General features: G+C 35.1%; 3 protein-coding genes across 4 annotated transcripts; 1 reads left to right on the top strand and 2 right to left on the bottom strand.

Moving 5' to 3' along the window:
• The first annotated feature begins 21986 nt into the window (after window positions 1-21986).
• On the top strand, window positions 21987-27827 carry LOC140147225 (uncharacterized). The gene is made up of 2 exons (XM_072169004.1): window positions 21987-22238; window positions 27747-27827. The coding sequence occupies exons 1-2, from the start codon at window positions 21987-21989 to the stop codon at window positions 27825-27827; spliced, it is 333 nt and encodes a 110-aa protein (XP_072025105.1).
• Window positions 27828-29879: 2052 nt separating this feature from the next.
• On the bottom strand, window positions 29880-101187 carry LOC140148430 (uncharacterized). Of its 2 annotated transcripts, none has more exons than XM_072170366.1 (13): window positions 100908-101187; window positions 75872-76022; window positions 48197-48441; window positions 45939-46137; window positions 43424-43567; window positions 39800-40009; window positions 37221-37346; window positions 35105-35224; window positions 34470-34586; window positions 33569-33685; window positions 32706-32816; window positions 31996-32169; window positions 29880-30402 (listed from the first exon to the last, which is right to left on the bottom strand). In XM_072170366.1, the coding sequence occupies exons 2-13, from the start codon at window positions 75927-75929 to the stop codon at window positions 29882-29884; spliced, it is 2142 nt and encodes a 713-aa protein (XP_072026467.1). In that variant the 5' UTR covers window positions 75930-76022; window positions 100908-101187; the 3' UTR covers window positions 29880-29881. The 2 variants fall into 2 exon arrangements, with proteins under 2 accessions (XP_072026467.1, XP_072026468.1); XM_072170367.1 differs by having other exon boundaries at window positions 33569-33682.
• Window positions 101188-116464: 15277 nt separating this feature from the next.
• Window positions 116465-118339, bottom strand: LOC140147681 (caveolin-1-like). The gene is made up of 2 exons (XM_072169450.1): window positions 117476-118339; window positions 116465-117147 (listed from the first exon to the last, which is right to left on the bottom strand). The coding sequence occupies exons 1-2, from the start codon at window positions 117560-117562 to the stop codon at window positions 116785-116787; spliced, it is 450 nt and encodes a 149-aa protein (XP_072025551.1). The 5' UTR covers window positions 117563-118339; the 3' UTR covers window positions 116465-116784.
• Window positions 118340-121896: the final 3557 nt, after the last annotated feature.

The following is a 121896-nucleotide window of genomic DNA, read 5'->3' as shown; positions in this document are numbered from 1 at the left end:
CGTGTCACATGTGTCTGTGTACAAATACACATCAGGGTCAGCTAGTACTTTAAATATTCCATAGTAATGTTTTCTGCAGCTCAGGTTATCGAAGGCCAACAAGTAGCAATAGCCTGGATCTTAACCACCTACCTACAATCTGCCATTTATTTTGTATACGGCACAGTGGGGGGAAGACGGTCAAGATCCATGCTACTGCCAAAAGCTTCCTCATAAGGCTGACATTCCTTCGTTCCGTTAACATTGTGCATAAAAATGAGTCTACAATATTATATGATACAGGGCGGACATATCTCGCTATTAGACGAGGGAATTGTGGAGGGATATTTAAGGTAGAGTCACGCTTTAAAGTTTCGTCTGTTGATTAGACTGACTGATTTTTATTGGCCATATCTCAATTTCAATTTTTGGGGACAAATTAACTTTAAAAACAAAAGCACATTATCTTACTGAAATAACTAAACAGGTGAATCACGAAAATGCGAGTTGTCTATACGGACCATAAAATGCAGCAGTAGGAAGCGATGAGCATGTCGGCTTTATTATTAACTTTCAACCTCAACAAACACAGTCTATATTAACATCAACAGCAGCAAATATAAATTGTCAAAGTGCATTTTGTAAAATAGCTTTCAAAATTATAAAACAGAATTATATATATAGAAATTATCATGAAGCATGTATCTATTTATTGATGATAGTGTTATCAATGATCATATTAGATGTTCTCATGAGTAGTATTATGTACATTTGTGGTATGTAACCACAACTCTGGCGGAAATTCGTTGCCACACCAGCACGTTCTGGTGTTAAAAGCACGCAATCGAAGCTAAATATGTGATAGTTCCGTATTATTTTGTATAATAGTTGCAAATGCACATTCAGATTACACTTGCCCTTCCCCACCCCCATTTTCCAATGTTGGGAGACTGTAATGTAGAAATGATGACGATTTTGTCCAAATCAACATTGCAATAGGGGAGCTGGGAATGACGTTGGCCAATTAACGCTCCGGTGTGGCAACCTTTTTCGCCAAGGTTGTCTCTGCCGAATGCAAAATATTTCATCTAAATTTCGTTTTTGTCTCATAACTCAAAAGCGGAATGTAGCATGTTTTTCATATTGCACACGATTTGGGAGTAGATAATATTCTTTTGAATCATAATAAAATTTTTGACAAAGTACTTGGTTTATTTAGGGAGTGGTCCCCCAAATCACCATTTATGCTAAATTACACACATTTCGTAATTAGGGCTCTAAACTGCATGATTTTCTGTTAAATATCAGTAACGGAAAATCGTATCAAGTTGCTGCTACACACAGGTTTTTAGTGGATACTGTCCGTTTTATCCATGTTACAATTAAGCGTAAATTACTTTTTTCATATCATTTTCACGCGGACCGTCCTATGTATATTATTAATTATTAAGATGCCAAAATAATGCAAAATGTGTCAAAAAACCTTCTCATTTGCCATTACATGCTGTCTACTGAATATAGTACACGAAAATTTCATCATTTTTGATTGATGATGAAATAGCGCGAAGTTTAACTATTAGACCAACAATAATACGAAGGATTAAGAGAGGAAAAATATTAATTTTAACAAAACTAACAGCGGGGTTCGAACCCGTGGCCTGTAGTTTAGAAGTCGGCGCCTTTACCGCCGAAAGCCACGGAGAAGTGAATGAATTCCAAGCCATATCTAATATATTAATGTTAGTTTAAAATTATGCAATGCATATGGTATCAAATTGACCTGAAACGTCTCCAATACACATAATTTCATCGATTTACAACGATTGTATATGTTGGCAATGTATTTAGGGTTATAAAAATAAAGATGGAATTTCGATTCGCCACCTTTCTCCACGATGGACAAATCTTAAATAAAAGAAAATAATCTAAATTTCTTTTAATTTGTTTGTGTCGACCGTCGACCGTCATCAACCTCATCTCCATATGTGCAATGGGTTACTGATCTTAAATGCATTTGTATGACATGTTAATTCTACTATGAGGTTATAACATCTCTGTATTAGGTTAAACCAACCAGAACGGCATAACAATTGAAATTGTAGGTGAATGAGAATTAAATCACCTGTTTTACTGTACATATACGCATTGCATAATTTTAAATTAACATTAATACATTAGAAATGCTCACGAATTCAACGACTTCTTCTTGGCTCAGCGGTTAAGTTGCCGCCTTGAAATCTATAGATCAGTGAGATCAGGGGTTCGAATCCCTCTGATGACTTTTCTATGATTATAATTTTCCTCTTCTGATCCTTGCTATTATTATTATTAGGTCTAATGCTTAAACTTCACGCTATTTCGTCATCATTAAAATAGTTTTAAAATTTTATGTACTATCTTCAGTAGACAGCATGTAATGGCGATTGATGTTTTTCACATATTTTGCATTATTTTGGCATCTTTATAAATAATAGGACACATAGACCAAGCCATGTATAAATTACATGAAAATAATTATATTTAGTACAGAGTACATAAACAGGCTAAGACTTTGTGAAAATTGCACGTGAATCCAGCATTCCGTTCTAAAGATATGAACAAAACGTAATTTCAGATGATTTTTTATATGTTATTAGAGACAACTCTGGCGGAAATTGTTTGCCACACCAGCACGTTCTGGTGTTAAAAGCACGCAATCGAAGCTAAATATGTGATAGTTCCGTATTATTTTGTATAATAGTTGCAAATGCACATTCAGATTACACTTGCCCTTCCCCACCCCCATTTTCCAATGTTGGGAGACTGTAATGTAGAAATGATGACGATTTTGTCCAAATCAACATTGCAATAGGGGAGCGGGTAAGCATGTTGGCCAATTAACGCTCAGGTGTGGCAACCTTTTTCGCCAAGGTTGTCTCTGCCGAATGCAAAATATTTCATCTAAATTTCGTTTTTGTCTCATAACTCAAAAAGCGGAATGTCGTATGATCTTCATATTGCACGATTTGGGAGTAGATAATATTCTTTTGAATCATAATAAAATTTTGACAAAGTACTTGGTTTATTTAGGGAGTGGTCCCTCAAATCACCATTTATGCTAAATTACACACATTTCGTAATTAGGGCTCTAAACTGCATGATTTTCTGTTAAATATCAGTAACGGAAAATCGTATCAAGTTGCTGCTACACACAGGTTTTTAGTGGATACTGTCCGTTTTATCCATGTTACAATTAAGCGTAAATAACTTTTTTCATATCATTTTCACGCGGACCGTCCTATGTATATTATTAATTATTAAGATGCCAAAATAATGCAAAATGTGTCAAAAAACCTTCTCATTTGCCATTACATGCTGTCTACTGAATATAGTACACCGAAAATTTCATCATTTTTGATTGATGATGAAATAGCGCGAAGTTTAACTATTAGACCAACAATAATACGAAGGATTAAGAGAGGAAAAATATTAATTTTAACAAAACTAACAGCGGGGTTCGAACCCGTGGCCTGTAGTTTAGAAGTCGGCGCCTTTACCGCCGAGCCACGGAGAAGTGAATGAATTCCAAGCCATATCTAATATATTAATGTTAGTTTAAAATTATGCAATGCATATGGTATCAAATTGACCTGAAACGTCTCTAATACACATAATTTCATCGATTTACAACGATTGTATATGTTTGCAATGTATTTAGGGTTATAAAAATAAAGATGGAATTTCGATTATACCTTTCTCCACGATGGACAAATCTTAAATAAAAGAAAATAATCTAAATTTCTTTTAATTTGTTTGTGTCGACTGTCGACCGTCATCAACCTCATCTCCATATGTGCAATGGGTTACTGATCTTAAATGCATTTGTATGACATGTTAATTCTACTATGAGGTTATAACATCTCTGTATTAGGTTAAACCAACCAGAACGGCATAACAATTGAAATTGTAGGTGAATGAGAATTAAATCACCTGTTTTACTGTACATATACGCATTGCATAATTTTAAATTAACATTAATACATTAGAAATGCTCACGAATTCAACGACTTCTTCTTGGCTCAGCGGTTAAGTCGCCGCCTTGAAATCTATAGATCAGTGAGATCAGGGTTCGAATCCTCTGATGACTTTTCTATGATTATAATTTTCCTCTTCTGATCCTTGCTATTATTATTATTAGGTCTAATGCTTAAACTTCACGCTATTTCGTCATCATTAAAATAGTTTTAAAATTTTGCGTGTACTATCTTCAGTAGACAGCATGTAATGGCGATTGATGTTTTTCACATATTTTGCATTATTTTGGCATCTTTATAAATAATAGGACACATAGACCAAGCCATGTATAAATTACATGAAAATAATTATATTTAGTACAGAGTACATAAACAGGCTAAGACTTTGTGAAAATTGCACGTGAATCCAGCATTCCGTTCTAAAGATATGAACGAAAACGTAATTTCAGATGATTTTTTTATATGTTATTAGAGACAACTCTGGCGGAAATTCGTTGCCACACCAGCACGTTCTGGTGTTAAAAGCACGCAATCGAAGCTAAATATGTGATAGTTCCGTATTATTCTGTATAATAGTTGCAAATGCACATTCAGATTACACTTGCCCTTCCCCACCCCCCATTTTCCAATGTTGGGAGACTGTAATGTAGAAATGATGACGATTTTGTCCAAATCAACATTGCAATAGGGGAGCGGGGAAGGATGTTGGCCAATTAACGCTCAGGTGTGGCAACCTTTTTCGCCAAGGTTGCAGCTCGGGTGCTAGTGTATCAATATTATTATTATTATCATTATTACTATAATTGTTATGACCAATTTTTGGTAAACTTAGATCCAAATAGATAACTGTATTGCCATTTATATCTATCTGTGAAATTATTTAAATGTAAAGCTATTATTGAATTGTTTTTGGTACCCAAGTTTAAAATAAAAACATGCAAGCATCTATATAAAATGCAAATTGAACACCAAATATGGAGAAAAAAATCTTAGATCGTATGTATTGTTACAATGTACAGTTACCAGAAAAATATGTGCAATAATAAATGTGGAATCCTCTAGAAAATGAAATTAACCACCATAAAGATGTATTATTATAGACTTTCATTATAAAAAGTGAACTGGTCCCAACTGTGAACCTGCTCACTCCCTTGGAGATTTTGTGTATTCTTCCACCACACAAAATAGTTCTATGACCTCAGTATATAACTCATACCTGCAATCTCAGAAAATATTGTTCGAACACTTTAAAGGCCTTATTGGAAATAGTCCCCCTTCTACCCCCGTACAATGTTGGCATACCCAATATGCTCATCTTCACATATCTTCTCCCAACATTGATTGGTGGGGAAAGGGAGGGATATGCTTAAGATGAACATTGAGAGAACTCTATTATAAATCTTAGTTTCCAGTGACTCATATAGCGTCGCACTATACTAAGATGAACATGGGAATTACAGTGGGTGTTCGAACACATTTTTTCCGGGATTGTCTACAAAATTGCTTAGCAAAATCATCTGATTTTAGTTTTTGGACAATAACTCTGCAGTTACGCCATCGATTTTAATGCAATTTGGCACACATGTTAGACATATAATTTACTATCATCCCACAAAATATGAAGGAAATCAATGAATATTTTGATAGCGTTCTGTTAGTATAGATTTAACATAGCGTTTTGTACACACAAATACAGGCCTAAATTATTTATGTGCCATGTTTATTGAGCATATGTACATGTGGTATAATTAATTTAGAGAAGGTGTTAATATTTTATATTCAGCTAAAAACAGACATTACTCGTAAACTTAATGTTATGTATTTAAATGTCACAAATTTACCACTGTGTGATAAATCGGAGGGGGGGGGACGAGAGAGCGAGTGATAGGAAGGAGAGATACGCACAGGCTATGCACATTTATTGTTTTTAAAAACATTACTTGACCAACATTTAAGAAAATCAGCCTAATGTGTGAAAGTGTGTTCATTAAACATTTTAAATACACCATGGTTAGGATGGTCAAATGGTGAATCATAACGATTTACACACATAGACAAGCACGCATTTCCAACGATTCACCATATAATAGAAAAGTAAATCCTATTATTCTTTATGTTTTGTGGTCAACCGTGCACAATGTGTGTTTTCAATGGGGAGATGTGCAATGATTTACCTTTACCATGAAGAGGCTTTCACACTTTCAGTGTACACAGTTATACCCACTGAAGAGACAACGCAAATCATGTTTAATGAAATGTGCCAATTTGAGATTGCATAGGCCTAATAATAAAGGTCATTATCTATAATGCTCATAATGATCGGTGTTTGTTTAACTGAAAAACAACATTTTTGAATTGTTTATATTTCTTTCTTTTTCGATCAAAAATAATGACAATCATGAAATAAGCCTGAACTTGCACACCAATCATTGACCATGTTAGTTAAAATATTATTGATTGATGTGTCCTATACATTGCGCATGTGTCTTTTAATGTAAAATTGGACTTGAACTTGAAACATATTGAACAGCAAGTGACATTTGCACTTTTATTCTTCCTTCTTTTAATGCATTATTTTCCTTTTACTTAGATTTTTTGTTTTATCTTCCTTTATTTAATTTTGGCATTTTCTTTCCTATTTTGTGTTGGTTTTGTTTCTTTGTTTCTTATATCTTTCATTATTATTTTTTGTGGGGGTCTTTAATGACTTCTTTTTCGTTTTATTTGCTTGAAATCTTTGAAGTTTACTTTTGTGGGGTCAGGAATTACTGGTTTGGAAGGAGAAGTTTGGCAATGCATTGGACATAGGGTGGTAGATGTCGTTGCATTATTTTGCTATCTACTGCAGATAGCATTGACAAAGTTGCATCCCACATCCGTGTGATGTTTGATTGACGGTGCCCTTAGTGTTATAGCAAATATAAAAGATGGTCCATGATTGTCCAAAACATTGTCAACTTTTTAGCTATTCAAATTGCTATGTTTTAAACTGTTTGGGGATATGTATCAGGTATTTTACGTCTTATTCGACTTAAATTATTCAAAATTTGATGAAAATATATGTTTAAAGTGACCGATCCCTGATATATTTGTGGATGTAATGTAATATTATTTATTGCATGTGTTCCCTATTATATATAAACTAACATGTCCAAGTTTCATTTGAATCGCTCTACTGGATCTGAAGTTATGATCCCAAATGTGAAAAAGCAAACACTGATTTTAGAATTCCTCAGACAATCTCAGAAAATATTGTTCGAACACTTTAAAGGCCTTATACGCACAGGCTATGCACATTTATTGTTATAAAAAACATTACTTGACCAACATTTAAGAAAATCAGCCTAATGTGTGAAAGTGTGTTCATGAAACATTTTAAATACACCATGGTTAGGATGGTCAAATGGTGAATCATAACGATTTACACACATAGACAAGCACGCATTTCCAACGATTCACCATATAATAGAAAAGTAAATCCTATTATTCTTTATGTTTTGTGGTCAACCGTGCACAATGTGTGTTTTCAATGGGGAGATGTGCAATGATTTACCTTTACCATGAAGAGGCTTTCACACTTTCAGTGTACACAGTTATACCCACTGAAGAGACAACGCAAAACATGTTTAATGAAATGTGCCAATTTGAGATTGCATAGGCCTAATAATAAAGGTCATTATCTATAATGCTCATAATGATCGGTGTTTGTTTAACTGAAAAACAACATTTTTGAATTGTTTATATTTCTTTCTTTTTTCGATCAAAAATAATGACAATCATGAAATAAGCCTGAACTTGCACACCAATCATTGACCATGTTAGTTAAAATATTATTGATTGATGTGTCCTATACATTGCGCATGTGTCTTTTAATGTAAAATTGGACTTGAACTTGAAACATATTGAACAGCAAGTGACATTTGCACTTTTTATTCTTCCTTCTTTTTAATGCATTATTTTCCTTTTACTTAGATTTTTTGTTTTATCTTCCTTTATTTAATTTTGGCATTTTCTTTCCTATTTTGTGTTGGTTTTGTTTCTTTGTTTCTTATATCTTTCATTATTATTTTTTTGGGGGGTCTTTAATGACTTCTTTTTCGTTTTATTTGCTTGAAATCTTTGAAGTTTACTTTTGTGGGGTCAGGAATTACTGGTTTGGAAGGAGAAGTTTGGCAATGCATTGGACATAGGGTGGTAGATGTCGTTGCATTATTTTGCTATCTACTGCAGATAGCATTGACAAATTTGCATCCCACATCCGTGTGATGTTTGATTGACGGTGCCCTTAGTGTTATAGCAAATATAAAAGATGGTCCATGATTGTCCAAAAACATTGTCAACTTTTTAGCTATTCAAATTGCTATGTTTTAAACTGTTTGGGGATATGTATCAGGTATTTTACGTCTTATTCGACTTAAATTATTCAAAATTTGATGAAAATATATGTTTAAAGTGACCGATCCCTGATATATTTGTGGATGTAATGTAATATTATTTATTGCATGTGTTCCTATTATATATAAACTAACATGTCCAAGTTTCATTTGAATCGCTCTACTGGATCTGAAGTTATGATCCCAAATGTGAAAAAGCAAACACTGATTTTAGAATTCCTCAGACAATCTCAGAAAATATTGTTCGAACACTTTAAAGGCCTTATACGCACAGGCTATGCACATTTATTGTTTTTAAAAACATTACTTGACCAACATTTAAGAAAATCAGCCTAATGTGTGAAAGTGTGTTCATGAAACATTTTAAATACACCATGGTTAGGATGGTCAAATGGTGAATCATAACGATTTACACACATAGACAAGCACGCATTTCCAACGATTCACCATATAATAGAAAAGTAAATCCTATTATTCTTTATGTTTTGTGGTCAACCGTGCACAATGTGTGTTTTCAATGGGGAGATGTGCAATGATTTACCTTTACCATGAAGAGGCTTTCACACTTTCAGTGTACACAGTTATACCCACTGAAGAGACAACGCAAATCATGTTTAATGAAATGTGCCAATTTGAGATTGCATAGGCCTAATAATAAAGGTCATTATCTATAATGCTCATAATGATCGGTGTTTGTTTAACTGAAAAACAACATTTTTGAATTGTTTATATTTCTTTCTTTTTTCTATCAAAAATAATGACAATCATGAAATAAGCCTGAACTTGCACACCAATCATTGACCATGTTAGTTAAAATATTATTGATTGATGTGTCCTATACATTGCGCATGTGTCTTTTAATGTAAAATTGGACTTGAACTTGAAACATATTGAACAGCAAGTGACATTTGCACTTTTTATTCTTCCTTCTTTTTAATGCATTATTTTCCTTTTACTTAGATTTTTTGTTTTATCTTCCTTTATTTAATTTTGGCATTTTCTTTCCTATTTTGTGTTGGTTTTGTTTCTTTGTTTCTTATATCTTTCATTATTATTTTTTGTGGGGGGTCTTTAATGACTTCTTTTTCGTTTTATTTGCTTGAAATCTTTGAAGTTTACTTTTGTGGGGTCAGGAATTACTGGTTTGGAAGGAGAAGTTTGGCAATGCATTGGACATAGGGTGGTAGATGTCGTTGCATTATTTTGCTATCTACTGCAGATAGCATTGACAAATTTGCATCCCACATCCGTGTGATGTTTGATTGACGGTGCCCTTAGTGTTATAGCAAATATAAAAGATGGTCCATGATTGTCCAAAAACATTGTCAACTTTTTAGCTATTCAAATTGCTATGTTTTAAACTGTTTGGGGATATGTATCAGGTATTTTACGTCTTATTCGACTTAAATTATTCAAAATTTGATGAAAATATATGTTTAAAGTGACCGATCCCTGATATATTTGTGGATGTAATGTAATATTATTTATTGCATGTGTTCCTATTATATATAAACTAACATGTCCAAGTTTCATTTGAATCGCTCTACTGGATCTGAAGTTATGATCCCAAATGTGAAAAAGCAAACACTGATTTTAGAATTCCTCAGACAATCTCAGAAAATATTGTTCGAACACTTTAAAGGCCTTATTGGAAATAGTCCCCTTCTACCCCGCACAATGTTGGCATACCCAATATGCTCATCTTCACATATCTTCTCCCAACATTGATTGGTGGGGAAAGGGAGGGATATGCTTAAGATGAACATTGAGAGAACTCTATTATAAATCTTAGTTTCCAGTGACTCATATAGCGTACGCACTATACTAAGATGAACATGGGAATTACAGTGGGTGTTCGAACACATTTTTCCGGGATTGTCTACAAAATTGCTTAGCAAAATCATCTGATTTTAGTTTTTGGACAATAACTCTGCAGTTACGCCATCGATTTTAATGCAATTTGGCACACATGTTAGACATATAATTTACTATCATCCCACAAAATATGAAGGAAATCAATGAATATTTTGATAGCGTTCTGTTAGTATAGATTTAACATAGCGTTTTGTACACACAAATACAGGCCTAAATTATTTATGTGCCATGTTTATTGAGCATATGTACATGTGGTATAATTAATTTAGAGAAGGTGTTAATATTTTATATTCAGCTAAAAACAGACATTACTCGTAAATTTAATGTTATGTATTTAAATGTCACAAATTTACCACTGTGTGATAAATCGGAGGGGGGGGGACGAGAGAGCGAGCGAGTGATAGGAAGGGAGATACGCACAGGCTATGCACATTTATTGTTTTTAAAAACATTACTTGACCAACATTTAAGAAAATCAGCCTAATGTGTGAAAGTGTGTTCATTAAACATTTTAAATACACCATGGTTAGGATGGTCAAATGGTGAATCATAACGATTTACACACATAGACAAGCACGCATTTCCAACGATTCACCATATAATAGAAAAGTAAATCCTATTATTCTTTATGTTTTGTGGTCAACCGTGCACAATGTGTGTTTTCAATGGGGAGATGTGCAATGATTTACCTTTACCATGAAGAGGCTTTCACACTTTCAGTGTACACAGTTATACCCACTGAAGAGACAACGCAAATCATGTTTAATGAAATGTGCCAATTTGAGATTGCATAGGCCTAATAATAAAGGTCATTATCTATAATGCTCATAATGATCGGTGTTTGTTTAACTGAAAAACAACATTTTGAATTGTTTATATTTCTTTCTTTTTTCGATCAAAAATAATGACAATCATGAAATAAGCCTGAACTTGCACACCAATCATTGACCATGTTAGTTAAAATATTATTGATTGATGTGTCCTATACATTGCGCATGTGTCTTTTAATGTAAAATTGGACTTGAACTTGAAACATATTGAACAGCAAGTGACATTTGCACTTTTTATTCTTCCTTCTTTTTAATGCATTATTTTCCTTTTACTTAGATTTTTTGTTTTATCTTCCTTTATTTAATTTTGGCATTTTCTTTCCTATTTTGTGTTGGTTTTGTTTCTTTGTTTCTTATATCTTTCATTATTATTTTTTGTGGGGGGTCTTTAATGACTTCTTTTTCGTTTTATTTGCTTGAAATCTTTGAAGTTTACTTTTGTGGGGTCAGGAATTACTGGTTTGGAAGGAGAAGTTTGGCAATGCATTGGACATAGGGTGGTAGATGTCGTTGCATTATTTTGCTATCTACTGCAGATAGCATTGACAAATTTGCATCCCACATCCGTGTGATGTTTGATTGACGGTGCCCTTAGTGTTATAGCAAATATAAAAGATGGTCCATGATTGTCCAAAAACATTGTCAACTTTTTAGCTATTCAAATTGCTATGTTTTAAACTGTTTGGGGATATGTATCAGGTATTTTACGTCTTATTCGACTTAAATTATTCAAAATTTGATGAAAATATATGTTTAAAGTGACCGATCCCTGATATATTTGTGGATGTAATGTAATATTATTTATTGCATGTGTTCCGTATTATATATAAACTAACATGTCCAAGTTTCATTTGAATCGCTCTACTGGATCTGAAGTTATGATCCCAAATGTGAAAAAGCAAACACTGATTTTAGAATTCCTCAGACAATCTCAGAAAATATTGTTCGAACACTTTAAAGGCCTTATACGCACAGGCTATGCACATTTATTGTTTTAAAAACATTACTTGACCAACATTTAAGAAAATCAGCCTAATGTGTGAAAGTGTGTTCATGAAACATTTTAAATACACCATGGTTAGGATGGTCAAATGGTGAATCATAACGATTTACACACATAGACAAGCACGCATTTCCAACGATTCACCATATAATAGAAAAGTAAATCCTATTATTCTTTATGTTTTGTGGTCAACCGTGCACAATGTGTGTTTTCAATGGGGAGATGTGCAATGATTTACCTTTACCATGAAGAGGCTTTCACACTTTCAGTGTACACAGTTATACCCACTGAAGAGACAACGCAAATCATGTTTAATGAAATGTGCCAATTTGAGATTGCATAGGCCTAATAATAAAGGTCATTATCTATAATGCTCATAATGATCGGTGTTTGTTTAACTGAAAAACAACATTTTTGAATTGTTTATATTTCTTTCTTTTTTCGATCAAAAATAATGACAATCATGAAATAAGCCTGAACTTGCACACCAATCATTGACCATGTTAGTTAAAATATTATTGATTGATGTGTCCTATACATTGCGCATGTGTCTTTTAATGTAAAATTGGACTTGAACTTGAAACATATTGAACAGCAAGTGACATTTGCACTTTTTATTCTTCCTTCTTTTTAATGCATTATTTTCCTTTTACTTAGATTTTTTGTTTTATCTTCCTTTATTTAATTTTGGCATTTTCTTTCCTATTTTGTGTTGGTTTTGTTTCTTTGTTTCTTATATCTTTCATTATTATTTTTTGTGGGGGGGGGTCTTTAATGACTTCTTTTTCGTTTTATTTGCTTGAAATCTTTGAAGTTTACTTTTGTGGGGTCAGGAATTACTGGTTTGGAAGGAGAAGTTTGGCAATGCATTGGACATAGGGTGGTAGATGTCGTTGCATTATTTTGCTATCTACTGCAGATAGCATTGACAAATTGCATCCCACATCCGTGTGATGTTTGATTGACGGTGCCCTTAGTGTTATAGCAAATATAAAAGATGGTCCATGATTGTCCAAAAACATTGTCAACTTTTTAGCTATTCAAATTGCTATGTTTTAAACTGTTTGGGGATATGTATCAGGTATTTTACGTCTTATTCGACTTAAATTATTCAAAATTTGATGAAAATATATGTTTAAAGTGACCGATCCCTGATATATTTGTGGATGTAATGTAATATTATTTATTGCATGTGTTCCCTATTATATATAAACTAACATGTCCAAGTTTCATTTGAATCGCTCTACTGGATCTGAAGTTATGATCCCAAATGTGAAAAAGCAAACACTGATTTTAGAATTCCTCAGACAATCTCAGAAAATATTGTTCGAACACTTTAAAGGCCTTATACGCTGAGGCTATGCACATTTATTGTTTTTAAAAACATTACTTGACCAACATTTAAGAAAATCAGCCTAATGTGTGAAAGTGTGTTCATGAAACATTTTAAATACACCATGGTTAGGATGGTCAAATGGTGAATCATAACGATTTACACACATAGACAAGCACGCATTTCCAACGATTCACCATATAATAGAAAAGTAAATCCTATTATTCTTTATGTTTTGTGGTCAACCGTGCACAATGTGTGTTTTCAATGGGGAGATGTGCAATGATTTACCTTTACCATGAAGAGGCTTTCACACTTTCAGTGTACACAGTTATACCCACTGAAGAGACAACGCAAATCATGTTTAATGAAATGTGCCAATTTGAGATTGCATAGGCCTAATAATAAAGGTCATTATCTATAATGCTCATAATGATCGGTGTTTGTTTAACTGAAAACAACATTTTTGAATGGTTTATATTTCTTTCTTTTTTCGATCAAAATAATGACAATCATGAAATAAGCCTGAAATTGAACACCAATCATTGACCATGTTAGTTAATATATTATTGATTGATGTGTCCTATACATTGCATGCATGTGTCTTTTAATGTAAAATTGGACTTGAACTTGAAACATATTGAACAGCAAGTGACATTTGCACTTTTTATTCTTCCTTCTTTTAATGCATTATTTTCCTTTTACTTAGATTTTTTGTTTTATCTTCCTTTATTTAATTTTGGCATTTTCTTTCCTATTTTGTGTTGGTTTTGTTTCTTTGTTTCTTATATCTTTCATTATTATTTTTTGTGGGGGGTCTTTAATGACTTCTTTTTCGTTTTATTTGCTTGAAATCTTTGAAGTTTACTTTTGTGGGGTCAGGAATTACTGGTTTGGAAGGAGAAGTTTGGCAATGCATTGGACATAGGGTGGTAGATGTCGTTGCATTATTTTGCTATCTACTGCAGATAGCATTGATAAATTTGCATCCCACATCCGTGTGATGTTTGATTGACGGTGCCCTTAGTGTTATAGCAAATATAAAAGATGGTCCATGATTGTCCAAAAACATTGTCAACTTTTTAGCTATTCAAATTGCTATGTTTTAAACTGTTTGGGGATATGTATCAGGTATTTTACGTCTTATTCGACTTAAATTATTCAAAATTTGATGAAAATATATGTTTAAAGTGACCGATCCCTGATATATTTGTGGTTGTAATGTAATATCATTTATTCCATGTGATCCCTATTATATATAAACTAACATGTCCAAGTTTCATTTGAATCGCTCTACTGGATCTGAAGTTATGATCCCAAATGTGAAAAAGCAAACACTGATTTTAGAATTCCTCAGACAATCTCAGAAAATATTGTTCGAACACTTTAAAGGCCTTATTGGAAATAGTCCCCTTCTACCCCCGTACAATGTTTGCATACCCAATATGCTCATCTTCACATATCTTCTCCCAACATTGATTGGTGGGGAAAGGGAGGGATATGCTTAAGATGAACATTGAGAGAACTCTATTATAAATCTTAGTTTCCAGTGACTCATATAACGTGCGCACTATACTAAGATGAACATGGGAATTACAGTGGGTGTTCGAACACATTTTTTCCGGGATTGTCTACAAAATTGCTTAGCAAAATCATCTGATTTTAGTTTTTGGACAATAACTCTGCAGTTACGCCATCGATTTTAATGCAATTTGGCACACATGTTAGACATATAATTTACTATCATCCCACAAAATATGAAGGAAATCAATGAATATTTTGATAGCGTTCTGTTAGTATAGATTTAACATAGCGTTTTGTACACACAAATACAGGCCTAAATTATTTATGTGCCATGTTTATTGAGCATATGTACATGTGGTATAATTAATTTAGAGAAGGTGTTAATATTTTATATTCAGCTAAAAACAGACATTACTCGTAAATTTAATGTTATGTATTTAAATGTCACAAATTTACCACTGTGTGATAAATCGGAGGGGGGGGACGAGAGAGAGCGAGTGATAGGAAGGAGAGATACGCACAGGCTATGCACATTTATTGTTTTTAAAAACATTACTTGACCAACATTTAAGAAAATCAGCCTAATGTGTGAAAGTGTGTTCATTAAACATTTTAAATACACCATGGTTAGGATGGTCAAATGGTGAATCATAACGATTTACACACATAGACAAGCACGCATTTCCAACGATTCACCATATAATAGAAAAGTAAATCCTATTATTCTTTATGTTTTGTGGTCAACCGTGCACAATGTGTGTTTTCAATGGGGAGATGTGCAATGATTTACCTTTACCATGAAGAGGCTTTCACACTTTCAGTGTACACAGTTATACCCACTGAAGAGACAACGCAAATCATGTTTAATGAAATGTGCCAATTTGAGATTGCATAGGCCTAATAATAAAGGTCATTATCTATAATGCTCATAATGATCGGTGTTTGTTTAACTGAAAAACAACATTTTTGAATTGTTTATATTTCTTTCTTTTTTCGATCAAAAATAATGACAATCATGAAATAAGCCTGAACTTGCACACCAATCATTGACCATGTTAGTTAAAATATTATTGATTGATGTGTCCTATACATTGCGCATGTGTCTTTTAATGTAAAATTGGACTTGAACTTGAAACATATTGAACAGCAAGTGACATTTGCACTTTTTATTTTTCCTTCTTTTTAATGCATTATTTTCCTTTTACTTAGATTTTTGTTTTATCTTCCTTTATTTAATTTTGGCATTTTCTTTCCTATTTTGTGTTGGTTTTGTTTCTTTGTTTCTTATATCTTTCATTATTATTTTTTGTGGGGGGTCTTTAATGACTTCTTTTTCGTTTTATTTGCTTGAAATCTTTGAAGTTTACTTTTGTGGGGTCAGGAATTACTGGTTTGGAAGGAGAAGTTTGGCAATGCATTGGACATAGGGTGGTAGATGTCGTTGCATTATTTTGCTATCTACTGCAGATAGCATTGACAAATTTGCATCCCACATCCGTGTGATGTTTGATTGACGGTGCCCTTAGTGTTATAGCAAATATAAAAGATGGTCCATGATTGTCCAAAAACATTGTCAACTTTTTAGCTATTCAAATTGCTATGTTTTAAACTGTTTGGGGATATGTATCAGGTATTTTACGTCTTATTCGACTTAAATTATTCAAAATTTGATGAAAATATATGTTTAAAGTGACCGATCCCTGATATATTTGTGGATGTAATGTAATATTATTTATTGCATGTGTTCCCTATTATATATAAACTAACATGTCCAAGTTTCATTTGAATCGCTCTACTGGATCTGAAGTTATGATCCCAAATGTGAAAAAGCAAACACTGATTTTAGAATTCCTCAGACAATCTCAGAAAATATTGTTCGAACACTTTAAAGGCCTTATACGCTGAGCTATGCACATTTATTGTTTTTAAAAACATTACTTGACCAACATTTAAGAAAATCAGCCTAATGTGTGAAAGTGTGTTCATGAAACATTTTAAATACACCATGGTTAGGATGGTCAAATGGTGAATCATAACGATTTACACACATAGACAAGCACGCATTTCCAACGATTCACCATATAATAGAAAAGTAAATCCTATTATTCTTTATGTTTTGTGGTCAACCGTGCACAATGTGTGTTTTCAATGGGGAGATGTGCAATGATTTACCTTTACCATGAAGAGGCTTTCACACTTTCAGTGTACACAGTTATACCCACTGAAGAGACAACGCAAATCATGTTTAATGAAATGTGCCAATTTGAGATTGCATAGGCCTAATAATAAAGGTCATTATCTATAATGCTCATAATGATCGGTGTTTGTTTAACTGAAAAACAACATTTTTGAATTGTTTATATTTCTTTCTTTTTTTTTCAAAAATAATGACAATCATGAAATAAGCCTGAACTTGCACACCAATCATTGACCATGTTAGTTAAAATATTATTGATTGATGTGTCCTATACATTGCGCATGTGTCTTTTAATGTAAAATTGGACTTGAACTTGAAACATATTGAACAGCAAGTGACATTTGCACTTTTATTCTTCCTTCTTTTTAATGCATTATTTTCCTTTTACTTAGATTTTTTGTTTTATCTTCCTTTATTTAATTTTGGCATTTTCTTTCCTATTTTGTGTTGGTTTTGTTTCTTTGTTTCTTATATCTTTCATTATTATTTTTTGTGGGGGGTCTTTAATGACTTCTTTTTCGTTTTATTTGCTTGAAATCTTTGAAGTTTACTTTTGTGGGGTCAGGAATTACTGGTTTGGAAGGAGAAGTTTGGCAATGCATTGGACATAGGGTGGTAGATGTCGTTGCATTATTTTGCTATCTACTGCAGATAGCATTGACAAATTTGCATCCCACATCCGTGTGATGTTTGATTGACGGTGCCCTTAGTGTTATAGCAAATATAAAAGATGGTCCATGATTGTCCAAAAACATTGTCAACTTTTTAGCTATTCAAATTGCTATGTTTTAAACTGTTTGGGGATATGTATCAGGTATTTTACGTCTTATTCGACTTAAATTATTCAAAATTTGATGAAAATATATGTTTAAAGTGACCGATCCCTGATATATTTGTGGATGTAATGTAATATTATTTATTGCATGTGTTCCTATTATATATAAACTAACATGTCCAAGTTTCATTTGAATCGCTCTACTGGATCTGAAGTTATGATCCCAAATGTGAAAAAGCAAACACTGATTTTAGAATTCCTCAGACAATCTCAGAAAATATTGTTCGAACACTTTAAAGGCCTTATTGGAAATAGTCCCCTTCTACCCCGTACAATGTTGGCATACCCAATATGCTCATCTTCACATATCTTCTCCCAACATTGATTGGTGGGGAAAGGGAGGGATATGCTTAAGATGAACATTGAGAGAACTCTATTATAAATCTTAGTTTCCAGTGACTCATATAACGTGCGCACTATACTAAGATGAACATGGGAATTACAGTGGGTGTTCGAACACATTTTTTCCGGGATTGTGGTACTTATTGTGTCGGTTGGTTTGTACACTTTGTGATATATAGACTGGCATGAATTGTGACTTGACTATGAGATTGTTATTTCTTGGAAAGAATTCATTCAGTAGGTTAATTCATATCACAAAATGAAAGGCAAATCTAGGGGTAATAATATGTGTTGAGGACAGCAACAGTGAGAAGATGGGCAATTGTTGCCATGATAATGTTATTATGATAACTGATGCAGTTTAAAGCTGAAGTAGTTTAAAAGTCCTGGGTTGATTGAAACATATAACCATAGAGTTTGTAAATTGTATATCCACTGACATGCCCACAGGTAGTTTCGACTCAATGCTCGGATGCTCTTATATTTGTATGTAATATATGTGCCATTTTGGACACATGCATGATGATACCGAGGGCAGTTTATAGTTCAATAAATTTCATGTGTTTTGCCGCCAAGTGAGAACAATACATTGTACATTCTAATGATAGAATGTAGTTTAGAAGTGCAGGCTGCAAAACATTGAATTTTTTACTGCCCTTAACATACCATTTGGACTTAAACCACAGCTCAGAGCTGCTAGGTGTGTGTTGCATATTAACTAAACCAGGGGCAAGGCTCATTTAATGACATTATTGGTTGGACTAGGTCTTGATATCAACTAAAACTCTCAATTAAAGAAAATGTGCATGATTTCAGAGAGTAGTACATGGTGTACTCAGGCTTGTAAAGTATACATACATTATGACAAAGAATGGATATATACAGATTATAGGTATGCAAGTGACAATGCAATTGTATAGGTAGAACAACAGAGAAGCATGTTAAATGGGATATCGCAGTTGATATCCGAGATACATGACCTTAATCTTCCACACAGGGAGTGTGAATTTCAAATGGGGTAACCTGAATGGGTGACTCCATTTGAAATCTGCACTCCCTGTTTAGGAGATTAAGGTCATGTTCCAATGGGGCTGTAATGAGAGAATACTAAGAAAAATAGATTCACCTCACCCGGACCAAGATGAGAATGTATTGACCCATTGCACGGTCATCTCAAAACGAGGTTCTTCCCACAAAGTGTGTATTGTGTGTGTGTACGCCTGTCATACGCGTGCTTTAATTACCGTGTATGCTTTGCAAAAGCCTTCGGGTGCATTCAAGAAACCGTGAAAAATAAAAATGCACTTTTTGCGCATGCATTTGCAGGAGAACCTTGTTTTGTTAGCAAGATGGCGGATCCGTGCAAAGGGCGAATAACAAATGTAGCCACATCTATAGTATTCAGCAAATTCCTTCAGTGGTGTCCGACTGCTATTCATGATTATCATGTAAAAAGAAAGAGGTGCCGGTGTGAGGATGACATGATTCAATTAGTCAGAAGAATATTCCTGTGTTTACATTTTAAATAGTGCCAAATTGACAGACTACTGAAAAACATTTGCTGAAAAGTATAGATGGTGTTATTATGCCTAGACAACATTCCATTGAACAACATTCCTGGACAATAAATGTGCATCTTAAATGCCAAATGTTTGGTGTGTCCTTGGTGTAAGATAGTCATGAGTTAGACTAGTATAAGAACTCTATTGAGGAATTCAGCAGCGTACAGAATAAAGCTGTATAATTCTTCAATATAATATTTCTACTGGTTGGCTAATTCAGTTTATGTGAATGATAAACTGAATTTTTGTGTCATCTTATTCATTCCTAAAACCTAAATGACAGTGAATGTGACTAATATAGAGCATTACCAATGCCCTGATGCAAATATAAGAAGAAAGCTTATGTGTAGCAGGTAAATGAGTTCCTAGTATTCTCTTCTACCAAACTTGACTATTCAGGCTATTCTAGTTGAAATCCATACACCCCCTATGCAAGACATAACCTTAATCTCTCACACAGGGAGTGAGGATTTCAAATGGAGTTAACCTGAATGGGTGACTCCATTTGAAATCATCACCCCCTGTGTGGAAGATTAAGGTCATGTCTTCCATTGGGGGGTATGGATTTCAACAGGAATAGTCCAATACTCTCTGTTGTTGTAGATAAGTTGTACAGAAGCTACTTGATTGTTAAACAGATTGAAGCAGATATTTCAAATCTATCCCATTGTTTTGTAAGCAGGACTCTTGTGAGTATACTTAGAATTGGTTATTTTTAGCATACAGCATTTTGTGCGATTTCTGACAAAGGGGACACCTTTGTGCTTATTGGTATATTCAAGAAAGTCATGTATAACAATGTTATATGACAAAAGTTGTCTTGTGGTGTTAAATTTGTGATCTAATCTGTAAAAATAAAACCCTCGCTTAAATGACCACTTCTACAGTACCATAATATTGCCATAGTTGTCCATGACAAATAAGTGGGTTATACAACATGGCAGAGCTTAAAAGTCAAATAGGACTTGCAACTGTGAAAATGCAGATTTGGCTCTAGAAAATGCCACCTTCAATGAAACAAATCACACATTTTGGCCAAATTGCACCATTTTTGACTTTGTTTGGCACTCCATAATTCCAAAGGGAATGATAGGAAAGTGAAATTGCACTAAAATAATTGTAATATGTTGAGAAATTTTAACTGTACATTCTATTCATATGAATTTTGGTACATTGTAAAACTATTTGTAAAGAAAGTGTTGAAGTTTCAACATGCTGGAATGATTGATGACCAAATATCTGCTTCTATCTGACACAAGTTGCTTATGGAATAAATGACAAGATATATGATTCACATTGAAGTGCAAAAAAGAACCGTATATAAAGTTGGCAAGAGATAAAGGTCTGTAATAGTTCATTCTATCCACAATAGATGTGTACAAACACTGTACATGTAGAGGTGCAACCACAATATTGTATATTAAAGTTAAATTCTAAACATTTCTTTGCATTTGGCTGCATTATTGTTATTGTGTTATTAGCATTTTCTGATAATAAGACTTGCAATGACGGTTCGGGGGCACTCATAATTCACGGACGTCTCTGATATCAAATACTCTTGAAGCATCATGTCACATAACAGTATCATATTTCAGAGATGTCTTATAAATCACATATTTCCTTCATAACCCAGTCACAAACGATATTAGTAATTCTGGTGAACATGCCGGCGCAGTGGGAATAATTTTGTGAGTAAGCCTTATCTTGATATGTCATGCAAGTAAGGTTCTGCTAAAGATCATCATCAGAAGGCTGAAGCTAAAACTAGACCAGGAGATTTCTGAGGAGCAGGCTGGCTTTCGAGAAGGAAGAGGGACTAGAGACCAGATCGTAAACATCAGGAATATAATTGGGAAGTGTAAAGATCACAGACTACCACTTTATATGTGCTTCATTGACTACAGCAAGGCCTTTGACTGTGTCAGCCATGGGATTCCCTGGTCACATTATTGATCTTGTTAGTCAACTATATGAGGACCAGGAATCTGCAGTCAGGACAAGTAATGGAGATACTGAATGGTTCAAGATTGGAAGAGGGCTGAGACAGGGCTGCATATTGTCACCAAACCTAGCTGTTTAACATTTATTCAGAGGAGGACATGAGAGAAGCTTTGGACGGGTTTACTGGTGGAGTCAAATTTGGCGGTAGCAGTATCACAAATCTACGCTATGCTGATGATACCACCCTAATATGCAGCAGTAGAGAGGAACTGCTGGCCCTTTTGAAATGCATCAAGGAAGCCAGTGAGGAGAAAGGCCTTCTGCTAAATGCCAAGAAGACTAAAGTAATGGTTATTGATAGAAATGGAACTGGAGAGGACTTTGTGATAGATGGTCAAAAGATCGAGGAGGTTAAACAATTTGAATACCTGGGTTCAATGATGGACAACAAAGGTGATAGCACATCCGAGATCAAAAGAAGATTAGCTATGGCAAGGACAACAACTCAGAGTATGTCAAAGATCTGGAAGAGTAGTGGTTTATCAATCAACCTCAAGGTACGGTTACTCTGTGCAACAGTCTTCTCAATTGCTACATATGGGTGCGAATCCTGGGCAATGACAAAGAATGACAGGAAGAAGATAAGATGCATTTGAGATGTGGTGCTATAGGAGGCTGTTGGGAGTATCTTGGAAAGACAAATATCTGGGTCCTGAATAAGATTGGCACAGACTTAAACATCAGAAAGTCGATCATTGAGAGGAGATTGCGCTACTTTGGCCACATTGTAAGAAAGGATGGTGGAGTTGAGAAGCAGATTCTTCAGGGAGCTGTGGAAGGCCATCGTGGAAGGGGACGTCCATCAACATCTTGGACAAATGATGTGAAGAACGTTTCATCACACGGAATGTATGGTGCAATACGTTTGGCTTTTGATAGAAGTAGATGGCGTACTCTTGTGAAGACCACAGCAGCACAATCCTTTAGCCATCTGACCCAGAGAGAGAAGCCTTATCAGGTTGTAGCTAGCCCAAGTTAAGTGCCTGCTAATTTTACTATCCAATTCATGAATTAGAGCGCAGGCTCTGGTACTCTTGGGATTTTTTTACTTCAAAACATTTGATTTTGGCCATTGCAATCTAAGTGTGTTCTGGGACCATTTGCACAGATAGATATAATTTTTGCACAGGTAGATATTTGCTAAACATAGAAAAGCTTATTCTAATACACTCAGCTTCGTTCTGATGTGCTGCATCGAGTGTCAAGCTATCAACAAAGCTCGACTTATGTGATATCATAGACTCCCCGTATGTGAATTTGAAATCAGAGACGTCCGTGAATTACAAGTGCCCCCGAACATATGATACAGTGGAACCTCGTTAACACAAAATTGTCAGGGTCTCAGAACTTTTTTTTGATACAATTTTGTGTTATCAGGTCTTTTCAATGTAAAAATATATGCTTTGGAATCCTGTGTGTAATTTTGATTCATTTTTATGAACAGGATTTTATGAAATTTGTGAAAAATTAAATTGAGCCCAGTTTAGTTACTAACCTGAAGAGATACCATACACTCTGCAATACATAAATATTCAAACATGCAACAATTATTTTTCATTTGATGCTTTTTATTTGCTTTATTTTTCTCCTTTTTATAACAAATATCCACAAACTATATGAATACATCATTACAGGTTAACAATGGGTTTGTGCGACTACATTGACACACAGGGTTCAAATGGGACACCACTTTATAAATATCATTCCATGTTGGAATTGGATTCTCTGCCTCCAGATAAAGCCATTGCCTTATCAGCACAGATAGTTTCTCTATTTTGTGGAAATCATATTATTTTGTTATGTTTTTGGCTCATGAATGGTACCTTTCATATCATATCACTTTTCAGAGCTACAATTTCTGTAGTTACAATGGGCACTACAATAAACCTGGAATTGCCCAGAGCAAGTCCACAATCTATACCTGACATATACTTATCAAAAGCAAGCCCTCAAATCCACTGGTTGCAGGGTTCCAAACACAAGACATTTATCCAACCTGAATATGTGCTTAAAGACATTTGGGGTATTTCACCACTTACATACATACTGGAAGACACAAGATTGTCAAAGATACCAACATTTTTATTGTCTGAAAGAGGTTATTTTGACTGCTCAGTGCCAGAAGTGGGTATGTGCAAATTTCATTTCGGCAACAAATGGATGGTTAATTCTGCCCTCCATAATAAATGTAAGTGTCTTTGGTGTCTAAGCATGGTTACTTGCGTCCATGCATATACCCCAAAGTCGCTTACATTTATTATAGAGGGCCGAAATAACCATTTGTTGCCAAAATGAGTAACATTAATAATTGGCACAATTGCCACTTCTGGCACTGAGCAGTCGATATACTCGGAGTGTGTGTATGTGGGGGGGGGGGGGTGTATTTGTGTATGGGGTGGGTGTGTGCATGTATACCATGTTGTGAATACTGTAATGAAATGCCTATATGTTCTATGTGAACTTTTTAATCTTATTTTACATTTCACTTTGGGTGCTCAATATTTATATTCCGCCATCACATGAATTAATTTAAAAGACAAAACAAATCGCAATCATGACTATTCGCAGTAGAAGTGATGTAATAATCAGAATAACTACCATAGCAATAGATGAATACAATTTTTGAATATATCGCCCTGTGCTACTACGTTCACGCGGGACCTATGCATTGAACCACAGATTTCAAAGAACAGGATCGTAATTCTATAGAATTATAGAAATCAATGATTGCAGACATACACATGGGATGAGTGTAACCTACTTGTAGTGCGGGTGATATATTCATGAAAATTCTATTCACCTATTGCTATGGTAATTAATCCTGTTACATCATCAATTGCAGGGCTGTAGTAAGGTTGTATATATTGGGTGTCCATCAACAATTGAGGCAGCTGTTTCGTGTGTGCATCTATGCGACATCTTTAAGCATGTGCGTGTGTACGCCAGCGTCAGTGCACCCAATGAAATGCGCACTGACGTCACTGCTACATCAGGGTGGAAAATCCTTTAGTCTTGAATACAGGTCAAGCTTCATTCTGTGGCACAGAAAAGCATGCATCCCAGCCCTCAAATTAATCGAAGGCAATTGCCTTTGATGCCCTATAGTGTTGCCTTGGTGCCCTACATTTCTGTTTGTTTTCAAGCCATTGAAAAGCATGTAATTGCCTTGGTGCCCTTTCAAGGTTTTTTTCAAATTGCCTAGGATTGGCTGTCCTTAATTCTTAATTTGAGAGCCGATGCATCCAATCCATTTGTCCCTTGGACTAGGTTTAAATTCCAAATTTGACAAAAGGTTACCTTAAAAGTAACTTAAAAGTGTGATATTGCACAATATGTTTCTTTGGATAAATTTTAAATAAAAATCTAGATAACACATGTACATATATATATATATATTCTATATATCTATTTATCTGAAATAATATAAAATCATGTATAAATACAGGTTATACAACTATTACACAATATTGAGAATAGCCAAGAAATCAAGGGGTTATTGACCTCCATTGGCCAACTCTGAAAACACACACATAATTACAACAATAACAGCAACAATAATAATACCTGAAATTATATTAGGGAGAAATTTCTTTTTGAGAAACAACCAGCCCTTTCTCCCAAAGGACCCCAATTGAGACTGGTTTTCCAAAACTTAGCCCTTTCTCCCAAAGGACCCCAATTAACACTGGTTTTCCAAAACTTAGCTCTTTCTCCCAAAAGACCCCAATTAAGACTGGTTTTCCAAATTAAAACACCATATTGTTGCTAATTTAAGGGATCTAGAATGAGCGTTTATTGCGTTTCGACAGTATTTTTTGGGGACATGAGAGCACCTCAGACCTATCGAATTGCATTCTGAATACGAAGCATGTCGTTCTGATATCAAATAATTTTCTTTTTTTGAAAATCACAATATAATACAAATTTTATGACAAATTATAAAAATTTGATATTTTTCAAATTTTGATATATAACAGTCCTCGAAGTAAATTATATAAATCTAATGATATATTCTTAAAGTGTATGTAGCTGGGAAGAAAAGCCGACGGTCAATTGAAAATTTTGACTTTTCATATTAAAGATATGGATTTTTTTCCCAAAAAGACCAAATTTTTTTTGGTGTTTTGGGAAAAAAATCCATATCTCCAATACTGAAAGGTCAAAATGTTCAATTGATCGTCGGCTTTTCATCCACCTACATACACTTTAAGTATAAATCATCAGATTTATAAAGTTTACTTTAGTACTGTTAAATATCAAAAATATCAATTTTAATGATTTGCCATAAAATGTGTATTACATTGCAAATTTCAAAAAATCAAAATTATTTGATATCAGAAGGACATTCTTCGTATTCAGAATGCAAATTCGATATGTCTGATGTGCTCTAATGTCCCAAAATAAATACTGTCCAAACGTTCATACCCCAGCCCTTAAGGTAATAATTTTTCTCAATAAAATAAATTAATATCAAAGCTGGTGTGCTGTTTTTTTACCTGGGACCAGTTGCCAATTGAGTTGGCTGAGTTGCCCACCAGCATTTACAGCTTGCCTGTGGTTTTTACAGCTGAATTTGTCCAATGTACCAGTACCAAATGTACACTTAGCTTTTATAAAGTATTAGCCTGCTCATTACCTATTGACTCTATAAAAGTAAATGAGTAACACGTGGGGTGGGGAACTGAGCAATCTTTGAGCAAAACATTCAGCAATAATTGTTGCTTTTACATTTTAAATGTCTTCTTATTATGAGCAATCTCACAATTTGCACCTACTATTGCAGCACACAAAGCTATTTTTCAATGTGGTTCAATTAAAGCACTTCAGGCCTAGTCTTTCACAGGGTATTTAAGTACACCAATGGGTATTGCAATCATGCAAAAAGTAGAAATTCAAAAACTTTATTGCTTTAACTAAAGCATAAACAAGTTCAACATTAACATTGTTATTTCATAGCAACCCTTCTGTATCCTCAATGACTGGTAACAGCCGAATGCTGACTGATTCCCCTATCAATTCTAGGTTCTACATCAAAAGATATACTATGAAACTCGTATATATCTATGCACACATAATGCAGTCCAGCTGCATTCCATATTCCCCCATCCAGTTTTCTAGTCAACGATCTTTATTCACCCTTTGCACAGATCCGCCATTTTGCTACCAAAACGAGGTTCTCCCTGCAAACGCATGCGAAAATGAGCATTTTTGTTTCTTTTGCTTTTGTAGCAACGCGCCGCAAGGCTTTTGCAATGCGTACCCGGTAATTATAATTAAGCATGCGTTTTACAGGCGTGCGCATACACAGCATGGATTTTGCGGGTAGAACCTCGTTTGGAGATGACCGTAGGATCAGTGAATAGTATGTTTGTTAACACAATCATTGCAATCAATTTGATGCCCAGTTCAGTGAATAGATTCTGCGGGTCAAATCAAAATAATATTGTTGCTTCACAAAAACAGTTAATGTTTTTACTTACTAACATTTCGCCCATATCTCATTGGAGGACTTCATTTAGATCTGATGTCTTATCCACTTTCCCAGGAAACTGACTTCCCGTTTGTGTTTAGTCTCTTTTCCAGACGTCAAGGGGGGGGGGCTTGCGGGACGTTGAGCAGAAGTTAAGAAAGGGAACAAGAAAAGGTTTACTCGTTCAGAACAAAGGGCATCCAAATAAGAACAAACTAAGTCAAATATATCGGATGATGTCACAAGGGCAAATCATGTCATGCACATCAAGATACTTGGCAAGGACCATGTCAGAAAGCTTAGAGAAGTATAGGACACGATGGAAAAGACCATGAATAGAGAGGAAGACACTTATTTCATAAGTCACATATATGACTCTCTTTTGAAGTCTGGAAAAGAGATCATCGGAAGTCGGTTTCCTGGGAAAATGGATCAGATGTCCAGATCTGATGAAGTCCTCAGACCATGAGATTAACGGAACATAAAGTAAAAAACTGGTTTTGTCATGTCAAAATTGTTATTCAATTTGATGCCAATATGACAAATGGCAAACTACCTTTATTAGACTGTATTCATTAAATCATCCATCTCCGAAGCCCCTGGCCACATACCGTAAAAACTTGATAGTTAGCATATGTGCTTACTATCGAGCGCTTTTGAAAACATGAAATTGTACCAAAGTCCGAGGTTTACTTGTTCGTATATAACTACGTGTATCGATGACTTGTTCAAAACCCTTTACACTTTTGTGGATGGGAACTTCATGTTTGCATGTTTTAAAAGTGCTCGACAGTAAGCACATATGCGTACTATCGAGTTTTTACGGTATATGAAAAGATTTTAAAATACACCTAGATTCCATGTTAACTGAACTTTTGAAGGGCTTTGAGACAAACAAAATTAATTGATGCAGCCATACATGTATGTCCCATCTACCAGGAGGAGATTTATAACACATATCTTCTATTTATACTTTCCCATAGCTAGCTCATGGAGAAGTATTTGCACACACAGGGACAATTAACACTCCCTGAATCCGGTCCACACACAAACAATTTTATGCTGAAATTCTCATCCTAAATATTATGCAAAACTGGCATTGTAGTATGGTAAAAAAGTAACATTAACATTTAAAATGTGTACAATAATTATGAAACAAATCTCAGATGTATGCTAAATTTACATGACCTATTCCTGGGTAGCATGATGCATTGCTCACAGTGCACACAGAGAAAAAACCCACACAAATAATAAATGAGGTACCTTATGGGCAATGCTGTAGCAAATTTCCTAATCAGATTTCAACAAAATGGGTCAACTTTGTAATAGATGAATTGACCTTCAACTTCATTTGAGTCAAGTTTCAAGTTTCCATTGCGCACAATGCATTTTAACCTCTATACCTCATACATGTCACAGATATTGGCTGCCCTCATTGTTATGCAGATCAAGATTGCGCAGTGAGTATGTGTGACATATTCAGATGCATTATGGGATATGGGCAAATGGAGAATTGTTTCTGCTATTCTTGAGCCAGTGTTATAGCTAGAAATTGAAGATTGTTCCTTATTTGTCGAAAATTGCTTGAATCCTTGTACAAATTGAACCTTTAAAAAAAAAAAGTGCAATGATTGATCCACAAGCCTTTGCACACTTTATTAGTTGTCTCTGACCACTACAGCCCACCATTCCACAAACCATTTAACTTTGCTGCTTAGAAGCGCACACCCTAGACATTCAACAATTGACCTTTGCAGCCAGGATCAGCTCCATGAGTTTCATACAGGTGACAACAAGACAATTAGCAATTAGTTCCTTATCCAGGGGAATTTCAAGCTAACTCAATTTTTCCATGAGAGCGCACTAAACCACCGCCAGGAATATTCATCAAAATCAGCATCATTACAGTTTTTGAAAGCAAATAAAAAAAATAGCACCATTCACAAAAATATGCACCAGCACCTTCACATAATGAGACAGTGGAATAAATTCCTTATATACACAACTTACTGTGACCTCACAATGGGTTATTCCTGTTGAAATCCATACACCCCCTATGGAAGACATGACCTTAACCTTCCACACAGGGAGTGGGAATTTCAAATGGAATTACCTGAATGGATTACTCCATTTGAAATCTACACCCCCTGTGTGAGAGATTAACCCTAACACCCAAACCTGCCTTTTGCAACAAAGAAGTCACTTGGCCCCTCCCGGGATTTGAACCTTAGACCCCCGCATGCCGAACACACAATCACGGACTGGTAGCTACTTGGGTTATGCTGCCCCAGGTAGCGATTCCGTGAGCATATAACACCTGGGGTGATTGCGTCATCTCAGACCCTGGGATTCACGCATGCGCAGTGGTTTTCATCATGGTATTTTGTGGTATTTATGGGTGTTAGGGTTAAGGTCATGTCTTCCTTAGGGGGTATGCAGATATTGACTGTAATATACCAATACATCTCCACATACTGACAAACAAATAAATATACTATATATAATATGCCTATATGACAAGTTTTATAAACTAGTTGCTCTTTTGATATATGAATCTTTGAGTAGAGTATCTTGCTCTGACATACAAGTCATGTCTGTGGCCTCACAAGGCCTACTGTCACCACTGTATACTACATCCGGTAGCAGAGGGTCCCTAGCCGGGCTCGTATTTGTAGATGTTACACTACCAGTACCAGTAGAATACACCACATCTTCTGATGTGACAGAAGTTTGTGATAACGAACATTCCGCTCGTGCTTCATTTTCCTCTAATTGTCGTCTGGGAGTGTCTCCAGAATTACTTTGAGGTATAATTCTAACTTGGCAATTTTCTAATGATGTAATAACAGTTTCGTATGATGGTGGCGGCTCCTCAGGTACACTAGGTTGTAATGATATACTAGTACGACTAAGCAGTCTTCCACGTGGTGATCTGGGGGCTATACACGCCACCGAGTGGTAAGGAGGAGGGTCGTCTGTATACGAGGAGGTCGTGCTGGTAGAATTCATTCTAGATACCACTCTGCTTATTGATGATGGATTGTCTGAAAAACAAACACAAGGAACTGGATCAGAATGATGTAACAAATATGGTAGTGTGTGTTTTTACTTTTATGTGACACAAAAAAGTGAGGTCAAGATAAGTCAGTGTCTCTCTCTCTTTCTAGTATGGCTTAATGTGTTGGCTATGTACTTGTCCTTATGCTTGCTACTTGAACAGCTATTACTATTTGGCCATTTCTTGTTAGTAAGAAGAACAGTATTTACATGTATACTCAAAACACATTGACCTTTTCTTATCATTTGTCTACTTCTCTGTTATCATAGTGATTATGTCTTTGTTTTGTACCAATCAGATCCCGGTATTCAAGCCATGGCTCCTCCCAAAGGGCGAAATGAGCATTTGGCTTTAGTCCATACTCCCTGAGTAGCTCTGAGTATTCCACTTTCCTCATTTATCTAAAACTGGACTGACATTACTGAGTATATTATTCCTCAGAAATAAAGAAATGCTGAAAATGGATAATGGTGTGAATGGTTTGAGTATCCACCCTAACCCTTTGATTTACTGTTGTCCAGTATTCAGTTTACTTGTATAATTGACAAAAATGCCATTTTAGAAAATAATTTTGTACTTTTATATTAAACAGTAACACTTATTGCACAGTACAACTACAGTACATTGTGTACACTTAATGCTATTTTCTTTTGAGGTAAAAAAATCCTCCTGAAATTAGAATTTTTCAAACATACAAATGTCTTTAACCTGTGTGGGGGGAATACCTTATTTTATTTATTTATTTATAACATTCGGCTGAAGCCAGACAAAGCTCATAATGCTCAGAGGCTACTAAATTAAAGGGATGCTAACCGAACATGACGGGAGAAGGATATGGGAAGAGGTCCCAGCGACTGGAAAAATACTTGCAAGGGCAAGCATGGATTGGCAACCAAACTCACATGTGGCGATGTGGGAAATTGAACCCGGGCCACAGTGGTGAGAGGCGAGTGAGAAGACCACTACACTAACCCATCCTCCTTATTCTTTCTTTCATTCAAATGTAAATTTAAATTATGTTCTCAGATGCACTTTATTTCCCCTACCTCAACCAGGATATTGCATACAAATTACATTTTGAAATCAATCCAAGAATCTTTTCTGCCATCTGTTGAAAGGTAAAATTGTTATAAAGGATTTCTTTTCTATTTTCTTTTATTTATGAACATCCCCATCTTACAGTGGCATGTCCGGTTTTTTGGTGATTTTAGCCATTAAGCCCTCCGCATAACTCTGAAAGCCCCTCTGAGCCCCCGTAGGAAAAGATCCTGGATACGCCGGTGTCTTAGATCATTTCAGCATGCCTATTCTATGATCAGCTCGTAATAGGCAAGAATTATTGGGGTTTGTTGCCATGCTATTAATAAAATCTCAAATTTTGTCACAAATGCGTGTGTCGGTCAGGCAATACATAAAGCGCGGTCCAATTAGAGGCTGCGCTTAGCTGTATGTATGCCATTCTATTTCAATCCACGATGTTATGAGTCCCGCCTATTATGAATTAATCACAGTATAGCTCATGGTTTCATCAAGTTGATTATGTGTCATCCTTGTCACAATTTCTGGTTTCATTACTTACCTGAGAAGCTATCTCTACCAAATGATCCTCTTGATCGATGCCTCACTCTTGATGTGCAGTAGCCTTTCTTAGCTCTATAACCAATCCATATAAGGCCTAATAATACAAAGGATGGTACAACCACGACTAGACTGTATTGTAAAGTACTGGCTAGGTTATCCTCCCGTAAGTCATCTGCATAGATAGAAAGAGAGAAAAGTTACTGGTATCTTGAAGGTCAAAGTTTAGAGACATTCAGCAATTTGAAAATACAATTGGAAAATTTCTCCTTTTGTGTACTGAAAAAAAAGAAAATGTGTACTGCTGAATTTTAATCAAGCTAAAACAAATATGCAATTACAAAAGAGAGTGAGCACAGTTATAGGGAGTTGTTATATGGGCTATTCCAGTTGAAATCCATACACCCCCTATGGAAGACATGACTTTAATCTCGTGGAAAAAAGAGATGACATTTGACCTCATACCTGTTGATTTCACACATGTCAAATAATGTACCCAAGAGTCATTGTGTTCAAGTTCCATTGAAATCCATCAAAACATGAGGATGAAATTAACAAAGGAAGGCAAGAGTTTTGGCCAAGGGTTAACTTTTTTTGCACATACATCATACAAACACACCCCCACATATCAGAGCTCATGTCATAGTCCCTTCCAAGCTTCATTTGGAGTGGACAAGAAAGTGTTTCAAATACCAAATCACACTGGCTTACCTATAGTAGTTTCACAATACATGCCTTCAAACCCAGGCGGACATTGACAAATGTATTGATGAACAGTTCCTTTACAAGTGCCACCATTTTGACAAAATGAAGCAAGGCAATCTGTAACAAATTGAGATTAAAATTAGTACTTTTATTATTGTAAAATGTTAAGATGTATTTGGAAAACTTTACCAAGTAATTTTTTCAAGAAAAAGTATAGGGTGTGGCAGAGGAAATGTCAAAGGATATGATATGTATATGTACTGTAAAGATTTGCCTAAAAGTGCACATGGACTCCTTTCAAAACAGATCGATAACTCCCTCCTCTGAAAATCTCAACAAGAATTAAGGGTTCGGTGACCTTACTTGCTGGTGGACTTACTAGGTGAATGATTGTGGAATCAATCTAGAGACCTATCCCTCTGTCATTTGAAAACTGTCTCCCAACATGGTTGCAATGTCAATTATTATACCGTTCCAGAATAAACTTTGTACCTAGATTTTTTTACTCTTTGCATTTTGGTAATTGCTGTAATTATTATAACTAAATGACTATATAGCTTGATATTTTTCTTGATTTGTAGTTGGCTTTTCAAAACTTGCCAAGAAAGCAACAATGACTTGATTTTATTGGGATTATTTATCAGCTTTTAAACACGTTTATATATACACTGTGTCGTGAGCTATAGCTAAATCTGTTATTGAAAAAAACATTGTTTTCAATGTTTATTCATAGCTTTTTTATTCATAGCTTTTTCATTATTTTCAAGTTTATCACAGCTCAGACCTAGAGCATGCTATACACATGCTCCATGGATATGCCAATATTATCAATTAAGCTTATGATTCCTTGTGTTTAGTTGTGCACCTACCTTCATTAGTATATTGGCACTGTGAACCCCTGAATGCATTATGACATATACACCTCTTGCTATCTTCAAAAGCATAGCATGTTCCTCCATGTTGACAATAACCATCCGGGCACCCTGCTGCAAACAAACAAACAAACACACATAAATAGAGGCAAATTGTTATACTGTGAGATGAATGCAAAATTACAAGGTGAGATGCACTGAAATGTATACTTGTTATCAGGCCCTATTATGCCAGTTTGTCTTTTTGTACACAGGTAAACAGCAGTCAATGCAATATTGCAATTCTCAGGCTTGAAAACTGGTCTTGAAAAAAACACTGAAAACCATGTTTTTTTTTACTATTTTGATTCAGAAATAGACTGAAAACACTGAAAACAATAACAAAAAACGATGAAATCAGCTAAAATGCTAAAAATTTTCATGCCTGAATTCTGTTTGTTCTTTGACGTAACAAATTTTGAAATAAAAAGTTACCAAATAACTAAATACAATGCCATACTTGGAAACTATACTGCAAATAGATGTCATATGCCTGTTACAAAACCTATTGCTTTTGCAGCAAAACTTGATCATTTTTGCCCTTTGTAGACATCTTTACAATGTCCCTTGATCTATCATATATGCATTGATTACTCCTTTCAACACATCCATGGGAAATCTTAATTAATCATCAAGATGTGAAATTCACTGTTTCTTGATTTGTTTTTTCCCCAAGTCAATTGCAGCAAAACTATCAAATTTTAATATAAATTTACATAATTACATTTAAAATACTGGGAAAATTACACTCAATGGCCCCTTTTACAGGCCAAGATATTTGTAACTGATTTATCCATTTGCTATTATTTTGCCCAATTTCACGTGGCTAGCTGTGAATGAGAGACATTCACACACTTACTATTATCAATCTGACACTGTGTGCCTGTGTATCCATGGCGACAATGACAGGAGAAGTCATGTGTATTAGGAATAAGACGACAATCACCACCATTGTTGCAATAGGTATCCGGACATTCTGAGAAATGGGACAAATTATAATGATTAATTATTTAGTAAATTACAACTGATGTCAGGAAAACAAGTCACCACATACGCGCTCATAAGTTGACAATTAAGAATTGAAACTTAGCAAACATTTACAAGAAGGATGAATAAATAATATCTGAAAAAATCACATTGTTTTGTTGTACCATCACAAAATGCGGTTCATTTTCTACATGTAACCTTTTTATGGGACACCTTGTATATCAATGACAAGCAGTGAAACACATTGATCATCCATCACAGAGGACTCTCAAACCCAGGACCTATGGTGCTCTAGACCAAAAGCAACTGGGACTAGATATTGAAACACACAAAATATTTTAATTTCTACAGGCCATCAAATCATTTTACATCTACTTTCAAACAAGATTTTAGCTGCTATGATGTGCATTTCATCAGGTTGGTTGACAACTGTTTTTATAAATAAATTGTATTCTTTGTATATTCAAGCATATTATGATAGCAAGATGCATATGCATTAATACTTACCGCTTTCATCCTTTTCACAGAACTTGCCACTGTATCCCTGTTGGCATTTACATTGATAATCACCGGCGCTTTTGGGAACACATACTCCCCCATTAAAACAATACACATTCTCATCACAGGCTGGAAAAAGAAGGAACAATTCAATATAAACTTGCACACCTAAACTTTTTTTTTCAAATGTTGAACAGCTATTTTTAATATTTTAATGACATTTTTAGTGCATCCATGAACAAATTGTTATTGATTACATCCAATCGACCAACAATCCCCTATCCGGGCCAAGATATACAAGAAAATACTGTTTCAAACACAAAAATTAACCCCAAGTTACACGCCTACACGTAAGACTAATTGACACTTATATTCGCTACTTGCAGGTTCCGCCATTATGCACTATGTGCGGGAGAGCCTCGAACTGGCAGCATACATGAATGGGAATTGAACTAGTCATAACGTTCTGTGTAAGGTTACATAATTCTTCCTTTCATGTATGCTGCCAGTTCGAGGCTCTCCCGCACATAGTGCATAATGGCGAACCGTGCAAGTAGCTAATGATAACCACAAGATGAGGTGGCCTTAGATTGTTTCGCAGGTTTTAATTCTTGTAAAAAATGCACAACTAACCCTTGCGAATTCAACTAAATTTCAAGGACACATCACCCAACAATGATGTACTGCATTCAAGTTAAAAATTTGAATTATTCATGGTAAAATGTTACCACATTTATATATTCACTTCACTACATTAACTTACACAATTTATAATATTCATGTACCCATAAACTCACTTTTAAGCGTAAGACCAAACACAATGATGGTACATTCATACACCCACACAATCTCCCCTCACACATGCAAATCCTCAATATACCAGCCTGCACATTTTGAATTTTTGTCATGCCCCAAACATCAATATAATGCAAATACATAGAGTTATAATGCATCCTAAATACCCATTGTAAATCCAAACTGCATCCTAATTATTCTGTAAGATTTGTATGTTAGAGTACCTAATATGATGGGTCCCAAGGGCAGACTACACTACACTAATACCCATCATTCACATCTAAGTACCTCATGGTAAAGTTACAAGAATTCATCTTAATTAACTCTGTCATGGGTTTCTGTTATAAATCTCTACTACTTAATGCTCTGCGTGCCAGCCATAAGCTTCAATGGAAAAAGTTGTTCAAGTTTTGAAATATTTTCTCAAAATATCAAGAGCTATCTTAAGAACTACTGAACCAATACTAGGCTTGTTTGTACTCATTTTAATGCATTTTTCATGCTGATTCCAAATATGGTCATGAAAATTTACATTTCTGAAATTTTTGAATTTAAAAAAAAATTGAAACATGTCGTCTGCAGTCGACACCCGCGTGGAGAGAGTTAATTAACTCTGTCACAGGTTTCTGCTATAAATGTCTACTACTTAATGTAGCGTATCAATAGTAAATCTCCTTGATGAAATCAAACCCATAGTATGTTTGAGTTGCCTCTACAATGGGCTATTCCATTTAAAATCCACACTACCCCTGTGGAAGATTTTGGAGATATCTTCCACAGGGGGAGTATGAATTTCAAATGGAATGAACACATTAGCAGCTCCATTTGAAACTCACTCTCCCTCAGTGGAAGATTCAGGTTGAATCTTTCTCAGAGGGTGTATGAAATTCAAATGGAGGTGCCTAATGTGTTCATTCCATTTGAAATTCATACTCCCCCTGTGGGACATATTTCCAAAATCTTCCACAGGGTAGTGTGGATTTTAAGTGGAATAGCCCAATGCACCATAAATGAAATCCATCCCAGCTCCTCTGTCAGGGGAGCAGCTTGAATATTTTATTCTATAACATTGAAACAGATTAAAAACAAACATTGAGGAATTGACGAACTATCTCAAAATTGTTTATTATAATCACTAATGCCACTTTTCAGTCTCTCAGGTGTTTTCAGGATTTTTGTGGGTCCAAATTTTGAAATTTGTTAATTTTTTGTCTATTTGGTTTTTATTTTTTTATTTTTGCACAAATTTCAATGCTTTTTCAGATTATTCTCACCAGTTTCAGGCAATACTTTGTGACATCTCTGCACCATATTCAAATCATTTACTTACCCTGGCAGTAATTTTCATCAGCATTGTCTCCACAATGGTCTATCGTATCACATTCATACAGGCTAGGTATACATCTTCTTGTTAACTCGCATGCAAACCCTTCACAATCTTCTACTTTACCATCAACTGAAATCAAAGATGAAATGCCACTAATGTTATTTGACATTGACACACAAATTGTATTCCATTGAATACTTGTATTCCATTGAGTATTTATATTCCATTGAATATTTGTATTCTATTGAATATTTATATTGCATTGATTATTTTCAAGTTGCAGAGTTTGAGTTTATCAAACCTCCATCATTTTTTTGGTGTTATGGTTACATAATTGTGACATGATCTGCTCCATGGGGGCCAAAAGGAGGCATTTTTGAAAATTGAGTTACTATAATTATTACCTTGTAGTAACATTAGGCTATCATATACTGAAAACGCCAAAGGTCTAGCATATTTGGTTCTAAAGTTATGAGGTTTTGTGATGTGTATTTTCTTATGTATTTTACTGTTTTTTACCCCATATTTTTGCCTTTATCTCAGTTTCAAATTTGCCGCCTTTGGCCCCCATGGACCAGATCATGTCACAATTTAGGTGTTACTTTATTCTTTTGTCTATCTGCTGACAGAAAAGTAACACAAGTTTCGATTCATTTGGCTATTCCGGTTGTAATCCATACACCCCTATAGAAGACATAACCTTAATCTCACACACAGGGGGTGTCAATTTCAAATGGAGTCACCCAATCAGGTAACCCTATTTGAAATTCCCACTCTCTGTGTGGAAGGTTAAGGTCATGTCTTCCACAGGGGTATGGATTTCAACTGGGATAGCCCATTATGCTACCTATACGGTATATAATCCCTTGAATCAATATCAATGATGCTGCTACCATTGGAAATTGTTAGTCTGTATCCAATTTCACTCATTGAATAAGGCACAATTCAAGGTTTAGGTTTAAAAAAGAAAGATATTGATTGCTTTTTCTAATAATTAAACATTCAACTCTAATATTTGAAACATCGGTAGCTTAGGGACACATCCTGCCAATATGTGTAAACCAATACCCTTCGTTCATTGAAAACCCCTTTCAGATGGGAAGACATTGACTTGCAATTTTGTTGATTTACTGTAAGACATGTGATGGTATGTTCAAATTAAAGGTATATAAATGTTAAGAAAAAAAAAAAAGCAAGGTACACCAACTTGATGAGGGGAAACAAGTAAAATACAGACTAGACAGTATGCAGGGGACAAAAACATCAGGCGTGAGTTTGCAGAAGAAGTAGGCAAAGTTCGATTTCCAAAATTACCAGTTCAAGGCCCACAAAGTAAGTGCTGAACCTGCAAAACAACAAGGATCAATGGTAATACAAAACTGCACTAGAACAACAAGTGATGAAAATCAAGTGATGAAAATCACTGTGCATATAAACAGACACGCTAAACCAAACATCCAGAGTAGGCACAAAACAGGCAAAGTTCGATGGCCAAAATTGCCAATTCAGAGCCCACAAAAGTGTCAGGAAAACAGTACACTGGAAGTGATGAAAATCACTGTGTACATAGCATATGAAACAGTTAACAGACAAAAAACAACCGATTTTCATCAGATAAACTGCTCTTCTTCACCATTGACAGACAACAAAATATAAAGCAAACAACAGAACTACATGCTGTAGTTTAAAAACAAATTCAAGTCAAAAATTGAAGGCAAGTTCAAATTGAAATAAGTAGCAAAATAAGACAGCAAACTCAGAGCAAAATAAGTTGTCTGTATTCTCTTGTTTCCCCAAATTCACGTTGGTGAATTTGCCTTCTTTTTTTTTTTTTTCTTTCCTGTTGTTATTATTCAAGGTATCCTCTTGTATCATTTATTGATCCTTGATGTGTTTTGTGTCCTCGTCCGTTGGATTCACCATTACCCACTTTTTTTGTATATAAATGTTGTTATTGTAAACAGACACATGGTGTTAGTTTCCTTCAAGGAAAAATGAAAAACAAAAAGGGAGTAATACGGTTTGTGATCTGAAAAGAATATACTTTTGTAAGATATTGCCAGTATGGGATAAGTTTATATTAAAATAAATAATCATCGTATGTGATGCGATCAAGCAAAATCAGTTGGAACTCGGAAATATTAAATTTTCAGTTTCTAATAGGATAGTAAAAAGCATTTACAAAGCTGCGTTTTGCAGAAAACGGCATTGAAATTGAACGACCAGTTCCAAAGATATGAGCGATTAAAGAGTTTCCAAAACAACAGGAAACAAAAGAAAATATTTCCTTTGTTTGGCTATATCTCTAAATCAATATTTCCGAGTTCCGACTGATTTTGCTTGATCGCATCACATATGTGGTGTCTAATGAAAGTGACACAATTTTAACTTACTTGTACTTAGCTACAAGAAATTTTCAAATAATTTACTAGGGTTATGAGATCGACTAACTAGCTGTACATGGTCCATTTATTTTTGAGACACTAGTAAAAATTGGGCAAGCAGAAACAAGTAGCTAGCACATGAAAGCAGATATGGGAAACCTAAACAAAAACATAGAGCTAGCCTGAATATCGACTTACCAATATCGGTATAAAACACATATAATCCAGCTACAGTGAGACTGCCTGAATTCAGTGGTATACTTTGCCACCTCAAATATAAGGCATTTTTACTGGAAGATATTGACAATGTTGAAAATGTTGAAATTTTGGAAAATTTATGCACCAGCTGCGAGTCAGATGTGAGGCCATCGTGAACTTGAAAAGATATATTGGGATCCCAGCTAACACCTACAGGAAACAAATGGCAAAGACACATACAATTATTAGAATGTTTTTGACAGAAATATTTCACAAAGAGAAGAAGTAAGATAAATGTTTTTGTTTCATTTAATGTGTGACAAGTATGCTCGCTTGTGTTAATTTGCATTTGCCTACACGCTATTGCCAAAGTTTGGATTCATCACGGATTAACAATGGTTGGCTCCCCTACAAAGGTATAGGAAGAGTTGTTGAAATAGAATTTAAAATAGTTAGTGCGGTGTGGGACAAATCATGATTGAGAAGGTAGAATTATTAGCTTAAATAAAGTTGTTAATTTACCTCAACAGAAATACCATTGGGCTATTCCATTTGAAATTCACACTCCCATTGTGGAAGATTTAGCTGAAGTCTACTACAGAGGGAGTATGAGTTTCAAATAGAAAAGACAATTGGGTAACTTCCATTTGAAATACTCACTCCAGTTGTGGAAGATATAGGTAAAACCATACACAGGAGGAGTATGGGTTTCAAAATAATTAACCCCAACCAATTCCATTTAAAAAACATACTCTCTCTGTGGAAGACTTTTCTTAAATCTTCCATAGGGGGATGGAAGATTTCAAATGGAATAACCCGTTTCACTCAACATCATGAAGAGAGAAATTTGCAAAGAAACACATCATCTCTCACTGATCCAAGCTGTCATGTGGTAACCCACTGTTTAATCTTGAATTATGTGGTTAGCGTACGCCACTAGATATTCATGGATTCATTACCTGGCACCTCAAGCCTAGAGCAGCCGTTACTGAGGTGTTATTTTGGCACATTATGAAAACCACCTCAGTCAAGTCTGCTGGTAAAGTGTCAAACTATGACGTTATTCTTATATCATATACTATAATGGAAGTTTAAAATGATCATTATTTTTGTCACGTATGTTCATGTTTTTTTTCTCCGAATTCAAGTGCGACATGCACCCACAATGGGCACTCCATGAACATCAACTGCTAGCCTTTTAAGTCTCATTAGCCTGGAACAAATAATATACTTTTTCAGTACATACTAAAAACCCAGGAGTGCAAAAATAGATGAAGGATGACACTTTAAACACTCACAAAACCTTGAGAAAATAAGATAATTGCTTTCTTTGCCAATGAAACCTTAAACTGGTGTGTGCATATTTACAAGCTATATTGAATAAGATTTACTGAATAGAATGCTAGTTAAAATGTTACTCTGCTAGTGCTATTGGGTAAAGATAAAATGCATGCATGCTCCATCTACTTCTCTGATTTTGTGTACAACGTATCTAAAGAGCAGTGAATAGACACTTAAGTTATAGTTTTAACCCTTGAATTGTAACAAATGTTGGTCCTCATAACTGCTAAATTGCTGGTCTTAAGTATATAAAACTCATACATATTTGGATGGCAAACACTTGACTAATCCATCTGTGACGTCAATTTTTTGGTAAAAATGCTCAGTTTTGGATAAAATGCAAAAATAATTAAACCATTTTTTGCCCAAATATTTCAGGCAATATGACAAAATTAAAAAAATCTTCAGTTTACAAATTATAAAAAAAAATCACAAAAATGTAGACATGTAGATATAAATATCAACATTGTAAGAAACATCCTTTTTTCAAATTTTGACCAACTCCACCAAACGTGGTTAAAATTTGGGTGGAAATCATACAAAATTGGGCATTTTTCAACAATCTTTGGTGAATATCTCACAACATTGCTTTTACACTTTAAATGAAACAATTTCAATAATACCGCAAATTCCTCTTGAGTGTTCTTCACAAAGCTGCAGTTTTCTTCTCATACTATATTATAGCCCAAACTGTCTGAACACATAATATACACATATAGATAAGGTATAGCTTCAATGCCCCTAAGATGCCACTAAATACAGGAAAGCTTACCTCTAATGCTGCAAGCACAACTTTAATATAAAATTACGCATTTCATGTGATTTACTCTTGCCCCAGAAAAAAATCTGGTAAAATATGTGCATATTGTCTCTATCTGACAGCTATGTGACGTACATGTTACTTGGTAATTTTATAGCGGGCACAGAAATAACTCAATTGAGAGAGTATCCCTGGGAAGGTTTCTGCTTTCAAGACAAGGAATGGAGCAAAACGTGGATTGTATCATACAAAATAATTTGAAATTCATAAGGATTTAGCAATTCATTACTGATGCACAGTTTTTGTTGTGGAATAAGAATTGAGTTTGAAGCTGGAAATGGGAAGCTCATGAATCAAAATTAGAGTTAGAATGGGGATATGAAATTACAGTTGAGAAAACCAGAACTTGAAATTCATGGAATAAGAATTGAGTTTGGAGTGTAAGCTGAACAGGAGAAGTATGAATTAGAATTTGGGTCAAAATTGGGATGTGAAATTTAAAATGGAATAAGAACGTTAAATGTCATGAATACAAATTAGGTTTGGATGGAGCAGGAATGGTGGAACCCACAAGTCAAAATATGGGTCAAAATTAGGATGTGAAATTAGACTTGGAATCAAAACTTTATGACAAATACTCTATGTGCAAATAGATACGTAAAACCTTGATAACAGAAAAAAATGTCAGAATGATGATCAAGAAATGATGCCTTTCTTTTCACTTTTGTTCTATACAGAATAACAATATCTTACCTTGACAAAGCATGTAAGGAAACAAACAAACAAAATTAACAAAGTCCTTAGCGAAATTAGCTCATTAGGTTTCACTGCCTGGAGAGAATTGATCATGTCTCACCTCCTTTTTCAACCAAATCGACGGTAATAACTCTTACAGTGAGGGATCAACATTTAACCACAAATTGCCTCAGGCATACCTCACTTCCTGGGAATTAAATACCACACAAAGTCATTTTTATGTAACTCATTCACCCATGTGTGTCATATACTGCCTCTAGCTATAATAACAGCCTGGTGATCTGGTCAGATACTAACCTCCGGAAGGAATTTAATTTTTGATCAATTCTCTTCAGGTAGTGAAACGTAATGTTTAATAGCTAGGGAGGGTGGAGTTCACAATGTCAATTACTTTTCTCATATGCTTTTAGAAAACAAGCTAGGAAACGAACCTAGATACATTGATAGGACTTCAGCAATCTTTTAGTTTGTTCTCTAAACATATCACAATGATGATCAAGACACAAAGTATTAGTTTTAACTTAGCTCCGTGCCAAATGACAAACATCTTACCATGAACTGGTTAACAAAGTTCTTTGTATCTGATCTTACTGGAACTACTTCTAGCATCGGTTGCCAATAGCAGTCACTACCCATCAAGTGTTGATAAAGACAACAGGTGTTGTTGAAAAGTACACAAGTAAGTGAACATTCTGGATCAGATACAAAGAACTTTGTTAACCAGTTTACTATACCGATCCTGATGAATCTGTTCAATCATATCTTACCATGAAATTGTACTGTCTCCAACCTGAGGAATACGTGATTGGTAGGTGGGGCCACAAGAAGCCACACAACATCCAGTGCTAAATCAACACTTAGTACCCTGCTCAATGAGCTGTCACCATTCTCAAATCTAGTATATGTTTCAACTGTGAAGGAAAAGGAACACAATGTGAGTAAATAAATGTTTACACAGACAAGTGTGGGTTACTTCTTGAGATGCAAGGTATTGGAGAATGTAGGTTGCATAGCAGGAAAAATGTTATAAAATGTTTTAACATGATAGTTAACAAAGAAAGGATCAAATATTTTTAGCAGCAGAGTTAGTGGTTGCCACCCCAACCATAATCCTATCCCTAATCTCTTAATCCTAACCAGAGTCATAACCCAAGTCACTGGCGTAGCGTGGGTCATGACCTGGGGGGGCACTGACCATGATTGGGGGGCAACGGGTCTGATGGGGGGCACAAGCCATTTTTCAACATTTAAAAAATTTCAGATTGATTGGGGGGCGTATACCCCGTGCTCCTATGATACTATGCCATTGACCCAAGTCCTTAAACCTAACCATAATCATAGCCCATAAACAGTAAGCAGATCGAGTTATCCAAGACTATGCTTTCATTTAGCAGATCAACAACAGGGACAATTCAATGAGATATGGCTGAATTAAAAATATTTTTCACCATTAAATTGGTTAGTTTCCCTTTGATAACTGGCACAGTCAGATTGAATAACCTGTTGGCATTGACGACATTGAATACTTATGAGTAGAAAACAAATCAATTTGATACGTATCTTCAAGACATGTGTAACAAGACGTCAGCATGTGAGGTAGTAAGTCAACAATGAAGTAGATAGAGAACAAATAAACTACATTCGTGTCACAAGAAATACATTAAAGCAGTAACTAGGTTATAGGGTTTCTTCTGAAATTAAAACCTCATCCTCACCATACAATTATTTCATTATAATGATGTATATTCATACGTAGCGGTAAACGTAAATAGAAAGCAAAATTATACTTCTACGCTACTCAAATTTGGTACACTCACCGGAGCGCTTTCACCAGGTCAACCGGCGTCTTCAGCGGCATCTGTGACGTCATCGGAGTTGTCCTAGTACTACATCACTAGCAACAACAATCTTCAGAGCAATAACATTCGCTGAAGACGCCTGTTGACCCGGTGAAAGTGCCCCAGTGAGTGTACCAAATTTGAGTAGCGTAGAAGTGGAATTTTGCTTTCTAATTATTTCATTATTCAATCATTTTGAAATTCTAAATCACTCAGGAGTGTCACATGCCAGGTCCCCTGCCATGGCCTATATAATATGAATCAGTTGGAGGGAAAGCAGAATCACCAAAGGCAGACTTAACATTACTTACATTATTCCTGTCCTTATTTCAAGTGAAACTATTCCAGTCTGCTTCCCCTAACCATTCCCAGGGTAAACCCATTAAAATCACTTCTGTTTTGACAACTTATCCTGGTGGTGCAGGAATTATTAATATATCTGGTTGTAGCTTCTAGTCTGTATTTTTTAAACAAGTTTATTCAAGCAGATCATTTAAGTAGTAGACAGACAGATAAAACAGTTGCACTTTAGTGCAGACAATTTGCCCACGCAGTAGATCTAACATTATTAGAAACAAAATAAAATAAGAAAAACATTGTGACGCACTTTGCTATGTACATCTAGTAACAAAAAACAAAAAAGGTAAGTTAATATACAAAATAGAATAGAATTAGAAATGAAAATAGAATGGATAAAAAAGGAATGGAAATAGAAATTGAAAAATGGAAATTGAATAGAAAGGAAAGAAAGAAGAGGAGAGGAGAGGAGAGGAGAGGAGAGTAGAGGAGAGGAAAGGAGAGGAGAGGAAAGGAATGGAAAGAAAGGGAGGAGAGGAAAAGAAAAAAGAAAAAAGAAAAGAAAAGAAAAGAAAAGAAAAGAAAAGAAAAATAAAGGAATGGAATGGATAACTAGACTAGAATAGAATAATAGAATAGAATAGAATAAACTAGACAAGACTAGACTAGAATAAACTAGAATAGAATAGAATAGAATAAACTAGAATAGACTAGAATAGAATAGACTAAACTAGACTAGACTAGACTAGACTAGACTAGAATAGAATAAACTAGACTAAATAGAATAAACTAGAATAGAATAGAATAGAATAAACTAGACTAGATTAGAATAAACTAAACTAGAATAGAATAGAATAAACAAGAATATACTAGACTAGAATAGAATAGACTAGAATAGAATAAACTAGACTAGACTAGACTAGGACTAGTCTAGACAAGACAAGACAAGACAAGACAAGACAAGACAAGACAAGACAAGACAAGACAAGACAAGACAAGACCTAGACTAGACTAGACTAGACTAGACTAGGCTAGGCTAGGCTAGGCTAGACTAGGCTAGGCTAGGCTAGACTAGACTAGACTAGACTAGACTAGACTAGACTAGACTAGACTAGACTAGAATAAAATCAAATTTGGCCCACTTTACCATTTGGTTTGTCTCTCCATATTGGCTCATCAACAAAATAATAGTGTACTTTGAATGCTGGGTAACCAGGAAACCGACCCCAGTGCTGATATTCTATCCTCATTGTGTTACCAGATGACATGAGTGCTGGAGGGCGCTTGTGTCTCGTAAAACATGAATCAAAGAGGGGCAAGGCTTTTGAGTGCTCCCCATCATAAATCTGTAATGACAAACATAAGAACACATTTCAAATGATTTAAATGAATAAACGACTCCAAAAATGTATGAACTGAAATGTCAAACCATCATGCAACAACACACTTGACAGTTAAAATCATTGTAAAATCCAAAAAAATCTGCAAATAGCTTTATTGTTCCCTTATAGTGAAACTGCCACATAAATTATAAGTATGGCAAAGCTAAATACTAGTATAGTAATATTATGTAATTTTGAAAACAAAGAACAAAATATGGTTCAAGCATGCATTTAAGGGCAGAGTAATGGGAGAGAACATGGACCTTTTCGAGCATCATTATTTTTGAATTGTATGTCCAAAGTATATAAAACTATACATTTTTGGAAAGGAAATGAGTCAAGGAATCCCATGGTGACGTCAGATTTGTTTAAAAATATCGAGTTTTTGAGAAAATCACAAAAATACACTTTTTTACCCCAATTTTTTTGTGACAACTTAAAAAAAATCAGTGCAGAGTAAAAAATTTTAGTTAGTTTTTCATGGAGAAGAGACATGAACTTAGGGAAGGTTTTTTTATTTTTTTGAAATTCGTCTTATTTTTCGAAATATTGCAAAAAACATGTGAAAAAAGCAATTTTGTCACTCTATTAAGCTAAAAATTCCACATAATGGTGTATATTTTTGTTCAAAACAAATATTTTGAAAAAATGAGAAAACCTTCCCCAGACTTTGATGTGCTCTAAGCGATAGTGCAAAAAGTTTACCTTTTGCTTGCATATTTTTCGAGTTATCTTGTCACAAAAATCGTGCAATATTGTCAAAAATGAACTCTGAGAAATCGACGTTTTAGTAAAAAAATGTCAAAATAATGCACAAAAGCGTCCATTATATTTTAAAAGCGGTAAGACTTTCACGCTTGTAAAAGCTGTATCTGGTGCATGGTCTAAATATGCATCTTTTTGCACCAATGAATCTATAATGTCTGGTTTTAGTGCGCCAAAATCCAAAAAAAAATTAAAAAATCTAAGTGGCTTTTTTCACTACAAATTTTTGTTTTGTTTACATCACATTTGCTGGCGTTAACAACATACCGAATGCGCCTTGATCTGCGTTGGATATCGCCATGAGAGTTATGCCACGTCACGCTGACGCGAATCGCGCTGCGTAATCACAATATTTCGCATTCAGCATTTCTGACTCATTATTTCCGCCAATTTACTAAGCTGTCTTGAGCCATGTGACTTTTTAGAGTTGAAAAGAGTGAAATCAATCAAGCAAAAATACGAATAAATATTGGCAAGTTGTATTTTATCAGTTTCGAGTGAAAGAATACATCTTAGTGTTGATAAATATCAAAAAATCTCAAATTCGGTCGTGGACGAATGTGTCTTCCATTACTCTGGCCTTAAACATATTTATTCACCAATCTTCACACAAGAACAAATGATAATGAGTCAAATTAAAGGGAATAATCTCAAATAATTAGTGTGATTACGTACCGATGCATGCTTGAACCATATTTTGTTCTTTGTTCTCAAAAAATGACTCGGGCAATTATTGTAGTAGGGTGATGATATATGGTCTTGTATAAATAATGACAGAACTTATCAAAATTTTACAAAAGTTCAAGATTTTTTTTGGTATTTTCTTAATCTGAATCAAGTTCCTTGGTTCTTGATATCAAAATTTTAATTTTCCCAAAATCAAGCAAGGAACGGTGAGTGAAATGTTGATCCTCTTTATTGTATTGATTGAATGTGTTACTTTTCACAGAACTATTGGAAACATTTTGAATAAATGCAAGTAACTTCTATGTTATTACATTGTATTAACACATGGGCCTTAAAACTATCCACTACAAAACAACTTAACATTGCAAGGTATTTAATTTTGCAAATTCTTTCATGAGTCCAGTTTTGTGAAATTAAATTTTGATAAATTTGTAAACTTGTTTCATCGAATTAAATTTCTGGATTTGAGAATTCAGTTTTCTCAAATAACGTTGTAAGTGACTATTTGCAAGATTAACAAAATTCCTGTGATTTTGTTTCCTTTACAATATTGAGGGTAGACTGCTTTTACCTCCAACTGATCTTGATTGATTGGCCAATCACAAGTTGGTGACGTCGCATTGCCTCCGTACATCAGGAAATCGTCAAACAACAGCTTAATCTGTCCCTTCGTATTTAGATTACGCAGGATAAATGTACATGTATGAGGTATGTCGGTCAACGATATCAGATCGCTACTCAACAACTCTGGCATACGAATGATACCTCCATCAGGGTGTGTAGTGAATGTGCCGTTGAAGTATAGCTGACCACAATCTGATGCATGGGGAAAAAAAAGAGAAATATCAATTAATGGCTAAGATTACATGTAAATGGGGTAAAGAAATACTTGAAATAAAACAGAGGATAGGGTTTAATGTAACATATAAATACTAAACTACTGTCTGTTCAATTAGCTTAGATTCTTGAATTTTTAAGATATTTGAAAAAATAAAAAATTGCGGCCAAAGTCATCAAAGAAAAGTGTTAGCACGGCCTTAGACCTAACGTGATTTATACTTTTCAAATTCCCAAGTTCAATTTAAAACCCCATTTCTTTTCAATTTTGCCTCATTTTAGGCAGTTACTTGGGTCCACCAAAAGGGTTCGCGACCTTTTTACAAATCGAGTGGGACGGTCCATTCTCAACTTAGGGCATAGACCCTATCCAATTTAGCAAAACAATCTGTCCTGCCATTTCATGATTTCAATTGTTATACCGTTCCAGTTATTGAATAGATTCTATAGGTGATGATGGTCTATCGGTTTTTGTTACACGAAATTATATCATGATATGGCGCGATTCAATTTTATGCATTATTCTGAGCATTATTTTTTTCCTAAACAATGACATTAAAATGATTGATTTCGTTTACAATGTAAATTGAGTTTTGTTTAATACCATCATTCCTTCCCGAGAATATCAGCATTCGATTGACATTTTCAGATACAGTGACTTTACAAGAATTGTTTTCTGTAACCTGATTGTTTTAAATAATTGTTTCCAAATCTCCTTCTCATAGTTTGTACAAACAAACAAAACGAAATAACAAATTGAAAATAAATGTGTAGTTCTATAATAGGCCTATAGGCCTACACCTTCTCAGACCCATTCGCAAATTAAATAAATAAATGAATAAATACGCAAGGAATGTATTTATATACCTATTTTAGAAAACTTAGTTCATAAATATCAACGTAATGTTCCAGAAGTAGGATTTCAAAACAAATAGGCATAGGCCTACTGGCAAATATAGCTAGTGCTAGTGCTGGACAATACTTCTTGATGCGGATGTCGAATAAATACTATTTCAGCGCATTATGACATTCGTCCCCATTGCTCTAAATGGATTGATTAAAAAAAGTTTATGGTACCCGACGTTCTACGGCTTGTTATAAAAATATCGCGGGAAAAAAGACCAAAATTGAAAAGAAATGGGGTTTAAAATTGAACTTTAGAATTTGAAAAGTATAAATCACGTTAGGTCTAATGCAGTGCTAACACTTTTCTTTGATGACTTTGACCACAATTTTGTATTTTTTCAAATATCTTAAAAATTCAAGAATCTAAGCTAATTGAACAGACAGTAAACTCCATTCTCAAGACCGTGCGTTAATCTGGAGAACAAGGGTGAAAATGAATGGGGCTACAGGCCTGATTTCAAGCCCATTATACCGGCTTACTGTAGCATGTTAAGAATAGAAATCATAACAATAGGCTACATGCAGGCTACGAAGGGGGAAGGGGGGAAATGCCCCCAGTCAGAACTCTTATCCCCAGTTCCCCCTGTAATAACTCAAAATTATGAATAATTCCACTTTTTGCAGCAATTTTGTGCAAAATTTGTTGATTTTGCCCTTCAGATATTCACTTTGCCCCCGAAAAAAAATACCTGATGCAGCCACTGGCTACAGGTTTGTCCTGAACCATAGCTCATTCCCATACAGTCTATACACTTATAAAGATACCCAGGAAATAGGGAACCAAAATGGGTTTTCTCTGCAACTTGAGGACAGAATTTGAGTAATTATTATTGAATGGAGGAGGCTACTAAAATGTGCCATTGGATATTAGGCCAAAAAAACATGTTTAACGTCCCCTCCTGCTTCCTTTTTTGAGGTTTCTGCAATTATTTTTTTATTTTTTTAAAATCAGTTTTCAAAAAATATGTCTAGGAAGTAGAGGTGCTTTCTATACAGCCTTGCTAATACACAAGAAACACTTTTGGAAGGTTTTGAGATAATGAGAGGGGGCCTATATCTCAGAACAACAAATAAACTGAGAGGCCTCCTCCTTTTCCAGGCATTATTGTGTACACTAAAACAGCTCTAATTATGGGTATTTACACCGATTTTATGCGATAAAAATAAAAATAAAAAAGCCCCTCCTCCTCCTTTTTTTTTTCAAAAATCCGGACGTGGAACATGCTTTTTATTTTACTTGGCCTTAGACCATTATGGCTTAAACAACGATTCTAACTATAAAAAGTGAGTCCTGTTTAGACTAAAATGAGTCCTGGTCCCGACTAAATTCAGGTGAAAGCAGACTCGTTTTCCAAACATAGTCCTGGTAGAAAAGCTCTATGTTCAAAAATCAACTGACTTTGTAGTGCTTTATCATAACATCACCTTTAACCTGACATAAGTCTTTATATCAATTTCATAACATATTTACTCTTCTATAATTCACTTAGTTTTGACTGCCTCTATGGCAACAATCAATGTTGATGATATTTTAAAATCCAGCAATCCATTTTTAGTCATAATTCCATATGATTGGATTATTGGAAATGTAATAAAATGCCAGCAATATGTCATGCATGAACACTTGGTATCAGCCTAAGTGGTTTTTATGATCATGAACATAATGCATACAAAGTATATCGAGACACAAACAATAGCCGGTAGAAGAAAACTCATTGATTTTGCCATGTCTACAATATCATATTGAATACGTCATTTATTTTCAGAAGTCATAAAATTGTCAATTTTGTGTACATTAAAAAGACATTATTGCAATCTGTAATAGCTGCTCTTTGCAACTGTAATTTTGAATTTGTACTTATGATGTGGTAAAATCCGGGGGGGGGGGCACTCAACTAAAATTTTGGTATAGGTGTGCGGCGCGGAGCGCCAAACTTTGGGAATTAAGAACTGATTTTGGGAAAAATAGGGGCTTGATGAACTGAAATTTCAACATTTTTAGTGGGTCTTGTGAACTAAAATCATACCAAATTATAGGCTTTGGAGCTAAAAAAATTCCAAAAGAGCTACAATTGCCAGAGTTTGAGGCTCAAAGAACGGGTGCATGATCCAAATGTGGGTCTTAAGGAACTGCCGGGGAGCCTGAAAAAGGGACCCTTGACAGCCGCACATACCCATACTCCATTTGCATGTGAGTTTTAATGTCAGGTTATAAGGTCATGAACACTTTTTAAAAATGCCTCATATGAAAAAACACTACAACATTTTCAATTGTTGTCAAATTATTGTTATTAAAAATGTTTGGTAAACATTTTTGCAAAAGATTTTGTCAACATTATTATGTTAAAATGGTTTGCAACAAGCTTTTAAAAATATATAAGGCCAAGTAAAAAAAGAAACAAGTTTCTCGTCCGGACTTTTTCAAAAAAGGAGGAGGCAGGGCTTTACTATTTACTATTTTTCAATTTTTGCTATTTTTTTCCAAGATGGCCACCATGCCAAATATGGCTGTTCAATGTTTATTTAATCACCGATATTGTGCTATTTGAATATACTGATGCAATGTATGACAAAACAAATGATTTGTATAAACATTTTTAGTCCACTTGGCTAAGCATGTTTCAAAATTCAGAAACAGGGAAAATGTACATCTGTTCAGCTTGACAAACGTTTTAATTACTTTATTTTGCCTCATTTCATCGAAATTGTTATTTTCATCGCTAACAAAATAAAGGAAACCTTTCACATAATTTTGGAAATTTAAAATTTTTTCTAAAATTCTAAAAATACCAAAAAAATACATTCGAGTGCAAATTAAAGCTTTTTTCTTCTGGGTAAGAATTATTTTCTTACATGCAACAGCTTTTTTATTGCACGTTATAAATTTGATAAATAGGTCATCATATACAAAATGCATGCATGGGCCTATTTATCAAATTTCTAACCTGCAAGAAAAAAGCTGTTGCACGAAGAAAAAGTTCTTACCAGAAGAAAAAAACTTTGCACTTTAATGTATGTTTTGGGTATTTTTAGAATTTTAGATTTTTTTTTTTAATTTCCAAAATTATGTGAAAGGTTTCTCCTTCCTATAATTAGCCATAAAAATTGCCATTTTGATGAGATGAGGCTAAATAAAGTAATTAAAACTTTATTAATATATTCATGCATTTACTAAGTTTAAAAGCTAAATATAGGTCCGATTTTGGGGTGAAATCAATTTTACCCTAATTCCCTTTTGGGGGTTGGGGCAAGGGTGTTTGGCTAGTTGGGCTTGGGTGGGTTTGTATACATGTAGTAAGGTTTGGGGTGGGTTAGAGTTGGGGAAGGGTAGGAAAAACAGTTTTTGTTTTATTTAAAAAAAAAAAAAAAAAATTTGTTTTTTGAATAGTAAATAGTAAAAAAAAGGAGGCGGCGGCCGAAAAGGAGGCGGGCGGGGACGAGAAACTTGTATTTTATTTTACTTGGCCTAAATGTTATTGAAACGTTTTATACCCTTAATTAATTACCCTGCATATAACCTGATATTTAACATTTTCTGTTAATTAAACATTTTGTGTTTGCTGGGTACTTGACAGTATGATCAGCAAACTTACATATAAGTATGCCAAGAACTTCAAATTGTTGGGGTATGATAGCACACTACAACTTAATACAAGTTATAAACTTTTCTCTCAAACCTATAATAGAAATATTTGGGGCAGCTATTCTGGTTTTACTCGGCACGACAACACTGGCTTTTATCCATCTCTTTTGTGAATGCCATTTGCATCACCTAGTGAGAATGTAGCAAATAGCTAGAGATTGAAATGCACCACTACCAAACAAAAGCACCTTTTAAAGAAGCTCACATTACAGCTTTTATTTATAAGATGCTATTAAGAATTTCTTCATCTTATGGAGGTTTCAAAGGCTCAGGTTTACTGTTTAGTTGAAATGGAAGTTCCTTATAAACTTGAATATTTCACTGGCAAAAGAGATATTGCTTTGTAGTTTACTATATGTATTATATTGTATAAACAGAAAAAGGAAAATCATGTACAGTTCAGTTGTAAATGAAAAAAGAAAAAAACGAAAAAAAAAGCATCAATAAATAGATGCTCTTGATGGTAACAATTTCCTTGCATTAAAAAACATATTAAAATTATCTCTTATGTTACTGTTCAATATTGCTGAATTATTCAGAATTTAAATGGAAAAACATGGACAAAAACCTGCTAACATTTTAATAACTGCATGATTTTATCAAGGAGACGTTGCTGTATTTTTTCGCAATATTCTTTGAGCTTATGGCGAGCAGGAGGCGGAGCAATATCTTTCATTTTAGCCATTTAACTAAAAACTGCAATGTTCTTCCTAATATTTAATGATCTTGTCTTAAAATGTGCATTTTACGATATTTTTTCCTGTTTTAAGGGGTTTTTTGAAAGTTTTTTTTAGGGAGCAAAATTATAAAGTTGTCCTGTTTATTTGCTCTCAAAAATGAGATAGAAGCGCATGACGAAGGGGAAAATTGGAATTTTAGGATTTTTCCCCTGCTTTACTAAGGGGCTTTTTGAAAGGGTTCTTTTGGTTTCCTTTCCAGAGAGCAAAATTATATAAAGTTGTCCTTTAATAGGATAAAAGCGGTTGACGAAAGGTGACAACTTGGAAGCGTACCCTGTTTCCTTGCACAAAATGAATGTCTGACTCAAATTAATGTCTATCTCAATATTTGAGTGCAGGACTGCTGCACCCAGGGGGGGGTACTCAAGTTTGGTTTTGGTAGGGACGTGCCGCTGAGACTTTGGAAGTGGACCCATAAATATACCAATTTTTCAAGAAATTTGGACCCATTGATATACCAAAAGTCGAAATTTTCGGCCGAATTTAACCAAAATTGTCTTAGTTTTTGGCTAGATTAAGGAAAAATTGGGCTGTTTTCCGAAAAAATTGAGAAAATTTTGAAAAAAGGACCCATTCATATACCAAAATAGGCTTTGAAAAAGGGGTCATTGATATACCAGGAGGCTGAAAATGCTACCCATGTTTGCGGCACGTCCCCCGTATGGTCATTTGTACTGAGTACCCCCGGCTGCTGCATGGACCACGTATCAAAAAACTCATCACTGGATGCTGGACAGTAGCCTACAGGACGAAAATTTGAGGACCATTAGTAAAATTTCACCTCAAGTGTAGAACATAAGTACACCTTTAACGCTGATACCACATTATAATGCCATTGCCATCTGTTAACTGTGCCTCATCCTGTAATCATACATGTGCTCTAGTTTCTATGATGTCCACTTCAATATGCATAGTCAGTCTTTGAGACACTTCCTGGATATTCCCATGTTGCAATAGTTTAGATGGAATAAAAAAAAAGAAAGAAAATGCTTGCCTCGTGTGCCAACAAGGACATACAAACATAATCAATGTATGTTCTTTTACATTGCTTCCATCGGTAGCCGTAGGGATGCAAGTGGCTTAAAACCTCAAAAGCCAATAAGCCTGGTTGCTCATGATATTAATACCAGCGATCGGTTCCACAGGTAAATGAACTCTAGTCAAATGGCATGATTTTCTGGTCGGACTGGAGGCAAACAAGTCTCAAAAGGGAAACTTCAAGATCATATGGACTTGAGATATTGATCACGGAGAGGGCCTATATCGTCAACGACTATATCACCTACAGATGTATAGATCGGTTGGGAGGTTTATTAGGGGGAAAGTTAGGGAGGAATATTGGATTATACAAGTAACATGATTATGGATTCCTACTATATTGCTAGTTCTAACATTTTTTTCATTTATGCCAAGATGTTCATCAAGGCATTAACAGGTTTTTTCATTACAGTCAAACTGACTGGCAACCATTAGACTTCCGCTAAAAGGGGTCCTACAATGATGGGAAGATATACATCATATCCATTTGAAAACCAATGCCTATTTAAACCAAAATCTGCTGAAACTTCCTAAAATTTGAATGTTCGCAAGACATTTGTTTCCCCCAAGCTATTGATATGTGTAACTGACAAGCTATGGCATCAATTTACATCCCATGTTCTCCTAACCTGATTTAGGTATTGGTGAGGTTACTTAAGGTTGGATGGGATTCCAATAATCTCAAAGTTGTAGAACTGGTGCAAGTCTGCAGGCTAAGTACCATAGACTATTGAAATTAATAATCTATATCTCACCTAACCCTGAACTTAATAATGAATTTATCATACCTAAGTTAAAGTAATACCTGCACAAAGTTACCTATAAATCTGCTTATAAGGCCAATTTCTTGGTATATAGTTACGGGGATGAACAAAAAGGTAGGTAGAATGATGGAAGATTGTTTGCTTGTTGTTTTTTACACATTTCTTTCCAAAACACATGTGATTCTGGGTGTATTGTCTAATGTTTCAAAATGAATCAAATTTGAACAGTTGAGTGCTCTCCCTATAATTTTTCCTCCCAAAAATTAGGGTATTGGTCGAGTTAGACCACAATGACCATTTATATATATTCTTGGACTCGCATAAAAACATTGTAAACCTCCTGTTTTTATTCTTTTCAGGTACTAGCAGTATTCAGGCCCGGTATTCATCAGGGCATACCTTTTACTCAAAGAAAGCATGTGATGAGAAAAATATCTGGCATGTAACTTAACTATCATCCATCGAAATTGTAAAAAACAACTGATAAAGTACAATATTCACTGTACAAGTCGATCAGGTTTTCACACTAGCCAATAAATATTGATTCTCTGAAAAGTATTTGAAGTTTCTGAGAAAGGACCTTTACAGGAAGACATAAACAATAGTGTGGCATTACTATCTATTATCTGTATCTATTATATGAAATATTTTCTAAAAATTACACTACAAATTTTTTTGCCCATGTGCAAATGTTGCTGAAATTGGTCTATATTCATATGTACATGTGGAATTACCTTTATTTGTGAGCAACATTTAACAGTGCTTTGTATTTTGGGCATTTGCACTTGTATTATGTTCTTTGTATTATCCAGTGACCACACCTTTATTTTATTTATGAATTTTGGGCACCTGAGTTTTACTGTCAGATTTGGTCATCACAGTTGTGGACATGGTGCTGACCAAGTTGACTTGTGCAATCCTCCTGGGCAATCCCAATGAATCTTCCTTGTGCAGAATTGCGATCTTCCATACGTGATGCAAATTTACAATGTAATTTGAGTCGGACGTTCACCAGCAAATTACACAAAATTACATATTGTTAATGCTACATATCATTTTTAATGTTACGTCTTGCTGCAACTACCAAAATTTTATCTTTTGCTTCTTAGAATTGAATGATGAATCTGATGAATAATGCTTATCATTAGAAAATAACTGAAACTTTTGGTTAAAAGCGCATTGCGTGATCCACACCTAGGCGAAATGTCAACCGTGCTAGCATGGTCAACCATGGTCAACCATGGTCAAAACATGGTTGACCATGGTTAACTATGGTCAGCCATGGTGGCTTGACCATGGTCAACCATGGTTGCCATGGTCACCATGGTATACCATGGTCGACCATGCTTTAGCATGGCCGAGCATGGTCAGCCATGGTCTTCACCTCACTTGACCATGGTTGACCATGGTCACTTTTAAGTATACCATGGTCAACCATGCTTTATCATGGGTGAGCATGGTCAGCCATGTTCATCACCTCACTTGACCATGGTTGACCATGGTCACTTCAAGTATACCATGGTCAATCATGCTTTAGCATGGGTGAGCATGGTCAGCCATGGTCATCACCTCACCTGACCATGGTCACTTCAAGTATACCATGGTCAACCATGCTTTAGCATGTGTGAGCATGGTCAGCCATGGTCATCACCTCACCTGACCATGGTTGACCATGGTTACTTCAAGTATACCATGGTCAACCATGCTTTAGCATGGCTGAGCATGGTCAGCCATGGTCATCACCTCACCTGACCATGGTTGACCATGGTCACTTTTAAGTATACCATGGTCGACCATGCTTTAGCATGGCTGAGCATTGTCAGCCATGGTCATCACCTCACCTGACCATGGTTGACTCTGGGTAGTGAATGAGAAAAAGCGCCCTGTTGTTATTAATCGTATTTAATGAGTATTAACAACGTTGTGAATAAATATTTGACACCATAGAATATAAAAACTAGTAATTTGATAAGTTAAAATAAGATTTTAATGGAATAAATCTAAATAATATGATTATGCAGTTTATTCCGTTAAATATTTACCCCATAATTTCCCTCATTCTTCAGGCCCTGACCTCTATCGGGTGCTAATTTAAAGTTTAAGCTTGATTGCTATTGTTTCTTTCTATTGTTTCTTCCTTGATTGCTATTGTTTCTTAACCATGGTCAAACATGCAAATTTTTGACCATGGTTGACCATGGTCACTTTAGATAGACCATGGTTGACCATGGTCTCTGGCCGTGGTGCCATTTTTCAAAAACATGGTTGACCATGGTTGACCATGGTCAAAAACATGGTTGACCATGGTCAAAAACATGGTTGACCATGGTCAAAAAAATGGTTGACCATGGTCAAAACCCTGGTTGTTGAACTATGGTTGACAATGGTTCAACCATGGTCAAACATGCTAAGTTTTAACCATGGTTGACCATGGTCACTTTAGATAGACCATGGTCAAATTGTTAACCATTGTTGACCATGGTCTCTGGCCGTGGTGCCATTTTTCAAAAGCATGGTTGACCATGGTTTGACCATGGTCAAAACCCATGGTTGAACCATGGTTAACCATAGTTCAACCATGCCTTTTTCGCATAGGCAGTCTCATCCCCACACTTTCTCATAAAAGTGAGATTTTTATACCACTGGAAACCTCTAGCTACACTGCAAGATTCTCATCTGTGTGACGCCGATGTCACCAGAATGTCACTCCATCGGAAACTACACCTCGGTTTTCCATATCGCCGCTCCGAAATAGCCGGGTAGCCAGCCTCCTAGGTTTCTACAGAGTGACTTCGCGGGGCGGTGACTTCGCAGGAGAGTCACCCCGGTGTGACTACGCGACTGAGCCTGGGTGCTCAGTACCGGCGTTTTGGGTTGCCGGTTTTGCTTTTATTGCCATATTTTTTATATTCTCTTGATTTATTCAAATAATATTCTTTATTTCTTGCTTTTTTTAGGGATTAGGGAGGGGGAAATTGCAAACTGGACTTTAAAAATAAGGGAAATATTAGATGAATAAAATAAATTTGTTAGTAAAAGAAATAAACATGATCAGTAAACAAAGTATATATAATTCAATAAACTAATATGATGAATAAAATATTTTTTGTTAATTGGTGGTTATTTGAATAAATAAATAAATAAGTAAATAAGAAATAAACAGGAAGAAACCAATAAACATGCAAAGAATGGAAGAAACAAAGAAACACTTCGAAAGAAAACAACTTGCGAAAAATTGCAAATAAAGAAGTTAAAAGTAGGAATATTATAAGAAGCATGCAGGCCTATTGATGAATTAAAATATTAAATGTGTAAAATAAATAAATAATTATAACAATAATAATTCATAGCAAGCATTAATATTTGCGTGATAAAAAATAAGACACAATTTTAAACAAACACTGCAATAGGCCTATATTACAATTTATAGGCATAATTTGATAACGTAAAAAAATCAACATGAAAAACAAATCAAACTAATAGGCCTATAAAAACACCATTTTGAAAACGGAAAAAGAAAATAGCACAAGCCAAAGTTTTGTATAAACTTACGGCAGTAAAAGTATAAATTTGCAGTAGACCTTTCAGGAAAGTGACAAGAAGTAAAACAAAATGCATGCTAGGCCTATAAATCAATTTTAAATATAACAGAAAATTCTTGCTTCAAAATAAGTAAAGTTTTGGCAAATCAAAATGTATAAATTGAAAATGCTAGGCCTATAATAATAGGCATACTTTGCGAACTTCGGCTGAAAATTAATCTGTTTTAAAACATTTAAAAACACAATTTGTTTTAAATAAAAAAGTTTCAATAGGCCTATATAACGTTATCATGCAAAATATGAAAAAATAGGCGTAATTTGATAGCAAAACATGTCATCTAGGCCTAACCACTGAAGTAAACAAAGCAATGATATAAGTTTTGTGGGGAAACAAGCAAACAAATAAACAAAATAAAAACGTTTGAAATGAAACAAACAAATAAACCAAGAACAAGAACTGCAAATAAAACACACATATATAGTTGATGAGATTATTAAACAGGCAGCACGAAAAGAATTAAAATATTATAAAAGAAAACAATAAATAAGGAAACAAAATGAATCTGAAGTCTCACAGTTGAAATAAATGATAAAGAATGCAAAAGCACGATAAAAAACAAAGACGGCAGTAGAACCACAGACCACTGTACAGCATATATCAATCAATTAATTATAAAACCAACTCATTCCATTCATGAGCGTATACAAGCAGTAAACAAGCATGCTACGCGTATTTGTCATCATCGGCGCGTATTTGTCATCATCGGCGCGTATTTGGTAGATATACGCGTCACCAGAGTGTTCGAACTCATAACAGGGTTCGGTCAACGACCTTTCGGCAGCGTAGTCACCTTGAAGTTCGCCGACTGGGCACCGAGCAGGCGACGCATGGGGCACTGGCTACGGAAGTCACTTTGATGTGACTACAAGATGTGGACCACTGTCGGAATCTAGTCGGTGGTGTACATCATGAGTCGCCGATGCGGCATCGAGCAGGTAACACATCGGAGGCTAGCAGTTGTAGTCACTACGTGATGACACTGCTGCATAGTACCCTACTGCCTTGTTTCCGATATAGCCACTCTCCTGTAGTGACTCTGTCGGCCACCATAGGGTAGGTTATTCTGGAGTGACGGCGGTAGTGACTTCAGAGTTCCAGTGCGATGTAGTCACTCTGTCGCCAGGAATTTTGCAGTGTACATAATATTTATGTACACAAAATTTCTTGCAGACTAATTCGTTTTGCAAAAATATTGCCAACACAACATCGGAATCAACTGAAATTCTGGGAATAAGCTTTTTTGAAAAATGTCATAAAAAGAGGATGCTAGGATCATGAAATATTCTTTAAATATATTCATTAGATTTGTTTATCAAATCAGATTTTAAAGCTGCTGCATGTTAAAGCACATGATTCATTTATACATCAAGTTAATCTACTAACTAGGTTTTGACGAGAAAAACTTGACGTTTGAAATTTAAAACGAAACAGAAAGGACCATTGATTTATATCGCTTTATACTGAAAACTCCTAATTGATGTCAAAATATTGGAAACATTGCATTTTGATTTCCTTAAAATGGCCATTTAAAATTCATGTCCACATTGTGTTCAATTGCTACACATGACATATGACTTGTGCTTGACACAGATTTCCTCGCACATCAACATGACTGTACTAATAAACTGTACAAAGTAAAGTAGTACAATATAACACAAACACATTGGGCTATTCCATTTAAAATCCACACTACCCCTGTGGAAGATTTTGGAAATATGTTCCACAGGGGGAGTATGAATTTCAAATGGAATGAACACATTAGGCAGCTTCATTTGAATTTTATACACCCTCTGAGAAAGATTCAACCTGAATCTTCCACAGAGGGAGGGTGAGTTTCAAATGGAGCTGCCTAATATGTTCATTCCATTTGCAATTCATACTCCCGCTGTGGAAGGTATTTCCAAAATCTTCCACAGGGGTAGTGTGAATTTTAAATGGAACAGCCCAATGAACATATTACACAAGGAGACAGAATCCCATTTCAGATTACCAATCTCACTTTGCCTCAATTCATTTGAGCTACTGCTGATGCTTCGTATAGTGATTTCTTTCAATTTATATCTATTTATAAACTGCCTTTGTGTCAAGCATTCCCGCAAACATTTGATATTGATGGGAAGAAAGACAACGCTCTGAAAGATTATACTCTCTGCATGATTATATACCTCATTAGATGTCAAATAGCAAACTCTACATCATGTGTGATGAGATATGATAACACCAGACTAAGACAGTAATTATGAAATGTAGATAATATAGTACATGCAAAAATAGGGAACAAAAAACAACAATAAAATACATATGGCAAAGAAAAAGAAACATTTTATATGTGCCCAACCAAGCCAGGCCATGTCTTCCATAGGAGGTGTATATGGATTTTAGTTTATTTTGCAAAATATTTACGGATTTTGGTGAATCGGCCTAAAAAATAAATAATTAAAGCCCTGACTTGAAAGGTCCATCTGCCCATAACAGGGCTCGCTTTTTCATCGCCTAAAGACAACTTTCACAATAAAAGTTCATAAGGATTTCATAGTGGTTATAGTGTGCAAGTTTGCTCTGGTTGCATGCTTGGATTAAATTGTGTCACATTGGCCTATTCCAGTTGAAATCCATACACCCCCTGTGGAAGACATGACCTTAATCTCCTACACAGGGGGGCGTAGATTTTAAATAGTGTTACTCCTAAGCCCATTTGAAATTCACACTCCCTGTGTGGGAGAAGGTCATGTCTTTCATAGGGTGCATGGGTTTCAACTGGAATAGCCCATTTATGCCCTCACCATGCTCAGTGTCTTTCTAGGATTTGTTACCCAAAATATGACCCGTTCTGACAAAACCAGGCACAAGTCACATTTTTGACATTTCATGATTTGAATAAAGATGTAAGTACTAGACAGAAAGCTTCAAAATGATACCAAAATTATTTACATAGCATCAATACTTTTCAAGATGATTTTGTAAATGATACCTTGACATTTTTGCAAATTGCTATTCTGAGTAATGGGCCAATTAGTTTCCTGCCTTACATAGGATTGAATAAGGATTATCATAGTTCAACTGTTAATTATTGATTAAATAAATCTCTTTTTAATAAATGCTAAATGATTTTTATGGGAATGTCATCTTTAAAGCCCATAACTCAAAAACATGTCTGGCGACTTGTTGTTCCATGTTTTGTTGGAGCTGGTCACAAATATATAAGCCAAAGTTCACTATGTATCGCATGGCTATGAGCTAGTTTAAGAATAACATGGTGTAACTTACAATGTTTTCATTAAACAGAACCCTGAGTTTCAAGTGAAAGATATTAACCTTTCTGCATATAGTCAGGGCTATGGCTACATACAGGCAACCGAGGCAGTACTTTGGCTCATCATATTTGGGGAGACAAATAAATAAATATGTAAGGGGAAAGAAAACAAGAGAAATAAAAAGATGAAATTCCTTCTTGCTGTATCATTTTTTTTCAAATCCTGCATATGGCCTGCATCGCGTTTGTACATTGTAAGACATGGTAAGCGTGTTACTCAATACATCTGAGCATTTTCAGTTGTTCTGGTATACAGTGGTCTGATAAGGATGATGACGATGCCTAAGGCTTGTTACATCTTGCGAAGTGTGACTAACCTGGATCACCATAACTGTACTGTGCCATGACGGAGTCTCCTTCACTAGCTAGCTAGCTAAGGTTTGATGCCATCAGGCATATGTATGGGCATTTACTAGGTGAATTAAGTGCTAAACAAATCACACTGCGCCCATAAAAACGTGTTAGCTCATTCAGTGAGATAATGTGCCAAAAGATATTATTACGGGATATTGAAGGGTGAATTAAATGGTAGTATGGCATAATCACTGCCATAGGAGGCATAAGCACGGACATTATATAAGGGAAATAGACAGTTAAGAATTCAAATGGCGCCATAATGACCACAGTGACCTTAACAAATCCACTGTTATGTACGTAATTTAGAAGTAAAAACATTAACAAATATCTTTACACAAACTATGGTGCAGATCTGGTGAACATATTTTGTGTATTGATATGATTGATATATTTGTGGCCATATAAAATAACATTAAAAACTTTTAAACATTTAAAATCACAAAAAAATTAATACAATAAATTACTAGCAATGTGGGTTTTTATAGCTCTGTCTACATTTGTGCAATATAGCTACTAAAATCGTAATATCTCTATGCATCATTTAAATCTAGATAATAAGCGGGGCGAGGCATAACATTGTGATGTACCGTACTCTAGCACTGGTTACGTGCTCAAAGTACTGTACCATGATGACAATCCAACTCCTAAACCACCGCTCATCGTGACGCAGCTTCGTGGCGCAAGTGCTTTGCGCTCGCAATTGGGGCATCACGGTCAGAGGGAACAGAGCCAGTTCTAATGTACTCCAACAGTCTAACGGCCAGTATAGAAGTCGTTATAGAAAAATTATTAAATTTGTGTACATCGTGGAACATACTCTTTGCGTGGCTGTGCGTAGTAAGCTGTTGTACGCAGATAACCTCGCTAATATGGACGCGTAGAGAAGCGTTGTACGCTTGTGTATTAGCATGATTAGTCGCGGAGTAACAAGCGTAGTTGAATGTTCCACGATGTACACAAATTAAATAATTTTTCTACAGTATGATGTAAACAGTAATTTTAACTAATCTTGCGGGCAAAATCAAGTGAGAACATAGAGACAAGTACATGGATTTGCACCCATGACAACAAAGGGAAATGCAACCATATCAATTTACCCGCAAGATCATGAAGATGGCGAAAGGCAGACAGGCTCTATAGCAATAATCTTTACCAACATTTGGGTCAGCTTTATAGACGAAGCATTAAAATTTAGGGGTGGTCGAGCAAATTTTAAATTTCAACCTCAACCCAAAATGAAGGTGCATTTTGGTATTTGATTTACGTGCAAAATTGTGTAATTTTACCATATTTTGGCCCAAGGGGTTCCTGGTTCAAAACCGCACCTGCAAAAAAAAGTTTTCTCTTCTTCTTCATTTCTTCCTTCCTTCTTTCCTTCCCCCTCCCCAAAATAAGCCTGGGACATTAGGGTTGACTAAAGTAAAATATAAACAGGCTTTCATTTGATCCAAAGTTGTCCTACTTCTTGTACTCACACAGAGAACCCCTACCCAGGCATCAAATGATATCTAGATCTATATCAAGTACCGTAATTTCTTACATAAACATACAAAACGGTTACATGAAAAACCTCGACTGACCTGTACTACTTGGTTGACCTTTTGCTCTATGGATAGTGGCGACATCCAATAACAAACTTCTATAGGTCATCAATGCTCACATGCTGACCGAATGACCAATTGCTTCATTATAACTTTACACCCACAAAAGATATCTTACCCTTCCCAGAATCCTTTGCTGTGCATCACCTCATTTAATACATCAAATGACACTTCTATTACTTTGCACAGATTCCTCTTTGTTTTCATATTGAGAATAGACTGGCAAAACATGGGTCGATATAGTCAAAAAATAAACATATTTTGCAAGATCTGGATGTGCTCTGTTCATTCAGGTACTTTTTATCACTAGGCCTATCCCATGTTGCACTTCATGTATATAGCAATTCAGTACAGAAAATTGAAATGGAAGAAATGCATTATGGGAAGTGTAAGATATCTTCTCTTCTTTACACCTGTGCAATACTGGCTTTAAATGCGAGAAAAGATACAACTATACATAGCTGCTTCTTTGCTTGCAGTCTGTCGCAACCATTTGCAACCATACAAATTGTATACAGGCATGCAGGAGCTACAAAACAGGAAATACAAAGTTGATACAATACCGTAAACGTTCGCCTAATGGCGCTATAGAGTTCATGGAAATGAGAGAGCGCCATCCCTGTAAAAGCCGACTATTATCACTGATCATTAAGGGTACGTGTAGTTAAAGGGTGAAACATATCGACACATACAATTATGAACAAGATCGAACAAACTTGTTCATGATAATGCGGTAATTATTCACCTGATACGTTGTGGCCCAGTGAGCAGAGCATTAGACTATAGTGCGAGGATAAAGAGAAGATTGATGGTTCGAATCTCATGCAGTAATTTCTGACAGATTATGATGTCTGTCAATGTTTTTTTTTCTGATTTGAGGAAATTTTATTCTCTATTTTCTTGATTTTATCTTTAACATTGTTTATATAATTTTATTATTTTATCTTGTATGTGTCTTTTTCATGATTCTTTGTTTTTATCGTTTCATTTTAGAGTAACTCAATCCATTCAATCAAATGTTGTAATGAACCTATTTGATTGTATAGGCATTTGTTATGTGTGTGAGACGAAATGTCGCGTATGACAAGTCTTTCAATTCGCCATGAGTGTCCTTGCCTATGCATCAGTGGTCATAAGAGGTATATCATTTTATTCGAAGGGGGGGGTCCCAAATATATGGGGGTCATAAAGTCTTGGAAAGAATAATAGGAGGGGGTCATAAAATGTTTTATGACCAAAATGTAAGGAGTCACACGATGACCACAATTTCAATTTCAATACAATTTTGGGGTTTGGGATCATAAATTTTTGTTGCCAAAATAGGGGGTGCGCAATTTTATTGACGCAGACTTTTTGTAAATTCGGGACCCCCTTCCGAAAAAAAATGATAGCCCTCTAAGAGGGTTCAAAAGATAACCTCTGCCCCAATAATCCCTAGCTATATTTGTTTGAAACTGTTCCACGGAGGATGTATCATAATAGGTTCAGTCTTCAAATGATATCAATAAAATTTGAATGAGTGAACGAACAAAATCACACAACGACCAACTGAATAGAGGCTGTGCATATGACATATCATCCCGTAAATATGGCGGACTACTCAAATGCATTCAACAAAAGCATGATTGCATCTACCGCGACAGTTCGAGTCGCCACACACATAACAAAATGCACTACGATCAAATAGGTTGATGACAACATTTGATTGAATGGACTGCACTGCGCCATGATTAGGGGGAAGAAACCGGTTCAAATCCTTTGTTTGGAGCCAATCGATAAACGCAAGACCTCTATAGCTACCATTGAATACTGGCTAGGATTCCACAACACAATGAGAACATGTTATAAGGCGCTTTGGAAGGCACACAATACCCCCAATGGCTTTCCATATTATGTGCACTCAACAACTATTCAGTATCGAAGCCCGGTATCGAAGTTACGTAATGTTACTATGTCAACGAGATCACGCGCTTAAGTGATGAACCACGATCGAAACAATCAGTACACAAAAAAGGCATACCAAAATAGCGTGATCGTAATGATCGCCATACAAACAGTGCTTGGTTCCGATACCATCACGGAGTTACGTAACTACTTCGTGGTCTGATAGTTTTATGATCAATGGTCTGATCTACTTGGGTTCGATGCTTTTAAGAAAAGAAAAAATAGCTGATCATTTATAATGCATAAATGAATAAAGTAATGTAGTTACACAATTTGAAACATTGAGGCCGTTCTATTTTTCAAAGGTCATTTAACTGTTAAATGTAGTGGAATATATCACGCATTGATAGGTAGCAGGTGGAGCAAATTTTGTCAGCGGTTTTTGTTGCCGTTTGTTCGCAGTGCCTATTTAATTTTTAAAAAAATAAGAAAATTTAAATTAAATTAAAAAAAATCACAATATTCGTTAAGAAATGGGGACAAAATCCAAAAACATTTCTTGACCCTTCTTCACATAAAAGTGGGGGCAGAAATCAAGATTCGAACAAGTACCATTCACCATTCAAGGCGCACCCTCTACCGACTGAGCTAACGGGTCAGACAATAGAAGGGTGTAATTTTGAACTGAAGAATATAAAAAAAAATATGAAGAAATTACAATGTTATAAAAAGATTTACCAAAATGAGTTAGGTATAACGTATGAATCGATTTACAAATTAAGTCCAATGGCACTTTGAGAAAGAATAACTGAAAAAACCCCAAAACATTTGCTGCTGTAGCAACTAACCTAGTGACCTAAGTATTGGGTCATGTCACGATATTTTTTTCTGAGGCATTATGTCCAGGTTGCTCAATTTAACATACACGTATCCTTAATGCTGTTGAGATTTTATAAGGATGGCGCTCTCACATTTCTAAGAATCCAAAAGCGCCATTAGGCGAACGTTTACGGTATTTCATTTGGCCAGGGAATAGACATCTTGAGTATTGTGAGAAATGCTAATTATATTGAGTGAAATTTGGTGATGGTTGGTGTAAAAACCGTCAACCAAAATGGAAGGAAGAAAGGTATCCTTATTCTTCAATTCCCATTGATTGACTGCTATTTGCCTATTCAAATTATAAACATAGTATTTGAATCTGAAAGCACCCACAGTTCTAATTGTATAAGTAGTATAGTGAAGTTGTATGTGCATTGCACATGATTGATTCTACGTATTTCTTAGCAAGTGAATGAAAATATACATTGATCATTATTTTCAACTTTATTGGTAACAATTTGCAACAAAGAAGCAAAATATTAGTGTTCTTTTGCCACATATTACTTAAGTTACAAACCCTATTGTAGGAAATGCTAATTATATTGGGTATATTTTGTGGACAATTAACATATAAGGACTCAGTCAAAATTGCAGGAGGACAAGTTCTTTGCCCATCTAAATAACACAGGCAGTTAACTTTTATCCCAGTAAATGCTCAGCTTTCGTTCTTCATCATATTGCAAACATTTAATGCACCCGCAGTGGCGGTGCCACGGGGCGCATGGGAAAAAAATGCCCCCAGTCAGCACTCTTTCCCCCACCCAAAATTACACAAATTTCCACTTTTTAAAATTAGATTCCCAACTTTCTATTATTTGATGAGAAAGATCAATATCTCGGTACGTGTGCATTGGTATATCTCATTTCTCTCTCAACAAATAATTGAGTGCATGGCCGTGTCATTTGCTGTTAATGCCAACACGAACATACATAATCATGTGAAAATCTATCATAAGAGACTGATTTCGCAATAGATTTCATATGTTCGTGCTGGTGGTGACGACAAATCACAACCGCAATCATGCGCGTATTTTGGGGGTTTAGGCGCCAGCCCCGGGGTCAAAGTAGGGGCGGCAAAAACGAAGGGGCGGAAGAAGAAGGTGGCAAAAACAGGGCGGCAAAAACGAAGGGGCAAAACGAATTATCAAAGTAAAAAGGGCGCAAAAATTGAAAAAGCATAAGAAAAGGTTGCTTTTAGGGCGATAGTGCCAAAAATCCTTTTTTTTTTTTTTTTGCTCTTCACTTTTTCAAACGACCGTGAAAAAATTGGGTCAACCTTTTCGGGCTGTTAAAGAAGGGGCGGCAAAATTGTTTCTTCTTCAGCCCCCCGGGGTTGGGGCGGGCACGGTACGCCACTGGCAATATGCAATTTTAAAGCTGTAAAAATAAAATTCAATTTTTTCCTGTTTAGATATCTGCAGGGCAATTTTGCTTGCCGTTCTATTAGCTGGTGATGTTCATAAATAAAAAGCAATCATTCAATTTAAGGGATCTAGAATGAGCGTTTATGGCGTTTCGACAGTATTTTTTGTGGGACATGAGAGCACCTCAGACGTATCGAATTGCATTCTGAATACGAAGCATGTCTTTCTGATATCAAATAATTTTTATTTTTTGAAATTCACGATATAATACAAATTTTATGACAAATTATTAAAATTTGATATTTTTCAAATTTTGATATATAACAGTACTGAAATAAATTTTATAAATCTAATGATATATTCTTAAAGCGTATGTAGCTGTGAGGAAAAGCTGACGATGAATTGAAAATTTGACCTTTTATATTGAAGTTATGAATTTTTTACAAAAAAGACCTTTTTTTTTTTGGTGTTTTGGGAAAAAATCCATATCTTCAATACGAAAGGTCACAATTTTCAATTGATCGTCGGCTTTTCATCCCACCTACATACACTTTAAGTATAAATCATCAGATTTATAAAGTTTACTTCAAGTACTGTTAAATATCAAAAATATCAATTTTAATGATTTGCCATAAAATGTGTATTACATTGCGAATTTCAAAAATCAAAATTATTTGATATCAGAAGGACATTCTTCAGTATTCAAAATGCAATTCGATATGTCTGATGTGCTCTAATGTCCCACAATAAATACTGTCCAAACGCTCATACCCCTTCCCTTAAGCAATGTAAGAAGTGATCCTGTAAAAATACACTTAGGAGCACTCAAAGAACTTGACCTGCACGTAAATGAAAACTGTCACCCAAAAGTGACCCAAAATAACATCTATATTATGTAACTATTATAATCACAGTCTTTTTTCTACTGGGGGAGGGGGAGGGGAGGTCACTTCAAAATGGAAGTATCAGTTATTGGCCAGATGTCACAAGGTATTTCAATTTGATGCATTTCCTTAGGGAACAGTATCGGTTTCTTTTTAACATCCTTCCTTGCTGCATGTAATATAAATTAATTAATGTCACTGCTATCTTCAGTAGATAGTAAATTGTTTATTTACAAGGAGCAATGATAGTAAGGTCACAAGAAGCAATGATAGTAAGACCAAGTAAAACAAATAACCATGTATTTTGTAAGGGAGGCCCTTCTCAGCAAACACAAAATGTTTTCGACATCATTCGCAAAAGGTTATAAAAGGTTGTCAGAAAACGTTTAAATGTCGGGTTATATAAAGGGTATATTAAGAGTATAAAACGTTTTCATAACCTTAAAAACATTTTTGATAATCTACTGCTCAGCAAATAAAATGTTTTACAGAAAACGCTTAAATGTCGGGTTATATAAAGGGTATAAAAACGTTTTAATAACATTCCAAAAATATTCTTGAAAACTTGATACAAAACATTCTAAACAGAATGTTATTTTGGGGTTGAAAAATATTTTTCAAAAATGTTTGCCCAAAATATTTTCAATAACGCTTTAAAAACGTTTTCATGACCTTTATATAACCCGACATTTAAATGTTATTAAAAGGTTTTGAAAAAAACATTTTAAGAACATTTCTGTGTTTGCTGGGTTCAAATATTTTAACATAATGTTATTTAAGTATTGACACAATATTTGGCAAAAATGTTTGCAAAAATAGTTTACAATAACATTTTTTGAAAACATTTAAAAATATTGTTGTAGTGTGTTTTCATACAAAACGCTTTTAAAACGTTATCATGACCTTTATATAACCCGACATTTTAATGTTATTAAAACGCTTTTACCTAAACCAAAAGCCAAAATATAACTTATTTAAAACGTTTTTAAAACGTTTTTGTGTTTGCTGGGTTATTATTATTGTTAATTTGTTACAAATTTACTAATCATTTCTGTGTAAAATTGCAATTGAAAAGGCTTTTTCAACACATCATAAAAATGGGGAGGCCCCCAATATTTTTTATTATTTCCCCAAAGCCCTACCTCTAGCTTGTTGATAGTGTTTGCAATTTGTTTATAAATGGTAACCAAGAACTTCTCAACATGTCTTTTCATCACAACTATTTTAGAAACAAAGTAAGGAAGCAAATAAAAAAATAACAAAAATATTTGAAAATCTCCAAAAATCGGTAAAGGGCATGTGACAAGATAATTATACATTCGAGTTGACAGTCTTTTTTTTAAATGGCTTATCAAACCAATCCACTTTTTGTTCACCATTCTTGGTTTTTTTTTATTTATCCTTTGTTTAATTCAACTGCTACAGCAGCACATCCCATTTAATCAACAGTGCTTTTGCCTGGCCACAGTAACTACATAAACGAATTACAGAAAATTTACTTTATCACATTTAATCAACAGTGCTTTTGCCTGGCCACAGTAACTACATAAACGAATTACAGAAAATTTACTTTATCACATTTAATCAACAGTGCTTTTGCCTGGCCACAGTAACTACATAAACGAATTACAGAAAATTTACTTTATCACATTTAATCAACAGTGCTTTTGCCTGGCCACAGTAACTACATAAACGAATTACAGAAAATTTACTTTATCATATTAATTATGGCCAAATTCTTTAACAAAATGGGTAATTTTAGTCTTCAAAAAATAAAATCACAAAATAATATTAGAGAATGCCTATTTGAATGTCTTCTTAAACACGAAAATCCGTTTACCTGTTGGACAAGAACCTTGTCAAATCCTCGCCGCTAAACAGGTGTTTTGTTATTTGCTATGAGCAATTTCACTGAATAGTATAATAAAGCAGCTGAAAGTTGTATCAATATTTTATATACAATCTGCTGGAAAATATCTTTCTCCCTCTCTTCCTCACTGTCTATGTATACATCTGTCTCACTTACACTTTAATTGGGTTATTCCAGTTGAAATCCATTCACCCCCTATGGAAGACATGATCTTAATCTTCCACAGAGGGGGTGTAGATTTCAAATGGAGTCACCCATTTAGGTAACCCCATTTAAAATTCATATTCCCTGTATGGGAGATTACAGATATATCTTCCATAGGGAGTGTATGAAATTTAACTGGAATAGCCCTATTCTATTTTCTTTTCATCTCATGTATCTTTCCCTTTCATCCCTGTCTCTCTTGCTATCCCTCTAATAATATGCACAATATTATTTTTTATTTACTGAAACTACATGCACTTTCATTCAAAGTATATTAAGTTGTATTTAGATTCAGTTATTACATTTTGATTGTGTTGATATAATTCTAAAATGCTAATTGAATTAGGCAATGTCTTTTCACTTAAATAATTAGGTAATGTCTTTTCACTAAAATAATTAGCTCACAGCTTTGTTCTTCTTCACAACAGTTTTTGCAGCGGAAAATGCTGCTGCAAATTAAACATGTAGCAAAATATCATGTAAAACATTGATCACATGTATCACATAGATACATGTAGAAGCTCAAAAAGCTCAGATCATTCAGACAACAAAATGAAGAATATAGTTGCAAAAGCAAGCACACATAAAATAATGTAAAAAAAATACTTAGAAGACTCATCAGTGATCAAAATCAAAATCTAAAAAAATCATTAAATATAATAATATGCTTAATTGCATTTTTGTGAAGAGTATTGTATTTGTACTAACAGACACTGCCAGTGATAATCCTGAGTAGTCAATGTTGGAGGAGTCTTTCCGCACAGACTCTTGTAGCTAGATGTAACTGAGAGGAGCCTCCTATATTTCAATATTGCTGTGTTTTTGGCAATATTTTTCCACATTAAGAAACATCTGATGACCATTTTATTGCCATTCCAAAAAACTTTTCAATATTTTTTCTCATTTGTGGGGATCACTGACAGTGCCTTTAGTCTGGCCTACTCTACTGATACTCAGCAACTTAACAAAACTTTGTTTCTTGCCTATAAACGTAAGTTGACTCTATTACTATATGAAACACAATAGTCATGTCATTTATCCATTTCATATTGCTTAAAGATTCCATCTGTGTCAAAACGGCTGAGAAATATAATGTTTCATAACATACGAATAGAATGACTTCCTATGCAAAATACACTTGCAGCCAAAGGACGCTGAAGTATCCAGACACATTCTAAATCAACTGCAGAGATGCACTTGGGCATACTTATAAGAAATAAATTGGCATATTCAATTGCATCATTTTAACCTTTTCTAGTTTTGCCGACTCTGAGCTTTCATAATGTTTATGTCTTCAAATATATACCTTTAATTACAGCTGAAAATGATGACTGTAGCATACATAGGCAATAGAACCAAAACATAGTGCCATCCCTATATATGGCCATGGGTAAAAATAAATAAATACATACATGGAAGTTGGAATCAATTATAGATTTTAACATATCAGACAGTTTGGTTCAAAATGACTTGAAAAAATATAGTTTCAGAGAGAATCTAGATATCAAAATTGTTCCTGGGATCTTATAAGGTCCAGCAGGTGTATGAACTTTTAAATTTGGTGTTATTGTTTGAGTATGGAAAAAATATCACTTTTTTGGGTTGCAGAAGAAAAAAAGCCCTTTTACTTGTTGAAAAATTTATCATGTTATAGAAAAATTTTAGCTGTTAAAACATCTCTTAAACATTATGGTATGGAAAAAAGAGTCCTTTTGTAAAAATATATACCCCTGGGTCCCGTCCAAAGCTCTATGAGGCAAGTCATTCTGCTGATAGTAAGGAATTTGCCACCCTAATAATAATCAAGTTCAGTTGCCCATAATGTGTAACATGGTTTCATAAATATGTGCGGTTTCAGAAAATAGGTGCACACTTGAATAGAAGGTCATTAAAAACATAAATATTACTTGATATTTCAAGCTTTTATCTTTTGAGTCTGGAGATTTTATATGCAGTTAATTAAGGTTGTATTGGTCAGGAAAGCGGAACACTGGCCTAACCACACTGCTTCATCACATAACGAAATACATGACAAATAGCAGGAAATTGAATTTCACATATTCCGGGAAAATGTATATTTTCAGTCCAATATTGCACAAATCAAATTCTGACAGATCTGGGCCTTCAATATTAGTATTTTATTTATATTACAATCAAATGTCATAATTCTTACAAAATGTGAGATTTTCTTTAAATTTGCCTGTATTCACAGTGTCATATTTAATTAGTTACCTGTGCAAACATACCAATGAATATGACATACATGATACATGGGATGTTTTATATGCAAATAATATCACAACTGACATATATCTTAATAATTTATATATACTTAGTAAAGTCAGTCAATAATTTGATCAAATTCGACATGCACAGATTCAGTCCACAGGCCATGCGGTATTGCTGACAACCAGCTGTGTGTGATCTCCATTCATATTTTATGATACATGTAGATATCAAATAATGATGGAGTTTGTATTATGCACTTTCAAAATCACAGATTTCTCTAAGTGACATTCTTAAAATTTGGGAAGGGGGAAAAAATTAAGAATACATAAATATACAAATTCCACTCACACTCTAACAGGTACTAGGTAATACAAAAATAACCATCAAGGTGTGTATTTTTCACATACGCACCTCCTAAAAGAATTGTGGACCCTTGAATGTATGCTGTACCATTGCAAAAAAAAAGCTTCGAACTGGGAATCCACCGGGTTTAGTGTTGGGGTGGTTAAGTAGCTGAAATGTGCCCCATAATTCATGTTTTTGGTATTAACTCGGGGAACAGTCAACCATATTCAACTTTGAATTCATTCACCTTTCTCAAGGCACATTATTAAAAAGCACAATATTTTGCTGAAAAACCAAAGAGATAAAGCCCCAAAGAGCACCAACTCAAAATTGCCCAGTGTGTAATAATGCTATGGTAAATCCACTACTTCAGTTTGTTTATAGAGGGCAAAGAGTGTATCTCCGCCTTTTTTGGGCTAAGCCCAAAATGGAATGATAATTTGCGTATTAGCTTGCTCATTACAAAGGTTTGTACATGTAGCACTTAGCACCCAATTTTGGTATAACATGTTACATGCAGACCACAAACAATAACGTAATTTTGCCCTCCATGAATGACACACAAAAATGGCAGAGTCTGTACTCTTTGGTTCTACCTCATTGGGAGGTACACGATTTGCCCTCCAAAAGTGACACACAAACATGGCGAGTCAGTACTCTTTGGTTCTACCTCCTTGTGAAAAATACATGAAAAATTCAATTTCATAATAAGTTATGCACAACCACAGCGTTTCTAAATCAATAGAAAAAATCCATGATTATATAAGCCATATCTCACAATTAATTTAACAGCATACACCTCATTTTGCTTAATCACATCACACGTGGCACCTCGTCTTCTTAAAACACATTGCAGTGTGCAAAAAACGCCTCGCTAAAAAACTGTAACATCAATATTTAATACTTCCTGAGATGCTGTAATTAAATTCCTTGACACTTTTTCTCAGAAATACTACTTAATAATTTTGATTCTTCCACACATGCAGGAGCTAACATGACTTTCTACTTGTGCCTACTTGAACTTTTTCAAACATCAAGTACCAGAACATTTTTCAGCTTCAAAGTGCAGATGGGTTTGAATAAAATATTCTGCCTCGAGTTACGCAAATAGAATTGATATGCTGGATTGAGATTTAAATCTTTACACACAGTTAAATTGATATGCTTTTAACATTTCAAGTGGCAAATTCTATTTACCAAATAAGTCTTTCAAATGGTTTTCTTCTTGATGTCTATGTTTCAAAATGTGTTATTTATAGTAAATATGTTGTACTTGTAATTAAAGGTATAAGCCCTAAATGTATTTTGAAAATGGCTACATTTTGCTTGTAAAATCAACACTTTGGCATTTTTTTATTAACAACCTTCTAATGTCACTTAGATTCAACACGCAACATTGTATTGGAAACATGAAAATATTCATTGTGTGCCACAGGAAGGGGGACCTTTGAAGGTCAAGTCCCTTGGGTTAACACAGAAAGTGTGAAAAATCAGCCGATTCTAGGCACATTTCACTCACTCTGCCTCAAGTGACTTACATCCCCTGTGGTTGTAAAATGTTAGTCAGATCTGGATATGGAGCAACATATAGCCCTTTGTATGAGCAGAGTAACATAGCCCTTTGTATGAATGGGAAAATAGCCTTATAATTTTGATGATAAACTGCAGGGCTGCAAACTTTTGAGAAAAATAATGTGAAATATATTTTTACTTGAGAATATTATTCTCTTTTATCATTATTTTTCAAGTGTTTTGTTTTTCCCAAACATCCCGTTTACTTACCCTGTGATATTACATTGAAGATAAAGCCTATCACAATAACACACACAATCACAATCATGGTGTCATGTGTAGCTAGAAAGAGATGCTAGCCGCTTCCCACTAATCCACTGACGTCAACACTCCAGCGTACTTGCTGTGTATATTGTGCTATCTGTAATGAAAACAATAGCAACATGACACAAAGATTAATTAATATCTCTATATTAACGATTGTTGTTTTAACGAGTTCTAATGAATGTGATTGACACAGTGTAGGTGTTCATTATTCTAAAAAGACGTCACAATCTATGACCTTCGGATTCATCAAAGCATTATGTTCTTTATTTATATCAATTTATTTATCAATCAAATCACAATGTCTCATGAAATAGTATATTGATTTTATGAAATAATAAAGGTCAATATCCGCTGAGGATGATGTTTAGTACATTTTTTTTTAGTTTAGTAGCATTCAAATAACAAGTATGTCTGCATCATTTGTGGTTGAAACTAATTTTGAATATATGGCTATTAAGTGTCTATTTAATTTTGCATTTCATATTTTCTCTTAATTTCAGAACCGACCAATAATTTTTATGACATTTCCTATATTTTGACCTGTAACATGAATAAAAATATTAAATAAAAATGTGGTCTTTTATGTCAATTTTTAGAAATTTCCCATAAATTTGTATTATATAGCAAATTGAAAAGAAAAAAATATCAGAAGGACATTCCTCATATTCAGAATGCAATTTGGTGTCTGATATGCCGCCTCTCAGGTGCCAAAAAATACTGTGCAAAGGTGAGTGACCGAGCCCTTCAACACCTAATATTTTCAACTACAACTTGGCTTTCTTATGCTGCATTTTGACGGTAATTACATCAAATGAAAGCCGATTAAAAGTTCTTGTTCTTGATGCAAAAATCTGAAAATGTACTTTTCACGCCCATTTTCAGGACACTGTCCTCACCTGCTTTATATTTAGTCACACATACTCATACATCAACATTCAAATAATTGCACAAGTCTCCAAACCATAGCAGAATAATTTCCTGCCCGTAGATAAATCTCTTGATAGACTTCCCAATGACTAGGTGAAAAATTACCCAGTCAATTGTAAAATTCATTCAATTATCGCCCCACTCCTTATCACTATGACTTCTCAGTTGTATATAACATCTAACTTGCATGAGTGCTTACAGACTGCATTGCTGCTTGATAGCGTTGATATGCCTCATGCCCTCAGCTTTACTTCATTTCAATTTTGCCAGGTTCACAAGGGACCTTTTTAAAGCAACTGCTAACTTGCATATAAATTACTCCTTGTATAAGTATTGTTTTCAGGTGGTAAATGCTATTTTGATGAACTGATATTATAAGCTTTTGCACGTAGATGTTTGTTTTTATTAAATTGATCTAACATTTTTTGCTCCAACTAATATGAAAACAAACTATGTTATTTTATTAAGGATATTTTGTTTTGTTCATTAATGATAAGTGCAAATTGGTGTCTTAACCGTTGGTCATACATTTATGACAAATGTCACTGTCTGTTAAGTATTGAAAAAAAGTGTTCTGAAGCTGCACATATGTGATGTGATCAAGCAAAATGAGTCGCATGTCAGAAATATAGATTTTGAGATATAGGCAATTATAGTAATATTAGTATTCAACATCATTTGTATTTTATTGTTCTGAAGGACACTGAAATGACCATATCTCTGGAACCATAAGTCCAATTCTGATGGGGTTTTCACCAAAAATAAAGCTCTGAAAATTGGTCATACAATGAGATTAAAAACACAATTTTGATTTTGCTCGACGTCAGACTAATTTTCTTGATCGCATCACATATTGTTCACTCTTCTCTATTCCATTTTCCATCTGTCTATCATCATCATCATCATCATCATCATCATCATCATCATCATCATCATCATCATCATCACAATCATCATCATCATCATCATCATCATCATCATCACAATCATCATCATCATCATCATCATCACAATCACCATCATCACCACAATATTTCCATGATATGCAATTCAGCACCTTACGAAATACAAACAATGAAATGTACATGGAAGAAGCCTGCTGCTGACAACATACATACCAGAAGAAAAGAAACAAGAACAGAAACAACCACTCCCATATTCAAATTCTTCACTTATTCTAAAAATAAGAGATGCAATATAGATTGATAACTATGACCAGTAATATCCCTGCCAACCTCACTCTTTGCTAAAAGAAAAATACCCTGCAGCATTTATAAATCAAGGTATGAGACTAGACATTATAAAGTATCATACTGCATAATTCTACATGCTAACACACAACAGATACCCTTAGCATGCTTAGTAGCACAGAGCTAGGCTTTGTAGTACAGATCTCGGCTTATACAAATTGACCTGGCTAGCTCAGATGGTTCTTCTCATGGGGAACCAGGTAGCTCAAGGTATTATGTATCAAGAAATACTGACCTTATAATTAGGGAGAAGACAAACAACCATGGACTTGGATAAGAGCAATGCTGACTTGATATCAAAAATGCAGACACACAATAGGCTATTCCATTTAAAATCCACACTACCCCTGTTGAAGATTTTACAAATATCTTACATAGGGGGAGTATGTTTTTCAAATGTAATTGGTCAGGGTTAATCATTTTAAAACCCATACTCCCCCTGTATTATGGCTTTACCTTTATCTTCCACAGCTGGAGTGAGTATTTAAAATGAAGTTACACAACTGTCTATTCTATTCGTTATGCACACACCCCCTGTGGAAGACTTTAGCTAAATCTTCCACAGGAGGAGTGTGGATTTTAAATGGAATGGCCACAGGAGGAGTGTGAATTTTAAATGGAATGGCCCAATAGCCATTCTACAGCATGCCTAGTACATGTATAAGTTGTGTATTTGTGGCATTGGCCTGGGCATTAGGCAGCTTTTAGCTAGTAGAAGTTGGCACTTTATTAACCCATACATTATAGAAGGGGAAACAATGTTCACCCATTTAAGTGTTGAACAAAGTATAACACAAAAGACTATAAAGTAGCCAGGTACACAGGCAGACTGACAGATACACACCCCCACAGACATGCAGATAGAGAAATACACAGACAACCCTACATATAACATTTATATACAGGACTACATACATGTATATTGTACAAACATGCTTCAATACTAATGCTGCTGTCTACTGAAGATAGCAACAATAGCTAATACTGGTTTGGTTTGCAATACATACAAGCACACCCCACACACATACAAACAAACACACAAGTATTCATATATTAATGCTTCAACAGAAAAAATTCAAGTTTTGAAACATTTTCTCAAAATATCAAGAGCCATCGTAAGAACTACTGAACTAGGCTTGTTTGTACTCATTTTAATGCATTTTTCATGCTGATTCCAAATATGGCCATGACAATTTACATTTCTGCAAATTTTGAATTAAAAACATTTAACTTTACACTAATTGTCTCTTTGTTGAATTTTATGTTGAGTATTTAAACACTGATGACAGAAGATGTGAGTCTCTTTATTGAATATTCATAACCTCATTAATAAACGCGATGCGTGCGATCCAATCATATTTTATTATTTGCGAAAACGCGAACGCAAATCGAGGTCATTAATATCTCACAATTGACCGCAAAATGCGTAATTGTTCCAATGTCGCACACAATTGACTTCTGTGTGCGCGGTATTGTGCGTCCAACAAACTGCGCGCGCGTTGGCTGCCGTATTTGGATTGCGCGCTACCATATTTGCACAGATTGTGATACGCACTTTTGTTATTGGTCGTTCTGTTTTAGCCTGATCGATTTTTGGCAAGGGAAGATGTAAAAATCATCTATTTTTATAAACTTTTGAGCAAAATTTTGTGTTATTTTGTAAGGTGAAGAGATTAAAGTGACGGTTATGAATGAGGTTAATAACTTTGCATCGGTAATATATCGGGCATTGTGAAAAATCTAAACATTTTGTTGACCTCGAATATCCCTCGGGCTACGCCCTCGGGATATTCCTCGGTTCAAAGGCAAAATGTTTAGATTTTTCACAATGCCTCCAAATAACCGATCGAGTTATTAACCTCTAAGCATATCGCAACATAAATACTTCCAAGTTTGTACTTAAGTTGTGAACCAAAATTCTGCAAAATGACAATCTATTTTTACCTGACCATAAATAATATCAAACAAATAGTGTATCAGCAGATGAAAATCTATTTTTACCTGGCCATAAATAATATACATTTCAAAGTTAACAAATAGAATATAAAATGACAGAGGTTAAGTGCATCTCCATTAATTTACTAGTCACTCTATTTCACATATCAACTAATCAGTATGCATCTGCACGTTATTGGCTTACTACACTGAAAACGGCTTCCTTTTAGGGTTCTGTGCATGTTTTGTGTTCTCACATTACGCAGTGAGTAGTCCATATAATGATCTGAATCCAGATTGATCTACATAATGACAGACTTACTTTTGTGATGACGCCCTTTACAAAATACACAAAACAAATAATTGTATAATTTCTGAAATTGAAGTTTTAATGTTACTTTAAGGCCCAATCAGTGATTTGCTCATTGTGAGTTGAGGATTGTAAAAATCATCAAATGCAGGTTTTGGCACATATGTTATGTTACTGTCATAGATGTACTAACATAACCTGCTATTGGTTAAGCTGAAAGCTGCGTATTAAAACAGAAGACATTTTACACAAATCTGTAATTTCTCTACTTAAAGTACAGAAATTAGCTACATGTATTTGAATGGGGCTTCAACTTACTGCTCTTTGCTTTGTTTTTTTGTCAAATTTTTCATTTCACAAATACCTAATGACAATTTGAATGACTTGTCCTTCGCTTTTAGGCAATTTATAAACTATTTTAATTTTGCTACACTTACGCTGGGATCACTGAATGGACCTTTAAGCACAACAGTGTTAAAGAAAGCGGGATTATTTGATCAAAAATTGTCTGAACATTGACTTTTCCCCATTCAGTGCCAGACAATTGGAAAAATGAATTTCTTTATTTCTCAGAACTGTACAGACACTGATAATATCTGATGAGCAGCTTTTGACAAATTGTACCACATCTTGATGTAATCGGTGTTATTTAAAAGCTCTAATCTCTAAAGCTGTAATTTTACAACATATGGCATCTCAAGTTGGCTAGGTTAGGCTCTGTGCACCGTGAAAACATACACTTAATCTGAATCAATCCATATCAAACTAGATCTCAATTATGCCCTGTGTCTATCCCTCCCCATAATGTCTCCTACACCCCGTAAAAAGCATCAACTTGCTTATGACAGCATTTTAATACCCAAATTCAAAATTCTTCCCGAAAATTTTAAAGGAGATACCTAATCACAATGCCATTCTTAAATAAGCATGACAACAACAAATGTACCTTGTGCCTTGCTATATTGCATAATCCCCAAATTTTTCTATTTAAAAGCAATTTATTGGTGCTCAAACCATCAAGTAAATCTGAATTTCCCTGATACCTGGTTTGCTCTGGTTGTTTTATCATTTTTTTGTTCTCCGGAGTTTATCTTATACATTTTTTATATGACTTTATCTGTATGATGGGAAGAAATAAAATCACTACCAATCCAAAAGTGAAGTTTGAACTTGTATTATTATTTACCAGTGCCTCGACCAAACTCGCCCCGTTATACATGCTTTAACAGTTTATTATTACACATCTCTCGTAGCTTGTTACGACATGACTACTCTAAATATATTAAACCTCAAATATTAAACCTGCCAAATAATCACATATTTTCATTTTTTTTGTTTAAAATAATAAAACCCTAGCAACCCATTTCTGCGAGCAGATAAGCCCTGTAGGTTAACTCACCCGAGAGTACGGAATATGATTACAACCTAACGGCTTTTAGGGGTGGAGAGTTAAAAGCCATACTATCGTGCCAGTGTGTATGCTTCAGTGCAGACACTTTGGGATGAGCTTCCACTTCAACATGAATTACCTGCACTGAAAAAAAAGCTATTTTGGGGAGAAAGATGATATAATTTGATAAGTGTTCACTCAGGATTTAAAGCCTAATGTTGTTAAAAAGCATTTACTGAAGCCTTTCTACTCGAGAATGTTCACTCTCTTTAAAACTGTGGTGTACCAAAGTGAATTCTTCCTTTCAAAAATGTTCCAATGTTGGCAAAAGTGAACAAATTCTCTTGTGCCAAAAATCATTTTCATGCCAACTTTACAACATAATCTCCAGAGTGAATTGTACTTGTGTTATTGATCATTCTACCAATATGATACAAGCTACAATGCGTTGAATGCTACTACTACACACTGCAAATAATGTTGGTCAAAAAAATGACCAACAGTTTGGTCTATATACAACACATGAAACAGTTGGTCAAAATTTGACCAACAAGAGTTGTACAAAAATTATGACCAACAGTTGGTTTACAAAAACTTGCTCAAATATTGGGCAAAGTATTTACCCAACATAGTTGGGCAATTTTTTTTACCAATTATTGTTCAAATTTTGAACAAACTGTTGGGCATTTTTACACGGTATTGATTCATATGTTGGTTTATTTTTGCATAACTGTTAAGCAAAATATTTGACCAACATAGTTGGGTAAATATTTTTCACTAATTGTTGGGTAATATTTAATAAAACTGTTGGGCAAATTGTTGATTGTACCAATTGTTGGACAAAATTTGATTAAACTGTTGGGCATTTTACACATTATTGGTCCATATGTTGGTTTATTTTTTGCTTAATTATTAAGCAAAATATGTGCCAAATTAGTTGGGCAAATATTTTTCAATTGTGAGGTGAGTTTTCTGTAAATTAATTATAAATACATACATTATTACACGGTGTTACTTGCCTCATTTCATTCTGACCACTGTGTATGAAAAAATACTGAGAAATTTAGTGAAGTTATTTTCAAATACTTGATTGATTAATAAAAAACTGATACGTATAAAGCTTATTAAATGCTCAGTACAGACTGCCATCATGCATGCATGGCTATGCGTGCATATCACGAGTGTCTGACTCGTACATGTCGTAAAACAACTTCACTAAATTTCTCAGTATTTTTTCATACACAGTGGTCAGAATGAAACGAGGCAAGTAACACCGTGTAATAAAGTATGTATTTATAATTAATTTAGAGAAAACTCACCTTTATAGGTGTCAATTAGCTCTGCCAGCACCCACTCTGCCAGCACCCATGTCATCCGCCATTTTACGATAAGATTGAAAATGTGCTTTCCAGAACCGAACCGCGCGAATGTTGACCAACTGTTGTTCAATGAAAAGACAACAGTGCGCATGATCGAAAACTTTGCTCAACATTTTACATCTTTTTGCCCAACAACTTGTAATTCATGCAGTTTTACTACAAAGTTGCCCAACTGATGTGATTTATTTTGCACAACGGTCGTATATAAATTACGTGGCCAAAAACTTAACCAACTTTACTCCTCTCGTAGTAAAATAAAGATAAATAATTGGTCAAAATAAGAGGTTGCCCAATAAGAATTTAGATTTAACTATTATTGGGCAAGCCGTGACCAACAAATAAGTAAAAGAGTTTGCCCAACCAAATAGGTAGAAAGATTTGACCAACTTTTTTGCAGTGCAGGAATCATCAGTGATTTGCTAAACCTATAAAGATCATCCACAATTCATCAAAATTCAGATTTTGGCATTTTTATAAAAAACATGCATAATGAAACAAACAAATGGCAAACATGAGACGTGTGATGAGAGGCGACGGTGTACTTGAAATTGAAAAATAGGGTATATTTTTGTGAATCTGAGAATGTCGAAATCCCAAGAAATCTTAACATTTCTTGCTCAATTTACTCCCGGATTTCAAGTTTTGTGAAACTTTTGTGCCTTCCTAATATTCAGCAACTCACTCAGTTTGTTTCTGGGGTTTGTTTACACCAATTACGTCACTTGGGACTTCCCAGTTTGTGTTCTTTGGTGTGTGTTCTTGAAATGTTAAAAAAGGGGTGCTTTTGTAAAAGTGTACTTGAAATGCAAAAGTAGGGGTAATTTTCAAAGCTAATTTGTACATGTTTTGGTGTAAAATAGGGGTAACAAATGCTGAAAATGTTCTTGAAACTGCACAAAATAGGGGGGTATTTTTGACTTTGGGAAAGATCCTGCATTACGCCTTTGAATACACTGCAAAAAAAAGTGTTCAACATTAAAACACCACCTGTGCAAAATTTGACACACTGTATTCAATTTCATAATGCTTGGTGTTCGTAACCATAATGCTTAGTGTTCGTAACATAACGTCAGAGGAAACTTTTAAACACATAGTGTTTGAAGTGTTCAGCATTAGAACACCACCTGTTCAAATGTTGACATACTGTATTCAATTTCAGAATGGTTAGTGTTCGTAACATAATGTCAGAGGAAACTTTTAACACATAGTGTTTGAAATGTTCAGCATTAGAACACCACCTGTTCAAATTCGACATATAGGCCTATTTGACATACTGCATTCAATTTTGTAATGCTTAGTGTTAAGTAACATAACGTCAGAGGAAACTTTTAAACACATAGTGTTTGATCATTCACTAAATGTTCATAAAATGAACACTGTATGTTTAATCTACAATTTTCACAACACTATTAATAGGCATATAGCATAAAATGCTCGCCTGATTGTAAAACCATTTTTATAATTGGTTACTATTATTTATGGAGATCATCAGTTGTTCTCATTTTATTTTACACAGGCCTGCAGCTTGCACGGAATGAAAGAACATTGAACATTTTGCGGTTTATAGAAAATACCTGAAAATAGGCCTATTACAGGGGTAGGCTTACGTCGAATATTGAAATTTAGGCCTATACCGTACACTCCAAATAACTCTGGGTGCACGCCCATAAAGGTGTTCACAACTTTTACACTGAATGAACATGTAATGTGTTCGTTTTGAACACTGTATGTATGTAGGCTATATTTACCACATGCTGGGCCACGCATGCGTCGTTGCACCGTATAATAGAACAGACGATGTCATCGGAGTGAGAAACGGCGATTTGGACGGGGATTTGGAGGTGAGATTTTACCCACAAAATACCAAATACCAATCATACAAATATATCGAACGTGTTCTCCACATATCATAGAACAACAAGACTAAAAATGTAAATTCATCGTTTTGTATTGTGTGGTTTTAGTGCATTTTAATGAATGCGCAGTAAGCTTATCAATCATGACCATGCAATAGTCACATGGTCAGACAGTGTGCAAATCTGCAATTTGATATAGGCCTAATGTGAATTATACTGTAGACCTAAACCTCTGACGAGTGTGTCTTATAACTGGTCAGTATGCGGGTCGATTTCATGCCATGGCATGCCTGATGGAATAGATGTAATTGCGATTTTGCACTAGTCAAACATGCATAGGCCTAGCCCTAGGTTTGTTGTAATTTACTACTGAGTCTGTTGTTACAATTAAATTTCGGACAAAGGTGTACATTTATACATTGACCCATTGTACTTTGCTTTGTGTAGGCGTATTGCATCCCTTTTTGTAACACTTATTGAACATATGTAGGCCTAAGTGTCATATGTTCCAGACTTGAACACTAAGTGTATGACATTTGTGAACACAACTCAGTGTTCAAAGATTAGAAAAAAGTGTTCTAAATGATTAGAACACAAGTGTTCTAAATGATTAGAACACAAGTGTTCTAAAGCTGAACACATTTGATTTTGAACATGTAAATGTGTTCTTAAAGTGTTATTTGGCATTGAACATGTAAATGTGTTAGGATTTGGAACACTTTGTGTTCAAAGTTTTAACATTAGGTGTTCAAAACATGAACACACCATGTTCACAAAATGACGACAATATGTTAACATCAAGTGTTCAAAAGGTGAACACACGTGTTCACAAATTATACTGTTGTGTTAAAGTCTGGAACACTTGGTGTTCACAATCAGTACTTTTATATGTTCAATAAGTGTTACAATTTTTAGTGTTCTAATTCAGAACACTTTTTTTTGCAGTGTAGGCAGTGACAACACCGGGCTGTATACCTAGGCGAAATGTCAACCGTGCTAGCATGGTCAACCATGGTCAACCATGGTCAAAACATGGTTGACCATGGTTAACTATGGTCAGCGATGATCAGCCATGGTGGCTTGACCATGGTCAACCATGGTTGCCATGGTCACCATGGTATACCATGGTCGACCATGCTTTAGCATGGCCGAGCATGGTCAGCCATGGTCTTCACCTCACTTGACCATGGTTGACCATGGTCACTTTTAAGTATACCATGGTCAACCATGCTTTATCATGGGTGAGCATGGTCAGCCATGTTCATCACCTCACTTGACCATGGTTGACCATGGTCACTTCAAGTATACCATGGTCAATCATGCTTTAGCATGGGTGAGCATGGTCAGCCATGGTCATCACCTCACCTGACCATGGTCACTTCAAGTATACCATGGTCAACCATGCTTTAGCATGTGTGAGCATGGTCAGCCATGGTCATCACCTCACCTGACCATGGTTGACCATGGTTACTTCAAGTATACCATGGTCAACCATGCTTTAGCATGGCTGAGCATGGTCAGCCATGGTCATCACCTCACCTGACCATGGTTGACCATGGTCACTTTTAAGTATACCATGGTCGACCATGCTTTAGCATGGCTGAGCATTGTCAGCCATGGTCATCACCTCACCTGACCATGGTTGACTCTGGGTGCCCTCTGTTGTTATTAATCGTATTTAATGCGTATTTACAACGTTGTAAATAAATATTTGACACCATAGAATATAAAAACTAGTAATTTGATAAGTTAAAATAAGATTTTTAACGGAATAAATCTAAATAATATGATTATGCAGTTTATTCCGTTAAATATTTACTCCCATAATTTCCCTCATTCTTCAGGCCCTGCCCTCTATCGGGTGCTAATTTAAAGTTTAAGCTTGATTGCTATTGTTTCTTTCTATTGTTTCTTCCTTGATTGCTATTGTTTCTTAACCATGGTCAAACATGCACATTTTTGACCATGGTTGACCATGGTCACTTTAGATAGACCATGGTTGACCATGGTCTCTGGCCGTGGTGCCATTTTTCAAAAACATGGTTGACCATGGTCAAAAACATGGTTGACCATGGTCAAAAACATGGTTGACCATGGTCAAAAACATGGTTGACCATGGTCAAAAACATGGTTGACCATGGTCAAAACCCTGGTTGTTGAACTATGGTTGACAATGGTTCAACCATGCTCAAACATGCTAAGTTTTAACCATGGTTGACCATGGTCACTTTAGATAGACCATGGTCAAAAGGTTAACCATGGTTGACCATGGTCTCTGGCTGTGGTGCCATTTTTCAAAAGCATGGTTGACCATGGTTTGACCATGGTCAAAACCCATGGTTGAACCATGGTTGACCATGGTTAACCATAGTTCAACCATGCCTTTTTCGCATAGGTAGCATGAGTTACATTTGTATTTGAAATGTTTCATGAAATACACATGAGAATATATAATTGATCTTTTGGTGTTGCAGTTAGATGAAATATTCTATTTTATACAGAAAATATCTTCTATCCCTTTAAATCACAGAATATAGCCTTCTGCTATAAATTGTAATACAGATGCCCTTTGAATCACTAACATTTTAACTTATTGACTGTGATAAATATAGAACCTCCACAGGTAAAAGGGAAAATGAATAGCAATGTTAATGGCTTCCCTGACAACTCCTGACCAGGACTAATAGGTTATGTGCTTCTTGCTCTTAGTTGTGTCTCTCACTAAACACTTAAAGCCTTAATGTACGAGTTCCATCAAATTTTAATTTGTTATTTTATACTCAAAATGGTGAAATAATATTAGTAATCTAGGGAAGGGTTTCTGTCCATTTTGAGCTGAAATAACAAGGTAAAGTGAAACAACCCCTACTGGTTATTTTGGCTGTTTAACATGCAGTTCGATAGGAGAACATAAAGTCATAATGTTAAGAATTATGACTTTATGTCGAACTTTGCTCTGTTGACTTAACTAACACATCAAATTTGGCTGATTTCATGGAAGTTGGGACATGTGTATACATTACAATTTATGCCAAAAAATCAGGTTTAAAACAAATTTCAACCAATTTCATATTATAAGATTGTACATTATGGCTTTAACTTGGTTTGCAATCTATTTTAGGGAGAAATTTTACCCCATTTTGTTTTTTATTTGAGAAATACAGAGAAATATATATTTTGATCTAAATGATGACAATTTTAAATGATGGGTTAAAAATATATTTAAAGTACAATACTGATTAACAAGTGCATTAAATGTTTTCTTAATTTTGTTCCAATTCAGATTTTATTTCTCAACTACACCCACTTATAAGTGCAAAATCAGTATTCTTCTTGATAAGCATTTCTGTTTCCGGACCATAATGCGTCATTTATGTACAAAAATTACTTTGTATGATCTCACATTAACATGACAGCAAAACATTTCTCGGAAGTGAAACAATGCATACTATAGCGTATCAGCTTTAATTCATTATTTGATTGCTCAATTGCTTTTGTATTCACAAACAGCTTGCTTGTTCTTTTCCATAAATTGAGATTGAAGTGATTGTTTCAATATGTTTGGCACTAATCTGATCAACAGTATGGAAATGATGTCACTCTTTATTTACTCTGTGAGGTTGTTGAGAATCATTGCAATTTGTTTTTCTGCAGCTGCATGCAGTAGCATCGATCCAACAGCATACATCTATAATCTAATTGCGACCAAGGCTCAAAATACCTTTTTTTGTATGCAATAATGCAGACCGTACCTGAAGCATAGCACTTGTGTCTACTATTTACCATTGCCAGATATTTTTCATAGGGTTTACAAGTATTTGGTGAAATTGAGGGAGGGGGGTTGGAATTAGCCCAGATGTAAATCAGATGGTGCAAAGAATTCCACTGGAAAATGAACTAACTGAACAGCGATTAACATCAAGGAATGTCAAAATTAAATCATGAATGCTTGGGGAAAGTTAGATTAATACCCAATCAAGACCAAGATTTCCCTAAGCAGAAGGGTACAAAGTTAGAAAGCATATCATTTTACAAAGGTTACAAAACACATACTGGCCTGAAAAATGTTTAATCAAAGGAGATAAATTTTCCAATGGTAATCTGTTATCTGTATACTTGTATATCTGTTCTGTTGATAAACAAAATTCTCATAAATTTATTGGTTGCTAATTTCTCCATTGAAGTTGTGTCTCAGCTTTTTTTTGGAACATGTTGTAGAAAAATGTATTTGGTCCTTGTTTTGGGAAGTCAACATCATTGTATTCATGCTACCAGAATATTACAAACCAAATGATAAGTTGGTAACCTGCCACTAAATCATTGACATTTCCCATGGCAAAACCAGGTTATCATTCCCCCTTTCAAATTCACATCACATGACAGTAACGATCATCCTGCTATTCCCATTGAACAGTAATGTTACTTCATGATTGTATTGTATGCTTGAGGTAGTACCAAATCAAATTGAATTATTGAATTGGCAGCCTTGTCTTCACTATACGAAATAATCATCTCCTTGCAACTTGAAATTCTCTATCTTTTGCTGCATGTTAATACGATTTATGGATAAGGATTTCATTTGGATAAGGATTTTCATTTGATTTCATTTATGTTGGGGTGTGTCAAAGTGGGAGAGGGTGGGAATGGACGCAGACCCTATAAGGAAAGGTCTTGGGTGTGGATGTATTACTACTACTCCCACATGCTCATGGACTTCTAACTAAAACATAGTATTTTTGTGTAGATGTTGTTTTTGCAATGGAATGAACAGCTTATTTCTTAAATGTTCTCTATAAAAGCATACACCTTTACAATAACATACAGGCCTAACTAATTGCTGTTTGTAATTGTGTTTACCCTTGCCTGAGATCGGTATGGATCTCAGTTGATCTTGGGGTTATATCTTCTTCTTCTTTTGGTTAATAAAGATGATTAAATAAAAATCTTATGCAATTACCATTCATTTCAATTTACCTCTTATCTCTGCAGAAAAAAAAAAGAAAAACTATCATCAATACAATATATGTGACGTGTCATGTCAAAAGGAGACACTTTTGGGCAGGTTATGAATTTTGAGGTTTTTACATATCTTGAATAAAGAGATATTTTGCTCCACAACGCCGCTTTTCCCCAATGAAATCGGACATTCCTAAGCGAAGATATTGAGTTCGGAAGTTATGGTATTATAAAATTGGAAATTGAGATATCGGCCTTTAAAAAATATTATTGACAATGTTGAGAGAGGAATTAGCTTGAAAAATGTCTCAAAAAATACAAGATGCCAGTTATATTCCGGTTTGAAACTATCAGACAATATTTTTAACATTAATAACATTACAAATTCACAACAAACCCAAATTGTGAAAAAATCACCCACCGGCAGATTTTTGGCTATTTCTCCATTTACGATCCTGCCCAAAAGTGTCTCCTTTTGACATGACACGTCACATATCTACAAATGTAAAACTATTAAAATCTGTAAATCATGCAATTAGTAAAAAGCTTTATGGTTTATCTGTTGCATTTAATTTTGCAAATTTGTGCTATTATTTCAACATGTGTAACTAAATTACTTTTACTGTGCGAGTCTTGCATGCGTTATTGATTTTCCTATCAGCTATTTGTGTCTATTCTTATTTGCAAATAAAAGTTAATTTAAGTGTAAATTCTCACAAAATTCAGTGAACAGTAAGTAGTGCTATAAAACACTAATTGTAAAATAACATTGTAATCAATCATATATCTAATTATCTCAGCTCATTGAAGATGAGTGCAATTCAAATTCTTAAGGGGGTACTACACCCCTGGCCAATTTTGTGCCTATTTTTGCATTTTTCTCAAAAATTATAGCACATTGGTGACAAGTATATGTATATTATAGGGGCAAGGACTACAACTACTGCACTGAAAATTCAGCAACTAAAGGCAAGTAGTTATTGATTTATTGATCAAATATTGGTTTTCCCTCATTTTTTACTGTTGTCTGTGCTGAAATAAAATTCCCAGTGCAGTAGTTGTAGTCCTTGCCCCTATAATATATATGTCTTACTTGTAAAATAACATTGTAATCAATCATATATCTAATTATCTGAGCTCATTGAAGATGAGTGCAATTCAAATTCTTACCATGTATATATAAATAGATTGTGGTCTGCTACAAATTCAGTCAGCAGAGTACCCATTCCCCATTAAAATGGAGAACAACTCTAAGCCATTTATAGACTAAATTTAGCTCTATTTAGGCTAATGGTTCAGTAATGGCTTTCATTGACAACTTATTCCCAGAGCCATAACAAGCAATAGTAACACTGACAATTTGAAATGGGGTAATGGCCTTTTACAGAACATAAAAAGCCATTTTGACTTGGTTACGTTACATAAAAACACTTTAAATTTAATAAATACCTTGCCTCTTTTAGGAATTTCCCTCACCTTTTTATGACTATACTCTGATCACTACAAAATTGGAAGCTATGGTTAAAATCTCTTGTTCTTGTGGTTGATATTGTTGACGTGTTTTCATACTGTACATGTTATTAAATTTTGTTTTCGTTTACACTGTGATCCAAAAAAATTTCCTATCCAATAGCTATAGCACGACCATGACCCTCCATTTGCAATTGAACTATTTCATCTATTTATGAAGTTGTGTGTGAGTTTTTGTAGCAATACAATCAATGGTAATTCTATTTGACTGATGCCTCAGAAAAGAGCTGTTCTAAGAAGACTGCACCTTGTCAACAGAGAACAGAGACCTCGCTATCTGATAATGTAAGGCTTTGGTAAGTTACCGATCAGGAGGGATGAGGGGGTCAGCTATGAAACTAAACCACTTCATTAATCTTTTGGTTTCTTCCCGAAGTGTTCTTTCATTAAAAAAAAAATGTAATGCACCCCATGCCTAAAACAGTAAAATAGTCTTTCCATAAGTCAGGGTATAAGTGTTAAAGTCTGGTGCATAAACTCTGGACGTTCCAAAGGAAATGTAGAAATGATCAAACTATAATTATACCTGGTACAGGTGATGCATTATCTCTAGACATGGACCCAGACATAGAAAGTAACATCACAATTCATCTGCGTTTTATTATGCAACTTGCAGGCATAGCTATCTAAAGGAATATGCATGGGAAACATATTGAGTACAGACTGATTGCAAAAATGGAACACTCTCAGATTTCCGTCTTCTCACAAGTATATATACATAGATTCAATAACAGATACTACTTTTTGCCAGATATTTTTCATAGGGTTTACAAGTATTTGTACAGATTACAAATGGCAGGCTGCTGTTTTTGAATCAGTGTGCATCCAAATTAGTGTGTAAAATCTGTGTATCTGAGGAATTTCAAAAGGCGAGGAGGACAGGGATCTCAATTACCCCTCGACTGTTCAAATATTTTCAGCTTGTTTTCCTTGGCGTGATAAGTAACCACAAAATGATTCCCTGATTGGAATGATTTCCTCCGACTGACTGACAAAAGTGGGGGGGGGGCAAATTCAGCCAAAAGGCAACTAGTCTGCTGTAGGACAGTCTGCTCCTACATTATGTATAAGTAATCTGTCTAGCCTCAAAGTAACCTGTCCATATCTTATGTGTAACTTCAGTGGCGTGTGCAAAGGGGGGGGGGGCAGGGGGCAGGTGAAAAACCGTCAAAAACATGGAAATCAGTCATTCTGCTCATTTACACTCCTAATCAAGACTCCATTCGGGGGAACTGAACAACCTGCCCCCCCCCCCACTTTCAATGTGCTGCGCACGCCACTGTGTAACTTTGGTTTGATGTATCTGTGCTTGGGCACTGTCTTAGTGTCTGTAGTTATCAGTGGACAAAATCTCCAAGGTGGGTTAATTGCAAAATGATCCAGCTGAACCGCTACCACGATGACTTTACCGGGACATGTGCGCGCAAAGTGTGTGCGTAAATTCACAATTTTAATGCTAAAATGGGCTGAAATAAGTAAAATGGGGCCTAAAAATGCCAAACATAAGATAAACATCATTGATTAAATTTGGTGAATTTTGTCCTGGTATTTCGGCGGTCGGTACCACTAGGATCCACAACATGCTCATCTAACAAGGCACAGTTCTTTAACCCCAATACATTTTGCATATTCATTGAATGACCTTTGAAAATTTGGGTACAAAAACGCATACTCTGAAACTTGAGGTCAAATGTTGCACTATGATTGTTTAATTGAGGTTATTGAACTATGCCATTGGGATGAGGCTATAGTGTACGCCACTACTATTTATACAATGTAGTGGCAACATTTCATGGCATCTGTCAGATGGGCTGATAATGAAACTAACACGTCCAAAGACAAAGTGGCCCGTCTCGGATGTGCTGACAGGCTCTATTTCACACGCTGAGCCAAGTAAAAATGCAGTATAATATATCAGATACAACATTTTGATTTGGGAGGCAAATGTTTTTTGGATTAGTCTGCTCCTATGGTATTATACATGCAGTATCTGGTTGTAGTTATCTAAGCAGATAATAGTACATTTTTACTTGGGAGAGCAGAATTGTGACACAATCAAGGGGAATGAGTCACATGTTGGCAATTTTCAATTTGAAGTTTTTTTGCATCATTTTCTGGCAGTTTACAAATGCTACATTTTGATGCAAACCCCATCAAAATCGGACATTTGGTTACTGAGTTATCAGCAATTTATCAATGGTTAAAAACAATAGAAAATAAAAGAATTTGAACACTGCTTTTGCCAATATCTCAAAAACAATATTAGCGACATCCGACTCATTCTCCATGTCACAATTGAGAAAAATTGCAGCACTCGTGTATCCAAGATATTTAATAGCACCTTACTTCTTCCATTCTACATTACCTAAATGGGTGCTTAATTTTGAGTGAGTACTATCTCGTAATTATTCCAAAAGATTGGAAAGTACATGTGAGCATATTTATTCATGATTCTTACCCAGTAATCTCTTAAGTGTGCAGTACATTGTGGGATGGTTGAACACATAAAATTGGAATTTTCTCTTTTTACATGAACATCAGCGACTATATTGCTTGCTCAATCACAGGGTAAAGTTAATATTCGAAAATACTCAATAAATGCGCTAAATCTTAACGGAAATTTAAATATTATGTGATTCAATAGGGGAATGGATTTTTGTAATAAAAATGAATGATTAGTTTATTTGGGCAAAGTCCCATGTGGGTACTTCACATAAAGCTGTGGTTAATTGCACAGAAAACACTTTGATGCTTTTCTTGGAATTATTGCACTTTAGTTGTCTGGAATGTGAATTAATTGTAAGAATATTCGTTAATGGTGCTTTTGTGGATATGGTTATACACGTATATGGCCCTACTTCCATATGCTGCAAGGGTTTTAAAATGACAGAATAGCAAATGACATGGCAAGTCTATGCATGCTTTTATTTATTGTTGACCCATTTCTTATACGCTCATAATCCATAATATCAATTTTAATATGATTTCACATTTTAGCTTATTCCATCTCTTCAATTTCATCAAACTGTGATCATGTTGCACATGTTAGTATTGCCTCAAATGATCATAAGATATGCTAAATTCTTTTAATGAGGGTCTGTAGATTTTCATTCCTAACAATATGGTTCTTTACCGTAACTTTTCACTCTTATTCTCAAAAAGCTAGATATTAAATTTGCAGTATTATCCGGAAGAAATTTCTATTCTAGAAGGGTATCAAATCATGGTGGAAATCCTTGAAAGGATTAAAATATTTGTATTTCTTCCTCAAAGTCCATAAAGGGCAGTACATTAGTTCTCTAATACCGTCTTTGGATACTGTTTTATGTAAAGGGCCCCAAATGCATACCCTGTAGTACCCAAAGCAATTGTTAATCATAGCACATACTGTTCTGTCAGACAAGTGCATTGGGATCAAACTCACCTATCTGATTTCTAACCGAGGCAATTGCCTTTCATACATTCTCTTACATGGCTTGTAGGCAGGGCTAAAGCTGGCATTGTATCTTACAACATACTCTGTATATATTCACAGCATGTATACAGTTTGGGCCAGTTCTGGGTTGCTTATTATCAACTATCTACCTGAAGCAATTGTCATGCATTCATCTCATATACTCAGGTATCACATCCCGAAGCAGGTGTTCTTTCTAGGCAGAGGAAAACAAGCTGCCTGCATGATACTGGAGAATTGTGTTCAATATATTATATAAGACCACCACTATAAACAACAGGAAACTGAGAAAAGCAGGTCTTCCCTTCATGTAAGGTTAACAATATTCTCATATCCCTAACCCCTAACCCTAAAACCAAACCTTAGAATTTGTGAAAATACTTGTAAACATGATGGTATAACCGAAAAGCGGCAACATATCTGGCGATATTCACTATGGATCCAGGGCCTATCAAGGAACAATGCGTACAACTTCCTCATAAACTCTGAGCAGCTGATAGTTGCTTGAAAATTTGATAATGTTTCAAAACCCTGAATCTATCAATGATATTGTTTGGTTGAATTGTTATCCAACAGCATGAATACAGTATGTGATTACATTCATGATGTCAATTTTCTATGGAACATGGAAACATTGGTTTCAGTATCAAGAATCTTTAAATATATTACATTTTTGTAAAGTGTACCAAAAACTGCCATTCATAAATTAAGGAAGCAAAATGTAATGGACTTGACAGATTGAAACATCTGAGAAAGAAAATGCATTTTCAGCTTTTTGGTAATTAACACTTAAATTAGACAAAGTGTACATGATCTGGAAAGTTTATCAGACCATGCAACCCTTGTTCTCCTTCCCTGGGTCCACAAGAGTAAGATCTGGGCTGACAACAGTCAATTTAAAAACTATGAAAGTTCCCATATCCGAGAAACTTCTAGTTTAAGAAAAATACAATAAATAAGTTACATTTCCTTTGTACCAAATCACTAATATAGTATATACTCATGATATTTAAACAGAAATAACATGACCCACTTTTAACTGATTAAGGTAGCTCATCAAATGTATACTGCCCATCTGTATTTGGGTCACAAAATATTAGAGAATGTAAAAATAAGAACATGCGTGATAGCACTTAGCATCAAATTGGATGATATAACTAAGCCGTGTTCTATTAACGCAACTTATCAATTTCAAGTCATAATGAATAGCCAGCCATTACACGCTGCCAGTGGGCAGTTTATCAATCAAAATATACACGCACCTGTGGATCCCATCACTACCAACAAAAGATGATGGGTATTTATGTATAATATCATACAAATGCTTTCACTTAACGATTTATATATTGCAATTGCAAATGCCAAAGTATTGTACAAAGGTTTCAATTTGTGGCAAGAATAAGATTTGACCTCATTCACCAAGAGCAATATGTGTGGGTTTAAGAATGAAAATTGATTCCTGCAAATCAGTTTTATGAGAATATGCTTTTATAGAATCAATATGCTGAAACAGGTTTTAAGATATTTATCAGTTAGATGACAACCATTTTCATCGTAACAAGCTATTAAATCCTACTAACCTTAAAGAACTGTGTACATACACTAAATACATTTTCAGAATGATGTGCAAAAGAAATAACACTTTAAATATGATTATACAGAAAGGCCAATCCTATGTAAATGTTGACTAAATCATTCTCATTGTTTCATTCTTGCACTTAAAAAACAAAAATGTATGGAAGGCTTCTTTATATATCTGCATTTAATATTGTTTTGTGAAAGGCCTCTTTTCTGCTTTTATTTCAATATGCTTTGTGAGCATTGATGGTCAGTGCAAAAAGGTCTTACTGAAATTTTGGGTGAAATTGAGTTACGAAATATAGGTAAATGCACATATTTTTTAAGCAGTCTTAAAAGCAATTCAATAAATTTTCAGTAAATAATTAAAAGGTTTAAAACAATAATCAAGCAAACAAAGTAAACATACAAAACCTGTAAAATAACAAAAATGGAAATAGGACTTTCTTTTAACCCAACAATATGTTTTTAATATTGTTTTGAAGTACAAAAAATGCATATATTTTATTCTCAAAAGACACAATATTGGATCCTTAAAACCGTAATCAAATCCTATCTAGCATGCATCAGCATCTTACACTTAACACAAATACCCCTTGGGAAATTATTGAAATTTAACGCAAAATTGATTGTTTATTCGGTCAGAGCCTGGGCGGAACTGTAATATCCTACATTGAACAGATTTTGAACAGATTTTGCAATATCTGTTTTACCTTTATACTTTTTTCTTCAAACATGTTGCAGGCTATTCGAGGAAATCTGATACTTTAATATTGACAGAGGATGGATGGAAACTAGTGCTGGGCAAATCATTTGCAACTCCATTGTGTACATTTTGTATTCCAATTTAGCGCTTTCTTCTGAAGATAGCATTTCAAAGGCAATCGTATGAAAAAAAGCGATCGGACAATCTATACAAGATGCTAGATCCACACCGATGTGGTGCTTTGAAATCCAGAATGGGGAATTGTGTAGCATGCTTTGGGACTGCCTACCTACATGCTGCCAATTTCACAGAGTACCCTCTAAAAGTTTTCAATTGAATAACGTAAAAACTCGATAGTTAGCATATGTGCTTACTATCAAGCGCTTTTAAAATATGCAAACATGTAGTGCCGCATCCACGAAAGTGTAAAAGGTTTTGATCATATCATCAATACACATAGTTATATATGAACAAGTAAATTAACCTGCAAATTTGTGTCTCAACCCCATTAGCTCAGTTGGTAAAGCGCCGGACTTGGTACAATTTCTTTGTACTTTTTTTAATTTGTACTAAATTTTTTAATATTTAGCAGTATATTAGGAATTTAAAAACAACTTATAATTATGCTGTCTTACTTGGATAGCAATTCACTGACATATTTTAAAAAGATATCAGTGAATTAAATTGAATAAAAATTTGCTGTCTTATGAAGATAGCAACTTACTGTTGTGCACTGAAGGTAGAAATTAATTTGCATTTTTTTATAAACTAGTCTCATGAAGATATCAATTTATTGTTAACTGATAAGAACATTAATTCACTTTCTTATGAAAGCAGAAGTGTAATATAACATTTAATGCTACCCTAAGAGGGTAGTATATAGCAATTCATTCACAGCATTTTTTTAACCTTTTTTGAACAATTCAATTTGTTACTATCTTCTTAAAACAGAAAGTAACTGATGTTATGTGATAATAGTAATTTGCTGTCTTATGAAGATAGCAACTTGCTGATGTGTAATGCGATAATAGCAAGTTGCTGTCTTATGAAGATAGCAACTTGCTGATGTGTAATGCGATAATAGTAATTTGCTATCTTATGAAGATAGCAACTTGCTGATGTGTAATGCGATAATAGCAAGTTGCTGTCTTATGAAGATAGCAACTTGCTGATGTGTAATGCGATAATAGTAATTTGCTATCTTATGAAGATAGCAACTTGCTGATGTGTAATGCGATAATAGTAATTTGCTGTCTTATGAAGATAGCAACTTGCTGATGTGTAATGCGATAATAGCAAGTTGCTGTCTTATGAAGATAGCATCTTGCTAATGTGTAATGCGATAATAGTAATTTGCTGTCTTATGAAGATAGCAACTTGCTGCTGTGTAATGCGATAATAGTGATTTGCTATCTTATAAAGATAGCAACTTGCTGCTGTGTCATAAAGATAGCAATTTACTACTTTATATAGAATTTAATAGAAAAATAACAGTTCTAAATTTTCCTGCACACCTTGTGTGGTAGATTTGAGTTAGGCTTAGGGTTATAGTAGGTAGTGCATGGGATATTAAAGAATACTCCACAAATGAAGAGCTTTGTTGCAAAACCTCTTACATCCACTTGAGCAATTTTGAGAAAACATAAAAAGTCGTCAAAAAAAGTACTGATATATGAGGGTTTTCAACAAAAGCAGTTTTTTTTTTTTTTTTTGGGTAGAATGAGCATCCCGCCAAAACTGCTTTTATTGAACACCCCCCATTATCAGTGATTTTTTTTGATGATTTTTTGATGTGTTCTCAAAATTACTCAAGTAGATGTAAGGGGGTTTGCAACAAAGCTCTTCAAATAGTGTAGCTTTTACAAAGATGTGTTTCACATAGATATCTTTCTTCAAGATATAGGCTACTTCCAAATGCCTGAGCTATAGTAGCTTATCAATAAGCCATATCCCCAAACCAGGTTTAGTAAATATTTTAGTAGTTAGCTCTAATCCAGTAATCTGTTAGCAACATTCATACTCACACACTTACAGCACTTACTAACATACAGGCACCTGTTTAGACATGTTATACATTGTAATTCAATCAGCACAATTAGTAGTTCTGTGATATCAAGTTAAAGTACTTATTAGCTAAACCCTTTGACATCTTCTCCATCACGGTTAGGGTACAAAGCTTCCTTTGCATGACATCAATGCTACCTTTAATAGTCTATTAATAAATGAACACCCATAGGGCATTTCCATTTGTATTGGGCCATATGTACAGCTGTAGAGGTACCCTACATAATATTGAACTATGAATTGAACTAATTATTTTATACTTGCATTTAAGGCGGGTGGTCTGATTGTAACACATTATATTTTCTATACTATGATCAGCTCGTAATAGGCAAGAATTATTCGGTTTTGTTACTGTGCGAATCAATAAAGTTCCAACTTATGCATGCGTAAATTCACAAAAGCGCGCGTCAGTCACGCAATATGCAAAACGCTGTTTTGCAAAGGTGCTGCGACCAGCGGCATGTACGCTATTCTATATCAATACATAATGTTATGAGTCCCGCCTATTACAAGCTGATCAGAGTATATCTCATACTGAGGACCATCACCAAAACATTTTTTGAGTTATTGCTCCAGTAATTAAGATTCTAAAGCAAAAATGTGTATCACTGCAGCCAATAGAAAAGTACATGACTTGGGGGTTTGTTAACCACACAATACCATGTTTTTGATCATCCACCTAAACTGAAGTCATTTCAGGCCTAAAATGTCCGAGGCTATGAGAAAAATATGAGCTTACACCTTTTACCAAAATCTGCATTTTAATGGGGTAAAGTGGAGGATGAACCTGTCAATTGGGTCACACACCTCTAATACTTATATGTACATTGCTATACTCAGTCTTGTCCACCATACCTGATGGATATGTGGTTCTTAACCAGACTGAAGCAAACAATATTCCCTCCACCAAAGAGCAGGAATATGGTTAGGGTTAAAACACACACATGCATATCCTGCAAACACTTGCACAATAAATACATAAACACAAATACAAACAGACAGAAAGAAACATACTATGTTGTCACCCCCCACCACACACACACCCCCCCCCACACCCCAACACCCACCCCCACCCCTCACATGTAATCAGCTCCAAACGAGAATCCCGTTTAGGACTATGCAAACGTGGTCGTCTGAATCTGTACTCAATCCACATAACAAGGGCGTTTTTCACCATTTTGTTTGTGTATTTTTGTGTGTATGGAATTTAATCTAGCAACTACTGACATTATATCTTACATACAATAGAGGACATATTTTGGAATTCATTCGATATGCAACTGTGGTTGTTTGCAGAAATACAAAAACCTATAGTCCCCATTACAGAGTGGCAAGTGGTTTGAATGTGAATTGCGAGTGTGTGTCCTCGTTTGCTTGCAAACACCTACACACACCCCTACCCACTCACCCCAACACACCAGCCTTGAGTTAAAGCTGTATCACTATTTTCACCTGTTGCCTTGCAGCAATCACAATGATGTGCAAACCTCAAATGCATCATCTCTCACACTCTATAATTCTAACTCTAAAAAGAGCATATATATTGTACCTTATCGTTAATAGTGGAATGCAATTTTGCAACATGAACATAAAAAACTTGAGGCCAGCATGCACACATTTTCCATCAACGCTATATAAACTTACCGTAAGCAGTGTGCTATAATCTATCATGAAGGAGCAGCGACACACTACAATCCTCACGATTCAGTCGTATTCAAATCTAAGCCAACAGCTTATCTTTCAGCATACCGAGTGAATCAAGACACAAGAGAGCAGTATAGGCTCATACAGCTTTGAGCCAAATTTGGTAGGTAGCGTCTCATCCAAGCCAGCCAGAGACAGTTACATAATGGTATAGTAGTGATGACACACTGGAGCTCTGCACCTGTTTGCTGATAAATAGTACTTATCTGTATAACCTGTAGTAGGGAATGAAGAGAAATAGAAAATGGAAAGAAAACGAGAGATGTAAGCTCCTAGGCTGCCATAATATGGGTACAGAGTATTGTGTTATTAAGATTACAGAGCTGGATTTAATATCAAAAATAGAATAACTTCACCTTGATTTTGTCATATCATACTAAAATAGGCGAGGTATAGGGAATTTTAGATTTAATGTGTTGCTCCTCTGGCCATATTGTAGTGATATGTGATGTGGTATTAAGATTACAGAGCTGGATTTAATATCAAAAATAGAATACCTTCACCTTGAGTTTGTCATATCATACCAAAATAGGCAAGGTATAGGGAATTTAAGATCTAATGTGTTGCTCCTTTGGCCATATTGTAGTGATATGTGATGTGGTATATCGAAAGGAGACACTTTTGGGCAGGATCGTAAATGGAGAAATAGCAAAACATCTGCCCGGGAGTGATTTTTTCCAATTTGGGTTTGTTGCAAATTTGTGATATTAAAATTTAATTAATGATGTTCAAAATATTGTCTGATAGTTTCAGACCGGAATATAACTGACTGGCATCTTGTATTTTTTCAGACATTTTTCAAGATGTCAATCAGGATGTTAATGTAGTCAATGGTTTGGCAATTGGGTTCACACAAATTTGGCATGTGCAATGGGGGGGGGGGCAAATACTTTTGGCAAGGCAAGAGGAGAGGGGAACAAGCGATTTTTGGCAATCCAAGAGGGGGCAGGCAAGCAATGTTTGGTATGTAATATGGAAATCCCCCCATTCATAATTATTGCATATTCTTGCAAAACATATTCATTATCATTTTGGAGGGTTAAGCAACACTTTCTATGGCAGGAACAACTTTAGAGAAAAAGGCTTTCTGAATTTTTGAGGGAATATGATCAGGACATACAGTTCCAGGGTTACATTAGTAATCAGTGCACCAAAACTGTCACATGTCCACCTAGAATTGGTACAGGCAACATAGTTGCTGATTGCACACACACACACACAAAACCCTGATTATTTTGGTCATCTGCTATCTTCAGTAGACAGCATTCATAGTCAAGCTCCTGCCGTTGGTGTGTGCGGGGGCTAGGTGTGTATGCGTTTGTAATTACCTGCAAACCAGGACCTACATATGGATACACACATCATAAACAATGACACACCTCTAACAGTGGACGTCCTCGGTTGTGTGGATATAACCTGAGGACATCGCAAATAACGTAAAAACAGGTCCACATTTAGGGGGTTCAGGACAGGCCACTGTTGGATAGGAGTTGTCTGGTGTATGTGGCGTAGTTCCACAGTGTGTCAATTGAAATTGGGTGTGTGTATCCTTGGTTAGATAGTATTAAATCATATGCAGAATGAGGTACTTGTTTGCAGGTATTTACAAACAGGGGTGTGTTGGCTCCCATGTTCAAAATCCACACTTGCAAGATTTTCCCGCTAAAAACCCAACCTGCCACACAGAATTACCCCCATTCAATTAGTTGCCATCAATCTGCGGATATATTACCAAGAAAGCAAGCAGAGCACGTCTCGCTCTATTACTTTTAAATAAGGAACATGACATGAATAATTCTGGCATCTGATTTGTCCCTCCGAGCAATGAATCACATCTTGGAAATCCTCCCATCAACTGTGATGGATGCTACCCCACTGACTTTCATCCTAATCACTCTACTTATCACATGTATACACAAGTTACGTCAAACACATTTTATCTGATGATCCAACTTGTTATAATCTCAAAGTGTAAAATATTAATATGCCAACTGGAAAAATACATGTAGGGATGTATGCGGTCTTGCTTGATAAATAAACAAAGTCATCTCTTAACACATCTTGTATTGAAATAAGTGAGTGATAACGTAGAATTACACAACACGATATGTACCTTGTTCTCGGTAAAGATAACACATACTGTGATCTGGTCAACTAAAGAAATTGTTGTCATCAATGGACTAAAAGCATACAGGGTTTGGTAACTTCTAGGTTTACCCCAAGGGTCAAGTAACTCTTCCTACAACTACAGAATCTGAGTTGAAGATAAAAGTTGCCAGCAGGACAGTATACATGTAGATAAAGTAGGATATTATCTAGATAAATCATTTGTGACTGATGATTGTAAGACATCTAGTAATATGATGCAACTGGCACAAAACTTAAAGGGTTTGTTACAGGTCTGCCCCAAGGGTATCTTCAGTAGATAGCATTATAGGTATATTGTATAACTCAGGGCTATCTTCAGTAGATAGCATTGTAGGTATATTGTATAACTCAGTACTATCTTCAGTAGATAGCATTGTAGGTATATTGTATACTTCAGTGCTATCTTCAGTAGATAACATTGTAGGTATATTGTATAAATCAGTGTTATCTTCAGTAGATAGCATTGTAGGTATATTGTATAACGCAGTGCTATCTTCAGTAGATAGCATTGTAGGTATATTGTATAACTCAGAGCTATCTTCAGTAGATAGCATTGTAGGTATATTGTGTAACTCAGTGCTTTCTTCAGTAGATAACATTGTAGGTATATTGTATAAATCCGTGCTATCTTCAGTAGATAGCATTGTACATGTAGGTATATTGTATAACTCAGTGCTATCTTCAGTAGATAGCATTGTTGGTATATTGTATAAATCAGTGTTATCTTCAGTAGATAGCATTGTAGGTATATTGTATAAATCAGTGTTATCTTCAGTAGATAGCATTGTAGGTATATTGTATAACTCAGAGCTATCTTCAGTAGATAGCATTGTAGGTATATTGTATAACTCAGTGCTATCTTCAGTAGATAGCATTGTAGATATATTGTATACCTCAGTGCTATCTTCAGTAGATAGCATTGTAGGTATATTGTATAACTCAGTGCTATCTTCAGTAGATAGCATTGTAGATATTTTATTAAATAAAGTTATTTTAATAAAATTGAATTGAAATATATTGTATACCTCAGTGCTATCTTCAGTAGATAGCATTGTAGGTATATTGTATAACTCAGTGCTATCTTCAGTAGATAGCATTGTAGGTATATTGTGTAACACGTACAGTGTTATCTTCAGTAGATAGCATTGTAAGTATATTGTATACCTCAGTCCTATCTTCGGTAGATAGCATTGTAGGTATATTGTATAAATCAGTGTTATCTTCAGTAGATAGCATTGTAGGTATATTGTATAACTCAGTGCTATCTTCAGTAGATAGCATTGTAGGTATATTGTATAACTCAGTGCTATCTTCAGTAGATAGCATTGTAGATATATTGTATACCTCAGTGCTATCTTCAGTAGATATCATTGTAGGTATATTGTATAAATCAGTGCTATCTTCAGTAGATAACATTGTAGGTATATTGTATATGATAACTCAGTGCTATCTTTGGTAGATAGCATTGTAGGTATATTGTATAACTCAGAGCTATCTTCAGTAGATAGAATAAGATTATATTACATAACTCCGGGGTATCTTCAGTTGATAGCAAAGCAGGATATTGTATAACTCTTCTTGCTATATACTGCATTATTCAATGCTATCTTTGGTGGATAGCATTTTAAGAATTTTCTAATTTTTACTCAGATGACTGATATAGCAAAGCAGAAAAATCTTTATTAATCCTGTACTTTCTTCAATAGGTACAGATATAATGTATTACAGCCAGACATATTGATAAATCAGTGCTGTCTTCAACAGATAATACTACATACATAACATTTAGTCAATAGCACACTATAAACCTGCAATTTCTTTTTATTTTCAAAAATATTTGGAAAAATCTGGAAGGGCACTCAGTTTGCCATTTCAACAGGGTAATTCTATGAGGCACACCTTTAAGCTCCAGCAACTTTTTGCTACTGAATTGAGTTTTGTCAGTATACAAAAAGAAAATATAAATCTTTAAAAAATCATGTTATTAATCAGGACCTAAACAGTGCTAGAAAAAGCAATATTCTACAACCACAGATGTAATACCTTAATCAGACGAGGTTACTCAATACATGCAACACTGAATAGTCATGTGCACTTATATAAACTCAAGTTTGCACACAGAACCCCTCTATCTATCTATTCATTTGCAAGCACTGTATATTGAAATAGAGCTACAATTGCAAGGCCCTTTGGGTGCATCCTGTACTGGATATGCTCTGCTTTAATATTGAACAGCAGTAAATTTTTGTAAGATTTAATTTTCATGCTTTTCGCGATTAATTTCAGAACTGCAAATTTAAAATCCTGTCACATTGAAGTTTGGATGACCCATATGTTTTAACTCGTTCCCATCTTAAAATCTCATAACTTAGATCAGTGTCTCCCATGGGATGGGTGCAAGCAGATAACACTACAGGCCAAATTAACCCTTGTGTGCACCCTTGCCCAAACCACCATTGTGGGATTAGAAATATTGCATAACTGTTTCAAACTGCAAATAAAAGCAACACACGGTTACACCTTCATGTACAATAATTTTACACGAAATTAGGGTTAAGGATAGGATTAGGGTTAGTTAAGGGTTAGGATTAAGATTTAATAGCATTAGGGTTATGATTAGGATTATGCTTACGGTTAGGGTTTGGATTAGCTTACATGAAATAATTACATGAAGGATCAACCCAACATGTTAACTATTCAGAACAATTAAAATCACAGCCAAAATATCTCACTATACGATACATGAAGAGTCCTTATTGAGGACCTATACGTACATTAGGGTGGGCCGAAAAACACCTTTTTTCTCGGATCGACTTGGAACTCTCGGAGAATTTTACTAGGGTACATACTACTATTGTGCTAAAATATCAGTAAGATCGGATCATGTTTCGCCCAGGCAGTAGATTTTAACAAAATCCTACTTATTTGCCATTTCTTACTGTATAACACTATAATAGAGAAATCAGTAGAAACAACCTGGGAAAAGTAGGCATTGAGACGACATCATAGCCAATATTAAACAATTTGGGTAGTTTGTTTAGACCCTCCAGAACATCACAAAATAGCAAGCAGTCTCCAATTGGTTACCATTATTTTTTGCTAGAGACCTGTATTTAGTTAAATATTGATGATATTTGAGTTGCTAAATTAAGGGGTAGGGGTAGCATTATGGAGCATTTCCCCAGTTCTACTGAGTCAAATTTCACAATCTTGGTCTTGTTGGGTAGATATGAACTGCAAAAGTACAAACAATACATGAACTATGAATATAGAGCAGTTCTGACATGACCAGGGGTTAAAGGGTCATGTGACGCCTGATTTGTAGTAATTTTCAAGGCTGTGTGTCCTTTTGACCTCTGGTCAAAACATGGATAACCGAAAATCATATAGCATTTATTTTTGGCAATGCTGCAGTTCATATCTGTGCAACAATACCGCATTTGGGAAATTTGACCGAGTAGAACTGGGGAAATTCTCCATAATGCTACCCCTATCCCTTAATATAGCAACTCAAATATCATTAATATTTGACTTACATGCGTGTCTTTAGCAACAATAATGGTAACCAATTGGAGACGGCTTGCTATTTGGTGATGTTCTAAAGGGTCCAAACAAACTACCCAAAGTGTTTAATATTGGTTAGGATGGCATCTGAATGCCTACTTTTCCCAGATTGTTTCTACTGATTTCTCTATATAGAGTTATACAGTAAGAAATAGCAAAAAAGTAGGTATTTTGTGAAAATCTACTGCCTGGGCGAAACATGCTCCGATATTACTGATATTTCAGTACAATACTAGTATGTACCCCAGTAAAATTCTCCTCGAGTTCCAAGTCGATCCGAGGAAAAAAGTGTTTTTTGGCCCACCCTAACGTACATACAGGTTTAGTATATTATGGAGAGGATGATACCCGGCGGGGGTACTCAAGTTTGGTTTTGGTAGGGACGTGCCGCTGAGAATTTGAAAGTGGACCCATAAATATACCAATTTTTTAAGAAATTTGGACCCATTGATATTGAAATTTTGAAAATTTTGCCTAGATTAAGGAAAAATTGGGCTATTTTCCACAAAAATTGAGAAAATTTTGAAAGAAAGGACCCATTCATATACCAAAATAGGCTTTGAAAAAGGGGTCATTGATATACCAAAAGGCCGAAAATGCTACCCATATTTATGCACGTCCCCGTATGGTCATTTGTACTGAGTACCCCGGGATGAAATCACAAGATTAGCAAGAAAGTGAAATATTGCTGAAGAGAGACAAGCTTATTGAATTTGTACTTCAGCTTATATAAAGGAACATCAAATAATATTAGACAAATTGGCTAAATTTATCTGAAAATTGATCAAATTTGATACATTGATGTAATTGAAATAGAGCTACAATTGCAAGGCCCTTCAGGTGCATGCTTCCTTGTATTACGTTCTGCTTGAACACATAAGGAACTACCTGTACCTGGTAAATTGTGGCAAGCATCAAATCACAAGAGTAGCAAGACAGTGAAATATAACTGATGAGAGACAGGGACATCAACATGATTTCAGGATATCAAACTTATAGCTGAACTTCTCTAACAAATTGACCAAATATGTTGATTTGAAGTTTAAGTACATCGATATGCCCCCCTTGGTTATGACACTACTACCAAAACCAAATTTCAGTGATTGTCCCCTTTCGCATAATTACGTTACAGCATGTTAATTCAGTAGGACTATATGCAGTAAAAGATATACCATATGAATTAGATTAAAACTAACAAGGACCTGGTATTAATTACCCCAGCTGTCCTATCTCTTGCAAAATGAATTAGATAATATTGCGCTCAATAAAACACCAGGCTAGCATATGAAACATGCCATCAGTGATACCCCATGGGAGGAGTCTAATTATACAGACTAGCTTGCATGATGTCAATGGCACTAGTATCATATCAGATGATAATACTATAAAGTGGTGTTTCATCTACATGTATTACCAACCAATTCTATCACTGTCACCAATTGCTGTTATTACAACATTTTGTGGATCATCGAAGATTAGATTTTTAATTACATGCTGGTTTTTTGTTTTTGCTGGGGTGGGTGTGTGGGGGTGGGTGGGGGTGTGTGTGTATTTGTACAGCATGAGTATGTGTGCACCCACCCCCCCATATGCATATTGTAAAGGAAAACTGTGTAGGGGTGAACACACAGAACCATGGATGTCCTAAGTAATAAACTTAATCAATAGACTAAAGATACTACAGTCTACATATTGCATTTGATGATAAATCCCCTGTTGGTTAGTGCAAGATACATCCATGGTTGCCTGGGTATCAGGTGGTATGCGACGTGCATTCTCTAAATTCAGTAATTTTCTATCGTCAACCGTGTAATTGAATGGGATTATTTTGAAATTTTAAAATGCTTGAAATATCACAAACAAATAGGCCTATGTTAATAAATAATATAAATTCAAGCTAAAACCATTGGGGTTCGATAATGAACCCCACAAAACAAACCGAGTATATGGAAAATGCCATATGGCCGGGCGGTTTCACAAGTTGCCGGCTCTATCATGCCACTTGCCCCCTGCTGGATATAGTAATAGTATTGCATGTAATTACATTTATGAAAAATAATTACAAAAATGTGGGAAAATGTCCTCTGCAAGGCAACTGAAAACCCAGACACACAATGTGCATTATTGTGACTAAACAGTGAACTTTAAAAACAAAACAAAAAAAGTTATGTCTTTAACGACAACATAATTATTTCAAAAATGTTAACTTAAAGCTCAGTGTTTCACTTAATCAAAAATCTAAAAAATCATCAAAAATCAGATATGTGCATTTTTGTAACCCAATGGGTGTCCTAACATACCCTGCAAGAGATAATACCAAACACTGCCTACAACTTAGGGTAAAATGTCATGAAAACACTCTAATACTATGCATATTTGCATACCATCATTAATTATATAATCTGCATAAATGTTAATTAATTATGCAAATTAGAGGGTAGCTAGACAAATACATTATAAACACTTTGACCAAGTTTCAAGGCAAAATTCTGCAAAATACACATTGCATATTATATGCATTGATTTGTAAGTACATGTAACTATTAGCACAAGCTACATATTCATGAGCTTTTTCAGTCTTTTTAGCTCATTAACTATTGATTATTGATAAAATCAATAAGATACAAAGACAATTAAAATGCATGCATTATGAAAACTCAGAAGATTACTTTGCTTTACTCCATTCATTTACCCCGGTATTCAAAATATACTTCATGATCCATGTCAAAGTACTATAATGCAAATTGTAAAATAATTGACTAGCTGTGAAGACATTAACTGACATATAAATGATATGCGAGAAAATCTGTGATCCAGGAGAGGAGAGGTGCAGCACATTCACTCTCAGTGGAAGTGGAATTGAACAATTTTCAATATAGAGTGCAATCAGCAACTTACTGCCAAAATCAAATTGGACTGGGGGTACAACAATTTAATATGCAAAAAAACAGCCTGATCTTAACAGAGAAAGAATGATGCTAAAAATAATGTGACCTGCACAAACATGGCCATAGAAAAGGGTAAGGCACAGATCCAAGATTTGTTTCCATCCATCCATCGCCAATGTTGTGCTTGTATGTCACAGGGGGTGTCTGAGGGGGAGTGTCCCCCTCTCCCGAGAAGTTGAAAAATGTTGAAAAATTAAGTTCTAATCAAAGCCATCTGATGTAACATTTTTTGAACTAAATTTATTTTTTTTAAATATGAGCAGTAGGAGAATAATAAAATAAAACAACATCAATGACTTTTTGCATCAAAGTAAGTTTTTCGGACCTGTTTTGGGTTTAGGCCCCGTTCTTCTTTTTTTTTAGTCATGAAAATCGGGGAGGTATGGGTTGGCTGTGCCCCTGTCTGAATCCGCACCTGAAAGAGGTTTCCAGCAGAATCACTCACTCTCAGGAAGATGGTGCAATGTTCAGCAACTTACTAGACCTCCCTGTGAAGGAAAATGGGCAGGGTTACCAATGCAGCACAATAATGTGGTGGTACATCGACCACTTCAAATTCAACTAAACAAATCATGTGGTTTGGACACTGTGGTCTGGAACCTTCTGGAATGTACGATGCATCCACAATCATCAGACTATATATATATCCTTTTAAAATAAGAGACATAATAAATAACTGAATCCAAGAGACCCCTGCCCCCTATTCCAGCAAGCATGACTTCAGCATGTTAAGGTTTCTATTTAATCAGAATATATATTACTATAATTTTTTTTAAATCACTGCAACTTAATTTGGCGAATTGGCAAGAAGTCATCTTTTTTATGGCAATTTAAATTCATGAATTTGCATCATCTTGCTATGTAAAACCATTATAAATGAACTATTTAGCAGCAATTTAATTTATCAATTGAAGGTGCTAGTGAAATTAGCAAAATTAAAATGCTAGCTAAATTAAGTTGTTTTACAGTACCGGTAATGACATCTGCATAACCCCCCATACTCCGTCCCTCCCCAGGAGGGTGAGAGTTCATAGAGGCAATGTCGGGAATTACGTCACGCTATTGTTCGACCTAGGCTACATCATTTTTAACGCATGCGTGTTCGTCAATACAGCTTTAGTCTCCTCCACCTTCGCAACACGGTATGTAGAGTGACTGGAATCACACTGACGACGGAGGAGAATACTAGCTGGTCAGACGGTTTAATTCTATCAAGCATATATAATACCTGAGCAATCACCGTCATTTGATCGATTTACTATATACAGAATATATTGCATGCTCAAAATATAATTTGAAAATTGTAAACCTGTTAACTTATATATTTGTGTACTAAAGTAATGACACGTGAATAACGTTAACATCACAAAAAAATGGCATCTAATGGCCGCCTTTTGTCTAGACCTAGGCTACATCTTTCGGTTTCGTCACATGATTTCAGATGCTCATTCCGACATTCATTATTCCTGCCCTCCTCCTAGTTCTCCATGATCCAACACATATTTTGACTGTTATGTGTTATCAAACTTACTAACAAAAATGTCAGTATGATACGGTACAGCAAGTTGGACTCGGAGATTGGAGCAAAAATGACACGTACTGCACACTACTACCATAACTGTTTCGATCATGATGGTCCATTGATGTGTGTGATACATCTTACTATAAATGGGGAAAAATGCATAAACAATTCACACTGTTGTGCGATAGACACCCATCCATGATAAAGGATGTGACGGTAGGACATTGCTCACTACCCTTCCCCTTTTCCCACACATGACACAGTGACACACCCTTCACATACATTTAGAATAAGAATGCTGATGAGTTTTCCCCTGCCCCGCTCCCCTGTTGCTCCCACACTGGGATTTACACATCATTTATACAGTGAACATGGTGAATGTCATGATGTATTGTTAGCACACTCTATACAGGCTAAGTGCTACTATGTACATTAACATTTATCATGTTTATAGTAGGTAACCTAGGCAAACCTTAGTTAACACATTTACTAGTCAGCGAATTCGCCGAGACCGGGGCCCCAACACAATGCATATTTACATAGAAATTTGAATTTTTTCGAGAATAGGTGGGTGAAGGAAACCTACATAAATATGTTTTCTATACTTCACTTGACCCAAATATATGATTTTTATGGTGATAATCAAGTCGCACATGGAATTTTAGAGGATTTTGATAGCAGTTCCATTAAAAAAGCTGCTATCGCCATGAGACTAAGATCTAGAAACACCCCTAAATGCCGTTTTAGGAATTTTGCTAGCTGAATCTTTTTGATGAAAGTCAATCTTTGACAAGATGTAACTTTGCTACGGAAAGTGCTATGAAAAAAAAAGGTTTTCAGTTTTGGCTTAGTTTACTCAAGGGCTTTAATTTGATATATAAAACGATGCAATTTGATGTCAAATTTGAATTCACCTAGTATACCTATTTATAGAACTTTAAGCTTACCTCTAGATACAGTTCCTTCAATGCTGTTGACTGTCAACTGTGCTCATAACTCGCACTGGTACTGGCATAACAACTGGTAGTAAGAAACGATAACGATCCACGATTCTATTCAATGATTCGGTTTTCACATAATTTCCTACAATTTCCCTTATGGACCTGCAACATGCAGAACTGTTTCTTGAGCCGTGCGTGAATTCGTATCGAGCGAATGTGCGATGTGTGTTGACATTCGATATTCACGCAATCCGTGATGGTGGTGTGGGATGTGATGAAGAGATGAAACAGAGGAGGAGCACATCTCCTCCGAGGGCGTACTTTTCATCCAGCTCACGAATCAGGCAGGCACGGTCAGTGGTCATGGAAATAGTAGATTGGCCCAACTTTGTGGCGATAAAGGAAACCAGATTGGGCATAATTTCCGGGCATAATTTATTCCAACCAAATTCAACAGCTCATAATTAATTCCAGAACCAACCGTTTTCATCCTTAAAATGGCCGAACGTTATGGAGCCGAACATTTTGAAATTCCAAACAAATGTTCTCATTTGAGGCTAATTGATGTTCAAATTTAACTGGACTATGATTTCCCATGGGATTTTTTTATCATATTTATCACATGGAATGTGACAAAAAACTGTCGAATATTTCAGCTGGAATGAAGAGAAGATACAATGGAATCGACTGAGATCTTCCAGACAAGGGAATAGCCATGCTGAAATTATAAAAACTTGTATGCCTTCATCATTATATTTTAAGTTGGATTAGTCTTGGATTAATGGCTATTAAGATCCCCGGGCAAGATCAATCCATCAGAAAAAGTAAATCTTGTGGATTTTAATTTTAATGTATAGGCAAACTGAAAATTAAATATGCCCGACATTTTCCTTGATCACATGACATTTTTTAATTTTCTAAAGCAGACCTCGCGCACACCAAACCCGATTCGTTTTTCACCAGGGGTTCTGAGTCGTACCAACCAGAGAACCAGTGACGCGTCTCTATTTATTGCTATCTACAGAAGATAGCAACACGTCAGTGCGTCCTATCATGGACATTTCCATGGTCCTATACACCGAGCACTACCATTGGAAGCAGTTACAGCAACAACACACCAGGGCTTCAGTTCGGCAGCTTTACCAGCCATCCGAAGACTGCAGCCTCCTGCTTACATTAACGGGTGGTAAATCCCACATCAAGTTTTTAGCAGCACCCTATGTTTTTCATCAGCCTTTGTTGTTCACCGTTTTTGTATATAATATAAGTTGCACTTGGACCGCACTGCACCATTCAACATCCGGGACAGCAAGATTTGCTTTTAAGGATGATAATGAATCAAGAAACTATAACATCGGTAGATATTTATTTTAACATCATCATACTGTATTATTTAGGTATGGTGTGCTCTGAGTAATTTGATTAGATTATTTATCTTTGTTTACAAACTGATCTATGTTTCAAGTTAATCAAAAGCAAATTGAATCACATTTTTTGGATTGTTGGGAAACCCCTGTTCTTAATGTTCACTGAATTGCACCTTTAAGGAAATCCTCGATTATGTAAAATGAATATGACATCATTTTGGGAATCCCCCAGAAAATAAGTGATGTGGCAGAATGGTTTATTAATAGATTGTGGGTTTTTGGGACTCTAAAAGGTGAAAGCAATTTAGTTTGCAGAAAATGAAGAGAGATTGTAGGCTCTCTCTATAATGTGTTGGTCGTCGCTGTGCTTCAAAAGGAGGTACCGTTGAACCAGTTTGCATTGCCAATAATGAAGTAGATTTTGAGTACATCGGAAGGTGCTCCTCCTACCCAGAGGATTCAAATTCTTCTGTCGACTTGCTATAGAGTCTGGTTTATAAAACAACACATCTGTCAATAAAGTGGATCAGTGCAGAAAGTTTCCTGTTTCATGGAGAAAGAGTGATTGGCGAAAGAAGCATCTTAGCTGGAGAAAGAGTCAACTGTACAAAGATGTGAGCATCATAGTTAGAGAAAGCAGCGCCATTTCTGTGCGAGGATTTTAAACGCAAATGATATAAATGCAAGTGTACATGGGCTTTGCTGAACAGTAACTTTCGCAGGATAAGCGAACAAGGATACACACATCAGCCAGCCAGAACATTGTCAGAACATTATAATCAATAAGAAGAAAAGAAAAAGACTGCTGGTTAAGTACTACTGATTTATAGTAGGCCTACTCTCCTGCATCGAAGATATTGTATATTATTATAGCAGACGATCAAACTTGATTTGGGCTGCAAAGTCACCCATGCAAGAGCACTTATTGAGCCAAAAGTAAGGAAACTTACTTAACATTCATTTCAAATAGTTTATAGATATCCTAAAATGTCTAGTTCTCTTAACTTTTGACAATAAAAAGTTTGTGTATATGTGATCGAAAATGATTTAATTTTACCGAGAACCACTAAATCCTGGAGGAAAAGTGGGTTTAGCAGTTCTATGCATGGATATAGCCAGGTTTTATGATATAGCATGTATGGTTTTGGATCACCACAGTCAAAAGGTCCTATACTTATAGGGCTAATACAAATGACAGTGCTCAAATTCTAAATAAATGAATACAAAGTAGTTTAGTATTTTATCCATGTTTTATTTTTCCTGACAATTATCATGATAATATTTGATTACAAATTATAGTGTATGCAAAATTCACCTTAATTTCTCCAAAAAGTTAATTGTAAACATTTCCAAAAAAAGTAACTAACCCCCCTTAAATAATGCCCATTATTCAAAAAGGGGCTATTGTATTGCAAATCTGTAAAATGCGTTGGAAGCAGAATTTATTTCTGCGCATTTTGACACCTCATTTGATACGATAGCCCAGAAAACAATAAAACACCGGTCAATTTAATGTAGTGAGGTCCAGATTTGAAAGTTGCACTTACATACAAATCTTTACAATACAAAAACACTCAGATATCAATACACCGATTTCCCTCCATTACACTGAATGCAAAATCAATAGAATTTACTGCAACTTTCAAATCTTGGGTTACATTGATTTAAATGTACGCTGTGACGTCAATATTTAGTCAATTGCTACAAATGAGGTGTCAAAATGTGCAGAAATAAATTCTGCTTCCAACGCATTTTACAGATTTGTAATACAGTCACCCGTTTTTGAATAATGGTCAATATGTAAGGGGGGTCAGTTACTTTTTTTGAGATGTTTATGTTGGCTATAATGCATAATACATGTAATACATATCTAAAGTACTAGTATATACTAATCTTATAATAATAAGTTTCATTCGGTATATCCCGACAGTATGCATGTTACCCTGTTCCCTACAAAATAACAAAAATATGGACGGTGAGAAAAATTTAGGAAGTAACAGGTTGGATAAAAAGCCCGACATATATTTATTTTTCATCTCGATCCTAAAGATCTTGTTTTTTCTTTGCATAAAGATAGCCAAACATGTGGGTAAGTGGCTTTTTCTTTGCAATTATGCTTGTTTGTATAGTCTTGTGCATTTTTGACAATGTATAATATGTCACCCTGCATTAATTTGGGCATCTTGTCCAGATTTTGTCCTGGGTTTTTGTTCCTCCTTGTATTCTTGCATTCCTTATATTTTGTATTTTGCATTCCTGAATAAAGGTTGATATAACAACAACTTATTATTATAGAAGTGGTGAGCCAATGAGTAATGATACGATATCTCCGAGTATGCATTTTTGTCATCATACGGTGTTTATGGTGTTTCAATATTAACTAACAAAGATCGGAAGGTCGTGGGTTCGATTCCCATGCCGGCACATTCCCTTGCTGCTTTTTTTCAAGTTGGGTTGTGTGCCGGTCGGGATTTGTGTTTATTTGTTGTCATGTTTAATTGTAACACTTTGGGTTGGTAAACTGTTCATTCTTTCTTAACAAACTAACATTTAAATAGGAATAATCTATTCTTTATGCAAATCACACATTATTGCTTAAAAGTTACCAAGTCCCTGCCTTTTGGGATTGTAAGTAGACTTAGATTAAACATAATTGTTGGGTAGTAGCTGCATCTTGTACAGTTTGGTGTTACAATTTAATTTGATAAAGTTACATTTTCTAAGAATAAATAATAAGTTGACGATATTATGATGATACTGAAAATCGAAAAACAATATGTTTTATATAATGCATTGAAAATGCATGACAATTTGATTCAAAATGTATATCAGATTATTATAGTTCCATGTATATGAATGATCTGTGATCTCATCTCAACCAGTGAGAAACCAAGCTTACGCATCGTAAAGTATCGTATTTGTGAGTACGTTAACACTACCAGATTCCAATTGCTGCCGTCCAGATGTACACTACTTCATAGAGCACCCATGTGGATACTCTAGTACACATCTTGAATCACACACTGGTACTGGACGTATACTGCACTGGTACTATATAGGGTAGCCACATAGTAGGTGGGCAGTAATGTACCTCTGGGGTTGGCGGCATGATCTGGTTGTGTAATTGGCGATATCTGTCTTTTGACGTTTCCGCTAAAAGTTGTCGCATTAGATAGGATCCTATAGGCCCCTACTGCCCATATGGGATCGCTTCACCAGTCCATGCAGTACCATCAAACAGTATACATTGGACGCCGGGAGGTATAGGCTAATTGTTATTGATAACTAGCGAATGTGAAATATCAGAATAAATTCATTTCATTCAGTCTATGCCTTAGAGTCTCCACCGCCTCCTCCTCCACCCGAACTGATGTTAATTCTAGACAACACCAGAGCACAGGATTCGAAAAGTGGGTCACAGAATGTCTTGATGTACACTGCCCAAATTTTACCAGCAAACCCAATCTGTATCATGAAAGCTTTGACACACGGTGTTGCATACCAGATGTAATAGAAGGAAATACAAGCGAAGTACAAGCCCCAACAGAAGGCACATGGAATACCAAATATAGCAGAGCAGATTCGATAACACCAGAATTTGGTACCGATGTAGACTTTGTAGCTGTTTTGCCAAACACAATCAAAGCTCCTTATCCCTGTGGGTTCGCCAAAGACATCGGGCCAGTCAGCCTGAAATCAAAATGATTAAAAAACATAATAATTATGTATATATTAGCATGATTAGCTCAAAGTTCCGTTTGATTTAGGCATTTTGGTTGTTTATTGCTCAAATGTCCCATACTCCCAGCAATTTTTCTGTTATGACAAATGCAACCCTTCAGCCCTCGTAACTGACATATAGGATCTAGGATACCCGTCATTTCTTTCCATCGTTCTCCGCGGCGAAATTCTTCTGCTGTTTACGAAACACGAGTGTTATACGATAAACACGACGCAGTAACAGTTATTGAAATTGCAAGTGCCTGTAACATATAAGGACAATTTTTACGTAACTAACCTGGAGGAAGTCATTGATTGGCTTCGGATCCCTGTTCTCCATATCAAGCTCCATAGAGAGCGGTTCCACTTGGTTTGAATCTGGCATTTTGAAATATATCAAGGGCGTGTTTTTCACTCAACTCCAATCTCAGCACATTTTATTTTTGTAATAAGTCTCTTTTTCATTGTCAAGGTCATTAAAACAGCAGATGAGAATTTATGTTATTGGAAGCATACCAACAGTATCGAAGTACACAAATCATCATTTCTATCTTCACCTGCTATTTTATTGATCGGATACAAACCCGTTGTCATGACAACTGTTTGAATTTCCCTCTCCAATATTTCATACACCACGAGCGATACTTCAGTCTGTGAATAGTATTTCCGGACTTCAGAGTAAGCCACTGTTTGACCAATACGATATCCCGAGGGCTTAAAAAGGGGCGATTACTAATAACCAAAGGCTAGAATACTTTGATTATACCAAAGATTCTCAATGTATCGTGATGTATTGAGAATCGTTGAGTAGGCCTATACCCATGTGGTCATTCAGCAAAGTTTATTGTTTGCTCGTTAATCATTCACCCCCGGAAGTTATTTTAATTATGATAATTGTTGATTTGATACTTCAATTGAACGCTGTTACCTATAGAAATGGATGCTGTCTTCAGTAGATAGCACGTAGTTTTCAATAAATGTGTCTGAGTGATATGATTCTATCTTAAGTGTAATATATAGATATCACTATATTTAAAAGCGACGTACGTGATGCTATCACTATATTTGATAGTTAACATACGCCTTTATATTTCCCTGGACCTCTGGCTGTATTGAAATATGTATTATATAGTATTGTACTTTGAAAAATCAATATAATAGGTGTTAGGGAACAAACCAAAAGATCTATGACGTCCTATAAACGAAACTAGTTTCGTTTAGGGGGGAGGGGGTAAAAATACTCGATTACGTTTGTACAAAAACATCGGTCTGAAGAATGTGTCATTATTATTATTATGTCAAAATTTTTAACATTTCATTATTACGTTTCTGACAGGGAGGGAGGGGGTCGGCGGAGAAACGAAACTAGTTACGTTTATAAGACGTCATCGATCTTTTGGTTTGTTCCCTTAGGGTTCATGCCCCTTTAATGAAAGAAGACCTTATCCTACACAGGAAAATATGCATGAAGTGTCACTGGAGTTGGGACAGATAAATAACAAAATGTCTAAATCATGTGATGCTGCTATCTTCAGTAGATAACACATTAGATCGTTAACGTAGCATTAGCCAGTGATGTGATGCTATCTTCAGTATAGATATAACTGCCCCTTCAGTGAAAGAAAGACTAATCCTATACTGGAAAATATGCATGAGGTGTCACTGGAGTTGGGACAGATAAATAACAAAATGTCTAAATCATGTGATGCTGCATGCTGCTATCTTCAGTAGATAACACATTAGATCGTTAACGTAGCATTAGCCATGTGATGTGATACCTTCAGTATATACCGGTAGCTGCCCATTCAGTGAAAGAAAGTCTAATCCTATACAGGAAAATATGTACGAGGTGTCACTGGAGTTAACAGATAAACAACCAAATGTCTAAATCATGACTGTGAGTGCTTGCTATCTTCAGTAGATAGCACATCATTGACGTGGCATTATGCCAGTGATGTGATGCTATCTTCAGTATAGATATAATATAACATTAGATAATTGACATATCAGAGCAACACTTAATAAACACTTAATAAACACTTGTTTGTACAGTGAAGGTATATGGATGTTAATTTATAAACACCAAAACACGTTTAAAGATATGAAGATGTTTATGTTTTTTAACACCAGACAGTATTTAAAAACATATTTTAAACACTATCTTGTGTTAAAATCATAAACATATTCATATTTCTTAAACGTGTTTTGGTGTTTATAACTTAACATCCCTATACCTTCACTGTACAAACAAGTGTTTATGAAGTGTTAAAGTGTTTGATGCTATCTTCAGTAGATATCACCACCTTAGAAGTTGGGCCAGTGATGTGATACTTAACAGTGTGTCTAAGTGCTATATATCTTCAGTATAAATAACATTATTTAGATACACTGCAAAAACAAGTGTTAATAGATTAACACTATTTGAGCAACACTTTTTAAACATGTTAAACCGTTAATATATTAACATTTATGTTAAAATATTAACAATTGTGTGTTAAAATATAAACACAAATGTTAATATTTGAACACATTAACGGTTTAACGTGTTTAAAAAGTAACACTTTATATATTAACACTTGTTTTTGGAAAGTGGTGTTAACGTGTTAAAGCATTTAAAATGAACATCCTCATTTAATCATAGTGTTAATGTGTTAATAAAAGTGTAAAAGTGTTAATATTTTAACACATAATTGTTAATATTTTAACACAAATGTTAATATTTTAACACATTAACGGTTTAACATGTTTAAAAAGTGTTGCTCAAATAGTGTTAATGTATTAACACTTGTTTTTGCAGTGTAGTTAACTTAGCATTGTCCAGTGTTGTGATATCTACATTTGACGTTGTAGTATATGTAAGTGTTAATTAGATAGTTAACATATAGCAGTATGTCTAAATCGGAAACATTTGTTCGAAGGGTCATTAGTCCGAAAAGGGTTAAAGTTAGGAGTTGTGGCATTTTGGTTAGGATCACCGTTTTTTACGGCAAACTGTAAAATTTGTCTCTACAAATAGGCATGTTAGTACCGTTAAATTTGATTATTTTGTAATATGTTGCATCGTACTATACCGTATATCGTCCACATTTTTCAAATAGGAAATAGCTGTATTTGTTGTTTTTAAGACTACTTCATATAATTTATCGTGAATACAGTGCGGGGGGGGGGTGTCAAAGGGGGCATCCCCAAAATATTTTTCCTGTCCCCACCCAGTTTTCCCCCCACCCCCCACTTTTGAGGAAAAAACTTGTTGAATCATCTTATTTCCGGAAACACCCTGTACTATCAAAAGTGCTATCTACTGAAGATAGCATCACACACACGTTAACTATACTGAAGATATATACATTGTAGCAACACATATAGGGGTGCGCCCACATGATGTGTTGCTATCTTCAGTATAGTAAACGTGTGTGATGCTATCTTCAGTAGATAACACTTTTTGATAGTACAGGGTGTTTCCGGAAAAAGATGACACATTCGGAAAAATATATTATCCGTAACAAATAAAAGCACTTTGACATTCATATAGCACATGCTATGTGTAACCTATACGGTATATACAAGGAATTTTATTCCGTGCGATTCAGAATGATTTATAGTTATTAACTGTTAAAGTTATATAGTACTGGGTTACTATGTTTCTGAGAACACTTCAAATTAGTCTTACCTGAGATTTTCCTGGTAGTGGAATAGAATGATATCGTCAGTATATTAGAATGATATAATGCCTTCCTCGAGCCAGTAAAGTAAAATAAAAAACTGCTCATTTTTGCAGGAAATCTGTTATGCTAATTGGATTCCTTGTGTCATTTTTGTTTCCGAAAATGTATACTGTGCATGTGATAACGGTTAGCCTTGCCAGGTCTATACTTTGAATTTGTTACTATGATATATATATATATACTGCGCCAATAAAATATCCTTACACTTGGAAAAATAATCACAATTTAACAACTGAACAATATTGGGGTAAATTTGTTTTTTTAATAGATGGACTATCTAATCATGCACATTATGACACCACATTGAATCCAATGTGACTTCAAGAAGTAAAGTTACAAGCAATTGAATAGACGAAGGTCCAGTTTTAAAAGTGACAAACTGGCCTATACAAGGCACAGAAAGATTCCATAAGCGCAACAAAGAGACAACAGAGTTTCTTCAATGAAGCGTTATTTAAATCAGTTTTTATTTCAGTTTACACTTCTCTGTACTTTTCATAACTTTCATTTTATTTGTCAGTTCTTTTGTTTCAGTTTTCTTTTGTTCCTTATGATTTAAATTAAAGCCAAACACATAAATTAGCCATTCACCACTCTCAAACCAGATTTGTAGTCTGTGGAGTTTTGAATAAGCCAGTTTGTCACTTTTGAAACTAGACCTTCGTCTAATCAAATGCTTGTAACTTTACTGCTTGAAGTCACATTGGATTCAATGTGGTGTCATAATGCGCAGGATTAGATAGTGCATCTATTAAAAAAACAAATTTACTCCAATATTGTTCAGTTGGGAAATTGTGATTATTTTTCCAAGTGTAAGGATACTTTATTGGCGCAGTATATTATATCATCGGTAATTTTAGAATAAAAAACAACATCAAAATTACTGTCTATCTACTTTTTTTTATAAAAAACAAAAACATTATCCAGTTTTGCCAAATGAAACATAGCTAAATGCCAATCCTTTAGTTTTAGTTCTAACTGGCGATGAAAGTCA

The sequence above is a fragment of the Amphiura filiformis genome, chromosome 3 (assembly GCF_039555335.1).
Source record: "Amphiura filiformis chromosome 3, Afil_fr2py, whole genome shotgun sequence".
Taxonomy (NCBI): domain Eukaryota; kingdom Metazoa; phylum Echinodermata; class Ophiuroidea; order Amphilepidida; family Amphiuridae; genus Amphiura; species Amphiura filiformis.
Note: the sequence above shows the minus strand (reverse complement) of the source record. Positions and strands in the feature narration are given on the sequence as shown.

What these genes read in the sequence shown, in the direction of transcription:
- LOC140147225 (XM_072169004.1), top strand. Translation starts at nt 21,987, where the DNA reads ATGAGAGAAGCTTTGGACGGGTTTACTGGTGGAGTCAAATTTGGCGGT. An exon ending in ATGGTCAAAAGATCGAGGAG is followed by an intron (nt 22,239 to 27,746) that starts GTTAAACAATTT and finishes TCTCTTTTGAAG; the next exon opens with TCTGGAAAAGAGATCATCGG.
- LOC140147681 (XM_072169450.1), bottom strand. Translation starts at nt 117,562, where the DNA reads ATGCCAGATTCAAACCAAGTGGAACCGCTCTCTATGGAGCTTGATATG. An exon ending in CAATCAATGACTTCCTCCAG is followed by an intron (nt 117,148 to 117,475) that starts GTTAGTTACGTA and finishes TTTTGATTTCAG; the next exon opens with GCTGACTGGCCCGATGTCTT.
- LOC140148430 (XM_072170366.1), bottom strand. Translation starts at nt 75,929, where the DNA reads ATGATTGTGATTGTGTGTGTTATTGTGATAGGCTTTATCTTCAATGTA. An exon ending in ACAGTGTCAGATTGATAATA is followed by an intron (nt 33,686 to 34,469) that starts GTAAGTGTGTGA and finishes GTTTGTTTGCAG; the next exon opens with CAGGGTGCCCGGATGGTTAT. An exon ending in GTATTGTGAAACTACTATAG is followed by an intron (nt 32,170 to 32,705) that starts GTAAGCCAGTGT and finishes CTATCTATGCAG; the next exon opens with ATGACTTACGGGAGGATAAC.